General features: G+C 43.2%; 1 protein-coding gene across 4 annotated transcripts; it reads left to right on the top strand.

Annotated features, from left to right (window-relative positions):
* Window positions 1-38,034: 38,034 nt before the first annotated feature.
* On the top strand, window positions 38,035-115,647 carry LOC139280690 (ras-related protein Rap-1b). Of its 4 annotated transcripts, none has more exons than XM_070900302.1 (9): window positions 38,036-38,209; window positions 68,745-68,822; window positions 90,073-90,161; window positions 90,717-90,785; window positions 92,308-92,364; window positions 93,740-93,880; window positions 107,275-107,418; window positions 112,837-112,950; window positions 114,315-115,647. In XM_070900302.1, exons 3-8 carry the CDS (start codon window positions 90,105-90,107, stop codon window positions 112,921-112,923), a joined length of 555 nt encoding a protein of 184 aa, XP_070756403.1. In that variant the 5' UTR covers window positions 38,036-38,209; window positions 68,745-68,822; window positions 90,073-90,104; the 3' UTR covers window positions 112,924-112,950; window positions 114,315-115,647. The 4 variants fall into 4 exon arrangements, with proteins under 4 accessions (XP_070756405.1, XP_070756403.1, XP_070756404.1 ...); XM_070900303.1 differs by having other exon boundaries at window positions 38,036-38,140; XM_070900304.1 differs by lacking the exon at window positions 68,745-68,822 and having other exon boundaries at window positions 38,035-38,209.
* The last annotated feature ends 28,532 nt before the right edge of the window (window positions 115,648-144,179 follow it).

Consider the following 144,179-nt stretch of genomic DNA (forward strand, 5'->3'; position numbering starts at 1 on the left):
TCTTCCTCCACGTTGGGCAGTCTTGGGTCAGAGATTCCCAGATGCCAGTGGGGATGTTACACTTTATCAAGGAAGTTTTGAGGGTGTCCTTGAAGCATTTCCTCTTCCCACCTGGGGCTCGCTTGCCGTGTAGGAGTTCCTAGTAGAGCACTTGCTGAGGGAGTCTCGTGTTGAGCATGCGGACGATATGGCCCATACAATGGAGCTGGTTGAATGTGGTCAGTGCTTGAAGAACAGGACCTTAAACCTGGTACCAAGCTTATGGTCTACATGGCAGTAGTGATACCTGCCCTCCTATATGGCTCAGAGACGTGGACCATATACAGTTGACACCTCAAAGTGCTGGAGAAGTACCATCAGCGCTGCCTCCGCAAGATCCTGCAAATCCATTGGGAGGATAGACGCACCAAATTCAGTGTTCTCGCTCAGGCCAACATCCCCAGCATCAAAGCACTGACCACAATTGATCCTACTACTGATGTCAGGCTAACTGGTCTGCAGTTCCCCGTTTTCTCTCTCCCTCCTTTCTTAAATAGCGGGGTTAGATTAGCGACCTTTCAATCTGCGGGAACCGTTCTAGAATCTATACTATTTTGGAAGATGACAACCAATGCATCCACTATCTCTATACCACCTCTTTCAAAATGCTAGCATGTAGGCCATTAGGTCCAGGGGATTTAACATAGAAACATAGAAACATAGAAAATAGGTGCAGGAGTCGGCCATTCGGCCCTTCGAGCCTGCACCACCATTCAATAAGATCATGGCTGATCATTCACCCCAGTACCCCTTTCCTGCTTTCTCTTTATTGGCTTTCAATCCCATTAATTTCTCCAGTGCTATTTTTTTACTAATACTAATTTCTTTCATTTCCTCATTCTCACTAGACCCCTGATACTCCACTATTTCTTCTGTCTGTTTCTTCCGTGAAGACAGACACAACGTATTTGTTTAATTGCTCTACCATTTCCTTATTCTCCATTATTTCTCCTGTCTCAGCATGTAGGGGACCCACATTTACTTTTGAGAATCTTTTCCTTTTTACATACCTATTGAAACTTTTACAGTCTGTTTTTATGTCTCTCGCTTGTTTACCCTCATATTCTATCTTCCCTTTCTTTATCAATTTCTTGGTCCTCCTTTGCTGAATTCTAAAATCCTCCCAATCCTCAGGCTTACTGCACTATTTAGCAACATTATAAGCCTCTTTCTTTGATCTAATACTATCTTTAACTTTTCTTGTTAGCCATGGTTGGATCACTTTTCTTGTGGGGTCTTTGTGCCTTAAAGGAATGTATGTTTGTTGGAAATTATGTATTAATTCTTTAAATGCTAGCCATTGCTTGTGTACCGTCATACCTTTTAATGTAGTTTCCCAATCTACCTTGGCCAACTCTCCCCTCATACCTATGTAGTTTCCTTTGTTTAGATTTAAGACACTAGTTTTGCATTTAACTAAAACACTTTCAAACTTAATGTAAAATTCTATCATATTATGGTCACTCTTCCCTAAAGGCCCCTTTACTACAAGGTTATTAATTAACCCTTTCTCATTGCACAATACTGGATCTAAAATAACATGTTCTCTAGTTGGTTCCTCAAAATACTGATCTAGAAAGCCATCTTGTATACATTCCATGAATTCGTCTTCCACAATATTACTGCAAATTTGGTATGCCCAGTCTATATGTAGATTAAAGTCCCCCATGATTATTGTATTACCTGTTACATGCACCTCTAATGTCCTGATTTATACTGTGCCCTACATTACCACTACTATAAACAGCTCCCACCAATGTTTTCTGCCCCTTGCTGTTTCTTAGCTACACCCAAACTGATTCTACTTCTTGATTTTCTAAGCTAAGATCCTTTCTCTCTATTATCTCAATCCCATCCTTTATTCTCAGGGCTACCCCTCCTCCTTTTCCATTTTGTCTATCTCTTCTAAAAGTTAAGTATCCTTGAATATTTTTCCCAACCTTGGTCACTTTGCAATCACATCTCCGTAATGGCTATTAGATCAAACCTATTCATTTCTATCTGAGTTATTAATTCATCTATTTTGTTGTGAATGCTTCAAGCATTCAGTTATAGTGCATTTATCTTTGGCTTTTTTCTATTTTTCCTTGATGTCACCTTAGTTAGTAATGCCCTTTTACCCTTGTTACTCTCTCTGTCCCTTCCTGACCTGCTGCTTATTTTTACCCGAAACTGCTCTGCTCTAGAGCCTCGACATTTCTCTTGCTTCTTTTAAGTTTACTCTTTCCTGAATCCTCCCCACCCCCACCCCCACCCTTCATTAGTTTAAAGCCCTGTCGACTGCCCTAGTTATTCAATTCTCCAGGACACTGGTTCCCGCCCAGTTCAAGTGGAGTCCATCCCAACGGAACAGCTCACTCTTTCCCCAGTACTGATGCCAGAGCACCTTGAACCAAACCCCTACCTCCCACACCACTCTTTAAGCCATGATTTAACATTCTAATCTGCTTATCCCTATACCCATTGGTACTCGGCTCAGGTAACAATCCAGAGATTATTATCTTTGAAGTTCTACTTTATAATTTGGACACCAACTCCTGTTTGGGGGCCTATATTTTAGGCCCTTTATTCCTTAAAAGGCGTGGTGTCCTTACATTAGGCAATTCTCATACAAATATAATTCCTGAAAGAGCCAAAAACAAAACCTGTAATTAAAACACAGGAATAAAGTTTCAACGCTGGTCACCTGGCAAATTTGCACACTACATCTATTGCAATTCAATTTTTTTTAATGCAGTTTGAATAATTTGTTATTTGTGTAACTATAAATATTGTGTAGTATCCAGTAGGAGCTTGTTGACACCTTTAACCTTTGAAGCAAGGTTGCACGAATTGGGGTCTTTTTATTCAGCTGACTGTTGGAGGATATAATATTTTCCACAATCTTTGAGGACGAGATAGCAATTGTTCGGAGTTTTGTAACACCTGAAAATAATCTAAAGCTGTTTAGATGGCGTTTTGTCATTGAGCTGTGAGCTGTCATAGCAGTGGAAACATATATTTTCTTTCCACCATTATTTGCAAAAACATTGCAACATTTAAATTATGGTACAAATGATGGTATTATGATGTCGCTATGATGTGCAAAGCATGAAGACCCCTACTCTCTCTTACAAGTGGTCAGCTCCATGAACATGACAGTGGCGCCCACCATTATGGAGCCTTCGCTGACTGTTCTGGCAGGTTTCATGGCAGCTCATAATGAAAGTTCTTCCCCCTCTTTCTGCTGCACTTCCTCCTCCTCCTTGTTCTGAGCTTCTTGCTGTCAGGTGGTAGTATAGGCTGGTCCCACCATTATCGCCAAGTTATGCAGCATGTAGCACATAGCACAAATCTGCAAACACAGTCAGAGCTGTACAGCACAGCTCCTACCGAGTGGTCCAGGCAGCAGAAGCATTGCCTGAGCACACTGGCAGTCTGCTCAGTGACGTTTCTGAGAGCATGGCTCTCATTGTACGTCAGCTCTGCGGCTATGCCAGGGTTCCTGGCAAGAGTTATGAACTAATATGTTCTTACTATACAGTATAAATGCACACGAGGCCCATACTTGAGAGAAGGTCACTCTGTGACCAGTTACCTTTATTTGCCAGCACTGAAGTGATGAAGGTGGGTGGAGCTTCCCCTTTTATACCTGAAAGTCCAGGTGAGGAGTGTCTCCCACAAGTTCACCACCTAGTGGTCAATGTGCTCACGGTGTACAACTTAGGTCAGTTTATACATGGGTTACAATGACAGTTGAATACATGACATCACCTCCCCCCCAAAGTCTTATTGGGATCACAGGTTAAATCTCTCTGGTGGTTTACGCTCCCTTGTGGAGCGCTGAGTTGGGGCTCCGGTTGTTGGGCGCTGGCCTGAGTGTCTGCTGTTTGCGGTGCCTCAGGCCTGTCCGGACTGCCAACAGTGACTGGGCTCTCCTCCACTTGGTTCCAGTGTTCGGTCACCTGTGGTGGAGTGAACTCTACATCGTGTTCTTCCACTGCTTCTTCTATGGGGTTGCTGAACCTCCTTTTTGTTTGATCCACGTGTTTGCGGCAGATTTGTCCATTGGTAAGTTTAACTACCAGAATCCTATTCCCCTCTTTGGCAATCACAGTGCCTGTGAGCCATTTAGGCCCTGCAGCGTAGTTGAGGACAAAGACAGGGTCATTGACATCAATACATCGCGCCCTCGCATTCCTGTCATGGTAGTCACATTGTGACTGGCGCCTGCTCTCAACAATTTCTTTCATGGTGGGGTGTATAAGGGATAACCTGGTTTTGAGTGTCCCTTTCATTAGCAGCTCTGCGGGTGGGACCCCTGTGAGCGAGTGTGGTCGGGATCTGTAGGCCAACAGGAGGCGTGATAAGCGGCTTTGTAGGGAACCCCCTTGGATTCTGAGCATCCCCTGTTTGATTATCTGCACTGCTCATTCCACCTGGCCGTTTGAGGCCGGCTTGAACGGTGCCATTCTGACATGGATGATACCATTTCCTGCCATGAAGTCCTGGAATTCAATGCTTGTAAAGCACGGGCCATTGTCGCTGACCAAGATGTCTGGTAGACCATGGCGAACATTGCCCGTAGACTTTCTACCGTGTCAGAGGATGTGCTTGAATTGAGAATGTCACACTCGATCCATTTGGAGTAGGCGTCTACTACAACCAAAAACATTTTTCCCATGAAAGGACCTGCGTAGTCCACCTGGACTATGGCTTGGCGGGCCAGGACCAGGGGCTAATGGGGACTTCCCTGGACGCATTGCCCAGCTGGGCACACGTGTTGCACCTGTGAATATAAATTTCCAGGTCTGCATCTATCCTTGGCCACCAAACATGTGACCTGGCAATTGCCTTCATCATGACAATGCCCGGGTGCTCATTGTGGAGTTCTCTGATGAACATCTCTCTGACCATCTGGGGCATGACTACTCGGTTTCCCCATAGTAGGCAATCGGCCTGAATCGAGAGTTCATCCTTGCGTAGCACCTCCTCCAGGTTGCGGAGGTGTTCTTCAGTATCACAACCCATGATGAGGATGTCATCTTGAAATCGACTTGAGGAGGCTTTCCATATTTCGTTGAAAGATCGCGGCAGCCGAGCGAATCCCAAATGGACATTTATTGTAATCAGACAAACCCTTGTGTGTCGTGATGGTGGTCAGCTTCTTCGACTCACTCGCCAGCTCCTGGGTCATGTAAGCTGAGGTCAGGTCCAATTTTGAAAAACGTTTGCCACCGGATAGTGTCATAAAGAAGTCCTCCGCTCTCGGTAGTGGGTACTGGTCTTAGAGTGACACCCGATTGATGGTGGCCTTCTAATCACCACATATCCTCACCGACCCATCCGCCTTGAGCACCGGCACAGTAGGGCTCGCCCAGTCACTGAATTCGACTGGCGAGATAATGCCTTCCCTCAGCAGCGGTCCAATTCGCCTTCTATCTTTTCCCGCATCATGTACGGCACCGCTCTGGCCTTGTGGTGTACTGGCCTGGCGTCCGGGTTTATGTGAATCACTACCTTGGTCCCCATTAAAGTGCCAATGCCCGGTTGAAATAGTGAGTCAAATTTGTCCAGGACCTGTGAACATGATATTCGCTCCACAGAAGAAATTGTATTGACATCGCCCCATTTCCAGTTCATGACAGCAAGCCAACTCCTCCCCAGCAGTGCGGGACCGTCCCCTGGGACAATTCAGAGTGGCAACCTGTTCTCCGAATCTTTGTGGGTCACGACTACCGTGGCGCTGCCTAGCACTGGAATGATCTCCTTTGTATATGTCCGTAGCTGTGCGTCAATCGCCGATAATTTTGGCCTCCTGGCCTTGGACGCCCACAACTTGTCGAACTGTTTGATACTCATCAGGGATTGGCTGGCCCCCATGTCTAGCTCCATTGATACTGGGATGCCATTGAGGAGCACTTTCATCATTATCGGTGGCGTCCTGGTGTATGAACTATATATGTGCTCCATATGAACTCGCTGAACTTCAGCTTCCAGCGATTTCCCCCTGTGTCCATTTGGCCTCGTAGGGCTTACATCGGGCCCACCCTCCTCGTACATCAACCTGGCTGCAGGCTCCCTGCACATGCGTGCCAAGTGACCGCTGACGTTGCAGTTTCTGTAGGTATATTGCTGATACCTGCAAGCTCTGGCTGTGTGTTTGCCTCCACACCTCCAACATGAGCCGTTGTTGGAAACAAAAGGTCCATTACCAGTCGATCGTCTCTGACTGTCTCTGTAACTGTCCTTAAGTGTATCATTGACAGGTGTTGATGGCCCTATTACTGGCTGCATTGTCCCTTGTGATGGCATGAATCGCCGTTCAGCTAGCCATTGTCTCTGTTGAATTCCCCCTTTGGATTCGACTACATGCTCGGGCATGTCCGATTGCCCCTGGCTGCCTGGAGAACTGTGTGCCGCGTTAACAATGTTGACTCCCTGTCCATTTGCTGCATTTAAACCAAGATTTTTGTCAAACATCATTCTGGTCTCTTCCTCCCCTGAGATAAATGTCTGGGCCATCAAAGCCGCTGTTTCCAGGGTCAAGTCTTTGGTCTCAATCAGTTTCCTGAAAACCCCAGCGTGCCCGATGCCCTCAATAAAAAAAGTCTCACAGCATCTCCGCTCTGCATGCATCTGGGAACTTACATAGGGTCGCCAGTCGCCGGAGGTCTACCACGAAGTCTGGAACGCTTTGCCCTTCTCGCCGTCGGTGCGTGTAAAACCAGTCTCGCCATGTGCATGCTGCTCGCCGGTTTAAAATGTTCCCCGATCAACTTACTGAGCTCTTCAAAAGTCTTGTCCACCGGCTTCTCTGGCGCTAAAAGGTCCTTCATCAGGGAATACGTCCTGGATCTACAAACCGTCAGGAGATGAACCCTGCGTTTGTCGGCCGAATCCTGTCCCAGCCATTCCTTAGTGACAAAACTTTGCTGTAGTCTCTCAATAAAATCATCACCAACACAGTACCTCTTGTCTGTGCTGCTAGTGGCCATGTTCGCGTGGTTTAAAACCCAGTTTCCCGTCGCCAATAATATGTTCTTATTATACAGTATAAATGCACACGAGGCCCATACTTGAGAGAAGGTCACTCTGTGATCAGTAACCTTTATTTGCCAGCACTGAAGTGATGAAGGTGGGTGGAGCTTCCCCTTTTATACCTGAAAGTCCAGGTTAGGAGTGTCTCCCACAAGTTCACCACCTAGTGGTCAATGTTCTCACGGTGTACAACTTAGGTCGGTTTATGCATGGATTACAATGACAGTTGAATACATGACATGAACCATGTCTGAAGGGGATAGGTTCTGATGAAAGGTCACCAATCTGAAACAGCAATCTTCACAGATGCTGCCTGACCTGCTGAGTATTTCCAGCATTTTCGTTTTTAATTTCTGAAAGGGATAGCCCTGGTTGTCCAGTAGCCAGCCTGTGACCCGACAATCTGGTTAAACAAAGGTGGCACACACAAGACTGGAGTAAGATGAATGCATCATGACTGCTGCCAGGAAACCGGCCACACACCTGCATGATATGCTGCCTGCTGGACATTAAGGGAATGGAATTTCTTTCCTTCAGAAAGATGCCAGGATGGTGATGGAGCGCACACATGGCAATGTGTTTGCTTGGGTGAAGCCTAATGCTCTCTTGTCTTGCTTCACTGTGTCCATTGGGCAAGTAATGTAGCTGTTACTCCTGGCATAGAGACCCTCGGTCACTTCCCTGATACAGCAGTGTGCAGCAAACTAGGCGATGTCGCTGACGTCACCTGGTACAGATTGAAATGACCCCGTGGCACAAAAGTTAAGGACCATGGTGACGTCGACAGCTACAGTCTTGGGTCAAGGCTCTAATTGTGGCTGCAGAAGATGAAATTGCTCGGTGACGGCGTCCTTGCTGAAGCGAAGGCACCTGACACATTCCTCCTCGGTGAAGTTGAGGTAGGTGAAGTGTATGGTCTCCTATGCAGTAGCCTCCTTCACCCTCTTCTCACAGTTGTTCCTGCTCTCTCCTGTCTTCTTTGCTTCTCCTCCCTCATCGTCCAGCCCCAAACACAGACCTATTCGACCTCCATGTAATAAAACTGTTCTCAACACAAAAGCAGCCCAGTACCATTAAAACGTTGTTAGCAGCAGTCACAGAGGAGTTGTGGAATGGAGAAAATTGGCAAAAAATGCCCAGAAGTTAACCAGCAATCTAAAAGGACAAACCAGCAACTAACCTGTATGAAGTGGATGAGCCCTTTAAATAGCGATGCTGAAGAGCCTTCCCACCTATTTGCACCACGAGTTGCTGAGCAGATTTATCACGATGAGTCAGGCTTTGGGGCAGACCAATCTCACAAAAGGGTCTAATGCCAAGTGTAGGAGTCTTATTTAAATATTCTAATGAACATTGTTAATGCTTCAGGCACACACCCTGAATGCTTACTAAGGAGCCCGACTTCCAGCATGGAATGAGTGCGTGCATGTCACCTACCGTGTTGCACCCGTAGGTGCCCATTTTACACCTGTAAAATGGGTGCATCGCAATTGAATTTTTAGGATTTAATATCTATACCCTGTGAGAGATTGGTTTAATATAATGGGGGTGATTTCCCCCAGATACTTTAGGTGCTAAAATGCATCCGAGGTGGCCAAGCTGGGGTCTTAAGCTAAAACACCGTTTCAGCCCACGTTTAGCGCAAGACGCCATCTTGGTAAAGAAGTTGAAGGTTGTGCTAAGAATGGCTGCCCGGAGGCCTGTTAAGCGGCTGATTGCCATTTAAATTGCCTGCTAGTGCTCATTCAGGAGGCTGCATGCCATTTTGTTGGCTAGTGCTTGACCTAACTCCCTCTCCTGACAACGACTAGCTGATTGGGAGTAAACGTGTCATTGCAGAGGATTTCAAGCACGACTTAAAATGATGTCACCTTTTACAATTCACTTTTGAAGCACATCAGGAGACTTTCTGGGACAGTTTGTTAAGACTTCATAAATATAAGCTAGTTACTAATAAATGCAAAAGGGAATTCAGGAAACATTTCTTTACCCATAGAGTAGTTAGAATGTGGAACTCACTACCACAAGGAGTAGTTGAGGCAAACAGCATCGATGCTGTTCAAGTGGAAGCTAGATAAGCACATGAGGGAGGAAAGAATAGAAGGATATGTTGATGGGCTCAGATGAAGAGTGGTGGGAAGAGACTTGTATGGAGAATAAATACAGCATGTTGGGCCAAATGGCCTGTTTCTGTGCTGCAAATACTTTGTAATACTTTGCAATGGAGTTTTTCCTGTTCTTTCTTGTGATGCGAGTTTTGTTTACTGCTAAATACTAAATTATTCAGTCGTTTGCAATATGGTGTTGCAATGCTATGAACCTCTTGATATTTGAAGATTCTAAGAAGTTATCACTGATTTGTTCAATTGACACATTTTTCAGGAAAGCACGTTTAATGCTGATGTGCAGTAAATGCAACAGATGTTTGCCCAGTACATTAACTTCTGCCTCTTGTGGCACTCCTGATATCAGCAATAACAGGTTTTGCTCTCAGCAACATTTTTGTTGTTGTTTTGATTGTACAACAATTTAAAAGTTTAGTAGTTACAAACTACTGATTGGCTGTATTTTTGTTTAGTTTTGAGTTTTACAACTTAACAAAAAATTATAGAATGAAATGAACTCTGAATAGGATTACATAATGTTGTCTTGTATGGTACATATGATAAAAGAGTGTATATCCTATTCACAAATCTCTAAATTTACACCCATGTGATAAGCTTACTTTATTGACTATTATTGAAATGTTTCTCCATCATTTCATAAAATCACAGTAGTTGAATTCAGATTGATTTGAGGTAGCTGGTCTCGCCTGTGCTTTAACATTGTTTCTATGGCAACATTCATGGGCCAAGCTGCTAGACAAGGGATAGAGCGGTTGGACCTCATGGTCTTTTCCTGTTCCAAAGAATTCTTGCTTTTTATGAATAGTCTCCAGAACGATTGAAAATGTACTAATATTGAAATTACTTCAAAATGGGAGTTTTAAGAACTTAACCATAATGGGATGTTTTATTCAGGTGGTTGCTAATAATGCACATTCATAGCCACCTAGATATTAGTAAATCTCTTCATCAGAAGTGCACTAAATATGGACTCCAAAATAGATTTGCTGTATTTGTAATTCTAATTACTGTGGGCAAGCAATGATTAAAAGCTGGATTGAAAGACAGGCACTCAATATTAATAGTGCTCCACTCCTCTAATTACATTTTTACTAAGCTGAACCTCATCCTGTTGCAGTGTCATTGAATCGAGTTGGTTTGTAATGTTCATAGATTTCTATTTGAGGAATATTTAGCATTAGCAGTTGCAGTGCAGTGGTTAATATTACAATTCTGTTCATGAGCATATTTATTTTTAAAAGAAGCTTCAATTAAAAATAAATATACAGCGCTCACCTGGCACTCCTCCAGGCCTATGGGCTTTAAAACAGGCTCGCTGAGGACTCTGCAGCTGCACACTCGTGCCCAGCTGCAACCTGACCACATTTTTGCGATGACAGTCTTTGTTGGCTCACCGGCACATCTATCCCTGAACTAATGAAATATCTGAGATTAAGTTTTAAGACATTACTAGTCCGAATTGCAAAAAAATAGAAATGTAGGAATAAATAAAAACATGTATAATGGTTAAAGAGTACTGTTCCTTCTTTGAAGTGTCAACTGTGGCTCAGTGGGTAGCACACTTGCCTCTGAGTCAGAAGGATTGTGGGTTCAAGTCCTATTCCAGGGACTTACACACATGAAAAATCTAGGCTGACACTTCAGTGCAGTGCTGAGGGAGTACTGCACTGTCAGAGGTGCCATCTTTTGTAGTGGATGTAAAAGATCCATTGGCAGTATTTCGAAGAAGAGTAGGGGAGTTATCCCCAATGTCCTGGCCAATATTTATCCCTCAATCAACATAACTAAAAAACAGATTATCTGGTCAATATCAAACTGCTGTTTGTGGGAGCTTGCTGTGCACAAATTGGTGGCCGCATTTCCCACATTACAACAACGGCTATACTCCAAAAGTATTCATTGGCTGTAAATCACTTTGAGATGTCCAATGGTCGTGAAAGGTACTGTATAAATCCAAGTCCATCTTTCTAATTAACATATGTGCGAGATTTTTTCCCATTCATACTCAATGACCAAAACATCAAACTCACATCTTAACAAATTTTTGCCTTCAATCAGTTGCTATGTACAATGATCATTTGAGCTCTTGCCTTGGAAGCTCAGACCACTGACATCTTTGTTCTGGGGTCCAGCATTGACAGAACGGTTCCAGAGCTCTGCAACACTCTGGCACTCTGATCTTGTGCAGAGCTGTAGGAGTCCTGAGGGGCAGTGCCAGGAGAGTGATCTTGGCTCTATAGGAGCGGCACCTGATCCCTATGCCAACTACTCCCCCAGTGCCCTTACCAGTTCTGCACAGCCAGCTGGGCCAGATTGCCTTGTATAGAAGGGATGAGGCTTTTAACTAGTGCTGCTGCAGGGGTCTTGTTGACTGTTAGTTCCATGATTGGCTGGGCAAGTTTATCATGTGGCTAGTCAGGTGCTGGGGAAGCCCAATTTCATGAAATTGGGACCCTTATTTTAATATGGGGTTGCCTGATCCTATAGCACACTTCCAGTGCAGGGTGTGTAAAGTCCTGTCCCCTCAGTACAGATTCACACGAGGCATGTGGTGAAGTCAAGGTCACTCTGGACCTGCACCTTTATTTCACAGCTCTGGAATGCTGCACATGCCTGAAACCTGTCCTTATATACCTGTCTCTTGCAAGTGCACCCCTGGTGGTAAGGTATGCTGGTGGTTACGGGTCATATCTTATTACAGTCATGTATAGCATGTTAGAATACAGTTATATATAATAATGTAAGATACATGACATCATCCTCCCCCAAGGTCTTATTGTCTTTATAGGTTCAGTCTCTCAGCTGGTCTACGCTCTCGCGTGGAGCGTCTGAGTTGTGGTTCAGTTGTTTGCCTTGGTGTCTGTTTTTCTTTGAGTGTGGTTGCTGGTATCTCGCCTGGGCTGTCTGTTTCGATTGGTGTGATTGTTGTTGACTCGCCTGGGCTGTCTGTTGGGATTGCCCTTTCCTCAGGTTGTTCCCTCTGTCTGTCCACCAGGTGAAGTGCGAGTTCCACATTGTAGTCTGCCTCTGGTTCCGCAGTGTTGTTGGTAAATCTGCTTTTGACTTGGTCTACATGCCTCCAGCAGGTTTTGCCATTGTCCATTTGTACTACCAGTAGCCTGTTTCCTTCCTTGCCTGTTACTGTCCCTGCAAGCCATTTGGGACCCTTGCCATAGTTTAGTACAAACACTTTGTCCCCTATCTCATTCCATCTCCCCCTCGAATTTCTGTCATGGTACTCAGTCAGCTTACGGCGCTTTGCCTCAACGATTTCGTGCATGTCTGGGAGGATTAATGAGAGCCTTGTTTTTAAGGTTCTTTTCATCAACAATTGCACGGGGGGGATCCCAGTCAGTGAGTGCGGACGAGATCTGTATGCCAGCAGCAGTCGCGACAGGCGACCCTGCAGCGTGGGACCTTGGATTTTAAGCATGCCTTGTTTAATGATTTGCACTGCTCTCTCCGCCTGGCCGTTGGAGGCCGGCTTGAATGGTGCCGTCTTGATGTGATTTATGCTGTGGTCAATTATAAAGTCTTGGAATTCTGCGCTGGTGAAGCACGGACCATTGTCACTGACCAATGTGTCAGGGATTCTGTGCGTTGCAAACATGGTTGCGAGGTTCCCCACAGTGGTGGAGGTTGTGCTCGAGTTTAAAATTCAATCCACTTTGAAAATGCATCTACAACTACGAGGAACATTTTGCCCATGAATGGGCCCGCATAGTCTACGTGCACCCGCGACCATGGTTTGGTGGGCCAGGGGCTCAGTGGAGCCTCCCTGGGGGCATTGCTGAGTTGGGCACAAATGGTGCACCTTCTGCGTCAATACCAGGCCACCAGACGTGGGATCTGGCCTTCATGAGAACGATCCCTGGGTGCTCGCGGTGGAGCTTCCGGACAAATGCCTCTCTGCCTCGCAAAGGCATGACTTACTCGGCTGCCCCACATCAGGCAGTCTGCTTGTAGTGATAGCTCATGCATGCGCCTGTGAAAGGGTTTTAATTCCTCGGGGCAGGCATCACGAGCCTCTGCCCAGTCACCGGTTAGGACTTTTTACTAAGGATAACGTGGGGTCGCTGGCCGTCCAGGCTCTGATTTGGCGAGCCGTCATGGACGAACCTGTGGACTCAAAGGCATTGATTGTCATGACTATCTCACAGTCCTGTTCATCAGACCCTTCCGTGGTCGCCAGGGGCATGTAGTGAAGTCAAGGTCACTCTGGACCTGCACCTTTATTTCACAGCTCTGGGATGCTGCACTTGCCTGAGACCTCTCCTTATATACCTGTCTCTTGCAAGTGCACCCCTGGTGGTAAGGTATGCTGGTGGTTACAGGTCATATCTTATTACAGTCATGTATAGCATGTTAGGGTACAGTTGTATATAATAATATAAGATACATGACCGGGTGGACATGTGTTAGACCCTTGGGTACCTGGTTCAGGCCTGAAAACAAGCATGGTGGGTCTAATTTCTAGGCCTAAATTTTTTGTGTGCCTTGTATGGTCTTCGAGGTGAATGTTATTCATGCTGGGAAATGGACCACATTCCCATTTCAGTCACAAAGTGTCAGGACAGGTACAGCACCATTGATGTAGAGGAAAGATCTCACTATTCTGTCCCAGCACTGTACCTCGGCCCCAGTGACAGAAGAGGACCTGCTATTGCAGCAGTGTGGCATTCTTCCAGTTCCCAATCCTATTTCGGTCCAATCACCACCCTATGAAGCACACTGGGAGAATTTGCTCTGCTAAAGGCATTGCATAAGTGCAGAATGTTATTGTACTGAATTTTAGGAAATATTTAAAACACAGTTAAAGAGAAAGACTGCAGACGACTTATCTATTTAGTAGCATTTTATTGCAGTAAGCCAGGGTCTGGTGAATCAAAAATACTGTTTACCTACATAACAATGAGTACACTTAAAACATGTAATGTATTGGCTGTAAAGTACTTTGGAATGTCCTGAGGATGGAAAATGCACGATATAAACGTAAGTTCTTTCTTTAAAACGGGAAGTCTCGATTTAAAAAATAAATAATGTAAACATGTTACAGTCAGTCCCAACAAAAGTTTAAAAGGCTTCCTGTTGCTTTTACGGAAGGTATTATTCTTAGAACTTTGAGACACATCAGATGATCATTTAGACATATACGCAGAAGCAAGTACCACTCTATTTAATAAAAAAGAAGGAAAGTCTTGCATTTTTATAGTGGCTTTCATGACCACCGGACATCTCAAAGTGCTTTACGGCCAATGAAGTACTTTTGGAGTGTGGTTACTGTTGTAATAAGAGATACGCGGCAGCCAATTTGCGCACAGCAAGCTCCCACAAACAGCAATGTGATAATCTGTTTTTGTTATGTTGATTGAGGGATAAATATTGGCCAGGACACTGAGGAACACTGCTGTTTTTTGAAATAGGATCTTTTACGTCCATCTGAGAGAGCAGAAGGGGCCTTAGTTTAATGCCTCATCTGAAAGACAACACCTCCGACAGTGCAGCGCTACCTCAGCACTGCACTGGAGTGGCAGCCTAGATTTTGCACTCAAGTGCCTGGAGTGGGACTTGAACCCACAACCTTCTGACTCAGAGGTGACTGTGCTACCCACTGGGCCACAGCTGACACTAAATGGTTTGTTGAGTGTTAAAGTTCCAAAACTGGCAGGAAGCTGTAGTCTTATAAGCAGCCATAGGATCTTTTACCCTGAGGTTAGCAGATAACAACTAACAATTATTTTATTAGTCTAACTGTCGTGACTTAATGTTCCAAGGTGAATGTTACACCACTTTTTTCAATGATGCTTTCACTAGCTAAGAAAATGCTGACTGGTTCCAGTGATGGTAAAAATATTATTGTGATGAGAAATTCAGTCATGCATTCCTCTTGGCTGTGGCACTTATTGGTTGCAGTGGTTAGCACTTGTGAATACTCCCATAAAGCATCGGAATTGGTGTGATATCCTGTAAGTATCTATATTAATTTACTTACGCTGTATATACTGAAACTTACTTAATTAAATTTGCATTTTTACTCCTCAGAGTACAGTCACTTGTAAATTCTGTCTGGAATTGGTCAGGCCCTAACTGATGAGTTGTGTCAGGAGACCTGATTGCGTCCACAGCGTGCCTGTTTAATGCAAATGATGCTTGAGGCCCAAATTCGATCGGATCTCAGGTTGATATCTTGGGCCACATGTCCAATTGCGCTGCCCATTTTGCACCAGAATTCCTTCCCCAATATGTCTACAAAATATAAATTAATGGCAGCTTGCAGCCATAACGCTTGCCAGGTGCCTTGCCACTCACTCCAACTAATGCATCGCCCCTTTGTGCCTAATTTCAGGAGGAAGCATATTCATTGCAATCCCTGGAAACGTTTGCTGCTTTCTTTTTACTTATTTCTGTTAGAGTCATGCCTTCAACTTGCTGCTTGCTGGTTATACTTTAACTGCTGCAGCTGCACCCCCAAAATGAATCCCTTTGCTGCCCCCCACATATCTACCAGGCACATCTTGTTCATGCATCTATCCTGGCCAGAAATATTACAATGAATTGGCCCCATGATTTCTGGTGAGGTAAGTGCCTTGATCATTGAATGGTGGAAGTCCCATCCTGCCGTACTTCCAGTGGTCAATCACAGGACTCAGAATTTCAAGGCCTTCATTTGAACATTACCTTGGATGATATTCTTCCCTTTTAATCAAGTTCTTAGTTAATAATTCAATCTCTCCTCCCTTTTTGCTTTATTTATATCTCATGAAAAATTTGTAGGTAGGAATGTCAAACTCCCAACCCTGCCCTGGCTGGAGCCAAGTTTCTGTCAAAGCCATTACATCATACCTCCTCATAATAACATACTTTAAAGGTTAGGCCTCCCCTACCACGGCCAATCCCCTTCCCTCCTGCAAGTCCCTCCCGAAACCCCTCCCTTGACTTGCTGGCAAGGCTGCTTTTGGTGCCAGTCGACAGCCCCCTGACACACAAACTTCTGCTCCCACCTACCAATCAGCTGCCTCTTTCCACTCGTTTCCAGCATGCAGTAGATATGCAGATGAGACGTGGGAGTTAAAATCACGATGCTCAAATCCCACTCCCATTTAAAATTTCTCCTACTGTGTCATAAAACAGTTCCAAGATATTTACCAAAATGAAAACATTGCTTTTTCTTAATTACAGAAAGAGGCCATTCAGCCAATCATGCCTGTGCCAGCTTCCTGAAAGAGCTATCCAATTAGTTCAACTGACCTGCCCTTTACTATTCTTTTTTCCCCAAATATTTATCCATTTCCTGTTTAAAACCTAATATGGGCTTGACTTCTACTACAATTTATGGTGTATTTATTCCATGTCTTAACAGACCTCTGCACAAGAAATTTCTCCCAACCTCTCCCTTAGTTTTGTGGTGATGATCTCAAATTTATTCTCTCTTTTCGACTAGTGGAAAGTTTTTTTTTACCTATTTACCTTATCAAAACCCGTCATAAGTTTAAACACTTCTATCATGCCCCTCCTCATAATAAAACCTTTCATCCCTGGAATCATCCTAGTAAGTCTTTTTCTGCATGCTCTCCATGGCCTTAGCAACCTTGCTAAAGCTAAATAAAATATTCAAATTCAGCCTAATCAATGATATAATGTACGGTTCTGATAAAAGGTCATCGACCTGAAACATTAACTCTGTTTGTCTCTCGATAGATGCTGTCTGACCTGCCGAGTATTTCCAGCATTTTCTGTTTTTATTTCAATGATTGTGAAATTCCTCCCCAACTCCCTAAGGCAATAAAGAAAGCTCCAAGGAGCAATTCTCATGCATTTCTCTACTATCAACCCCCCACCCCTCCCCCATTGCCCGATATCCCAGTGTTTATCAGTGATATGAAGGAAACGTCATTGAAATATTCAGAAAAGAGAGAATATAGAAATATATAAAGCTAAGGTAACTCAGATGTCACGGTATGGTGATCCCTAATGGCAACAATTGTGCTTGCTTTGCCCAAGATGAAAACGCACCTTAGACAATGAGCACTTCAAAAAGTAGCTCAATAGTGCGATTTGCATGATTCAGTGAAGTGATAGAATTTTCAATGATGGTAGATGGCAACATAAAAGGTTGCTTTCCTCCTTTCTTCTGCATGGAAACTAATAGATACCTTGTTCTGCTGTAAATAGGCTAATATTCTAATTAGATTAATGATCGTGACTACAAATAGTACAGTACTGGCCTTATGGAGGACACAACATAAAGCAGATGTGCAATACAAGGTTTAATTTGAAATGTATTTGTGATAAGGTGAATTAATTGCTAGAAAATAATTTACCCTTTTGGTCGGCTCTTTTAAATATGTTTAAATATATTCAAGCTTTTCTCAACCGGTTGGCTGCTTAATTTTGCATAATGACAGTTTATAGTTTCCATGATCTCCCTCCCCCTACCCCAAATCAACAGATTGTGATTTCATTTTTGTTTTTACACTGCTATTCTGTTTGATAATAGTAATTTTTTTTATTTGCAATTGGTTTAATGAGTAAAAATATACATATATTCTTAATTCCAGTCATAGGGGGTTGGATTTTCAGCTCATTTGCGCCCAGTTTAGCGCTTGGGCGGGGCGCAAAAACTATTTTTTGGTTGCAAAACGGGGTGTACAAAATTTTGCGCCCGGGCTGAACTTTCGGCAGTGGTTTTACGGTGGAGCTAAAACTTAGCGCCCGCCCGATGTTTTCAACATTTGGATGACGTCAATCATCATGCAACGCTGCGCTAGCGCCGCAGGCGGAACTATCGAGCATATCGCCCGATTTACTGTCTGCCCGAGAACCCGCCAGCACAAAGCAGTCGCACCCAGGTCAGACCCAGGGCGCTAACGGCGCCACCTTTAAAACGGGGGATAAGTTTTAAATCTAATCCAACCTGTCTCTCTTAATGCTGTTTTGTAAGGATATGAAATTGTTCAAGTTAATAAAAATATAGAAGCTTACTACAGTGTTAATTTTTTTTTCTGTAACTCAAAACCTGAGTATATCTTTGGCATTTGGAAGGAATAGATAATGTCACTTTTGACCTTACTTTAGTGATTAATGATATGTTGTTTTAAATGCATTAAATGGAGCAAACTTTTTCTTGTGTTTATGGATTACTCTGTCAAACAGATGTTACTCAGTTCATTGGCATTACTGGGCTATTTTCTTCTCTTCAAAGCCAATTATAATGGCTCACCACTGTCCTGTAGGAGGTCAGCAAAATTTGTGCAGGCAAATGGGTTGAGCCTGAGACCTTTATGACCTGCAGAGACATTTTTAATTTTCTTCATCTAGTGAATGTGAGTGCTCTGAATTTATATCCCTATTTAGATCAGAGGTGCCAGACTTATTTGAAACATCACTCCAGTGCTGCATAACTGCACCAATCTGACCACAGTGATGTTTGCTTGGCAATGCTTATGGTTCCTTTCCAATCGACGTCTCATGCAGCTAATAAATTGTGCCCGTTTTATTTAAGTTTTAAAGAGCAAGAAATCTCAGTTGTCCACTGACCATCTTTTAATTTCCTTTTTGCCCCCTCCTCAGCTTTCCTTCCGTCCCTCGCCTAGCCTCCATAGAGCAGGCTGTTTGGGGAGGGGAAGGGAAAGGCATGGCCAGGTGCAGCCAATATAGTGGCCATTGCTGCCTTGACTAATTCACTATCGAAAGGATTGGGAAAAGAAGGTTCCATTATTAATGGTGAAGTTTTATGTAAGTTTATAGTTTGTTTTAAAGGACATTTAAAAAGATAGGGGCCATACAATGTCAGCCATTGATGCTGGCTGCTATATTTATATGGCATCAAGCTGGAAGAAGGCATATTGATGAACATTTTCAACATAATCGAAGAGGTCGCAGATGTATGGGGAGGACGCCTTACCCCCAATGAGTTTACAGGGAACAGCGCTCATACCTGCAGCTCTCTGAGGCATAGTGCATTAGAAAGCTGCACATCTGAAAAGAAGTGCTGACAGAGATATGCCAGCTCATAAATGCAGCCTACCAGCGGCAACAGGACTGCACTGCCCGTCGAGGTGAAGGTGACTGTGGCAATGGCCTTCTATGCCTCCGACTCCTTTCAGGCATCAGCAGGGGACATATGCTCCATCTCGCTACATATTGCTGCACTCGCCAGGTGACTACTGCACTGTACGTATTCAGGATGGACTTCATAAACTTCCCATTGACCAAGGAGACCTAGAATGAGAGGGCTGTAGGCTTTGGACGATTTGCTGACTTTCCCAAGGTTATGGGTGCCCTTGACTGTACCCACATCGCCCTGCGAGTACCTTTACATAATCCAGCTGTTTACTGAAACCAAAAGGGATTCCACTCCATGAACGTATAGATCGTCTGCGACCGAACTCAGCGCATCATGGCAGTCAATGCCCAATATCCAGGGAGCATCCATGATGCTTTTGTAAGGGCAAAAGGAAGGCTTCTCTTCCTCGGGGCGGACTACCTGATATAGGTAATCGACACCTCGCCCGTTGCCCTCCATATAATGACCACGGAAGTAAACACATGAAACCTCAGGTTTAACCGGCTTTATTTTGAGCAATGCAAGGGAAGGTTCAGTCATGGAACCTTCAAAATACATGAGGTTTTGAGTATAATTTATACAGGCTTTGGAGAGGAGCTACCCTCCTACAAAATCATCGATAGGTCTATTGCTATCAGCAGAGTTACATTGATTTGTCGCCTCTTATCAGACTGGCTCTGAGTGGTATATGCAATTGTCCATCTCCCATCATTGTGTTGTTACATTATTTTCCCTCTGCCCCAGTCTGCACGTCGCCTAAAGTAACTGTTCTCAAAATATTGGCTGTCTTATCTCTTCCTCAGAGACCTCTGATCAAAATTGTAACTGCTGACTTGTATGTATTACTAAGGTTAAGGATACAGTTTTAATCCGTTATAAGTGTGCTATAAGCAAGTGTTACATTCATAGGCAATTTCTCAGACCGCCCCAATACTGATTAGTTCACCACCTTCAGCATTGTGTTCTGACCACCTTTCTGTCTGCTACAATTTATCCCTTACACTTTCATCTTGCGTGAGAGCACTGTCTCAAGACAGAAGCCGAGCATCACTATGATGAGAGCCATGCAGCCACACTCAACATCGTCGAACAGACAATTGGAGTGCTCAAGCAGCCCTTCCGATGCCTGGACCACTCTGGAGGCTGCCTGCAATACTCTCCTCAGAAGTTCTCTGAGTTAATTGTGGTGTACTGCATGCTACACAACTTAGCCATCATGAGGGGACAGGATTTGCTAATGGGGATTGCAGGACTACCTCAGGAGAGAGGGGAGGAGGAGGAGGAAGACGAGCCAGGCGAGGAACCTATGCTACCACCACCACCACAACCACAGAGAAGGCATTGTGGAAATTTCGCCACTGCAAAAGCATTATGTCAGCAGCTCATAACTGAATGCTTTGCTTGAAGAGTGAATGGCACATTTGACCATTACCTGGCCATTCTATCCTACCATGTTGACTATTCCCCTCTTATTCTGCAAATGAGACACTACACAGGAATGGTTAAGGTGAACAACAGATTTTATAAAAAATGTAAACTTTTAGAACTTTGTTAACATTGAAACATTGGAAACTTTAATAAACATTGAGAACTTTTATAACTTATTAACATAATTTGAAAACTTTTAAAACTTTAATAAAATAATAACAACAAAACACAACAACCCCTGCCCCACTGTCTTTTACTACCGGCTCTTCCCCCGTCACCCACTTACCCCTAGTCCCCTCCCTCACCTCATGCCCCTACCCAAGTGGCACCAAGAGTTTGTGCAGCAGGGTGCCAGAGTCCTGCTGAATTGGGGGGAGAGATAGTGGAGACGCCGTTTGGGGATGCACTGGAGAAGCTCGGGGTATGGAAGGCCCGGCTTCTGACTGGCGAGCCTCTGCTCGGTATTGCCAGTCACAGGTGGTGTGGGTCTGGGTATGACATTGAAGACTCCAATGTCACTGGTGGAGGCCATCAGTAGCACATGGGCAGTGACGGCCTCGCAGCTCTCCATGACAATCTGAAAACCTACCTCTGTGATGGTCACAGTGAGTGTCTCGATGCTCGCGGGAATCCTACCCAGGACATCAAGGAGCTGTCCGGTGAGCTGGACTCTCTTCCTGGACAGTCCCACACTGTCCATTCCACGTTTGCCTGTCTGTCAGCAGACCGACTTTGCCAACTCACCGTCCGGAGAGAGGGGACAGGAGGAGGAGGAAGACGAGTCAGGCGAGGAACCCATGCTACCGCCACAACCACAGAGAAGGCATGAGGGGACAGGATTTGCCAATGGGGATTGCAGGACTACCTCAGGAGAGAGGGGAGGAGGAGGAGGAAGACGAGCCAGGTGAGGAAGGCGAGGAACCCTGTCCGGAGAGATGGCATACGGGATTCAACCCCAGAACTGAGTTGCTGCACGCCTTGGATGTGTCAAAGCCTGAGAATGTGCGATCATTCTCCGAAGACATGTTTGTCGGTGGCAAAAAAGGCGTGGAGCGGATCTGTCCACCCGCCGTCGGCTCCTCACTGTACTCTGCTTCCTCTTTCTCCTCCTCCTCCTCCCACCACATGATGGCCTGATGTGGAGGGTTCATAAGAGGGATGCGGCGCATGTGACTGTTCATCTTGAAGTAGAAAGCCACAGACCAATGTTTGCAGCAGAGGAGAGGATAGGGTGACATGAGGAAGGTCACATAACACAGGCTCATTTGAAGGACTGCCGCTACTCTATTATTTGTAGTGCAGAGACACTGCATGACATTGCCCCAACCCTACTCCACAGACGCTACATCACATTGCCCCAACCCTAGTCCACAAACTCTGCATCACATTGCCCCAACCCAGCCCAGGGAGTGTGCAGGACTTACCCTCACTTTCCAATCGGGGGTCAGCAACCCCCACCGGCAGTTGCCCAACCTGAGACGTCGATGAGGCCTGCCACTCGCTCCTCCATGTCAGTCAGTGACACGGTGTGAGCCAGACCATGCTTCTGCGCAGCTGCTCACATCTGTTGTGCGACTTCTTTGCCTGCAAAGATGAAAATGCGAATTGTTACCAGAGGGTCCGTCTGCTCTTGTGGCACACACACATAGCCACCAATAGATAGCTAGCTAGCTAGCTACCATCATCATCATAGGTGGTCCCTTGAAATCCCAAGACTTGCTTCCACTGTAAGTTCTCAGGTGGCTGTACAGTTCAATGTGGAATTACAGTTTCTGTGACAGATGGGGCAGACAGTGGTTGAAGGAAAGGGTGGGTGGGGAGTCTGGTTTGCCACACGCTCCTTCCGCTGCTTGCGTTTGATTTCTGTATGCTCTCAGCGATGAGGCTCGCGGTGCTCAGCGTCCTCCCGGATGCTCTTCCTCCACTTTGGGCGGTCTTGGGCCAGGGATTCCCAGATGCCAGTGGGGATGCTGCATTTTATCAAGGAGGCTTTGAGGGCGTCCTTGAAATGTTTCCTCTGCCCACTTGGGGCTCGCTTGCCATGTAGGAGTTCCGAGTAGAGCGCTTGCTTAGGGACTCTCGGGTTGGGCATGCGGACGATGTGGCCCGCCCAACGGAACTAGTCGAGCGTGGTCAGTGCTTCAATGCTGGGGATGTTGGCCTGAGCAAGAACACCGACATTGGTGCGTCTATCCTCCCAGTGGATTTGCAGGATCTTGCGGAGGCAGCGCTGATGGTACTTCTCCAGCGCTTTGAGATGTCTGCTGTATATAGTCTAGGTCTCTGAGCCATATAGGAGGGCGGGTATCACTACTGCCCTGTAGACCATAAGCTTGGTGGCAGATTTGAGGTCCTGATCTTCAAACACTCTCTTCCTCATGCGACCAAAGGCTGCGCTGGCACACTGGAGGCAGAGAACCAATGGGAACCTGTTCAACCGTCGCCGCCTCCAGGCTAGATCCAAGGTCGTCTCATCCTCTCTCATCGAACTACAGTACGCGGACAACGCTTGCATCTGCGCACACTCAGAGACTGATCTCCAAGCCATTATCAACACCTTCACTGAGGCATACGAAAGCATGGGCCTTACACTAAACATCCCGTAAGACAAAGGTCCTCCACCAACCTGACCCCGCCACACAGCACTGCCCCTTGGGTCATCAAAATCCACACTGCGGCCTTGGACAACGTGGTCCATTTTCCATACCTCGGGAGCCTACTATCAGCAAGGGCAGACATCGAGACTTATACCATTCTGTGTGAATGTAATACAGTCCTCTGTTTAATGGCCTTGGAAGTTGCACATGGTTCATCAGGATGACATCAAAGTGTGGAAACATCTCAGAAAGCAATTTTAATAATGTGTAAAGATCATTTATGGCAAATATGATGCCAAGCTAAGCCTACCTATGTGTCTTGCATTTTAGGAGGCAACCCACAGAGTACTGAGACCCAGCAACATCATCAGAACAAATAGTGAGTCAGATTTATAATTTCAGTAATGAAGCAGCGCATGAATGAAAATGGTACTCATTCTGATGATCCTGGTGAGATCGTTAAATTTCTTTCGACACTGTTTGCTGCTTCGAACAACAGTGTTGGAGGCAGAGACCTCCTCTGCTATCTCCCTCCATATCTTGTTAAAGATTGCTGGGAGGGGCCTACATCCACCCCTCCTATGCAACTCTTTCCATCTCCTCTCCACAGCCCCAACTAGGGCCTCGTTTGCCTTGGTGGTGAACCTCCTTGCATGTCATCTCTCCTCCTCCATCATGATGTGCTCCTTCATTATCGAAATCGAAAGTAAAATGGCTGATACGCGCGGGCACTCCCTGCCTGCATTAGCGTTTGCGATCAGACAGCTGACCAGAAGCATGGGAAAAAAATAATTCTCGCCGCAATTTGCGCCCGAAAATGGGCGAAATCGCAAAAATTCGAAAATCCAGCCAATATAATATAAAATGATTCAAGCATACAATATAGTTTGCAGTATCTAAAAACCAAAGTAGTCAAGTCTGCCGAATGTTATACCCTATCAGACCAGACAAAAATATAACATTATAGGTACAATAACAAGAGGGGATCTTTACTTATAAACACTTGCAGAAAATGCAGACTTTACAATTTCATGGATAAGAAAAAAAATATACAAAAATCCAATATTTTTCTTTAATTTCACTGTAATAAAGTTTATTTTAACAAGATCAGCTATTTTGGACTGTTTTCTCTTTGAAATTAAATAATGAGCAATTGCTCCTTCATTTTTTTGCTAGACTAGCCAACATTTTTGAGTCAAAATTAAGTTGCTAGATGAGCATTGTGTATAATCTGAGAGAGCTTCTTGAGACAGGTTAGTAGAGTCGGGCAATCAGGAGCAAAGTCGTCATCTTCAAAATTCTCCCTAACCTTACTAATTTCATTATTTAATTCCGGCTCGGGTGGGCTGAAAGCTCCAATGGATGTTCGGGTGCTCAAAGAGTCATCAACGGCGATTCAGTCAGACTGAAGAACATCAGCAGGGATCAGTCCTACTTGCTGAAGTCGCTCCTAAATGCTCTGCAGCTCAAGGTCAGGTTCAATTTCTTCAAATTTCTCCACCAAGTTCTCTCCTTTACTGACCAAACCCACATGGCAAAAATAGTTGGCAATGTTGCTCAGCATCACAAGATCCCAACGTCCAGCAACAAAATTCATTGCATCCAGCAAACTGATGCAAGGGAGTTGGAGTATAAGAGTAAGGAAGTCTTGCTGCAATTATATAGGGCTTTGGTGAGATCACACATGGAGTACTGTGCACAGTTTTGTTTTCCATCCCTAATGGAGGATATACTTGTCTTTGAAGGGGTGCATTGAAGGTTCACTAAATTGATTCCTGGGATAAGAGGGTTGTCCTATGAGGGCTGTGGATGCTCAGTCATTGACTATATTCAAGACTGAAATCAATAGATTTTTGGGTACCAAGGGAATTAAGGGAAATGGGGATAGGGCGGGATATTGGAGTTGATGTAGAAGATCAGCCATGATCTTACTGAATGGCAAAGGAGGCTTAAGGGGCCATATGGCCTACTCCTGCTCCTATTTCTTATGTTCTTAAGGAGAATTCAGTCCTGGCTTTGTAAGTTCTAGCCAGAAACTTCCAGTGATGACCCTTGAACAGCTTGATAACTCCAGTGTCCATCAGCTGAAGCTTAGAAGTGGTATTCTTTGGAAGATGGACAAATTCCACATTTGTTAGACCAGAAATTTCAGAATACCAAGGGCAGAAATCTATAATATTAACCCTGAGCTTGAAATTGTCTATCCAGAGGTCAGATATACTCTTGTAAAAGTCATCCAAGATCACCGATTGAAATAACAAATGATGAGGGAAATGTCGAACATTTTGAAACATCTTGGCTGCTCACTTTTATTAATAAACAGAAGAGGCAGTTTCTCAGTGCCTCCATATTAGTGCCTAGAATATAAGTCACGTGCTATTTGCTTTATTTCCCACTAATACACTTCCTGTTGCGAAAGGTAAGGGCCCCCCACAAGAAGCTTCTAGAAAATCCTGCTATGTTGAAATTGTATATCCACAGACAGAGAGCTACACACAGACAGAGAGAGACACAGCGACAGAGCGAAAAAGCTACACAGTGACAGAGAGAGAGCTACTCACCGACAGAGAGAGCTACACACCAAGCGAGAGAGATACAGAGAGAGAGAGAGAGAGAAAGAGAGAGCTACACACCAGCACAGAGCTATACACTGGATCAGAGCTAAACACTGAGGTACCTTTACCCATTAAACCTTCAGGTAATCAAAGCAGATCACTGAACCCGCAGAGGGAGCCTCACTTCAAAAAACTTCTGTTGGGTTTGTGGGCCTTGCTTTGTGGAGTGCTTTAATGTTTGGTGGAGTTGGTACCGAGTGTACCCAAATTTTTTGATCTACCCAACACAAGGCCCTTGGAGTAAGGGGGAATGTCCTCTATTTAGTGCCAGAACATGTCTCTTTTAATCTTCACAACGTGAGCTGTTGGTTGAAATATAAGGTTATTCGATCTTTTGTTAATCAGGACTGTAAATTCGCATAACATTAGTCAAATTATAATTTTGGCCTGGAATTTGCAGTCAGCAGCAAAGTGAAGGCATTAGATGCTGGTCCTGAAGTATACTATATATAAGGATCTCGCGATTCCTGTGTTGAGAACTTTGGGTTTACCGACCTTCAATTCAAAGCAATAGAAGTTAATGGGGATTCCCTTGTGCGAACTGCTGTGATGTCAACAGGCTGTCTAAGCAGCCAATCAAAAGGCAGAATTCTCACAGACAGCGAACAAAGAAGTGAGTAATCCTATATAGCTATAATAATATGCCCACTCAAATGTATATAAAACGTGCCTAACACAGCGGAATCAGCCGTCAGTATAATGATATGCGGATTATAACAATAGGTGACTTAACATTATGCAAACTCAACTGTATTATAAACTTGTTATATAATTCTTAACTTGCCACAAACAGGTAATTATAAGTATACTTACAACTGCAATTTAAGAATATTTTTGGCAGTAAATTTGATATGTTCTACTCTGAAGTAATTGGAGGATGGGAGTGATTAAGGTTTTGTTTTATTTACTCATTTTAATGTCTATTATCGCTGCCTCATAAACACAGTATAATCTAGCTCATATTCCTTCTTACATAGGGCTAGTTTTTTTTTATTATTCATGCAACTTTGTTAAGTTATATAATCTCTCATAATTCCTAAATCTATGTTATGACATTTGTATCAGTGAGATTTCCAGATAACGGTGCGTGTTGTTAGCCTCACCATTATTCTCGGATTTTGCATTGAGAATAATGGTGAGGCTAACAACACGCACCGTTATTATGGAGTAAATCGGATAGCAACTTCCGGAGTCTGCACATGTGCAATTAAATGCGGTAATCCAGAAGTTGCTGTCCGAGTTGACCTGCTTTTTCACAGGCTGTGCTATAACAGTATCTCGCTGAAACTCGGCATTGAAATCCATGTAAGGCCATGAAGTTGCTATACTTATCCATTAAGCATTGCGGAAAATGTTATGGTTGGTGCATTCAGGTATAAATTAATTTTTAACAGCGTGATAAGTCAAAATTAATGCCAAGCAACCACTCTGGCACTGAAAATTTTATTTTACAGGTGTGGTGTCTCATTCCTTCAGAATTTAATTAGTGTTGGAGATTTAATTTAAATGTAATTCTTTAAAAACTTTTTCTTTGTCTTTTATCTCTCTCTCGTAATCCCATCTTTCTTTCTCTCTATTTTGCTTTTTGTACATGATTTACATCTAATTTATATTTCCTGGTTTATACTTCCTCATTTGGACTGCGTGTCTCTGTGAGGATTCTTCAGTCTGATTGGTTGAAGAGCGACACTGTTGGTTGCGCTGCTCACACATGCCACAGATCCCCTGGATCAAATGCCCAAAGACGCCGAAGTTGCCGCTCAAAAACCCAAGAATAACCAGTGGGCAGCTATCATTGTAGTGAACAGGGAGTGCCGTTCCTTCGCGACTGATCGCAAATTCCAGGCCAATATCTTCCTAATCTCTGAAGTCTAACACAAAATTAATAGGCCGTAATTTGCGGGTACGAGGTCCGCATACACCTGTAGGGGCTGTGCAAATTCCGGGTTTAGGCATGCGACGCACATTCTCTAAAACCCAAAACTTGCAATCTGTCAAGTTTTTTCAAGGGCATTCGCTGGGCAAGAGATGGGCAAATAGTCCAATCTCACCCGCGCGAATGTCCTCCCTGCGGGGATGCGGAGGATCTGTCAAGTGAAATCTTGACAGATCGGGAAAGCCGGTTTTCGGCACATGCGCATTGCGCACCGAAAACCGGCTTTTGCAAGGCCTCATCGGGTTCATCCGTATTCCGTATGGACCTAGCAAGGCCGAGATTTTACCCCCATTTTTTAATTAAATTCCATGTAAGTTAATTTTAAATATGTGATTTTTAAAAAATTTATTTAAAGTGTAGATGTATTTTTTTGGGTATTCCCATTCATGCTTATGGGGATTCTGTACATACGGAATATCTATGAATGGGGATTCCCTTCTTTTATTGGTTGGGCTGACCCACATGATCCCAGGGGCGCTTGCAAACTGCGTGCACCCCTGAGATACGTTGTCCTTTTCCCGGATAGGTCGAGGACTGTGAATCTCCGTACCTCCCGGACCACCAGGTACGTGGGCCTTTTATTTGCAGATCAGAGGCATTTCCCTGCGGGAATCCTCTAACCGCAAATTCAGGGTCAATGTGTGTTACAGTCTGGTCCAGTGACTTTAACTTAGGGTAACCATATTTTCTAAACCAAATCTGGGGACACACGGTGTGGGACCACAGCAACATAGCCAGGATGTAAAATATAGGTTGGGCAGAGTAGCAACGCAAACACTTTTAACAGCCTATATTTTAAAAGTTGTACCTATACGCCACAAATGCAAAACAAATGTGCATCTAATTACCGCGGATGTGACGGCTCACTATTGAAGCGCATTCAGACACCGTTTATAAATAATACCATAACACTGCTGGTTTTGCAGGGCCTTCGATCTCTCTAAAGTTGTCTTGACTCCCGGTTGCTAACACTGCTGCTGCCTGATGCTGATACTTGTCAAGGCGCTGCGTTCGAACATTGATGACCGTTGTTTTAAAAAATAAGCACATCATATATATTTGCGGAATCATTGGGCGTAACTGTCACTGACTGACCGATCAGCTTCCGAATTGCGACCATTTCGAATTGTGTGTTTGGAGGGGCAGCGGGGGGGTGGAGGAGGAAGGAGATGACAAAATCAGCCAATCAGCTCATGACCGTCTGCGATTCTAACTGGTACATCCCGTAGTGAAGAAAGAGGGAGGGAAAAAAGTGGGGGTTTGGTTGCCGAGCGAGGCTGGGTCGGGAGCACAGCCAAACTCGCTGGTGGTACGTGCTCGGCACTCGATTGACGTGGACGCTAAGCAATTCATCAGCCACTTACACCGAGCCCAACTCGGCGGCGCTCACGGTGGCCGTGATTAACCGGGGGGTGCCCAGGAAGGAAACGTGTAATCAAGTTAGGGTGAACGGTACGGTGTATTGTGTGTTGTACATCATATTCCAACATGAGAAATTAAAAGTTTGGGTATTTGGGAACAGGTTTCATGAGATGGGGACATTGTTTGCTCGGGGTACTGTACCTCATCCGGGGATGGTCCCCGGAAAACAGGGAAGTATGGTCACTGTACTTTAACTGAATTTCCTAACATAATTATACAAATACAAATTAAGTGTGTATTTGAAATTCTCGTCATAGAAAGCCCTCTTCCTAGAACTTCACTACTGGCAATATTCCACAACATGTGCACCTTGCCTTTGACAGCATGACTCGCAGGCTCTTTGTTTTCTAGGTTTGGTTAATTGTAGGCCTTCTCTTAATTGCATATTGTGTGTAAAAAATAGTCAATCACCGTAGCACATTCAAACTTTCTTAAAGCTATACTTCTACAAATATATTTTTGTCTGTCGCAGTGATATGAATTCTTAAGTAGCTCCCTTAACTGGCAGTTACCTGTCAAGATATAGAACTAAATGGAATCACATATGTATAAACATACAACATCAGATGTATTGTGTTTAGTTATCACCCAAGTCACGAATCAAATTTGGTTTGGCTCCTTGCAGTGCTTCCTAAATGGCCAAGTTCTATGAACGTATGAACAATGACAGACTGGAAAAGACCCACTTGCCCATCCAGCCTTTCCCACACAAGTGCACTGCCTTGCCTTGTCCGAATGCCATGTAATCTCCTGGGAGAGGTGAAAAACTAGATAAATACCCGGGCCAATTAGGGGGAAAGGAATTTAGAAAATTCCTTTCCGACCTAATTAGGTGCTCAAAACTAGTCCAGGAGACCATGCTAGCCCTGATTAATGTTATACAGTACCTAACTTTAGTATGAGGTCCCCACTGACACCTGGGAGTCCCTAGCCAAAGACTGCCCTAAGTGGAGGAAGTGCATCCGGGAGGGTGCTGAGCACCTCGAGTCTCATCGCCGAGAGCTTGCAGAAATCAAGCGCAGGCAGCGGAAAGAGCATGCGGCAAACCTGTCCCACCCACCCTTTCCCTCAACAACTATCTGTCCCACCTGTGACAGGGACTGTAGTTCTTGTATTGGACGGTTCAGCCACCTAAGGACTCATCTTAAGAGTGGAAGCAAGTCTTCCTCGATTCCAAGGAACTGCCTATGATGATGATGATGATGAATTGTATGCGGTGATCTCTGCCCCAGACCTGAAACATATCCAGCTCTCGTTTGAAGGAATTCAGTGACTGAATGTTCATTGCACAAGTTGGCAGCCTGTTCCAGAGGTCCACTATTCTCTGGGAAAACAACCACCTACTAACATCTAACCTAGTTCTGGCCTTACACAACTTGTGATTGTGACCCCTGGTCCCACTCTAACCAGTTTAATTGACACAAACTGTCTACACAAACACAATCTATTCCCTTCATCATCTTATAAAAATCGATCAAATCATCTCTAAGTCTATGCCTCTCTAAAGTATAGAGACTCAGCTCTTTGAGCCTATATTGGTAACTAAGATGCTTTAAACTCGCAATTAATGTTGTGGTCCTCCTTTGCACCCTTTCCAAAATGTCAATATCACCCACCATATGAAGAAGTCAAAGTTGAACACAGTATTCTAATTGAGGCCCAATCAAAGTCTTGTACAAGGACAAAATAGTATGCTTTGTCTTTTGATGAATTGTCCCAGTAAAATATCTTAGCACCCTATTCGCTCTAGCTATTGCTTCACAGCATTGGTCATGAACCTTTAGAGATCTATGCACTGGAACGCCCTGATCACTTTCTTTCTACTTTTCCCCGAAGGATGTACATATGTTCAGCATTCGCCTGCCCACATACATAAAACTGCACTTTTCTAAGTTAAAGGTTATTTGCCAGACACAAGCCCAATTCCCCAGCACATCTAGATCTACCTGAGAATCGTCTACAGTCCTGACTTTCACACATATTTTGGTATCATCTGTGAACTTGCAGATCATTCCCCAATACCTATATCTAGATTATTAACAAAAATAAAAAATAACAATGTTTTCCACACTGATCCCTGCAAGGCACAACTGGTGACCAGTCTCCAAACAGATCCAAATCCATCTACAACCACTTTCTACCTTTCTAACTTCAAGATTATAAGAACATAAGAAATAGGAACAGGAGTAGGCCATACGGCCCCTCGAGCCTGCTCCGCCATTCAATAAGATCATGGCTGATCTGATCATGGACTCAGCTCCACTTCCCTGTCCGCTCCCCATAACCCCTTATCCCCTTAACCCCTTATCCCTTTATCATTTAAGAAACTGTCTATTTCTGTCTTAAATTTATTCAATGTCCCAGCTTCCACAGATCTCTGAGGCAGCGAATTCCACAGATTTACAACCCTCCTGAGAGAAGAAATTCCTCCTCATCTCATCTTTAATTGGGCGGCCCCTTATTCTAAGATTATGCCCCCTAGTTCTAGTCTCCCCCATCACTGGAAACATCCTCTCTGCATCCACCTTATCCTAAGGTTATGCCCCCTTGTTTTGGATTCCCCATCAGAGGAAATTATTTCTGTGTATCTACCATATCGAATCCCTTTATCATTTTGAACACCTCGGTTAAGTCACTCTTCAACCTTCAAAACTCAAGGGAATGCAAGCCAAGTTTGTGCAACCTGTTCTCGTAATTTAACTGTTTAAGACCTGGTATAATTCTAGTGAATCTGCGCTATATCCCCTCCAAGACTCGTATATATTTCCTGAGGTTCGGTGCCCAAAACAGAACACATCGCTCTAGATGGGGTCAGACCAAGGCTCTGTACAACTGAAGCATCACTTCCATACTTCTGAATTCTAACTTTCTTGAGATAAAGGCTAACATTTATTTTTTGATTTTTTTTTTAACCTGCGCAGTAACTTTTAGAGATCTGTGCAGATGAATACCCAAATCCTTTTACTCCTCCGCAGCTCCCAGTCTCTCACCATTAAGACAATATTCCGATTTTTATTTCTCGGATCCTAAGTGCATGAGCTAACACTTCCCCACATTGAACTCCATCCACCATAGTTTTGCCCCACTCGCTTAGTCCCTCTTTGTCCCTTTATAGCTCTCTGCTCCAATCTAGACAATTTATTGTGCCTCCTAACTTGGGAGTGATCTGAAAACTTGGATATACAACTCTATCCTTTATCCAAATCATTAATATATATATGGTGAAAAGCTGGGGCCCAGTACAAATTCCTGGGGAATGTCACCTATCACATCCTGCCAATCAGAGAATATTCCCTTTATCTCCACGCTCTGTCTCCTACCTCCTAACCAATTACCAGCCCATGTCACAAGGTTATCTCCAATTTGCTAATAATCTTTTCTGGAGAACCTCAACAAATGACTTCTGGAAATCCACATACGCAACATCCATTGTCACTCTCATATCCACCATGGTAGTGACCTCCTCAAAAATTCAACTAGATTAAATAGGCATGAATTATTATTCACAAATCCATGCTCACTTTCTTTGATCAACTCATACTTGCCCAAGTTCGCAGTCACTCTGTCTCTGATGATAGATTGCCATAACTTCCCCACAACTGATGTTAAATTGACAGATGTATAGTTACCTGGTTTCTCCTTCCCTCCCTTCTTAAATAATGGAGTGACATTTGCAATTATCTAATCCTAAGCTACAATTCCTGAATCTAGAGAGCTTTGGAAAATTCTGTTAATTTGCATCTGCAATTTCCTCACTTTTTTAATACTCAGGTTCTGGAGGTTTATCTTTCTTAAGTCCTATTATTTTCTCCATTATTTTACTTATATTAAGTCCACTCATTTCCTCCTTTTGATTTATTTTAGGCTCCCTTGTACCTCTGGTACTTTGTCCTCTTTCCCCAATGTGAAAATAGATACAATTAAGAAGTCTGCCACAATGTCCAACACAGTCTTTAATAGCTTAAATTCCCAATTACAACTCTCTTTCTCTTAATATATTTACAAAAGTGTTTGCTGTTAACTTTGATAACCCTTGCAGGATTTTTCATATTCCTTTTTGCATCTCTTTGAATACTTATCACCATGTATCTGTAGGGTACGGTTGCATAGTAGTTATGTTATTCGATTAATAATCCAGAGGCCTGGACTAATGATCCAGAGACATGAGTTCAAATCCCACCACGGCAACTGGGAAATTTAAATTTAAAATATCAGTAATGGTGACCATGAAACTACTGGATTGTTGTAAAAACCCATCTCGTTCACTTCAGAGAAGGAAATCTGCTGTCCTTACCTGGTCTGGCCTATATGTGACTCCAGACCCACTCTTAACTGCCCTCTGAAATGGCAGCACACCACCACCTTCTCAAGGACAGTTAGGGATGGGCAATAAATGCTGGCCTTGCCAGTGACGTCCATGTCCCATGAATAAATTTTTTTTAAAGGTTTATCCATTAACATTTCAGCCCAGTTTACTCTGGTAAATTCATTCCTCATCTCTTTGATGTTTGCCTTCCTTAAATTTAAAACTTTGGTTTTTGAGTCTCCCTGCTCCCCCTCAAACCTAAAATTAAATTAAATCATATTATGGTCACTATTTTCAAGATGTTCCCTTACCATCAGATTCTTAATTAATTCTGATTTATTACTCATCACTAATCCAGTACAGCCTGTTCTCTTGTCAGTTCTAGAAAACTGTCCCAAATACATTCTAGAAATTCATTGCCTTTACTACTTGAGCAGTTTTGCTTCTCCCAGTCGATGTAAAAATTAAAATCTTACCTTCATAACCACATTGTTTTTGCTGCATGCTTTCTTGATGTCTGTATTTGTAGGAGAGGCGTGAATTCGGGGCCAGGGGCCCAGAGGCAGCACGGGCTAGCCCACACTGCGATATGTGCGCGCACTGTGCAGCAGACCAGATCTCCAGTCGTCTTGGGTAATCCTTGCCATTGAACCAAGACCTAGCTCTATTAAGCCCGTGTGGTGGCTGGAGACCAACACCACAACATTAAAAAAATCCACGCACAGGCATCTTCCACCCTCCAGGATGTAGTTCAGGACCTGGAATTTAGGTCCTTCATTGGAACACCTGTGAACTTATCCTTTTTTGGCGTGGAAGCAAGTCATCCTTGTTTCGAGGGACTGCCTATAATGATGATTTGTAGGATGTGATGTGATGTTTTTAGGATCCGCAAGATCCTACAAATCCCCTGGGAGGACAGACACACCAATGTTAGCATCCTCGACCAGGCCAACATCCCTAGCATTGGAGCACTGACCACACTTGATCAGCTCCACTGGGCAGGCCACATAGTTCGCATGCCAGACACGAGACTCCCAAAGCAAGCGCTCTACTCGGAACTCCTTCACGGCAAATGAGCCAAAGGTGGGCAGTGGAAATGTTACAAGGACATCCTCAAAGCCTCCCTGATAAAGTGCAACATCCCCACTGACACCTAGGAGTCCCTGGCCAAAGACCACCTTAAGTGGAGGAAGTGCATGCAGGAGAGTGCTGAGCTCCTCGAATCTTGTCACCGAGAGCATGCAGAAAACAAGCGCAGGCTGCAGAAAGAGCGTGTGGCAAACCAGTCCCACCCACCCTTTCCCTCAACAACTATCTGTCCCACCTGTGACAGAGACTGTGGTTCTCGTATTGGACTGTTCAGCCACCTAAGAACTCATGTTAAGAGTGGAAGCAAGTCTTCCTCGATTCCGAGGGACCGCCTATGATGATGATGATTTATACATCCCACCACATCACTACTATCAGGTGGTCTGAAGATTACTCCAACCAAAGTCTTGCATTGTTTGCTGTTCCATAACTCCACTCATCATGTTTCCACCGACAGATCAACCTTACTGAAATCCCTTCTTTCTACTGCTGTAGTGTCCTTTATCAATTTTGCTACTCCTCCTCCTTTCCCAATTTCCCTGCCCTTTCTAAAGATCCTATAACCTGGAATATTTATCTCCCAAAAATGCCCAGCTTGCAGCCAGGACTCTAATGACCACTACATTATACTCTTTAAGGTGAACTTGTGTGTCAAACACACTTGTTTCATTTATTCAAGGGCCCACCTCTTGTTTTAGACGAGCAGTCAGAAATCACTGGCAACCAATTCAAGGCTATCTCACGTGCCCAGAAATGGATGACTCCCAACTCCTATTTCTTGCCCAGAAATCAGGCGTGACCAGAACCAATTTCTCCCCCACTGTGTTTAAAATAACAGTGAGAGTAAAAAGAATATAAAATTGTACTTGGAATCAGATGTTTAATGTACTAATGTACTAGTTAGGTGCAGGTTTGTCCTAGCTGCAATGGATTTGGAGGCAAGATGCTGCTGCTTCATAGGCAGGAATGCCTGCATAATTGCAAAGATTGTAACTGTTAGGGATTAGTTGCTCTGCTTTTCAGAAATATTTCTCTATCTTTTCTTGAAGAAATCTGTAAAGAAAGCCAATCAAAGGAATTCAACTGACTCATATGCAACTATTGCTTTCATGGATGAATTATTTTTATATCATTATATTTCATACTTTGAAAAGCTAAACCAAAAACTACAATAGGGGCAACACCTGATTTAATTTTACATCTTACATTATGTTCTCTATTATTGCTCTCTAGATTGATACATCAATATCATAGTTAAATTGTAGTTAGATCTTGTTTAGTTATCTTTATTTGCATTTATCTATTCTTCAATTCTTGAACACCATTCTTCAATTCAGCCAAATTCTTAATGTCTGGTTTACAGACTGTTGCAGTTTTTTTTTTAAGTTTCAGAATGAAGAAATTAGACTCAGAAGATTTTGGATGGCAATTTTTAGCTTCTTAATTTTTTATAATTTACATGCCTATAGAGGAGTTAATATTACTGTTTAATATAGCTACATTTCAGTCTATGATTGACCTGAGGATTTGGAGAGCTTGGGAAATGCAGTACAGAATAATCCGTAGTGCAATTAATCTCAGAACCTTTATCTTTATTTGCATCTATTTCCTTCCTTGTCTCTCATTCTTAGTAGTGTAATAACATATCTCTTTGTTTTCTATTCCATTGTTTAGCTTAAAAATGATTTGCTATCCTATGGTATAGAAGGGAAATTTAACTTCCCACTTGAGTACTGCAAATAAAGGAGCTGTAATAATAAATGTTATTGTTCAAAATTCAATGGCTCATCTCAAAAATTTGTGCAAGTTACTTTCCTTCAATTTAATTTAAATAAACAATATTAGTTGGGACTATAAACTTGGTATCCATAGCCACTCACAGATAAGCCCTTTCAGTATAACAGACAGCAACTAAAGGCAGCTGGGACCATGACAGATGTTTAACAAGTGTGAAGTTGATGGTTGCTGAGACCAACGAAAGACTAGGAGAAATTATACTACGGTACCAATGGATAAGTCATGAATTACTTGTATCTTTATGGGTGCGCCAACATCTATGGTCAACAAATTATAAGTAGCTCTACAGGGGAGATTCCATAATCCAGTGCTTGCAGTGAGCACACCCCACTGAACAAAAAGCTTGGACCACTTTCTCACAGGGAAACTAAAAATGTGTGTATAAAATTAAAACATAATTGTTAGTGAAACATGATATATCATGCGGTGCCCACCAGCTGGAGAAAACTGCAAGCAAACCAATGACACCGCCTAATCCAGCTCCAAGGCCACCTGGGCACACACAAGGCCTTGGAAGAGTGGCAGGCAAAACAACACCTACTGTTAATCCTGTGCTTCCTGGACCCATGGATGGAGGTTTTTGCTAGGCCTAGGAGCAGACTGACCAGAAGGACCTCCGACCCATTTGCCGTAGGGTTGCCAACTCTGGATGAATGTATTCCTGGAGGTTTCAGCACATGATCTCCCACCTCCCACCACTGCCCCAATCACCACCCAATCACTAACCAATTGGTTGCCCAAGATGTCCATCCTCATAGCGCACAGCCTTACCACTTCAATTGAAAAGCAAATTCTACATTGCCCAATGGATGACTCTTGACTATCAGTCAAACAACCGTTTTCCCCATCTCTGCTATTTTTTAAACTTATAAATGAAAAATACACATTTTTAATATCCCAATGGTTTTCCTTCCTAGTTGCTGGCAGCAGTGTCTTGGAGATTAATCTTGAATTCCTGAAGTCTCCAGGACAATCCTGTAGGCTTAGGAAAGTGCAACCAGAAATTGAGAAGCAGACACTTGGTCGATACTTGATAAAGAGAGAAATAGATGGAGATACCGAGAGTGCTATAGAGATTGATAGTGAGAAATACATATCTATATAGAGATAAAGAGAAGATATGGCGATAGAAAAATAGTGAGAAATAGATATAGATAGAGAGATAAAGAAAAGATATGGAGATAGATAGATATATAGAGATAGATTAAAAAATATGGAGAAAAATAGTGATACATATAGATCTATAGAGATAGATAAAGAAAATAATTGCAGATAGAGAGATATGTACAGATAGATAGATAGATAAAGAGAAGATAGAGAGATAGCTAAATAGTGAGAAAGGGATAAAGAGAAGATATGGAAATAGAGAGCTATAAAGATAGTGAGAAATGGAGAGATAGATGAAGAGAAGATACGCAAATAGAGAGATGTAAAGATAGTGAGACATGGAGATAGATAGATAATGGGAAGATATGGAGAGAGAGAGAGAAAGTAAAATAGTGAGAATGATAGATAGATAAAAAGAGATAGTGAGGGCTGGAGTGAGCGCCGCGCGGGTGACGTCAGGTGACTGCTCGCACTGCGGCCGGTGGCGGCGTTGACGACAGAAGGCGAAGCCGAGCGACTCCAGCGGCCGCCGAGCACAGTGCATCCCACCGAGCAACCGGCAGCTGCATCACATCTCGTCCGCCTCCGATCGGTGAGTGGTTCGCACGCCAACTACAGAGGGGAGGGAGCCGAAGTCTGGACCGAAAAGCCCGGTTTAAAGGTAGCAGCGAAATAGCGGGGTCCGGGGGCGAGGCGAGGCAAGGCAGCGACTGGCGCGGTTTGCGGAAGAAGCGGCGGCGGTTGCTGCCTGTAAGATGGCGGAGCGGCGACTGTGTGTGTGTGTATGGGTGGGGGGGTTGCCGTTCGCTGAGTGCGGCCCCCGGTCCCCGCGGGTGAGGGGCGGCCGATGCCGGTTCTCCACACACCCTGTCTCCCCTCCCTCCGCTCTGTTTGCCCCGGCGGGCTCGGGGCTCGAGGCTGACCCGGGTGGGGCCGGGATTCTGGTTTATTAAACGGGGCGGGGGGCGTGAGGAAGGGCGGCCGGGGATCCCGTTTCTCTTCCTCCGCTGGGCCCCGGTGATGGGAGTGCCGGTGGGTTTGAAGTTAGCGAGCGGAAATGGAAACTTGTACTTTCTAAATTCGGGAGATGTCTCGGCCGCTCCGGAGAAACCGCCCCCTCCTTTTTTTGTTTTAAAAAGAATATTGCTGTTCCCTTTCTATCTATATTGTTTATCTGGAGATATATATATATATATATATCTATTCGGCTGTAATTTCTATCGGTGCCGTTGACAGGATGATGTGAGGCGAGAGCCCCGCCTTAGTCGGGAAATATCCCCCGAGGCCGCTACCCAGCCAGGGCGGATGCTGCACTCGGCTGCTACTTGTTCGCACGCTTTGTACCGTTTAAACGCGGGCACAGGCACATTACCCCACTGATTCACCCGGATCCCAGCTAGGACACTAACAGAGCTTACCAGCGCGATCTTTAAGTCTCCCATCTACTCTCGCTTGGCCTCGCAATATGGCCTTTCTGCCACAAGTTTGAATGTCTGCCAAAATGGGAAGTTACTGCACCGAAAGCCTACTTATGTGTAATATTGTTAAAGGGTTGGCGTTTCGCCTTATTTCATATGCCTACTCGGATGCATTGAGTCTGGGAAAGGCCCGTGCAAGATCGGCCATAGATTTTTTTTATCAGAATGATCAAGTTAGTATTGCAAAATGAAGCCTTTGAGGTTTTTTTTGTCCTATTGGGGAATGTCGAAAAGTATTGCCAAACTCGCGCATTTCGTTGTCAAACATGACGGGAAGTGATCTCGGTAATCTGAGTTTATGAAATATGTTACTCAAATGATGAAGGCATGACATGTCTTGTATACTTCCTCTGTGAAGAATGTGATAGCAGGAGGCGATCTTTAAGGTTTGTTGTAGTTTAAACTGACTGATTTTGTTTTACTCTGGACATGTTGAAATCGGCTGAAATACATTGAACAAAATTTATTATTGACTTGAATTGGCTACCTTTTTATAGATCAACGATCTGTCAATTTGTCCCGAAGATGGGTTATGATGGGTTGAACTGTGGTAGATTCTGACTTGGAAAAACTTACGGTTTTAAAATGTTGCAATAGTATAAAAGCTAATGGATGATTACTGGCAATGGCAGAAGATAATTTTACGATTGTAGTTAAGTGGAACAACAAAAAACAAGGTATACGTGTACAAATTTATGTTTTGAAGTTTTCTACATTTTTTAAATGGGCTGCAAGAAGCTTCCAAAGATTACACTTGGGCTTCAAGATTTCCGATTTAGAATAAATGTAGCATTTGCATCGAGATGGTGAGATGTTTTGAATAGTTACACATAGAATCATAGTTGAGTTACCAGCTTATTTTTTTTTTAAGTATAAAATGCCCAAATAATTTTGTGTATAAGTTGGAGAGCTGCTCTTGTCATCTGCCATTGGAGTAACATTATACACTTTTGGGACACCCCTGTGAATAATCTGGATGATCAAGTTTGGGGTCAAGATATTTTCAGATCAGTAATTTTGATTTTTTTGTTATGGTTCTGTTTAAATTTCCCTGGCTGGTGGTTCAAGATAACTGAACATTTAGTAAATGTATTGTTTATACCACTGAGGCATTCATTTTTAAAACTGTATAAAGGGCCATGGTGTTGCAGTGGGTTAGGGCTTATCATTTCACCTCTAGGTCCTTGGTCTTAATACATCTCACATTAATATAGTGGATAGAAATCTCTTTGGCTTGGGGATCCTATCTTAACTAAATTAGTTTGGATACTTTTAGCTCATTTCCTATGGGGCATTGGCTCACAGCGCACACGTCTCTAATTTAGGTCTAAATCAGCCTCATTTTTTTTTTTCTTTTGAGTTTACCTGCAAAACATAAAACATTAAGACCATGCCACCCGACCTGGGTGACACCGCAGACATTTTCAAGGCCCCTTTTTTTTTAAATTATTTTTTTGGTTTTTTTTTTGGGGCGCTAAAATCACATTTTAATCAGCCTCATTTGAGAGAAACCAAAATAACAGCTGGTGTAGAAAATAATCTGATTTTGTGCAATAGGGTGTGCTTTTTAAAATTGCAATAAAAGCAAAGTGTTTGGCATATTAATTAAGTTTTACTTTGCTTCTGACCGACACTCTTGATAAAACTGAATGCCAATGGTGGAAGTGTTTTCCATATAACATGAATATCTCTGTTTTTAGTTGAGCCAAAGTAGTTTATAACAGATTTAAAACTATGGAATTAGATAGAATGGTTACAGCACAGAAGCAGGCTTTCCTTAATTAATCCATACTTATCCAAGTGACTGTTAATTTTGTCCCAGATTATCATTTCTAAAAGTTTCCTCACTACCAAAGTTAAACTGTTTGGTTTGTAGTTGCTGGGTTTATCCTTGAACAAGGGTGTAACATTTACAATTCCCCAATCCTCTGGGACCACCCCCGTATCTGAGGAGGATTGGAAGATTATGGCCAGAACCTTTGTGATTTCCACCCTTGCCTCCCTTAACACCCTAGGATGCATCCCCTCTTTTCCTGGTGACTTATCTGCTTTAAGTACAGCTATCCTTTCCAGTACCTGCTCTTAATTTTTATCCCATCCAGTGTGTCAACTACCTCCTCTTTCATGAAATTAGCTTGCAGCATATAAAATGTATTTATGGGGTGGGAGGTCCTTGTTTGATTTGTGGACTGTTATACAGTATGCATGATTAGCTTGAGCCCCAATTCTAACACACTAGAATCCTTTTACTGTTCAGTTTGCACATTGACTGTTAAGGCCCTGTTAATGTATACTCTATTGATAGTTTACATTGCTATTCTCCCTCAACAAATCTGATAATTAAAGGTGACATTAATCAGGAATGTTGTCATCATCATAGGCGGTCCCTTGAAATGAGGATGACTTGCTTCCATGCCAAAAAAAGGACGAGTTCACAGGTGTTTCAATGAAGGGATCCAAACTACATCCTGAAGGGTGGAAGATGCCTGTGCGTGAATTTTTTTAACATGGGGTGGCCATTGCATGCCGGCCACCATGCAGGCTTGACAGAGCTAGGTCTTGGTCCAGTGGCAAAGATTAAACAAGACAACTGAAGATCAGCTCTGCTGTACGGACCTAGTGTGCACACGTATCGCAGTGTGGGCTGGTCCGTACTGCCCCCGAACTCGCGCCTCCCATGGGCCCCGATCACGGCCCTCCACAGTCTCTCGCCGCTCATTCGCCCCGACCTCGCTGCTCCTGTTGTATCTGCCCACGCTCCAATTACCGACCTGGATCTTGATGATGTCCCTCTTCACAGCTGTCTCCCTCCTGCACCAGCTCGTGCCGTACCTCAGGAATGCTGTACATCTCTCGGCAAATGACTAACTTGCAGCAGCAAAAGCCTCAGACCAGTTTAATTGCCAACTGGGCTTCAACTACAACAACCACAACATATATTTATATAACACCTTTAACATAGTAAAACGACGAAGTTGCTTCACAGGAGCGTTGTTAAACAAAATTTGACAATGAGCCACATAAGGAGATACTTGGGGCAGATTGGTCAAAGAGAGAGGTTTTAATTAGCATCTTAAAGGAGGAAGGAGAGGTTGAGAGGCAGAGGTTTAGGGAGGGAATTCCAGAGCTGAGGGCCTTGGCAACTGAAAACACGGCCACCAATGATGCGATTAAAATCGGGGATGTACAAGAGAATTGGAAGTGTGCAGATATGTTGAGTTGTGGGGCTGGAGGAGATTAGAGAGAGAGAGAGGGAGGGGTGATACCATGGAACGATTTGAAAACAAAGAATTATTTTAAAATCAAGGCATTGCTTAACCAGGAACCAATGTAAGTCAAGAGCTCGGGGTAATGGGTGAGCGGGACTTGGTGCAAGTTAGTTCATGGACAGCAGCATTTTGGATGACCTCAAGTTTAGAGGGTAGAACGTGGGAGGCTGGCCAAAAGAGCATTGGAATAGAGATGTCTAGAGGTAAGAAAGGCATAGATAAGGTTTTCAGCAGCAGATGAACTGAGGCGGGGTGGATTTCGGCGATGTTACGGAGATGGAAATAGGTGGTTTTAATGATGGCACAGATATTTAGTCAGAAGCTCATCTCGGGGTCATATATGACACCAAGGTTGCAAACAGTGTGGTTCAACCTCAGACAGTTGCCAGTGAGAGGAATGGGGTGGGTGGCTAGAGAATGGAGTTTGTGACGGGAGCCGAAGACAATGGCTTTGGTCCTCCCAATATTTAGTCGGTGGAAGTTTCTGCTCATCCAGTACTGGATGCCGGACAAGCAGTCTGACAGTTTAGAGACAGTGGAGGGGTCGAGAGAAGTGAGAGGTGAGGTATAGCTGGATGTAGTCAGTGTACGTGTGGCAACTAGCGGCGTGTTTTCGGTGATGTCGCCAAGGGGCAGCATTTATATGAGAAATAGATAGGTCCTTGGACACCAGAGATAACAGTGCGGGAATATCGGAGGATGCACTGCTGGAGGTATTTCTGTGGGATTGAAGATCCAGGCGATGTGCAGAATCAGTTGCGGGGCAGAAAAAAAAATGGTGGCGAAGTTGGAAGTGACAAGATCCAGAAGTGGCCCAGGAGTGTGAAACTCTAGCCAGGGACTAGATTATACCTGAAGCTGAAAAATCAGTAGGCCAGTCACAGACTCAGCAGGTAACAGGAGCTGTGGGGGAAAGGCTGTAAGCTGATCAAAGTTACTTCAAAATTTAAGCAACTGAGCAGCAGATCAGAGACACAGCAGCTGCGTCTGACGGTGTAGTCTTGATGTCCAGGAATTTGGAAGCCAAATTTGAGAAGATCCGGAGCTCGCTAAGGAAAGTGAAGAGCAAGCAGTGATGGCTTAAACTACTCTGGTCTGGGAGGATTGGGCAAAGGAGGGGAAGATATAATGAGATGGGATAGGAGGTTTGTAATCTGCCATTTTATTTTGTTCCCATTACCTTTAGGTAAAAACCAAGAAGTGAGAAGTGTTCATAGTAATCTTTCAAATAGTCATGGTACTGGAATAAAAACAGAAAATGCTGGAAATCTCAGCAGATCAGGCAGCATCTCTGCAGAGGAAGCAGAGTTAACATTTTGGGTCGATGACCCTTCATCAAACTGGAGAGTGTTCGAAAAGAACAGATTCTTAAGCACTTAAAGGGGGAGGGGAAGAAAGAACAAAAGGGAAAGTCTGTGATAGGGTAGAAGACAGGAGAGATTAGAGAGACAAAGGGGATGATGGGCCAAATTGAAATGGTGATGCCAGGAGTTAGAAAAACATTAGTCAAAATAGAGTGTGAATGGTGGGATGATGACCAACTGCCATTAGCGACAAGGAGGAAAAAATAGAAATGGGCTCTGAGGGGGATGGGGGTGGGGAGCCAATGATGGGCAGCGGTTATGCTCTGAAATTTTTGAACTCGATGTTAAGTCCAGAAGACTAAAGTGCCTAAACGAAAGATGAGGTGCTGCTTCTCGTTTGCGTTGAACTTCGTTGGAACAGTTGTACGAGACCGAGGACAGAGGTGTCAGAGTGGGAATGGAGTGGAGAATTAAAGTGACAGGCAACTGGAAGCTCAGGGTCACTTGCGGACTGAACGGAGGTGCTCTGCAAAGCGGTCACCCAATCTACGCTTGGTCTCCTCCGTGTAGAAGAGACCACCGTGAGCAGCTAATACAGTATACTAAATTGAAAGAAGTACAAATAAATCACTTTCACCTGGAAGGAGTATTTGGGGCCCTGGATAATGGGAAGGGAGGAAGTAAAAGGGGAAGTGTTGCATCTCCTGCGCTTGCACGAAAAGGTGCCTTGGGATGGGTAAAGGTTGCTGGGGGTGACTGCGGAATGGACCAGGGTATCGCGGAGGGAGCGGTCTCTTCAGAATGCTGGGAGGGGAGGGGAAGATGTGATTGGTGCTGGGATCACGTTGGAGGTGGCGGAAATGGCAGAGGATGATCTGGTAAACGTGGAAGCTGGTGGGGTGAAAGGTGAGGACAAGGGGAACCCTGTCATGGTTCGGAGAGGAAGGGGAAGGAGTGAGAGCAGAGGTGCAGGAAATAGAGCAGCCACTATCAAGGGCCATGTTAACCATGGCAGAGGGGAATCCTTTGTTGAGGAAAAAGGAAGACATAAGAGGCACGAGTGTGAAAGGTGCTGCCTGACCTGAGATTTCCAGCATTTTCTGTTTTTATTCCAGATTCCAGCATCCGCAGTGTTTTGCTTTTGTAGTCATGGTACTGGTTCACTTTAAATTGTATGCATTTCGGGCTGTGACTCATAACAACCAACAACAAGTACTTGCATTTTTTAGAGCACATTTAACTCAGCAAAAGGTCCCACGGCGCTTGACAAGAGGGATAGCAATAAAAACATTTTTGACAACGAGATACAGGAGATGATACCAGGACAGATGACCAAAAGCTTAGTCAAAGAAACGTAGAAAATAGGTGCAGTAGTAGGCCATTCGGCCCTTCGAGTCTGAACCGCCATTCAATAAGATCATGGCTGATCATTCACCTCAGTACCCCTTTCCTGCTTTCTCTCCATACCCCTTGATCCCTTTAGCCATAAGGGCCATATCTAACTCCCTCTTGAATATATCCAATGAACTGGCATCAACAACAACAACTCTGCGGTAGAGAATTCCACAGGTTAATGACTCTGAGTGAAGAAGTTTCTCCTCATCTCAGTCCTAAATGGCTTACTCCTTATCCTTAGACTGTGTCCCCTGGCTCTGGACTTCCCCAACATCGGGAACATACTTCCTGCATCTAACCTGTCCAGTCCCATCAGAATTTTATGTTTCTAATGAGATCCAATCTCATCCTTCTAAACTTCAGTTAATACAGGCCCAGTCGATCCAGTCTCTCCTCGTATGTCAGTCCTGCCATCCTGGAATCAGTCCGGTGAACCTTTGCTGCACTCCCTCAATAGCAAGAACATCCTTCCTCAGATTAGGAGACAAACTGAACACACTATTCCAGGTGAGGCCTCACCAAGGCCCTATACAACTGCAGTAAGACCTCCCTGCTCCTATACTCTAATCCCCTAGCTATGAAAGCCAACATATCATTTGCCGCCTTCACTGCCTACTGTACCTGCATGCCAACTTTCAATGACTGATGTACCATGACACCCAGGTCTCGTTGCATCTCCCCTTTTCCTAATCTGCCGCCATGCAGATAATCTGCCTTCGTGTTTTTGCCACCAAAGTGGATAACCTCACATTTATCTACATTATACTGCATCTGCCATGCATTTGCCCACTTATCCAACTTGTCCAAGTCACCCTGCAGCCTCTTGGCATCCTTCTTACAGCTCACACCGCCACCCAGCTTCGTGTCATCTGCAAACTCAATTTCTTCATCTAAATCATTGATATATATTGTACATAGCTGGGGTCCCAGCACTGCGCCCTGCAGCACTCCACTAGTCACTGCCTGCCATTCTGAAAAGGACCCATTTATCCCGACTCTCTGCTTCCTGTCTGCCAAACAGTTCTCTATCCACATCAGTACATTAACCCCCAATACCATGTGCTTTAATTTTGCACACCAATCTCTTGTGTGGGACGTTGTCAAAAGCCTTTTGAAAGTCCAAATACACCACATCCACTGGTTCTCCCTTGTCCACTCTACTAGTTACATCCTCACAAAATTCTAGAAGATTTGTCAAGCATGATTTCCCATTCATAAATCCATGCTGACTTGGACAGATCCTGTCACTGCTTTCCAAATGTGCTGCTATTTCATCTTTAATAATTGATTCCAACATTTTCCCCATGACTGATGTCTATAAAACCGGTCTATAATTTCCCATTTTCTCTCCCTTTTTCCAAAAGTGGTGTTACATTAGCTACCCTCCAATCCATAGGAACTGATCTAGAGTCGATAGACTGTTGGAAAATGACCACCAATGCATCCACTATTTCTAGAGTCACTTCCTTAAGTACTCTGGGATGCAGGCTATCAGGCCCTGGGGATTTATCAGCCTTCAATCCCATCAGTTTCCCTAACACAATTTACCATCTAAAGGATTTCCTTCAGTTCCTCCTCCTCACTAGACCCTCGGTCCCCTAGTATTTCCGGAAGGTTATTTGTGTCTTCCTTCGTGAAAACAGAACCAAAGCATTTGTTCAGCTGGTCCGCCATTTCTTTGTTCCCCATTATAAATTCACCTGATTCTGACTGCAAGGAACCTACGTTTGTCTTCAGTCATCTTTTTCTCTTCACATATCTATAGAAGCTTTTGCAGTCAGTTTTTATGTTCCTGGCAAGCTTCCTCTCGTACTCTATTTTCCCCATCCTAATTAAACCCTTTGTCCTCTGCTGAATTCTAAATTTCTCCCAGTCCTCAAATTTGCTGCTTTTTTTGGCCAATTTATATGCCTCTTCCTTGGATTTAACACTATCCTTAATTTCCCTTGTTAGCCACGGTTGAGCTACCTTCCCTGTTTTATTTTTACTCCAGACAGGGAGTACAATTGTTGAAGTTTATCCATGTGACCTTTAAATGTTTGCCATTGCCTATCCACCATCAACCCTTTAAGTATCACTCGCCAGTCTATTGTAGCCAATTCACGCCTCATACCATCGAAGTTATCTTTCCTTAAGTTCAGGACCCTAGTCTCTGAATTAACTGTGTCACTTCATCTTAATAAAAAATTCTACCATATTGTGGTCACTCTTCCCCAAGGGGCCTCGCACAACAAGATTGCTAATTAGTCCTTTCTCATTACATATCACCCAGTCTAGGATGGCCAGCCCTCTAGTAGGTTCCTCGACATATTGGTGTAGAAAACCATCCCTAATACACTCCAGGAAATCCTCCTCCACCATATTGCTACCAGTTTGGTTCGCCCAATATATGTAGACTAAAGTTGCCCATGCTAACTGCTGTACCTTTATTGCACGCATCCCTGAATTCTTGTTTGATGCTGTCCCCAACCTCACTACTACTGTTTGGTGGTCTGTACACAACTCTCCCACTAGTGTTTTCTGCCCTTTGGTATTCCGCAGCTCCACCCATACAGATTCCACATCATCCAAGCTAATGTCCTTCCTTACTATTGTGTTAATTTCCTCTTTGACCGGCAACTCTATTCCACCTCCTTTTCCTTTCTGTCTATCCTTCCTGAAAGTTGAATACCCCTGGATATTGAGTTCCCAGCCTTGGTCGCCCTGCAGCCATGTCTCCGTGATGCCAATTATATCATATTCATTAATTGCTGCCTACGCAGTTAATTCGTCCACCTAATTACGAATACTCCTCACATTGAGGCACAGAACCTTCAGGCTTGTCTTTTTAACACTTTGCCCCTTTAGAATTTTGCTATAATGTGGCCCTTTTTGATTTTTGCCTTGGGTTTCTCTGCCCTCCCCTTTTACTTTTCTTCTTTCTATCTTTTGCTTTTGTCCCCATTCTACTTCCCTCTGTTTCCCTGCAAGAGGTAGACTTTAAGGAGCTTCTTAAAGGAGGAGAGAGGCGGAGCAGTTTAGGGACAGAATTCTGGAGCTTGGGGCCAGCCACCAATGATAGTGATTTAAAATCGGAGATGCGCAAAAGGCCAGGATTGGAGGAGCGCAGAGATCTCCAAGGTTTGTTGGGTTGGAGGAGGTTCGAGATAGGGAGCGAGAGATTTGAAAACAAGGATGAGGATTTTAAAATTGAGGTGTTGTCGGACCAGCTGCCAGTGTAGGGCAGTAAGAACAAGGGTGATAGGTGAACGGGACTTGAAACGAGTTGATATACAGACAGCTGAGTTTTGGATGAGCATAAGTTTATGTAGGGTGGAAGATAGGAGGACAGCCAAGAGAGTATTGGAATAGTCATGTCTATAGATAACAACGGCATGGATGAGTGTTTCAGCAACAGTTGAGCTGAGGCAGGGTCGGAGTTGGAAGTATGCATTCTTGGTGATGGAGCAGATATGTAGTCGGTTGCTCATTCCGGGTGGAACGCAACACCAAAGTTGTGACTGGTCTGGCTCTGCTTTGGACAGTTGCCGGTGATGGAAACGGTCGTCAGGGAGCGGAGTTTGTGATGGGGACCAAAGACAATGGCTTCAGCCTTCCCAAAATTTAGTTGGAGGAAATTTTTGCTCATCCAATATTGGATGTAGGACAAGCAGCGTGACAAATTAGAGACAGTGGAGGGGTCCAGAGAGGTGGTAGTGAGATAGAGCTGGGTGCTGCACGCGTACAGGTGGAACCTGATATGTTTTCGTATGATATCGCCGAGAGATAGCAAGTAGATAAGAAATAGGAAGGTACGAAGGAAATAGATCCTTGGGGGACTCCAGAGGTAATGGTGTGGGGCTAAGCTGAGAAGCAATTGCAGGTGCTTCGTTCATTACGATTCATAACCATCACATGTTCAAGTAGAATATATTCACATTAAGTGAGCCAGAATCCTTTTAGTTGGAGTACTCTTGGTGAACCTCATAACTTTCATATTAGTATGAAAACTCCCATTTTTTTCTTCACCCCCTCTCTCCCTCCCCCCCAATGCAGTTTTCATCTCTGTGTAATGTACATACAGGCATGGAGTTTCTGCTTGGGATGCAATAGGCAGAATGCGCTGAATACTGCGCCAGTTCTGCCGAGGTGAAGTTAAGCTGAAGTTTCCCTGCAATCTCATTAGCATAAGCCCGAACATAAAATCTTCATGAATCAGTGCAATCAAGCAGCATAACTCATCAAAATTGATTTGTGACTGGAGCAAGGCATTCTCCAGCATCACAGGAGTGGCAGGAAATGAGCCATCATCAACTGACTGATTTAATGGTCTTGCTTTTTAATTCGCTTCAATTGATTGCTTTGATCTGCATTTGGTACACAAGACCTGTGACCAGCAGTCAATTAAAGCCGCACAGGTAGGTTTGGCTCTGCTATAATTGATTGAATTTAGTCTAATTTAAACAGAATTTGAAGAGATTGCTGCAGTAGCAGCAACAGCAAAAACCCAAAAGGGTCAGGCTTCCATTGACTTTGTACAGGTGACTAACGCTCGATTAATGTGATCATGGGTGTGCGTGCGCCCAAGAATCCAGGCGCAATGTGATGTACAGTCCCCCCCACCCCCCGAACAGGCGGAATTGGCAGGAACTCGCCATGGCGACCTGGGGACATGGTCAGTTTTGTGGGCGAGTACTGCTTCAGGCGAATGGTTTTTTTAATCAGCGTAAAAGACCGTCGATACTCTGCTGTAAAGTAGTTATGGGTACAGCGTTTAGAATTCTCTGCTCTTTTAATGCTATTTCATTCGATTCCACCTCGACTATGCTGATATCTGGGCAGAAATCATGCAGAATCTCCATGCCATGAAGGCTTTGCTTGAGATCCAAAGTCTGCCTTTGATTCATATGTTCTATGTGTAAATGCAATGGAATGTTTCTGCAGTGCACTGCTTTGGAGAGTTGGCACTCGACTATTGAAACCTTTAGAAATATATTTGATAATTTAAGGCTCCATACACGAGCATGGAGTTAGCTTCCCCATGTACCCTGCTGACTATCCATTCCACTGCTTTTGTTAATCTATCCAACTTGATGTGTGATAAGACCTGGATAATTCATAACTTCCAGATTAAATGTTGATCGAACTAAAGTCATCCTCTTTGCTTCCCATTAACAACTTGGTGCCTGTGGTCTGGACTCTCATTGATCTTGGCTGCTACTTTAAGTTTAGCCTGGAAGTACGGAGCTTAGGCATTCTGTTCAACATTGTGCTTGTACTGTACCTGTCGGGTAGTAAGAAATGTTGCCTGCCCTCCATTACTTGCCTCCCACAAATGTTAGACTCCAGCTTTTGGCTTTATTGGTTTGAGGCCTGATTTTCTCGAAAGCACTCCTTGTTGGCCTACCATTTATCCAGAATGCCATACCCTACATTTTCTCCTGCCCAAAATTCTAACCCTCCTATATCCCTGCCTCCTCTGCTGTCCTTGTCAAACTCCACTGACTTCCCATGCCAATGGTTTGATAACATCGGCATTCGTGTGTTCAAAACCCTCCGGCCTGGCAGCACCCTATTTCTGTGATTTTTTTTTTTGATTTTTAAAATTAAAAAAAAAATGTTTTTTTTAAATTTTGGCCGTATATCCCTCTATATCCACTCTGCTCCTCCATTATCAGATTACTCGATAGTCCTATGCTCCACTGTTGGTCCCTATTTTTCAGGCATTTATCGGTTGGAACTGATGTACTTCATTTTCCTATCTGCTTGCAAAGCCTTTTCATAAAACACTTTTTTGTGATTTTTGGCTGCCAATTGCTGTCTTTTGCCTTTTTATCCAACTCACTAATATTTTGTGATGTGCTCAGACATTCCTAATTTGAGGAATATTGCACAAATATAAATTGTTGATCCTATGCTTATTGCTGTCAAAGTTTGAGTGTCGTCTCTTATGAAATATTAACTTTAATGGGACTGAAAGCCGCTAAATCCCCATGAGCTGATGGCCTACATCCTAGGGTTTTTAAAGAGGTGTCTATAGCAATAGTGGATGCATTGGTTGCAGTCTTCCAAAATTCTACAGATTCTAGAAAGGTTCCAGTGGATTGGAAGGTCGCAAATGTAACCCCGCTATTTAAGAAACGAGGGAGAGAAAAAAGGGAACTACTGGCCAATTAGCCTAACATCAGTAGTAGGGAAAATGCTAGAATCTATTATTAAGGATGTGGTAACAGGACACTTAGAAAATAATAGGATTGGGCAGAGATAACACTGATTTATGAAAGGGAAATCATGTTTGACAGTTTTTTGAGCTTGTAACTAGTAGAATAGATAAGGGGAACCAGTTGATGTGTATTTGGATTTTCAGAAGGCATTCAATAGGGTGCCACACAAGAGGTTATTAAATAAAATTAGGGCTCATGGGATTGGGGGTAATATACTAGCATGGATTGAGGTTAATGGACAGAAAATAGAGTAGGAATAAATGGGTCATTTTCGGGTTGGCAATCTAACTAGTGGGGTACCACAAGGATTGGTGCTTGGGCCATAGTTATTCACAAACGATATCAATGATTTTGGATGAAGGGACTAAATGTAATATATTCAAGTTTGCTGATGATACAAAGCTAAGTGGGAATGTAAGTTGTGAGGAGGATGCAAAGAGACTTCAAGGGGATATAGACAGGCTAAGTGAGTAGGCAAGAACATGGCAAATGGAATATAGGCCCCAAGTTTCGACATAATTTGCTCCTGATTTTTAGGAGCAACTGGTGAAGAACGGAGTATCTTCGAAATTGGAGTTCTCCACATTTAAGTTTTCTGCAGTTCTAGTCATGTAGAACAGTTTCACTTTTGAACAGAATTTTTTCTGATTTGAAAGTTTCCACAGTGAAAACGTACTCCAAACTAACTTAGAATGGAGCAAGTGAAGATTTTTGTAGGCTTGAAAAACCTTGTCTACACATTAAAAAATCAGGCGCAGGTTACAAATTAGGCGTCGGGAACGAGGTGGGGTGGGGGAGTAGGGGGAAGGGAAGTCATTAAATTCTACAATCAATCCTTAGTTATACTTATACAAATATTATACAAATAAATCCAACCTGAATAAAAATTTATAAGCAAAGAAAAGATTAAATAAACCATGTTCCTACCTGTGTGAAAGTGCTTCAGGCAGGCCTTTCAGGCAGCGGTTTGCCGTCGGAACCGACCGACGGCAGGGGGAGGGAGGGAGAAGGCTGCAGGAAGCCTCATTACTTCAAGCAGCCATTTGCCGTCGGGCCCGACTGACGGCAGGGAGGGAGAAGGCTGCAGAAGCCTCATTATTTGAGGCAGCTGTTTGCCGTCGGGCCCGACCGACAGTAGGGGGGGGGAGGAAGGGAGAAGGCTGCAGGAAGCCTCATTACTTGAGGCAGCCATTTGCCGTCGGGCCCGACTGACGGCAGGGAGGGAGAAGGCTGCAGGAAGCCTCATTATTTGAGGCAGCTGTTTGCCGTCGGGCCCGACCGACAGTAGGGGGGGGGAGGAAGGGAGAAGGCTGCAGGAAGCCTCATTACTTGAGGCAGCCATTTGCCGTCAGGCCCGACGGACGGCAGGGGGAGAAAGCTGCAAGAAGCCTCAGTGCTGATCATGGAAGGGCAATGTGATTTTATTAAAAAATGTTAAAAATTGAACAGCTACAAAGAATTTGAATAGTCTCAAACAAGTGTATGTGTCCCGTTTATCACAGTCTATCTTTAATTACAGAATGCACTCCCTCACCCTCACACACAGAAATATCAAGAAAATTAAAATACAAGCCTTTGCAAGGGTTCAATAAACAAATTTTCACTTTCTGCAGCACTTTTTAAAATGGCCGAGTGCCAATGTTTACTTCAGACTGCGCGTGCGCGAACGCTCCAACGCGCACGCGCAGGGTTGCCGGCACGAAAAAAACTCATTTAAATTGTACCCACTCCCTCCTACTTACAAAATCGGCGCGAGTGGTAGACTCCGCCCCCTGTGCGCCGCGCCAAGCAGACATTGAGCTGCAAAGCGCTCGAGAATAGCGCGTTTTTTTTCAGGCACCGTTTTCGGCATGATAAACGGCGGCCAGCTCGGAGGGGCGCCCGTTTTGCCGCGTGTGGAAACTTGGGGCCATAATGTGGAGAAATGTGAAGTCACCCACTTTGGTAGTAAAAATAGAAAAGCAGAGTTTTTTAAATGGTGAGAGATTGGGAAATGTTGGTGTTCAGGGGGGGGGGGGGCGGAACTAGGGCACTGCGCCAGAAACAGTGCCAGCAGTTCTGCACATGCGTGTTGGAGTGTGCGCGCATGCGCAGTAGCTCCTGCCTCCAGCCTCTGTGTGCGTGCTGCAGCGTGGTACCCGATGCGTCCCGCCCCTATCCTGGGCCGAGTGGCCTACTACACAGGCCGGCCTGCTGTCCGTGAGTGAGGTTGATTCCTGCAGCCCAGCCAGCCAGCCTGTGTCTTCTGCGAGCCTGTGGCCAGTTCCTTGTGCTCTCCCCAGTCGTCCCGCACTTATCCCCGGCCAAGTGCCCTCTGGCACCGGCCGGCCCGCTGACTTCCCGGGCCGAGTTTTGATAGGAAAGTAGGACTTAAGTTTTACTTTTATTTCTTCTTGAATGTTTTAATGCTTCTTGAATGTTGTTGTGCTTTGCAAGGTCCCCTCCGCTTCCCTTCCTGCCTCTATCTCTGGCTGAATGGTCTCCGATGTACCGACCTGCGCTGATTTCTTAACTCTCCGCAAGGGTTTTCTGTGCGGCCACAAGTGGCCACGTACGCTGGCCTTTGTTAGTTTGGAGCAACTATTAACTGTCCAAAGTGGCTTAAATGGCCAAAACGGGCGTAGGTGGCTGGTATCGCCCCTTTTTTAAAAAAAAACTAAACGAAACTAAAAAAAAATCCTAACTAAATCACTTATTTACACTGGCGCAAATTGAATGTGCAAAATGTGGATTTTTAAGATTCTCCAGAAAAATCAAGTTGCTGCAAAAAAAACAGAGCAACTCCTGGGCAAATTTGGGCCCTTAGTAACTGTGCTTTAGCTGCCTTGGCCCCACACTCTAGAATTCCCTTCCTAAACCCCTAGCCTCTCCTCTCCTTTTTTAAGACCATTCTTAAAACCCATCTCTTTGACCATTCTTTTGCTCACCCATCCCAATATCTCCACCTTTAGCTCGGCATCCATTTTTTGATTGCACCTCTGAAGCACTTTCAGATATTTAACGACGCTACATAAATGCAAGTTGTTACTGTTGTAGAAAAATAAGGGCATTTTAGAGGTGGAGCGGAAAAAAATGGGTGGCAAGTTAAAAAAGGAGCTATTGGGAGACACTGAAGAATTTTAAGGTAGCAGCCAAGAAGATCAATGAGAGTTCTGGCCACAGGCACCAGAGTTGTTAGTGGGAACTAAGAATGATTTTAATTCGATCAACATTTAACCCAGAAGTTATGAATCCTCCAGGTCTTAATATCACATAAGAAGATGGATAGGGTAACAAAAACAGTGGAATGGAAGGGCAGCAGTGTACTTACGAAAGCTAACTCCATGCTCGGGTATGGAGCCCTAAATTATCAAAAGGTGAGGTCTAGGTAGCTGAACACATGACCAACAATGATAGAGAGCGGATGAGGATTGATGCACAAGAGGCTGGATTCGGAGGACTGGAGAGTTGAGGTGGTTGAAGTGTTGTGGAAATTAGAGATAGCGAGGGGTGAGATTTAAATGCAAGGATGAAAATGTTAAATTTGAGACATTGTGGGGATGGGAGGGGGAGGACCAGGAAACTGTGTAGGTTATTGAGGACAGGGCTGATGGGTGATGGGTCTTGATGCAGGATAGGATATGAGCAAGGATATTCAGAAAGATTCTTGTAGCCTTGGAACAAACACTGAAAGTTGGACATGCAATTTCAATGGGAATATGCATTAGACTATTTAATTGAATTCCCACTGGTACTTTTTAAAATGCTACTTTTATACTATCGCTGCCAGTGCAGACTGGCATCTGCGCACGCATGATCATCAATGATAGGTGGTCTGTCTTAATTGCTGCCAGACCAAAGCTGTCTTTTTGCCTTTGATAATATATCTTTCAATTATTAATTGATTGTGGCAAGGTTAACTCTTTGCAGTTTGAAGAAACCAACCTGAGTTGCATGCTTCAAAGCAACCCCCTGTGTAAGTGTGATTTGCAAATGTAGATAGAAGCCGAACAGTGCAAGCTGATGTGCAGAGTTAAAATTATGTAATGTCCGAGAATTTAATGTAGCTGGCGAGCAAACAATGTCAGCCGCTCATTAGACTTGCCCATACCAGTTTAATTTCCATGAGACTTAGCAGTGGAAGTGGTTATAAGTGGGAGAGTGAAATAGTGTGGCACCTTCTACAGGGCATCTGGGAGCCCTGTGAATAGGGCCAAGCAACTGTGTATCTCCTTAGCCAATCAGATTGAAGTATTGTGAAACATGCAGCACAAATTCTGAACCAGGAAGTGCAAGTTAGATTAGTAAATTCAATGTCAAATCGGGTGCAGAAAGCGAAATATTGAGGGAGAGAAAAAAAGAGACAAAGTAAAAAAAATCATTTACCCTTAATTTTTTTCCCCCAACAATTAAAAGATGAATGAACGAGACACCACACTTGTAATAGTTGCTTTTCAGTGCCAGAGAGGTAGTTTGGCAGTAATTTAGACTTAGCACGTCATTAAAAAGGGTACTTAGACTGACAGGGACAACAATGTAACTAGTGGGGTGCCGCAGGGGTCAGTGCATGGACCCCAACTATTTACAATCTATAAACGACTTGAATGAAGGGACCGAGTGTAACGTAGCCAAGTTTGCTGACAATACAAGGATGGGAGGAAAAGCAATGTGTGAGGAGAACACACAAAATCTGCAAAAGGACATACAGGCTAAGTGAGTGGGCAAAAATTTGGCAGATGGAGTATATTGTTGGAAAGTGTGAGGTCATGCACTTTGGCAGAAAAAATCAAAGCGCAAGTTATTATTTAAATGGAGAAAGATTGTAAAGTGCTGCAGTACAATGGGACCTGTGGGTACGTGTGCATGAAACACAAAAGGATAGTATGCAAGTACAGAAAGTGATCAGGAAGGCCAATGGAATCTTGGCCTTTATTGTAAAGGGGATGGAGTATAAAAGCAGGGAAGTCTTGCTACAGGGTATTGATGAGGCCACATCTGGAATACTGCGTGCAGTTTTGGTTTCCATATTTACGAAAGGATATACTTTGGAGGCAGTTCAGAGAAGGTTCACTAGCTTGATTCTGGGGATGAGAGGGTTGACTTATGAGGAAAGGTTGAGTAGGTTGGGCCTCTACTCATTGGAATTCAGAAGAATGAGAGGTGATCTTATCGAAACGTATAAGATTATGAGGGGGCTTGACAAGGTGGATGCAAAGAAGATGTTTCCACTGATGGGGGAGACTAGAACTAGAGGGCATGATCTTAGAATAAGGGGCCGCCCATTTAAAACCGAGATGAGGAGAAATTTCTTCTCTCAGGGTTGTAAATCTGTGGAATTTGCTGCCTCAGAGCTGTGGAAGCTGGGATATTGAATAAATTTAAGACAGAAATCGATAGTTTCTTAAACTATAAGGGGTTATGGTGAGCGGGTGGGAGCTGAGTCCATGATGAGATCAGCCATGATCTTACTGAATAGCGGAGCAGGCTCGAGGGGCAGTATGGCCTACTCCTGCTCCTATTTCTTATGTTCTTAATGTTCTATGGTGAGTTTAGTTGGTATCTACCATGCATGTACAGGAACTTCACGCCGTTCAATGCATTTGAATGGTGAGTCAGACATGGAGATAATGTCTTCGTGATTTCTGGATTTTCACGTTTTACAACGCATCTGTCCTTGCCTGAGGTTACTGTGCAATTTGCATATAACTAACATTGAGCAGGGTTAACTTCACCGTTTATTTTGACAGTAAATTCTAGCCCAATATCTGAAACACTAAGTTAATGACATCTCTGCCGATACCCAGCTCTGTCAGCAATTTAATGCTGTATTCTTTCCAGTACATTATACATATTTTAAACTTTAGTATTTAAGATAACTCCAGTCAATAATTATATAAGGCTGTTACTTTGCAACATGAAATGAGAATTTCATGGTTTTGAACAGACAAAATAAGATTTTTCACCTGGATTTAATCTCTTAAAATGATAAACTCTCGGGAAATAAAATCAATCAAAACTTAAATCCACCCTTGTACCAAATCTGCTGCTGTTGTCAATGACTGTTAAGCTGGATCATTTTAGCCTCTTGAGTAGGCCGCCTTCACTGTACCATGGAGAGCTGGTGTACATATGCTCCTTTTTTTTTAAATGTACCCCTACAAAGAGAACAGAGAGGGAGAAGGTTTAAAAAGGAACAACTTGCAATCTGTATACAGTTTACACAGGGGATTTTTCAGTCATCGTCGTCATCATCATCATAGGCAGGCCCTCGAAGTCGAGGATGACTTGCTTCTGGATGGGGCAGACAGTGCTTGAAGGAAAGGGTGGGTGGGGAGCCTGGGTTGACTCATGCTCCTTCCGCTGTCTGCGCTTGGTTTCTGCATGCTCTCGTTGATGAGATTCAAGGTGCTCAGTGCCCTCCCGGATGCTCTTCCTCCACTTTGGGTGGTTGTGGCCCAGGGATTCCCAGGGGTGGCGATGTTGCACTTTATCAAGGAGGCTTTGAGGGTGTACTTGAAGCGTTTTCTCTGCCCACTTGGGGCTCACTTGCTATGTCGAAGTTCCGAGTAGAGCGTTTGCTTTGGGAGTCTCGTGTTGGGCATGTGGACAATGTGGCCTATCCAACGGAGCTGATCGAGCGTGGTCAATGCTTGGATGTTGGCCTGAGCGGGAACACTGATGGTGCGTCTATCCTGCCAATGTCTTTCAGAAGTAGAATAGTAGTTACTCAGGGCCCAATTTTGGCCATGACTTGCATCAATTTTTTTGGAGTAATTGTTTTTTCTGGCGTAAGTTTAAAAAATGCAATTCCCCCCCCCCCAAAATTTGCTCCAGAATAAGTCAGTTAGGTATGATTTTTTTTCAAAAGGGTGTGTTCCCAGACACTTAGGCTAGTTTTGGCCATTTATGCCACTTTGACCAGCTAAAACTTATTCCAAATTGACTTAGGTCAGTGTATGTGGCCAGCTCTGAAAAACATTGCGGGTAGGTAAGAATTCGGCTCAGGTTAATACATTTAAAGCACCAAGACTTACAAAGCACAAAATAAGCATTCGATAACAAATAAAAAATACAAGGAAGCTGAGGACCTGCACCAAGACTTACAAAGCACTAAACAAACCACAAAAAGTAATAAGCAATCAATCAATAACACAAAAAATAGAAGTCCTACCTTTATCCCAGAATCAAGTTTTTTTTTTAAGTCACCCCCCCCCTTCCCCCATCAAAACACACTCTCTTTTTCCCCCCGCCCCCCCCCCCCTCAAAACACTCTTCCCCCTCCCACCATCAAAACACTCGTTCCCCCCCCCCCCCCCCCAATCAAAACACTTCCTCCTCCCTCCCCCGCCCCCCCCCCCCCCCCCAATAAAAACTCTAAAGCACAACCATCAATGGAAAAAAAAATCAAACTGAAGTCCTACCTCGGCCCAGGAACTCGGCGGGCCGGCCAGCTGGTGCGGGAGGCCACTCGGCCGGGGATAGGGTGCGGCGAGATCGGGCATCCCTTCAGTTGGGGATAGGGGCTACGAGCATCGGGTCCTGCTCACAGCCCACAGGACACGCTGGGAGGGCAGGAGCATGCGTGCAGGTGGCGGCCCTGTTTTCAGCGCTGGCCTGTTGCTCCTTTCCCCCCCCCCCCCCCAACTTCACAATGCACGCCACGCTGGGACTCGGAACAGCGGCCAGGATGGGGTGACTTTTTTCCGGTGCCATTTCCAGCGCGCTTAAGGTAAGTGTGCCGAAAAAAGGGTTGGGCAAAATTGAGCCCTCAGAGTGCAATCTCTTTTTGGAGTTCTGTTACTTCAGTAAGTGTCCTGTTTTGTTCAGACTAGTGATTGAGTGAGCATCTATGAAGCACTCCCCTTAAAAGAGCGTGAGTAATAAAAGGAAACTGGTAGTCTTTCCAAACTAAAAATCTATATTGTGTAATTCAAATAGCATTTGATCAATTTGGATTAATACTGCAGTCAATTCAGTGCGGCAACTATTTGTTCCAGAAGGCTTCGAGCGAACAGGTGGAAAGTGGATGGTAATACTCCAAGGTCACCTGGGCATGTACAAAAGATCTAAACTTGACCAAGCAGCGAGGAACCTAGCCCAGTAGTCTTTGGCATCCTGGACTTGTGAACAACTGATTTAGCCAAGCCACCAGGTTGTTTGTCAGCCTACTTGTATATCAGGTGGGCAACAACAACTTGTATTTATACAGCAGCTATAACATAGTGAAACATCCCAAGGCGCTTCACAGGAGTGTTATGAGAAACATTTTGACACCAAGCCGCAATAGGAGAAATTAGGACAAGAAAGAGCTAAGTTTTAAGGAGCATTTTGAAGGAGGTTGGTACACCACTGCTGTTGAAAGAGCCACAAAGGACCCCCCTCCCCCCCCCCCCCCCGGCTGAATCTGTTGCCGCCACTCTTTTACCCTTCCCCCCCCGCCCCGGCTGGACCGCTGCATTCCCCGACTGAATGGACCTCCCGCTCCCGAACTTCAACTCGCAGGGGGAGCGGGCGGCCATTTGGCCCGGGCATTGCAGCGATCCAGCCAGTGGGGAGCAGTCCTTTCGGCCCGGGATTGCATCGGAGGAGCAACCCTTTTGACCCGGAAATCTTCTTCCCTTGCTCCAAAAAGAATTCCCTGTGGGGGAAAAAAGGTATTTTATCGTGTATTCTTATTGCCTCGCTACTGTCCTCTTGTGCCCTGCGCTGATTCCTTAAGATAACGTATGTTGTTTTTTTTTGCGGGGCTTTTGGGCAGTGTGCGCTGTGCTGAAAAAAATTGTTGACTGTCAAAATCGATTAAGTTTTTTTTTAAAAACGGTGCCCGGTCCCATTTTGACTCGTGTCTGCGGCAAAAATTTTTAAACTCCGCACATGGTCGGCGCCAACGTCCAAACGTTGGAGAAAGTTGGAAAGTGAGTATTTCACGCCAAAAAATAGTGCACAATCGTGGCGAAAATAGGGGCCTATGGGGAGACAGGAGGCTAGTGAACTCCGAGGGGAGAGAGAATGATGAATTGAGATGAAGGTTGAAATCATCGAGGATGAGAAGTCGTTCTGTGCAGAAGGAGGCAATATCGGTAATACATTTTTATGGTACTTGGGTGGGCAGTAGAGAACGAGAATTTTAAATGAGGTGAGAGGGGTGGAATAAGGTGAGATGCTCAAAGGAGGAGAAAGTGCCAGAGGAGTAGGAAGAGACCAAGGTGCGATTTGCTGATGCGAGCCACACCGCCACCACGACGGTCTGAGCGGGGCAAGTGGTGGAAGGTATAGCCAGGCGGGAGGCTTCATTTAAGGGTAAGCTGTCATCATCCCTGAATCAAGTTTCCGTCTGGGCCATGCTGTCGATGCAATCATCCACGATAAGCTCATGGTTGGCAAGGGCCTTGTTTGCAAGCGAACAGACATTCTGGAGGTGAATGTGGAGAGGGTCGGTGATGGCTGCCCCCACAGGGTCAGTGCTTAGGGTGGGTGGGTGGGTGGGGGGGGGGAGGGGAGGGGAGGGGGGGGGGGGAGAGAGGAGTGGGAGGAGGAGGAGGAGGGAGGGAGGGAGGGAGGGAAGGGAAGGGAAGGGAAGGGAAGGGAAGGAGAGAGAGGAGATTGGCAAGATTAGCCCCCAGTGGGCATGCTGGGTGGGAAAGTTGACGAGAGAGTAGGATGGGACAGTTAGGGGTGCTGCTTGTAAGGAGGCAGCAACGAGTGCCTCAATGAGCCCTTCGTAGGATGACGAGAAGCACAGAGGGAAGCTGTAGGCTTATCTAGGAGAGTCAAGCCTGTGGCAGGAGAGTAGGAAGGTCGAAGAGTAATGAAGAACTGGGGTAGGGATTTTGGAGGGCAGAGAATTCGAGACGAGAGATGAAAGGATGCATGACGACAGGAGAGAACGGTCAGGGAGGGATAAAGAGGAAAGGGAAGGGGGGGTGAATGGAAATGTATTGAATGGCGTGGGTCCAGAGCAGCAGCCAAAGTGCGCACGTGAATGGACACAGGAAAAGCTCAAGTTACATGGGCCTGATTAAATGTAGTAGGGAGACTAGCTGAATAAACCAGTATGAGCAGAAGACAAAGATCAATGTGATTGGTGAAAAGTGTAGCCAGAAGTTAAGGAGTTACTCCTTCAAATAGTAAAATTTGAAGCATGGAAGCCATCTCAATTTAGCTAACGCTGTTAGAATATCATAGAATTACATAGAATATACAGCATAGAAACAGGAAATTCAGCCCAACCAGTTTGTGCTGGTGTTTATGCTCTATTTTGTTGTCTACCATATCTCAGCCTTTCAGCATATCTTTCTCTTCCCTTTTCTCTCAAGTACTCGGTTAGTTTCCCTTTGAAAGCATCTGAGCTATTTGCCTCAAATCCTGTGGTCGAGTGTCTTGCATTCTAACCACTCCCTGTTGTCCATTGCATTCAGGTGAATGGTTCTTCCTGACCACGTTGCATGGGAAAAGATCTTCTTGATGACTGCCTCATGAAAATTAGGTGGCGGAGGCAGATCTGAAGCATTCCGCGGTAGCTCTGGCCAATTCTTTAACGCCACATACTTAACACTTGGGTAATGGTGTGTGCATACTACTTCGGATGCAGGCTGACCTATCTCTGGTCATTCCTATGCAATTCCTACTGATCCTCCATCTCTCTGAGGGCAAGGGGAATTGCCAAGGAGAATACCTATCTTGACATTTAAGTCTGAAATGTGAAATGAAAAAAACCTCTCAAATGTAAAAAAAAAACCTAGTCCAAACAAGTGCACCAAACACGCGCCATTTTTGCAAGTATCGCAAACTCTCAAACCAATGCAACATGGTGTTGAAGCAATTCTCCAATACTAGAAAGTTGGCAAAAGAATCAGCGGGGAGATGAAGAAATTAAAAAATAATGCAACAAGTTATGATCTGGAGTGTAGTGTACTGCATGAAGATGTGGTGGAAAAAGATTTATTAATAACTTTCATAAGGGAATTGGATATACACTTGAAACAGAAAAATTTTCAGATGAGGAAAGAGTGGGACTAATTGGATAACTCTTTCAAAGAGCCAACACAGACACGATAGATCGAATGGCCGCCTCCTATGCTGTATTATTCTAAGTGGTTTCTTGGATGTACATTTGAGATGGGACTACAACAATGGGAATCCTTGGAAAATGGCATTAAAGAAGGCTTTTCCTTGTCATTAATCCTGTAACCGCATCCAGATTGGTTTGGAGAAAACCCAGCTGTGTGCAAATTGGACCTGCGGTCTACATACCCCGTGGTCTCTGGGATTAGTCTGTCTTATGAAACATCATTGCAATTTTGACCAGTTTAGTTAGTCTTTCTTGGTGATTGGGATCCTTTAGCTTTAATTGAGAATGTATTGCTTCCACGAGTCTGTAATAAATGTCAACTACTTGATGTGCTGAGCTTTTTCCCCTTCCCCTCCCAGTTTTAGCTTTCATAAGTTGCTGTACTCGATCTGAAATCATTTTATGTAGCCTCCAAAGAGGAGTCCATCAACTAAGGAGTTTCCCAAATTAGTATGTTGAACAATGTAAGTGGATAAGTACTTAGCACTACAGTTATGGGCCCCAATTTTGCCCAGCACTGGGTGCCGTTTTTTCGGCGGCGTGGTTTTTTTTTTTGGCGTTGAAGCTCAGTTGAAAGATTCCCGAAGATTGGGGTACTGGCGTCTACCACCAGCGCCAGAATGTTTGGCATCATACATTCTGGCACTAGTGTAGCTGTAAAAGAAGGTTACGTGTCATTTCTGCGCATAAGGCCAACCTTCCCCGTGAACAAAATTTTTCAAACTGGAGCACAAACCCTAGAAGCACCGTAGGAAAAACCCTTGCCTGCAGTTTGAGAAATTTGCGCTGGCTCACTCCTATCCTCGGCTGAAGGGACTCCCTGTTACTTACAAATAAACTTTCAGAGAATTTTAAAAAGCGAACATGACCTATATGCAAGTATAAAAATAAATGTAAACTTGCCAATAATGCTGCTCCTGCGATGATGAATGTAAGCTGGCAATAAAAGAAAAAATCTTCACCTTTTTCCAGCGATGTTCTCACTGCCCAAAATCTTCCAAAAAGTGCAGAAAAGCAGCAGACAAATCAGTCGTTTTCTTTAACCACCAAGTAAAACATTGTCCCGATTCTCCATGCCCCTGGCCGAAGGTCTACACACAAGACTGTGCAGGCCACTCCAGGCTCACAGGAAAGCAGCAGTGATTTCGAATAAAGACTGGACATTACATTATATATATTAAATCATCCCACCACAAATCTTTTATGTTTTAATGGAATGTTGGAGTGATTAGGTGGACAACAATATACAAGTAGGGATATTAAATTAGCATGTTCCTGTACTAAGTTGTTTATGGATCCAGACTGGGTCAGGGTCACTGATGCATGCAATGCAGGACCATGGTGCATGCATCCGTGACCCTGAACAGGGCAGGACCCATGAACACCTTTGTACTGGAACCTGCCCCTGTAGCATTTAAATTAAAAGGTTGCAACGGGTGAGGCCATTTTATATGTTGAATCCGTTCCTTTATCCTATAATTATTAGTGCAGCATTAAAAAATGAAATGCGGGAGTCGGGTTAAAAGTCCAAAATAAATATGTTTGTTGAGCATTTGTACAGCACAGTTGTAATTAGCTTAACATGACTTATCGTTAAACCTTCATAACTTTAAAAATTTTGATGAATACCGTGGCAAACTTTCAAAAGGACAATCAACCAAACCAACTAGAAAACAAACAAGCCATCTATCCTCCTCCTTAGCGCCATGCGCCAATCCTGCCCCAGTAGATGCCGCTACCCCTGCACGTGCCGGTAGTTGCAGACTTCTGCTTCCTTGACCCCCTTAACCCCAGGTGTAATCTGTTTATTTTCCGACGCAGTATTTCTTGCTGCTGGATTACAACAGGGACAGTGTCAACATTTGTCATTGTGGAAGGCCCGGGTTCCTCTTCATTATCATCCTCGGGGGATCAACCCTTGATTTTGGTGCAGAGTAGAAAGTGTTCCTCGCATCAATGACTGTCTGGGTGAGCTCCTCCCCCCATTGCTGTTACTACCTCATGTTTCTGCATCATGACGTCTTGCAGGTGTGGCTTGTTGCGACACACTTGTACCCAGCCTCCGATGTCACACCTAGAAATGTCCCATCGCTTGATTCACTCATTAAAGGGCTTGGAATCCTTGAGGGGTTCACCATCTCCAAATTCAGGGTAACCATCTCGTCGCCGACGCCTTCTTGCTGCCCATCATTCTCCTGATTCGGAATATCTGGATTGGCGGTTTTCTGAACATTCTCTCCTTCAACATCAGGTGCATCTTCTGTCTCCTCCTGATGCTCAACCTCTGCAAAACAAAAGATAGATGCTTGGTTAGCAGCATTGAGGAAGGAGAAGCTTAGGAAGCGCATACAGTACATAACATTTAGCCAACCCTGGCTGTGCCATTTTCAGGGTTTACCTTCTATTGAAAAACTGGGACCAGCTTCCACATTGATGGTTGATCTCCTCCTGTGACATTTAATCATAGACGCTATCCTCTGCTCCACGGTTGTTAGTTGCAGCCTACTTGGCAGACCTCTTCCAGTTTGTGACCGTTTTCTGTTGATCTGTGACTCCATCTTCTGCAAAGATGAAAATGGAACTTTTTAAAGAGAGGGTCCTTCTGAGCACGCACACACACACACACACACACGCATGCACACACACTAATCATATTTACAGATGTTATTGCAGTGCATAAATATACATATATTTAAAAACCCAAATAAATGTAAATATAATTTATTACTTCATCACTGCCTGTCCAAGATCCTGCCACTTTTTCAGCTGCGCACCGGTTCTCTGGGAGATTGACGTTCCATTAAACTCGATTGCGACCTGGTCCCAAACTTGCGAGTACAGAAGTTTTAAGTTTCTTTTTACCAAAGCTCCCCTTGTTTTCAATAACTTCCTTTCTGCTCTCAATTAAGTCTACCAGGGGCTCAATTTCTTCAGCGAGAAATCTCTTCACCCATACAACTTCCCCTTCTGCATTTCCGACTCTGCCCCTTTCGCCTTTTCTGCGTCTTTCCACTGCAGCCATCTCGTGATCGAAGCTGTATTTCCTCCCTGGAAATCCACCTCTGCCACCAATGGTGATCCACACAGTCCTCACACTTTTTTTTAATACATTGTACTGCACATCAAAAGTAGCATTTTTTTTTTGTACATGCGCAGTGTGTTTTCAACTTTTTTTTTCTTTCTGCACATGCATGTGCGCGTTGCACATGCGCAATTAGTTGTCCATTTTTTTTTATGGAGCGCATGCGCTGTGCGTTTCAGGCGCAAACTTGAAGCCCTGCCTTGCGAGATCGCCTCAGGTAGTACTAGTGCCAGAAGGTGCGTGTGCTGGAAGAAAACAAAGATTTTTATTTTCAGCGCCGAGAGACCAAAAAAAAAACGGGCGCCCAGGTGAGTGAGCGCCATTATTTTTTATTCTGGGAAACTTGGGCTCCCAGTCCCAATTCAAAGTTGCATCCCAAATGTTGCCACATTCTAGTCTGCATAGCTGTATGTGCTGATGTTGTCTTGTATTAGAACATTTTATGAAAAAAAAGTGAGCCATGCATTTCAAATAATTGTTTAAGTTGATTCATGATCATTTGTGTTAATACAAAGCAGTTATTAGTTTAATAGATGTAAAACATTACAGTTTAGTGAAGCAGAGGAGTTCTGTTACAGATGCTAAAAGTGCAGAACTTATAAAATTTGCAAATATTGCAGGAGCTACTAGGATGTTGCAGATGTCAGATATTGATTGTGTGTCTGAATCATACTTGGAGATTGTGTGAAAGATTTCAATTGCAATTGTTGGAAGTGCTATGGAGATAATTAGGCATGAATTTCTGGAGTGTGGAATTCTGCAACATTGACCTTTAACTAGAAAAGAATTGCATGCCCAAAGCGCTCCGCAAGATAGTTTGGTTTCTGTGGCATATTCTAAAGGGGCATGGTGGTTGCTTTCTTCCAGGCTAAATTGTAAACTGCTGCCTTAATTTAGTACTTTAATAATGGATTTTCTCACGTCATTTCCCCCACAAAGTTCTGTATCTTAACGCCTTTCCTAACTGTACTGCTAAGCTTAAGGCTAGTCTTCCCTTTAGGTGGTTTTGCATTAGAGAAGTGCAGCCGATGGTGAATACGCAGCTCTACCTTTCCTGCATTTACTGTGTAAATGACCTGACATTAAGGGAACTAAACATTGTAAATTTACAAAAATGTGAGTTTTCAAATCTGCTGTCTGGTTGAATTGCCCGTTCACATATTATTAATGCAAAGACCGGGCAGTGTATGGGTTTGCAAAATAGACCAGAGTAGCTCAGTCCACATAACATAACGTAACACGGGCAAGAGGTCGCTCTTCTAAAACAGAAACAAAGACAATGCTAAAACGTCTAATGAAGGGAAAGAAAACAATGGGGAGGGGGTATTAGTAGTTGCCTCAAATTGCTCTTGTACACCCTTAAATAAAAAGCTTGGCATCTTTTCTTGGTGTCTGGAATGTGCTTTGTTGCTTGCACCCTTTTTGCTAGATTGGTGGGGGCGGGAAAAGAAGAGATCATCGGGTTAAGTGATATGAGAAATTAAAATAAACCCCACGAGTTGCTGTTGGGGTAAGATGGTGAGGAAGAGTGAAAGGGAGAAGAATTATCAATATATGAAAAGTGGATGTGTATTTTAAAAGCTCTTTGGGACAACTGAGGAAACTCTTAATTAAATTGAGAGCCAGCACTGATCAAAAGCCATGAAATTGTCTTAAAACAAAAGTCACCAGCACTGTTGATCAAATCTTCTCTCAGACTCATGGCAATCCCGACATTTGCAAGAAGTCCTCTCAAAATGGATTTTGAACCCATTTGAAATCCTGCAATTCATTTGTCTCTGTGGAAAATATTCACTGCATTTGGTGTAAAGCTGAGAGAACTGTCTCAGAATTACATTAACTTTTAGGACTGACATTTCACAGTCCATAATAGCAAGACAATGTTGGGAAAGTTGTCACATTACCTTGCAGCCCATAGCTGCTCCATAGCTATAAGTTTTTTTTGGCAAAGCTCCACTTTTCCATGCATGATGAAAATGTTGGTTTTGCCTTTACAAAAACAAAGGTTAAGTTCATTGAGCCCATCAAATATGTCGGCCAAATAGTGAAACCTGCAAGTGCTGGCTGAAGAAATGAAGTGGTGATTCAATCAAAAACATGCGGCATTCCTATCCAAGTTTGCATATTCTTGACAAACTATCAGGAGCGAGCCACCAAACTTCTTCGATTAATTTCATCTGTCCTTTCACTTGAAAGACCATTTGTTTGAAAAAATCTTGTGGTTTATCTTTGAAGAGAGGATGTTTGGTCTCGGCAAGTTTTAGTTTGCTTGATTTTACTATCCTGAGCAAGAACTTCACATTGCGGTCGATGAATCCCAAGTCCAATTGGAAGTATTATATTTCTTATATTTATTTTCACCAACTCTACTTGTTCCGACCAAGGGATCAATATCCTCAAAAAATGCTGCATTCCTTCACAATTATCGAATGCCAAATGTCAGTCTCGTCAATTATATTGGGGAGGGGTGTTCAGTACACTTCGATTTGAAATATCAGCGCTGATATCAATTTGGGTAAGGATTATCTGGACTGGTAGCAAATGATCATTTTGTGAAACGATACAGCTTACCTGATTGAACGTCTGCAGCTGCCACCAATATAGCCTAATCGCACTTTCCTGCCGTACTGTGGCAGACTAGCAATGACAATTTTGAATTTCTTTCAATTTTAAAGTGACTGAGCAAATTTAAGTTTAACTTCAAAGAAAAAGTATACACCAATGTAGTCTCACGTGAGGACATCTCGGCACAGCTCGAGATGTTTGACTTCCCAATAATTTCTAAAGTAAAGGCTGGACCAATCACAGCTGCTTTTTGTGCACAGTAACCGACCGATTGCTGTTAACCCTCATTTTTACAGTATTCATCTTTCATAGGTCTAAACTATTTAAACCAACATTGCACTACAACTGATGCAAGTGTCAAATTCAAAATGACAGTTCATCATGATAGAGTATCTTTAAAAGAAAAAAGGGAAAATGATCCCTGCATAGTTTTATTTTTGTTGTATCTGGATTGACACTGCTTGTAGTGACCCAGTTTGTTGCACCGACGTGTGTAAATTCTGTGTCTATGCAATTCTAACTAGAAAGTTTCTGCCACTGGTACTGAAACTGAAGAAAATACTCATACCACAAGAACTTACTCTAGAATTTTGCATCTGCACTTCAGAATAAGAAATACTGCATATTTGTATCTTGTTTTTAGTTTGTTTATATTGGGTATTGGAAAAGGCGATTTCAACTACCTTGTAGAAAAGTGTATATTTTGACAGTTGTGAAAGATTAATCAGCAGTAATCCAAGAGTTGAAATTTTGTATATAATTTATCACTCAAATGATAATTATAGAATAAACTCTTGAACATCAAAGTTATGTATTTCATTACTATTGTGTTAAATCTTTAACTTTGTAGGTGGAAGCCATTGAAGTCTAGATCCTTTTTACTGCATCATTAAATCTACTGCATTGAAGAGCGGGGGACTGAAGAATTGTAAGTTACTGAGTGCCAAGATAAATGAAATGTAGTGGTTGTCTTCTCAGTATGAAGTGCTAGTATTTACATAAACAAAATAAAATTGTACCAGTGAACATTTAATATATTAGACCTTGTTAGCACTTAATCTAGTATGTGTATAGAGGTCTATTCGGCTGTTGTATAGAGGTCTATTCGGCTGTTGTATAGAGGTCTCTTAGGCTGTTGTCTAGGTAAAGTTTAGAAAACTATTTGAACTACCTTCTGTTTGTAGTAATGTTACAGGTGCTGGGGAATATAAATATCAGAGAATATTATCGTAATGCAACTTTGTGTTTTCATACAAGATTTTCCTGCTAATGACAACTCCAGACTCCATCTGTCAGTAATATATTTTTTTAAATTGCAGCTACCAGAATGTTGTTTGTGGGAACTGATCAACTACAATAGGAAGTATTGAGCCCTAGTGGGAGACAGTTCTCAGAATTTTATTTTTGTATTTCAAATTTTAACGGTTTGCTGGTCAAGCTATAAATGTTAAATGCTAATGGGGCAGTTCCGTTTAGCCAGTGTTTCCTCAAATTTTACTTGGGTTAGCAGATGAATTCATTCGTTATCACTCTGGATGCTGTTTATCAGCTGCCTCAACTTTTTTGATCAGTACTTTTTAGTATAGTATAATATCCAAAAACATTCTTGGGTTTTGAAGATGGCAATTACTGACTGTGAGCTGCAGAAGCGACAAGAAAACTGCTAGAATTTAAATGAAAACTCATAGTCTTGTGTATTTTCAGTATTATCAGCATCTGAAGAGTTTGATTTACAGCTTGAGATATTCTATCAAATGTTCCTGAATTTTTTTTCCTGGTGTGCATTTTCACAATTTGCTGTTTTTGCTACTTGTGAATTGCTTGTTGAAGATTTGCTCCTTGGGATACCGTTAGTAATAAATTATTTACAAGACTCCTCTTGCTCAAGTTGCTCCCTACCATATGGTATTGTCCAATTTGGAAAGGAATTCATCCCATGCCATGCACAGCATCCATAATACTCCTGTGTGTGTGTGTTGTGTATGACTTTCCTTCCTCTTGTATTTTAATATTATCTCCTTCCCTTTGTCCAGGGAAAAAGACAACTTATTTTCTCTTCCTTTATTCCTCCCCAAAAAAAGAAAATCGGAGGGTCCTTCCATATGGGAAATTGGGGAGCATCTTTGATTACCTGTCCACCAGTGATTTATACAAAAAAAATCTTGTTGAGGGGTCAGAGGTTTGTGCTTTGTATAATATTTAGAAAGCAGTACAAAATAGTAAAGTTCCATCATTATTGGCTGGTGGAGCAAGTTGAGAACTGGATTTGTTTTATATTTCAAAAAAAATTAAGACTGCTTTTTCTTCCTGAAGTAATTCAGGATTAATAGATCAGGTTTGCCTTGCTGTGATCTTTACCACCTATTTTTCTGATCCTATACAACTCGTGCGAGGAGGAAGGAAATTGCTGCATTTGAAGTGTAGAACTACTTGGATGCTTTTCAGAAAGAGTTCCTTTTTACTGCAGTAGTAACCTGATGCTTAATCCAATATCCTGTTACACCCTAATACTGATTGTCATAATCAATTTTTGTTGTTGTACATAGCAATGCTGTCGGACCAGACAAAATGATAACATTCGAAATACTATAACACTACAGTAATGTGTTAGTGGGAGTTGCCACCAAACAATAGCAGTGAGTTTGGGGATGGCATCAAACAGGAAATTAGGGATGCGTGCAATAAAGGTACAGCAGTTATCATGGGTGACTTTAATCTACATATAGATTGGGCTAACCAAATTGGTAGCAATACGGTGGAGGAGGATTTCTAGACCAATATGTCGAGGAGCCAACTAGAGAGCTGGCCATCCTAAAAAACAAACATGGGTCCCTTGCAGTCAGATTCAGATGAATTTATAATGAAGAACAAAGAAATGGCAGACCTATTGAACCAATACTTTGGTTCTGTCTTCACCTAAGGAAGACACAAATAACCTTCCGGAAATACTAGGGGTCTGAGGGTCTAGCAAGAAGGAGGAACTGAAGGAAATCCTTATTAGTCAGGAAATTGTGTTAGGGAAATTGATGGGATTGAAGGCCGATAAATCCCCAGGGCCTGATAGGCTGCATCCCAGAGTACTTAAGGAAGTGGCTCTAGAAATAGTGGATGCATTGGTGGTCATTTTCCAACAGTCTATCGACTCTAGATCAGTTCCTATGGATTGGAGGGTAGCTAATTTAACCCCACTTTTATATAAAAAAAAAGGAGGGAAAGCGAAAACAGGGAATTATAGACCGGTTAGCCTGACATCGGTAGTGGGAAAAATGTTGGAATCAATTATTAAAGATGTAATAGCAGTGCATTTGGAAAGCAGTGACAGGTTCGGTCCAATTCGGCATGGATTTATGAAAGGGAAATCATGCTTGACAAATCTTCTAGAATTTTTTGATGTAACTAGTCGACTGGACAAGGTAGAACCAATGGATGTGGTGTATTTGGACTTTCAAAAGGCTTTTGACAAGGTCCCACACAAGAGATTAGTGTGCAAAATTAAAGCACATGGTATTGGGGGTAATGTATTGACATGGATAGACTACTGGTTGGTAGACAGGAAGCAAAGAGTAGAAATAAACGGGTCCTTTTCAGAATGGCAGGCAGTGATTAGTGGGGTACCACAAGGTTCAGTGCTGGGACCCCAGCTATTTACAATATAAATTAATGATTTAGACAAAGGAATTGAATGTAATATCTCCAAGTTTGCAGATGACACTAAGCTGGGTGGCAGTGTGAGCTGTGAGGAGGATGCTCAGAGGCTGCAGGGTGACTTGGACAGGTTATGTGAGTGGGCAAATGCATGGCAGATGCAGTACAATGTAGATAAATGTGAGGTTATCCACTTTGGGGGCAAAAACAGGAAGGCAGAATATTATCTGAATGGTGACAGATTAGGAAAAGGGTAGGGGCAACGAGACCTGGGTGTCATGGTCCATCAGTCATTGAAAGTGGGCATGTAGGCACAGCAGGCGGTGAAGACGGCAAATGGCATGTTGGCCTTCATAGCGAGAGGATTTGATGAGGCTTTGGTGAAGCCACACCTTGAATATTGTGTACAGTTTTGGTCTCCTAATCTGAGGAAGGACATTCTTGCTATTGAGGGGGTGCAGCGAAGGTTCACCAGACTGATTTCCGGGATGGCAGGATTGACATATGAAGAAAGACTGGATCGACAAGGCTTATATTCGCTGGAATTTAGAAGAATGAGAGGGGATCTCATAGAAACATATAAAATTCTGACTGGACTGGACAGGTTAGATGCAGGAAGAATGTTCCCGATGTTTGGGAAGTCCAGAATCAGGGGTCACACTCGAAGGATAAGGGGTAAGCAATTTAGGACTGAGATGAGGAGAAACTTCTTCACCCAGAGAATTGTGAACCTGTGGAATTCTCTACCATAAAGTTGTTGAGGCCATTTTGTTAGATGTATTCAAAAGGGAGTTAGATGTGGCCCTTGCGGCTAAAGGGATCAAGGGGTATGGAGAGAAAGCAGGAATGGGGTACTGAAACACATGATCATATTGACTGGTGGTGCAGGCTTGAAGGGCCGAATGGCCGACTCCTGCACCTATTTTCTATGGGCCCAAGTTTCGGCCTCAGTTGCTCCTGATTTTTTGGAGCAACTGGTGTAGAACGGAGTATCTTAGAAATTCAAATTCTCGGCATTTAGTTTGCTCCAGTTCTAGTCAGTTAGAACAGTTTCACTTTGGAACAGAATTTTTTTTTCAAAAGGGGGTGTGTCCAGCCACTTATGCCTGTATTCAAAGTTTTGTCAGTGAAAACTTACTCCAAACTAACTCAGAATGGAGTAAGTGAAGATTTTTGTACGCTGGAAAAAAACCTTGTCTACACTTAGAAAATCAGGCGTAGGCTACAAATCAGGCGTAGGGAATGGCGGGGGGGGTGGTTAAAGGGAAGTTTACAAACATTAAACACTTCAGTTTTACAAATAAAGAGCCATCATTGTTGCGCGCATGTGCAGAGGTCCCGGCACTGTTTTCAGCGCAGGGACCTAGCTCCGCCCCCTACAGCTCGTGCCGCGCCCGGCCAAAAAGGACCAACAGGGAGCCGGAGAATCTGTTTTTTTCAGGTGCACTTTGTGGCGCGAAAAACGGGCGTCCAGGTCGGGGCTGCGCCGTTCTAGGCACGGCCCGAAACTTGGGCCCTAAGGCCCCAAGTTTCCACATGATTTACGCCTGATTTTTAGGAGCAACTGGTGGAGAACAGACTATCTTAGAAATCGCAATTCTCCACTTTTTTTTTCTGCAGTTCTAGTCAGTTAGAACAGTTTCACTTTGGAACAGAATTTTTTCTTCAAAAGGGGGCGTGTCCGGCCACTGACGCCTGATTTCAAAGTTTCCACAGTGAAAACGTACTCCAAACTAACTTAGAATGGAGCAAGTGAAGATTTTTGTAGAACTGAAAAAACCTTGTCTACACATTAAAAAAATCAGGTGCAGGTTACAAATTAGGCGTCCAGAACGAGGTGGGGGGGCGGGGGGGGAGGTAAGTCATTAAATTCTATAATAAATCCTTATTTATACTTATACAAATATTATACAAATAAATCCAACCTGAATAAAAATTTATAAGCAAAGAAAAGATTAAATAAACCATCTTCCTACCTGTGTGAAAGTGCTTCAGGCACAGAGAATGCTGCAGGAAGACTCACAAGTTGAGGCACCGTTCCCGACGGCAAGGAAGGAGGGTCCGACCGACTGCGGGGCGGGGGGGCAGGGCAGCCGTTCCCGACGGCGCGGGGAGGGAGGAAGGGAGGGAGTAAGGGCCCCACCAACTGACCGACTGCAGCGGGGGGGGGGCGGCGGAGAGGAGGGAGGAGGCAGCCGTTCCTGACCGGGGGGGAAAGAAGAGAGAGGCAGCCGTTCCCGATGGCGGGTGGGAGTGAGGGCCCGACCGACCGAACGCAGCGGGGGGGGGGGGGGCAGTGAGAAGGCTGCAGGAAGCCTCAGAAGTTGAGCAGCCATTCCCGACGGCAGGGGGGGAGGGGGGGGAAGGCTGTCGGGAAACAGCTGCCTCAACATCTGAGGCTTCCTGCAGCCTTCTCACTGCTGCAAGAAGCCTCAGTGCTGATCATGGAGGGGCAATGTGCTTTTATTAAAAAATATTCAAAAATTAAACAGCTACAAAGAACTACAAAAATGGCCGAGTGCCAATGTTTCCTTCACACTGCGCAGAGTTGCCGGCAGGAAAAAAACTAATTTAAATAGTACCCGCCCCATCCTACTTCCAAAATCGGAGCGAGTGGTAGGCTCCGCCCCCTGGGCGCCGCGCCAAGCAGACATGGAGCTGTAGGGCGTTCCAGAATCGCGTGTTTTTTTTCTGGCGCCGTTTTCGGCGCGAAAAACGGGTGCCCAGCTCGGAGGGGCGCCCGTTTTGTAGCGTGTGGAAACTTGGGGCCTATGTTTCTATGTAACTTTCCTTATAAACACTTACAAACCGTTCCGGACTGTTTTGAAGACTTTTATATTTCAAAAGATAAGAAAAAAAATGAAATCCAAAATTTTTCTCCAATTTCATTGTAATAAGGTTTATTTTAACGATGTTATTTTGGACTATTTCCTCTTTAAAATTAAATAATGAGCAATTGCTGCTTTTTTTTGCCAGACTAGCCAGCATTTTTGAATCAAACTTAAGTTGCTAGCTGAGCTTTGTGTATAATCTCGGGCTGCTAGAATCGGGCGATCGGGAGCAACATCCCGTCCTCTTCAAAGTCTCTATCCTCACAAATTTCATGATTTAATTCTGGCTCAGATGGGCTGAAAGCTCCAATGGATATTCGGGTGCTCAAAGAGTCCGACTGAGGAACATCAGCAGGGATCAGTCCTACTTGCTGAAGTTGCTCCTAAATGCTCTGCAGCTCAGCGTCGGTTTCAATTCCTCCACCAAGTTCTCTGCTTTACCAACCATCTCCTCATGGCAAAAGAACTTTGCAATGTTGCTCCTCTAATTTTTGTTAGGTGTACAAATTGTATCAAAGATTGACCAGATTGTTTGCTCATAATTGCTCAGTCTCCTTATAAGGGTGGAGTTTCCTATAAGGAGTGGTTATTTAAGAGAAGCTGTTACAGTAAAGTATTTGAGTGCTCCTAGTGGCTATTATTTGTGTAAAAATTTAACCACGTTTTTAAAAAAAAAATGCACATATCTGAATTCGATATTATCACTGCTCCGAACAGAAAATCAGTCATAGATTGAATTAGCAAAAGAATATGGTGTCACTCAGGCAGCTATCAGTAAAATCTGTCATGAACAGGGTTCAGTCTTGAAAAGGATCAAGTACCTCACTTCTAGCAACAAAATTAATTGCATCCAGGGAGAATTCAGTCCTGGCTTCTTAAGCAGCTAATCTTTTTCAAGCCAGGAACTTCTGATAGTGACCCTTTTTTTAAAAAAAAAATTGATAACTCCAGCGTCCATCAGTTGAAGCTTAGTTAGTGGTATTTGTGGAAGATGGGCCAGAAATTTCCAGATGTGCAGGGCAGCCATCCATACAGAATAACACACTTTTGTCATTTCTGGGGTCACTTCATTAACTCCAACCATTTTCTTGAGTTATGGCATGAATTTTTTTCTGTCTCTTGATCCCATCCTGGGTTGACTTCAGAGAAATCGCTAGCCGATTTCTTTTTTTTATGGCTTTTCCAATAAAATTTGTCCTGAAATTCCTGCGCATATTTTTAATTACACGCTACTTTGAACCGTTCAAGCTGCTCCAATGTCACCGACTTGAGAAGTGTGTAACCGTATCATGTCACTTCTAAAGTCTATGCTTCTGATCCTTTTCAAGACTGAACCCTGTTTATGACAGATTTTACTGCTAGCTGCCTGAGTGACACCATATTCTTTTGCTAATTCAGTCTATGACTGATTTTCTGTTCGGAGCAGCGATAATATCGCACTTGGGGCTCGAATTCAGATATGTGCATTTTTTTTTTAAACGTGGTTAAATTTTTACACAAATAGCAGCCACTAGGAGCACGCAAATACTTTATTGTAACAGCTTCTCTTAAATAACCACTCCTTATAGGAAACTCCACCCTTGTAAGGAGACTGAGCAATTATGAGCAAACAATCTGGTCAATCTTTGATACAATTTGTACACCTAACAAAAATTAGAGGACTGAACATTGTTAAATCATTTTTTAATTGAGACCACAAATTTGTGTAACATTAAATGAATTCTAACATTATAGGGCTGTAACAATACACAAACTTAAATGTATACAAAACATACCAATCACAGGCAGGACTAGTTGGCAGTACAGTTGGACCTCTCTGGTCCAGCACCCTTGGGACTTGACCAGTGCCGGACCAGAGAATTTTCCGAACCACGGGAGGTAAACTGGTGACAATGCTGCTGACTGACTCAGACATGTTCTGCTCATGCACTGCACAGAAGCTTATTGCGCAGCATTTATCCATCTAGAATCACTCTGTTTTTTAAAAAGATCCTCAGGCCCAGCTTCGGCGCCTCAGTCAACTGTCTGCCCTTCCCTTCCCTTCCCTTCCCTTCCCTTCCCTTCCCTTCCCTTCCCTTCCCTTCCCTTCCCTTCCCTTCCCTTCCCTTCCCTTGACCGGCCGGCTGGCTTACCTTAATGAACACCAACGCCTCAAAAAACCACATGCATACACCCAAAAATTAGAGATCAGCGATAAAGTTGAGGATAAAGTCAAGGAGCGACCTTGCCCACAATCCTACTCTCGGCGCCAGTCCGTGTGTAAGCCGCGAGCAGAGCCTGACTGGTGGAAGCGGCAGCCTCCTCACACCGAGGCGCGCACACACAAAAACCCCTTGAGACCGAGGGGCGGGGGAGAAAGAAATGTCAGCTCAGCCTGGCGCTGCAGCCTTCAGCGCCGCCAATCAGACAAGGAGAGGTGGCCTCGGCAGTGAGGAGTGCGTGTCAAACCACAGCACCAGCCACTGTGTAAAACCTCCAGCTGGCCAGGGCAAAGCTGTCGAGATTTGTCATCCAAAATGCATCACTTGTACATTTGACACGTGGAGCCACAATTTTTTTTCAATGGACGCCAGGACTGATGCCGGACCAGGGATGTTTCCGGACTAAAGAGTTCCGGACTGGAGAGGTACAACCCGTATAAAATTATGCGGGTTATAACAATTGGTGACTTAACATTATGCAAACTTGACTACTTAGTAAGATGATAATGTGCTGTTTTAGCATAGTTTATTTCATGTTTAGTGTTGAGTAAAATTTATTACACAAATGCTCCTTCACAATACTGTCCAACAGAGCAATATGGCAGACAGTCCTGGACACGCTGTTGTTGTGGAAAGAGATCAGAAAAGGTCATGTATGTTATAGGAGGGAAATGAATGCTTGAAGGTAATGAGAGAATCCAGATGAAAAACACGGTGCCGCCTGCATTATGTCTGTGTGCCGATGTCCAAATATCCCCAGGCCTCTGATCCCACTTCACCTGAAGATTACACTTGGTCTTGACATCCCATGTGCAATAATATTTGTAATGAATGCATATGTATGTATGTGTATTTCATATAATCTAGTTTCTACAGGGTGAATTAGAAAGCAACTAATGTATTGTATTGTGAGTGTGTATTTCTGTCAATGTGTGAGGTCAAAACATAAAATTTCCCTGGAGATGTCAGGAGTTTTTTCTGCCTTTTTGTAATATGGGATTCAGTTTCGTAAGTATGCTGTTGGGTGAAAACCAGTAAATAGTGCTTGCTGCTGATGGCATCAGAGGCAAAGTACTTCTCCTTGAGCAGTGATTTTGCTGTATGCCTGCAATGGAAAACAAATGTCTGCAGCAAAGCGAGCTGGTTTCCAACAGTGACGCATGCCACAGTTGGGCAATCTTGGAGCTGGTCATGGCCAATGTGACAGCTCAGCTCACCCAGCAATGTTTTTCCCCCAACTGTAGGTTTGTATGGAGTTTTGCTAACATAAAGGAAGTTCGCAACCAGACTGTTGAAATTGCGAAATGTGACTTTGCATTAACTGTGCATAAATAGTTGCATTGTGTCATCTGTGTGTGTGTGAGAATTCACCCCAGGAGTATGACCAGGCCAGAATTATCAAGAAAATTAATTGTGAATCTGTAATAAAGTATCATATGGGTCAAGCCTACCTTTAATTGTGTTTTAATGGGCCCAAATTTGGCCCTCCGGTTTTTTCGGCGCACTTGCCTGAGTTCCGCCGACTTTCTGCTCCGAAAACGGCACCGAAAATGTAGCTCCGTATTCTCCCCGCTCTGTGGACCGCCCTAGGGCTTGGCGGTGGCATGGCAAATGCAGTGGGGGGCTGAGCTAAGGCCATGCTGCTGAAAGAGAGCTGGTTGGGGCCGTAACAGTGCCGGCAGCATTGCGCATGCGCATTGGAGCGTTCGCGCATGCACAATGGGGGACTAACATTGGCAATCGGCCGCCCCCCCCTTTAATTACCCTACTGCAGCCTGTGTGTTCCCTTCCCACCTGCCAGTCCCCTTCTGCGAGCCCAGCCTGCTGCTGCTTGGGTGTGTGGCCAGTTCACTACTCTCCCTCCCGGACTTCCCTCCCACCCACCCACCACCCCTAGCCCTGGCCGAAGGGCTTGCCGGTGCGTGCTGCAGTCGGTGCGTTCTCTCGCTGACTTCCCAGGGCCAGGGTAGGACATTTTATTTTTTATTTATTATTGATGGTTTTTATGCTGCTTTAATGTTGTTGTGAAGGTGTTTAGTGCTTTACCAAGTCCTCTCACTTCCCTTTCTCTCCCCCACCTCTGGCTACCTGCGCTGATTTCTTAACTCTCCAAGGGTTTTGTGTGTTCCACAAGTGGCCACATATGCTGGCCTAAGTTAGTTTATAGCAACTATTAGCTGTCCAAACTGGCTTAAATGGCCAAAACAGGAATAGGTGACTGATAACGCCCCCTTTTGCAAAAAAAAAAAAACTTAAAAAAAAATCCTAACTAACTCACTTACACTGGCGCAAATTAAATCTGCAGAATGGGGATTTTTAAGATACTCCAGAAAAATCAAATTGCTCTGAAAAAAATGGAGCAACTGCTGGCCAAATTTGGGCCCATTTTAATAACTCAACTAAATTTGCTCCCGATTCAAAATTGCATTTTTGCCAAATTTAATACTTGCTCCAAAAATAATTACCTGCATTGTATTTAGTGGCTATAACACCGCACATTAGACAATAAATGAAAATTAAGAACTGAAGAAATATTTCCTGGTTTGAAGATCCACTTTCCTGGGAATGTCTCCAAAAGTAGGATTTTTTTATATATATAGCATCCATATTAATCTTGCCTTTGTCTTTTTTTAAAAATCTTGTTAATTTTCTTAAATGCTTGTCCTCTTGAATATGTTGACCTCTTGCTAGGAGTATAATTCCACAGATGTTGGTTGTAGTCTGTTACCTTATCTAAATGTCCTTTATTTGGATCTGCGTCATAATTGTGCGTGTCAGTCGGCTACTTGGCTGTAGTGGGCATCCCATTCAAACCCATTCTTCTTCCCAATGCCCCCACATATGCATTGGATTGAAAGTGGGAAGCTTAAGTTAGAACAGTGATCAACGTTCCCCCTTTCTAATCCAGGGTGCTGATGAGGCTACTTGTGGTGACCCCATTGCCAGCCTAGCTGAGGTCAGCCGCCTCAGTACTGGGACCAACCTTGGGATCTTCCTAATCTGGTTAAATTATTTTCCATGGGGAAAGTGCATTTTTTTAAAATCCGCACACTAACAATATTTGAGGCTCAATGGGGATGAAGTGGCAGATGAATTTGCAATAATTTAATTTGTTAATGTAACATACGTTACTGCAGAATATAGAGGTTCACCATGTAATGTTAGGGAAATGGTAAAGCATACTGGGGAAAAAAAAGCATCACTTTTGTTAACTTGTATGAGCACTGCAAATTGTCTACTTGTGTCGATAAAGTTTTCATGTTCTGTTTTTAAAACTTTATGCTCTGCTAAGTTGAACTCATTTATGAGCAAAATTGTGCAGCAAATTGGAACTTTAAAAGACTGATCTAATTTCGAGTATCTCTAATTGGGTTTGTATTTATAAACTGCGTATTTTAGGTAGAAACTATTTTCCCCAAAGCATTTTTTTGGCGTACTTGAAGAGTTACGCCTGATTTATTTTGGGGGGCCTAAGTACGCCCCCCCAAAAATATTCTAAGTTTCCCCGTTGGATTTCTTCCTTTTGGCGTGGCGTAACCCGACATTTAGTTTTGGGGGTGGAGTCTTGATCTGCGCCAAAAAGATCGGCTGCTATGGTAACCAGGGACACAATGCGAGCTGAGGCTGCAAAGTGAAGCATACAGCCAGCTCCCAACACATTAAAAGAATTGAAAAACGCATAGCAGCAACTTATCTTCAATCCCGCTGAAAGGGCTAGCGCCTCTCTCCCTCGGACCGAGAGTGGGACCGGACCGGGAGAATGGGGACCGAGCTGATTTCCTTAACTCTAGGGAAGGTTTTTCTGCAGAGGCCACATATATGCTGGAGTAACTCTCAGCTGGCCAAACTTCCCTAAATGGCCAGAATTGGCGTAGGTGGCTGGTTATGCCCCCTGTGGCTGAAAAAAAACTGGCAAAAAAATCTTAACTAACTGGTGCAAATTGATTGGGGAAACTGTGGTTTTTCAACTTACACCAAAAAGAGCAGCCTGATCCAAAAAAATGGCGCAAATCACTGGGGAAAATTGAGCCCTTTGTCTCCACATTTCTTTACTGAGCACTCCAATAAAATTTACTTCCCCGATGAAAGGTGTATGTTAGCATTTTGTTTTCCCCTGCTTCAACTGAGCCATTCTGGATGACTAAATAAATTTTGTCATCTAGTTTGTTTTTAACTGGTCGAAAATGCAAGTCCATATGTAATTATTTTCTTTCCAGCCATACCTTATTTCAGAAATTTTATTAGCTTGCTGTCATGAGTTAAGTCAGTTGTATTCATGCTGTTTAATAAATGTTTCATTCCGAGGAATATGTGATCAGCTCAGCAAGAGAAGCCAATGCATGCCCAGCATGACTGCTGTGCTGGGTGGATCTTGTGTTGAGTTATTAAGGAGATTTCTTAATGAGCTGTAATTAGTTTCATTTCAACAGTGAGAAACTTATTCATTCGTAAAAAGGATATAATGGTACTAATGCATTAACAGTGGGTTTTCTCAACTAGGCAGGTAATCTTAACGTTTTAATATATACCTGAGGTTTGCAGGAAACACTACTTGTAGTGTAATTATAATTGTTAAATTGGGCATTGGTATTTTTAATTTAGGGAATGCATACGCAAAGAACATGCCCCATAAAAGAATGTTTTGGTTAAGGGAAATTTGCTCTCCAAAGCTGAAACTTATATCATTTATTCCAAATTCATTTATCCTGAATTATTGCACAAGGAGCAAAAACAAACTCCTTTGCTCTCACTCTATTTTTTCCCCTTCCCCCCCCCGCCCCCCTACTATAATATGGTAGAATTCCTTATTAAGATGGAGAGTGACACAGTTAATTGAGACTAGGGTCCTGAACTTAAGGAAAGGTAACTTCGATAGTATGAGGCGTGAATTGGCTAGAATAGACTGGCGAGTGATACTTAAAGGGTTGACAGTGGATAGGCAATGGCAACCATTTAAAGATCACATGGATAAACTTTAACAATTATACATGCCTGTCTGGAGTAAAAATAAAACGGGGAAGGAGGCTCAACCGTGGCTAACAAGGGAAATTAAGGATAGTGTTAAATCCAAGGAAGGGACATATAAATTGGCCAGAAAAAGCAGCAAACCCGAGGAATGGAAGAAATACAGCAGAGGAGGACAAAGGGTTTAATTAGGAGGGGGGAAATAGAGTATGAGAGGAAGCTTGCTGCGAACATAAAAACTGGCTGCAAAAGCTTCGATAGATATGTGAAGAGAAAAAGATTAGTGAAAACAAACGTAGGTCCCTTGCAGTCTGATTCAGGTGAATTTATAATGGGGAACAAAGAAATGGCAGACCAGTTAAACAAATACTTTGGTTTTGACTTCATGAATGAAGACACAAATAATCTTCCGGAAATACGAGGGGACAGAGAGTCTAGTGAGAAGGAAGAACTGAAGGAAATCCTTATTGGGCTGGAAATTGTATTAGGGAAATTGATGGGATTGAAGGCCGATAAATCCCCAGGGCCTGATGGTCTGCATCCCAGAGTACATAAGGAAGTGGCCCTAGAAATAGTGGATGCATTGCTGATCATTTTCCAACAGTCTATCGACTTTGAATCGGATCCTATGGACTGGAGGGTAGCTAATGTAACACCACTTTTTAAGAAAGGAGGGAGAGAGAAAATGGGTAATTATAGACCAGTTAGCCTGACATCAGTAGTGGGGAAAATGTTGGAATCAATTATTAAAGGGCAGCACACTTGGAAAGCAGTGATGGGATCGGTCCAAGTCAGCATGAATTTATGAAAGGGAAATCCTGCTTAACAAATCTGCTAGAATTTTTTGAGGATGTAACTGGTAGAGTGGACAAGGGAGAACCAGTGGATGTGGTGTATTTGGACTTTCAAAAGGCCTTTGACAAGGTCCCTCATGAGATTGGTGTGCAAAATTAAAGCACATGGTATTGGGGGTAATGCACTGATGTAGATAGAGAACTGGTTGGCAGACAGGAAGCAGAGAATCGGGATAAACGAGTCCATTTCAGAATGGCAGGCAGTGACTAGTGGGGTGCTGCAGGGCTCAGTGCTGGGACCCCAGCTGTTTACAATATACATTAATGATTTGGATGAGGGAATTGAGTGCAATATCTCCAAGTTTGCAGATGACACTAAGCTGGGTGGCGATGTGAGCTGTGAGGAGGACTCTAAAAGGCTGCAGAGTGACTTGGACAGGTTAGGTGAGTGGGCAAACGAGTGGTTGATGCATTATAATGTGGATAAATGTGAGGTTATGCACTTTGGTGGCAAAAACACGAAGGCAGAATATTATCTGAATGGTGGCAAATTAGGAAAAGGGGAGGTGCAGTGAGACCTGGGTGTCATGGTACATCAGTCATTGAAGGTTGGCATGCAGGTTCAGCAGGTGGTGAAGAAGGCAAATGGTATGTTGGCCTCCATAGCTAGGGGATTTGAGTATAGGAGCAGGGAGGTCTTACTGCAGTTGTACAGGGCCTTGGTGAGACCTCACCTGGAATATTGTGTTCAGTTTTGGTCTCCTAATCTGAGGAAGGACGTTCTTGCTATTGAGGGAGTATAGCAAAGGTTCACCAGACTGATTCCTGGGATGGCAGGACTGACCTATGAGGAGAGACTGGATCGACTGGGCCTGTATTCACTGAAATTTAGAAGGATGGGAGGGGATCTCATAGAAACATATACAATTCTGATGGGACTGGCCAGGTTAGATGCAGGAAGAATGTTCCCGATGTTGGGGAAGTCCAGAACCAGGGGACACAGTCTTAAGGATAAGGGGTAGGCCATTTAGGATTGATGAGGAGAAACTTCTTCACTCAAAGTTGTTAACCTGTGGAATTCCCTACCGCAGAAAGTTGTTGATGCCAGTTCATTGGATATATTCAAGAGGGAGTTAGATATGGCCCTTATGGCTAAAGGGATCAAGGGGTATGGAGAGAAAGCAGGAAAGGGGTATTGAGGTGAATGATCAGCCATGATTTTATTGAATGGTGGTGCAGGCTCGAAGGGCTGAATGGCTTACTCCTGCCCCTATTTTCTGTGTTTCTATGTTTCAATTCTCTGGCCATCCTCCCAGCCTCCACCCTTCCTCACTTCCTTCCACTCTGATTTATTTTTTCTTCACTTACACTCACGCATTGGGCCATTTTATAATTGGGTGCTATATAAATGCAAGTTGTGGGTGTACAAGGTCACATTTTGGGTGTATCTGAGATGTGTACTCCAGGTCCCAAACTCCTCCTGAGTGGATGGGAACTCGTGGAATGTAACTCTCGAGGGGTGAGGCAAGGTCGTTCACTGTCATCCATATTCTTTGACGTCTGTTAAATGGTATTGCAAGGAATAACTTCAGAGCATTTGTTCTATAGATTATAAATGTATTTTTTTAATAAATAGCATTGTTGCTGGACTTGACTAAGGATCTAGTGCACTCTGCCCACCTCCACTTTTGGCTTCATAAAATTTACAGATGACTCCAAAATGCTGGAAATGCACCACAAAAAATGTTAAGTCTAAATTTCCTTGGGAGGGGCTGCATGTCACCAAAAAGGAGATTGGTGGACCCTTCCCCAGGAAATAGATTTCGCAACATTAGGTCTACAGTCAACAATTTCTAGACCCATCACTTGCAAAATGTCACCCTTTTTATGTAATGTTATTTCCCCATAACACAATTGGCGATCTATTGGGTTACTTGATGCTTTAGAAATGACAAGCGTCTATCCCCCTGCATTCCATTCGAACTGCTCTTTGTATGTCACACATCAGACCATTGGGTTTCAGTTTTCACAGAAAAATGAATTGAATCGCACAATGTGATCCCAAAACACTAAAATGTCCTCAAATCCAATTTAGTGGCAAGGAAATCATCTAGCACCAGTGATCCTGATCATAGGCCTTTATTCAGGGCTGTTTTTCTATTGTACATTTGAGTTGTCAGTTTTTTTTAAGCTGTTCAGTTTTCGTGAGATTTGTTGGTTGCATGTATATAATCAATTTGATGTTATTTTGGAATAAATCTTACAGCAAAGGGGAGTGGGAAATAATATTTTGGCAACTGCTTTTGATTGGTCACTATTTATTAGGATAGGAATCAATATCAAAAAGACTTGTTCTGTCAAAATTGATGTTGAGTGTGGAGTAACGTACTTGTGTAATTGAACTATAAAATGGGTTACAAGTAGGTTACTAGCTTCCACTAAAACCAGACAAAAGGCACAATAGGCAGTATTGTAGTTTATTCTGATTACTTTATTGATGAAAGCTTAGTAACCATAAAATCGATAGGTTCCAATTAAGTTTTTTTTATTTAAAAATGGCAAAAGGATTGCTGCAAGATACGGATTCCATTGCCGAGCAGACTCCAGTGAGATGCTACTTCAGGAGTTAAGAGTCGGGAGGAAAGTCCTCTTTTCAACTGACAAAAGGAGGGGCCAAGAAGTGGGTGGCATCTTCTAACTGACTATGGTGCATTATCCCTCAACTGCTCTGCAGCCTTTGATGTGGTTGACCACTTCGTTGTTATCTAATATCTTTCCTCTGTTGTCCAACTCAGTGGAAATGCCCTTGCTTGGTTCCACTCTTATCTATTCAATTGTAGCCAGAGCATCTCCAGTAATGGCATCTCTTCCTGCCCCACACTGTCACCTCTGGAGTTCCACCAAAGATCTATCCTTGGCCTCTTCCTCATCTACATGGTGGATAAGGGGGAACCAGTGGATGTGGTGTATTTGGATTTCCAGAAGGCATTTGATAAGGTGCCACATAAAAGGTTACTGTACAAGATAAAAGCTCAATGGGTTTGGGGGTAATATATTAGCATGGATAGAGGATTGGCTAACTAACAGAAAAGAGAGTCGGGATAAATGGGTCATTTTCCGGTTGGCAAGCAGTGGGGTGATGCAGGGATTGGTGCTGGGTCCTCAACTATTTGCAATCTATATTAATGACTTGGATGAAGGAACCGAGTGTAACGTAGCCAAGTTTGCTGACTATACAAAGATGGGAGGAAAAGCAATGTGTGAGGAGGGTACAAAAAAATCTGCAAAAGGACATAGGCTAAGTGAGTGGGCAAACATTTGGCAGATGGAGTATAATGTGGGAAAATGTGAGGTTATCCACTTTGGCAGAAAAAATAGGAAAGCAAATTATAATTTAAATGGAGAAAAATTGCAAAGTGCTGCAGTACAGAGAGACCTGGGGGTCCTTGTGCATGAAACACAAAAAGTTAGTATGCAGGTACAGCAAGTAATCAGGAAGGCAGCTAGAATGTTGGCCTTTATTGCAAGGGCGATAGAGTATAAAAGCAGAGAAGTCCTGCTACAACTGTAGGGTATTGGTGAGGCCACACATGGAAGTACTGCTTTATAGTTTTGGTCTCCGTATTTAAGGAAGGATATACTTGCATTGGAGGCTGTTCAGAAAAGGTTCACAAGGTTGATTCTGGAGATGAGGGGGTTGACTTATTAAGCTAGGTTGGGCCTATATTCATTGGAGTTCAGAAGAATGAGAGGTGATCTTATCGAAACATATAAGATAATGAGGGAGATCGACAAGGTGGATGCAGAGAGGATATTTCCACTCACAAAGGAAACTAAAACTAGAGGACATAGTCTCAGAATAAGGGGACGCCCATTTAAAACTGAGATGAGGAGAAATTTTTTCTCTAAGGGTTGTAAATCTATGGAATTCTCTGCCCCAGAGAGCTGTGGAGGCTGTGTCATTGAATATATTTAAGGCGGAGATGGACAGATTGTTGAGGGATAAGGGAATAAAGGGTTATGGGGAGCGGGCAGGAAAGTGGAGCTGAGTCCATGATCAGATTAGCCATGATCTTATTGAATGGTGAGCAGGCTCGAGGGGCCAAATGGCCTACTCCTGCTCCTATTTCTTACGTTTTTGTGCTTCTTGGCAAAACCATCTGCAGATGTGGGGTCAGGTTCCACATGTATGCTGGTGACACCCAGCTCTAACTCTCAATCATGTTTCTTGACACCTCAACTGGTGGTATCAGATTGTCCTTCCGGTATCCAGTTGTGGATGAGCTGCAATTTCCTTCAGTTAAATATTGGGAGACGGAAGACTTCACTCCTGCCAGAAACTACGGACCATTGCCAGTGATTCCATCTCCCTCCCCGGCCATTGCCTCATCTAAACTAGCCTGTTTGCATCTTAGCATCCTATAACAATCCTGAGATGAGACTTTGACCCCCATGCACCCTCTATCACAAAGACCATCTACTTCCACCTCTAACATTGACAGCCTTCTCCTTTGCCTCAGCCCAACTCAAATAGAATTGAGTTGCTGGTCAAGTTGGCATTTACCTGAGATTGCTCAAAGAAATGAGAGCTGTGCGAATGAGTCCCTTGCTCGTGTACTTAATACCTCACTTGAAACTGGAATCATTATTCTGGACTGGAGGAAGGCTCGTGTACCAGCATTCAAAATAGGCAACAAGTCAGAACTAAGAAATTATGGGTCCATAGCTTGGCACTAATTATATGAAAATTGTCAAGGGATCATTAGGGATGCTTTGTATGACCACCTTGACAGAGGAGTTATTCGAGGTTCTTAACGTTGCTTCTTGAAGACGGTGGTTGAATTTTTCGAGGACCATACGAAGTTGATGGTGAAGGTAGCCTGTCAATGTAGATTTGGATTTTCAAAAAGCTTTTGACAAAGTGTCATGCAATAAGTTACCATTATAAGATAGCAGAGTTTTTTGGAATTGGAGGGCAGATCCTGGTTGGATAAGAAATTGATTGCATTCATATCGCCCACTATTGTTCAATAGAAATTGCTGAGTAGCCACAGCTGTAGCTATGACAACACCGTTTTAACCACAATGTAATTTTAGTTTTTTTTTTAAAAGCACACCTTACATACACGCACTCATGGCGGCTAGTACCGTACATGTCTAACTAGGTTTAGGCTTTGGTTGATGTGGGTCTCTGAATGGTTGCTCATTGGAAGTGATCATTTTAATTAAAAAATAATTGCCTTTTAATTTTAGTGTTTAACTGGATTTCCTATTTGTCGTCCTTGCTGATCATTTGTCACTGCTATCCTTTCCTAATGGTAGTGCCCAATTCTCTGGAGCCCTTCTACAGATGCAAGTCCATGACTTTCTGAAATGGAAAGCTACATGCCATTTTTCAAATTTATTCATCTGAGTAGTATGTATTGTATATATGTAAGACTATTTGCCATAAAGTATTTGGAAAGAAATGGTACTTTTGACATACTGCAAGTGTGGGAGAGATTAAATTGTGCTGAAAAACATGTCCGCTTGTTTTCAGTTTATAAATAGTTTTCCACTTAGCATGAATTTTTATCAGATGTCAAATACATCAGTAGAAATTTAGATGTAATATATTTGGATTTTCAAAAGGCCTTTGATAAGGTAGTAGATTCATGATTAAAGTCCGAGCATGTGGCGTCACCGGACAAGTAGCAGAATGGATAGCAAGCTGGCTACAAAACAAAAATCAGAAAATATGGGTCAAGGTAGTTACTCCGACTGGCAAAAGGTGGGAAATGATGTTCCACAAGTATCTTCGTTGTTTACAATTTACTTAAATGATTTGGACTCCAGAATCGGAAGTACAATTTTGAAATTTGTGGATAACACCAAATTGGAGGGTCTAGTTAATACTGAGGAAGACTGCGACAAAATACAAGACATTAATAAACTTGGGTGTGTAATTGGTAAATTAATTCCAATATAGATCAGTGTGAGGTGGTGCATTTTGGTAGGAAGAATAAGGAGGCCACATACTCCTTGGAAAAAAATAATCAAAATGGGGTAGAGGAACAGAGGGTTCTAAGGGATACAGATATATAAATCACTAAGTAATGACACCGGTTAATAAGCCTATAATATCAAACCAAGCACTGGGGTTCATTTCCCAAAGTAATTGAAAAGCAGAGAAATTGTTAACATTGTGTGGAACCTTGGTTAGACTACACTCGTACCATGTACAGTGAACAGTTTTGGCCTCCACATTATAAAGAATATACTGGGAAAGCTGCAAAAAAGATTTACAAGGATGGGGAGAAAGCAGGAATATGGTGTTGAAATACAGAATCAGCCATCATATTGAATGGCGGTGCAGGCCCGAAGGGCCGAATGGCCTATTACTGCTCCTATTTTCTATGTTTCTATACCATAACAGAAGTTATACCTCTCGGGAAAGATTGAGCAGGTAGGAGCTCTTTTTTTTCTAGAAAAGGGAAGGCTAAGGGATGACCTAATAGAGGTCTTTAAGATTATGAAAGTGTTTGATAGGGTAGACATAGAAATGATGGGCCGTAAATTGTGGCGCCTCCGGGTGCGTACGATGTGTGCTCGCGCCCGAAGAGGCCTCGCAAGTTCCGGGTTTAGTTTCACAGATCGCACACCTCCTCGGGAGAAGGGCCTTTGTGGGCGGGGACTTGGGCTATTTGCCCAACTCTTGCCCAGCAAATGTCCTTCAAACTCTTAAGCCTGGTAAAAGCAGATGTAAGGCCTGCTTTTACCAGCGTAAGCGTTTTAAAAGATAGAAAAAATAGATTTCATTTATTTTTATATTTAAAAACCCTGCCCTCTTCTCCCTCTCCCCCCCCCCCCCCCCCCACCCATGAAGTTAAGTTTATGTTTAACACTACTGAAACCTTTTTATTTAAATTCAAAAAAATATTTTTTTTATCAAACATTGAATTTAATACTTTTTTAAAAGGTAAAATGTACTTATTTGTGTACTTCTTATTTGGGAGCTCAGAGCTCCCATTTACGATGAATGAGAATACTACATTGTGATTGGTGGTCCAGGCCCACGCAATCCCAGGAAGCGCTTACGCACCTGGAATACGTGATCCTCTGTGCTGGGCTGTGCAGCTAGGTCTGGGACCTGAAGACTACATTGGAGCGGGACCATCAGATATTTTCGGGGGGTTTTTTGTGGTCGGAAGCCTTTGACTGCAATCTTTGGCCCGGTGTTTCCACTTGTGGGGGTGACCAAAACTGCGTTCCCTTTAATTATTGGGGGGGTTCGGGGCTGTGCGTCCCATTCAAAATACCGCACATCTGGGGTTTTCCCATGTAAAAGCCGGTGAGCTGGGTGCACAGGAGCTCCAGAGTGAGCTGCGAGGTTTAAAAGGAACATTAGCCGTAAATATAAGCTAGTCATTAATAAATCCAAAAAGGAATTTGGGAGCAACTTCTTTACCCAGAAAGTGGTTAGAATGGCAAACTCGCTAGTTGAGGTGAATAGCATAGATACATTTAAGGGGAAGCAAGATAAACATGAGGGAGAAAGAAATAGATTATGCTGATCTGGTTAGATGAAGTGGTGGGAGGAGGCTCATGTGTAGCATAAAACACTGAATGACCTGTTTTTGTGCTGCTGTACATTGTGATTTTGTGTAACCTACTGTAACAGGATTTACTTTGTTCTGAAATTGACATTTAATCCTAGACGAACAGCAACAGTTATCATCAATTGTGATTTTGTTTTGGTGCAGCTGGAAACGCTATTCATTGAAAACGCTACACAATGCGTGAGTATAAGTTGGTGGTCCTTGGTTCAGGAGGTGTCGGAAAGTCAGCTTTGGTGAGTTCTATAACTTTGCTGTGTCGTATTTATGTGTGCCTCCAATTTCCGACTTTTAACCACCCTTGTATGGGTCTGCTGTTGGCAGCAGCCCTTGTATCTAACTTCACTGACTCTGAAATTCTAAATATTGAATGCTGACCAGTTAATTAGCCATGGACCCCTCCTTTCTCATTTGAACCTGATCCTGACATCCACACACACTCTTGAGATAAAGGTGATAATTGAAAATCCCGGCTGATATTTTTCCCCTCTCCCAAACTGATGCTGAAGCCAATTGTACTTGCCTCACCGCTCCATTGGGCGAGATTGGATAACTCAACATCCTAGAGATTTAACACGGGACTATTCCTGGTCTCTAACTCGGAGCCACAGCATGTAGTATAATGTATTTATCCAGAGCACATTTGTCAAATTCTATTTTTCCCCAAGCACTGGAGTTAAATCAACCATTAAAGGTCATTATTGTATATTATAATTTGACAACAATCTGTGAAGTTCAACTTGTATACGAGTGTGTTTTGATAATGCCAAGTAAATTGCACTGTTTTGCAGACTGTACAATTTGTTCAAGGAATATTTGTTGAAAAGTATGATCCAACAATAGAGGACTCCTACAGAAAGGTGAGTTTACCATGAAGTTAAAATAATAACTTTTATTTATTTAGTGCCTTTAACATAGTAAGATGTCCCAAGGTGTTGCAGCCATAGATAAATTTGATACCAAGCCACAGAAGAAATTAAGGCAGATGATCAAAAGCTTGTTTTAAAGAGGTGGATTTTAACGAGCATCTTAAAAGAGGAAAGAGAGGTGTAGAGGTTTAGGGAGGGAGTTCCAGAGCTAAGGGCCCAGGCAGCTGAAGGCACATCTACCAATGGTTGAGCAGTTATAATGAGGGATGTTCAAGAGGCCAGAATTTGAGGAATGCAGACATCTTGTGGGATTGTGAGGACAGAGCTAGGGAGGGGTAAGTCCATGGAGTGATTTGTAAACCAGGATGAAAATTTTGAAATCGAGGCATTTTAACTCCCAATGTAGTTCAGAAAGCACGGGCGATGCGATGAGTGATCTTGACTTGGTGCGGGTTAGTACATGGGCTGCTGAGTTTTGGATGACTTCAGGTTTACATAATGTGGAAGGCCAGCCAGGAGTGAGTTGGAGTAATCAAGTCTAGAGGTAACAAAGTCATGAATGAGGGTTTCAGCAGCAGAAGAGCTGAGGCAGGGCTGGAGGCGGGCAGTGTTACGGAGGTGAAAAAAAGCGGTTTTAGTTATGCTGCGGACATGTGGCTGGAAACTCATTTCAGGGTCAAATTTGACACCGAGGTTGCGAACAGTCTTGTTCACCCTCCGATTGATGCTAGGGAGAGGGATGGAGTCAATGGTTCGGGAATGCAGTTTGTGGCGGGGGCCAAAGATAATGGCTTCAGTCTTCCCAATATTTAATTGGAGAAAATTTCTGCTCATCCAGTATTGGATGTCTGACAAGCAATCTGACAATTTAGATACCAAGCAGGGGTCGACAGAAGTGGTGGAGAGGTAGAGCTGGGTGTCATCTGCGTACATGTGGAAACTGACTCCATGTTTTGAAAGTCTTCTGAATGTTTCCGAAGCTAGGGCCATGATAAAGCACATCCTCAAACAAAAACTGGAAGTACCATCTAATTATGAGTATTTAGTAGGCTCCCATGCTTCCTTTTAAATGGCAGAGTGGGACAATTTGGTGAAGAATTTCTCCACCACAGATGTTGTACTCCTCTGAGCTGCTTCCAACAGCTGTATGTCACCGTCTCTGGCCAGTACAGGTAAATCTTGGTTAGTGATGGATGATTTGTGTCAAGGATGTGAGCATATGTCTTCAGCTGGAAATGTCTAATAATACTGCTAGTAATACCGATTGTTGTGGCTAAATGTTTAACAAATTTGTTTTTTATAGAATCCTTTATGCCACTGTTTTAGACTTTTTTTTCAAGATTACTAGGTTCTGTGAAATATTGTGTATTGCAGATGTGACTGCAAGATAAGAGCAATAATTAGTTCTGTAATTATTTCTGTCTGATTACCATAAAAGAACTTCTGACATTTAAGTCAGTTGCCAGAATTAGGCTAGTCCCTATTAATTTCAACACCTGTTTCTTTTTGGCAGCAAGTTGAAGTAGATGGGCAACAATGTATGCTTGAAATCCTTGATACAGCTGGAACGGTAAGACATCGAGTTAGATAGAATATACAGCACAGAAGCAGACAATTTGACCCAACTTGTCTGTGCTGGTGTTTATACTTCACACGAGTCTCCTCCCATTCCATCGGCCCATTCTCTGTCTTTAAACATATCTTTTTATTTCCTTTTCTCATGTGCTCATCTAGTTTCCTTTTAAAAGCATCTAAGCTATTTGCCTCAACCACTTCCTGTGGTAGCGAGTTCCACATTCTAACCACTCACGATTTAAGACATTTATCTTTACTTTGCTTTTGGATTTATTAGTAACTATCTTGTATTCATGGCCACTAGTTTTGAATGCTCCCACACAAGTGGGAACCTTTTCGCACAACTTGGGCTTTGAGTAAAGTCATAGATTTTTGTGATGGCTGACACCCGGTTTTGTAAACTGGGCTTCGAAGTCTGAGAAATCATAATGTCACATTTGGCAGGTATCCATATTATACAGGCCTCTTCTGAGCAGGGCATACTTGGTTTAATTTTTACAGATTTGTCAGTGACTATAGCTGTTTGCTACAATGCTTTGTGAAGACCCATTCTTTCCATTTTTATGAAATTGTTTCCTCCTCCTCCAGGGTCCAGCAATCCATTTAAAGGATGTCGTTGGTGTATATTAAATTCATAACTGGCCATCAGCGTTTTCCCCTTCGGAAATCCACTGTTTTTCATCTTTATTTTTTCATCAGACCTCTCTTTCTTTCCATGAATCAGTTTGTTTCCTGCTTGCTTCCACCACATTGGATTTTGTTTTCCATGAATGGCATTCCTTCAGGCATTTACAAACACAATTCTCACTAAATTTATTTTCCTATTTCTTTTAATTTAACACTGATCTTTCAATTAGATTAACTGTCTGCTTCATTTAACATTTTTTTGATACCACAGGCATTGATTATCCTCTGGGCTAAATACATTTGGGCGTGTCATGGTGCTGTCCCGTTTTCAATTTGTCACGTAATTATAACATTGACAGGGCCACCTACTGGTGCAGTATGTTTGGAATCCTGAAACCACTCGCCGTTCTTAATATATAAATGATAATGTATTGCAATGCTTCAAGCATCCTACTCTTGTTCAAAGTGAGTAAAATTTGATTTCTAATTTAAACTGGTTCCAAAACCAATGAATCTGAACCTGGCTGTATCATGAGGGTGACCATGCTTCTATATTTGTCAATATTTGGAAGCCCAAAGCAGTTCGAGCTGGCCACTATTGAAACAAGTAATACTTGCTCCTAAAATGTCCAATTTTAAGTAGTTATTTAAATGGTGTATGGTATTTTTTCAATTAATCAAGTTACAATTTAAAAAAAATATATATTTAAAACAGATGTGATTTGAATGTATTTTATTTACAGGAACAATTTACTGCAATGAGAGATCTTTACATGAAAAATGGACAAGGTTTTGCATTAGTATATTCTATAACCGCACAGTCAACATTTAATGACTTGCAGGATCTAAGAGAGCAAATTCTTAGAGTCAAAGACACTGATGATGTAAGTATGTGCAACCAACACTTTCCTGGAAAACCTAATCCAGAATTTTCATGCTTTGGCTTCTGTTTTGATCCAACCAATAATGAAAATGTTAATTTCAGTTTGTGTGGCAAATATATTCCTTGGATTTTAAATATAAAATGACCAGAGGGAAAGAGCAGAAAATATTAATGTGACTGAAAATTTATTTCAGATTGTTCAAAAGAGATGAATTCTTCATCTTCCTATATTTAAAAAAAAACACGAGGTCAATGCATAATGCCACAAACTAGTGGGAGCTGTGCTTGTGTTTAGATCTCCTATGTTGCTGTGGAGTTGCCAAGTGGAAGCCAGACATTACCCCATAATAAGAGGGGATGAAATTGGATGGGGAATATTACCAACAAGCTTCCATACATTATCAGCTGTCGGAGAAGCCCCAACCCAATGTTCCTCTCCCCGCACTGCTGATTTGGGACGGTTGCTGCATAGCTTCAAGAAAATGTGTGCTGGTGGGAGGGGAAAGAATAAGGTTTTAGTATTTTAAAAAAAATCTTGGTATTGATGCGTTTCCCAAAAAGCCACGGCAAATTTATCCAGTGTTGGATCTGTGCTATTTGAATAGGCTGCTCGCAGTACCATTTATAATCTCTAGAAAACCTACTCTTCAAAATTAATCTTGAGGAGCTTGGGTTTTTGTGTCATTATTTTGTAGGAAATTCTTCTGGTTTTATATATAATATAAATATATAAAAACGTGCCGGTTTCTGATTGCAGCTTTAGTGCCTATGTAAATATCTATTCTGGTGAGTATTGTTACCACAACCATTTTCTGAATATATATTGCTTTCACTTCTAATTCAAGTGAAGAAATGGAGACTATTTAGTTCATGGTGATTATTTTCAGATTGTTTTGGAATAAACCCATTGTTCTGTGTGATGGGCTGGCCGCCTCCTTCTGTGCTCAATGATTCTTGAAGTTGGAAAGATTCAAGCCTTTGGCCTCTTGACAGTTTCTGTGTGCTTTGGGACTATTTGTCACGGCATCATGATAGGACTGGATATAAGAATGCTCCAACTGAACTTTGTGCCTTGATGGATATGACACTTGGAGCAAATAAACAAGGCCTCCCCTTTTGTTTACCTTCTAGTTTACCGTGAAGGAACATTTTTTTCCAAAGGTCCAAGTTGTAGCTAGTTCTGTCTAACCCAGATATAAAGGTGCCATATTCTGGTTTTATTTCTCTCTCTCCTGGTTTTGGTTTTATTTCCCCAGGTTGGCTACCTACTTGGGGACACCCCTCTTTGAGGCTGATACATAGCTGCAGAATTAGCCACTACTGATTCTGCTGCAAGTTGATCAATCTTCCTGCATCCCCACAAAAAAAAGTTGGTAGGTCTTGAATATGTACACTGATCTGGCTGCTGTCCATGTTAGTTACACAAGCAATTTGATTTCTGAAATTAAAAAACAAAAATGCTGGAAATACTCAGCAGTTCTGGCAGCATCTGTGGAGAGAGAAACAGAGTTAACATTTCAGGTTGATGATGATTCGTCAAAGCTGATTTTTGTCCTTGGTATTTTTTAAATCTTTTTCTTCAACCCCTGCCCCCCCCCCCCCCCCAAACATCCAAATTGTGTGAAATTAAGGTGCAAACTAGTTTTGATAAATTAACTAAGTACTAAAACTAAGAATGGAGAAAACATTTTTAAAAATGCGTTTAAAAATTAGAAGTGAGTTGTATTGTTTGAGTCTTCCTAAGAGAAGAACTTTTCTTTGAGAAACACAATGATTTAATTTGTCAGATTATTGTGTGGGGTGTGTGTAGCTCTTTTTCTTTCTCTCTCTTCCCCCCCCCTTCCACCACCCCTGCCCCCCCCCCCCCACCTTTATTCTTTAAGCACTCTGCTCCTAATGTATATTTTGGAGGTGGAAGGGGAGTGTTTCTTTTACTAGTGATTGGCTAAAAAAAAACTTTCTGCCCCTCAAAAGCCCAGATCCTGAAGATTGACAATTTGACAGTCAACATAACTAGATCAAACTTTGACACTACAACACTTCTTCTCAACTGATAGCAGTTACTGCTATAGCATATACTCATCAATTGTTCCACAGTTTGATAGTGCCTAGATCAGATGGTATGTGCTACCTCAATACTTTTAAGAGTGGGCTTCCTGCTTCACCTTAAATAAAGCTCTCCATGATTGCTAGATCCTTCTTCTCTGGTCCAAGCAGCAGCCAATAATAAATACACTGATACAAATGTATTACACTATCTGCTTTATAGTAATCAAAATGCGTTGACAGGAAATGGAATTTGTGCTGAGAAATTAAATCTAATTGTGGTTTACTACATTTGCTTATCTCTCTTCGACTAAACAGAATTGAGGCTTGAATCTATTGAAGGATGTTAAACCACAGGTATTTTTCCCACCAGTAGGGCTGAACAAGAGAAGGTGGTTTTGGAGCAAGTGGGCAGAATGACAGATGCCATTTAATGTAACAACGTGTGAGGTATTCAGAATGGGAGATAGGAATAAAGTCTAAATGAGGAAGAACTGGCAGTTGTTGATGAACCAAGTGATTTAGGAGTCCAGTTACATAAGTTTATTAAAAGTTAGCTTTAGGCACAGAATTAGTAAAGATTAATAGGTTGCTGTTTTTTATTACAAGGAATAGGGAATATAAGTTCAAGGAAATATTACTGTATTTATACAGAGTTACTGGTCAGACATCAGTTTCAATTCTGAGCACTCCACCTTCGGAAGGATAGTGGCTTTGGAGGGAGACCAGTAGCCATTAACCAGAAATAAAAACAGAAAATGCAGGAAATACTCAGCGGGTCAGGTAGCATCTGTGGAGAGAGAAATAGAGTTAACGTTTCAGGTCGATGACCTTTCGTAAGAACTATTCAGACGAAAAGTCATCGACCTGAAACGTGAATTCTGTTTCTCTCTCCACAGATGCTGCCTGACCTGAGTATTTCCTGTATTTTCTGTTTTTACTTCAGATTTGCAGTATTTTGTTTTTGAACAGTTAACCAGCATTGAGAGACTGGATAAACTTGGGTTGCACTTTTTACTAATGCAGCTGTTGAGCAAAATTTCCTTTGTGTTTTCAAAATAATGAAGGGAATTGATTTGCTCAACAAGGAAAGATTTACTCGAGTAGTAAATCGAAAATGGGGAATTAACACTAGAACCAAGCTGATCAAAAGTGAATCCAGGAAAAGAAAATCATGTAAAGGGTTATGAAAATGTAGAGTATGCTTCCTGAGCTATAAATGCTGAATCAATTGAAATGTTTAAAAGGTGAGATGGATGCTTACTTGGGAATTAAAGATGTTGAGGGATATGGAGAAATGGTTGGAAATTGAAATTAAAGACTGCAAACGATCATGGCTAACCAGTTTGCAGAGGAAACTTCATGGGGCAATTGGCCTACTGCTATTTCTGAGCTTGCTACATGATTTTGTGTATAGAAATTAGCTGCAGTCTCCTTGCATATTTATAATTAAGGCTCTTTTCCAAGAGATTGGAAGAAATATTGGTCAATGTTCTTTGTTTAGGAAAGGGGTAAATTATGTTGCAAGTTGTTTCTCATGAATTTGCTTTGCTTCATGTATGATGTACTTCTATAATGAATTTGAGGTTATTAAAATGTATTGTATGAAAGATAATCCAGACTAAATAACCTTAAGTGTCCCGTACAAATTTCAGATCACAAAATACTTGTGGATGAGGTAGGCCATTTGACCCATTTAATTAATCCGTACATCCAGGAATAGCTTGCACTCTTCACCAGCCTCCATTGCTGCATTTAGTTAAATAATTCCAGGGTTTCACCTTCACTACTCTGCTCTGACGTCTCTCCCAAGTGTTTATTGCTCTGTGTGTGAAGAAGATCCTCCTCATTTCAGTTCTAAAGTTACCTTTTATTTGCTTTGAATCCATCCCCTTATCCTATTGTGCAGTTTTATTTAAAGTAGTGTTAACCTTTAACCTTTTCCATACCACTTACTTTAACTATCTCTAAGATCACCTCTGTAATACCACCTTTCCAGGCTGAAAAGCCCAAGTCTCTTCAGTCTTTCCTAAATCAGACCCTTGGCACAAGGGATCAGCCTAATAATTCTTCTGTGCATTGCCTTCAGCACTTGAATGTTTCCGTTGTTTCTGGGTGACCAGAATTGGACACTACTCAAGTCACGGTCTAACCAGAGCACTGCACAGTTTGATTATAACTTCCTTTGACTTGTATTCTACAATTTTTGGCTTTCCCAACACTGAGCCCTGAGCAGCCCACTTGGTACTAACCCTTGCCCCTCTAACCGCTACCTATTGTTTTCTCATTTTCATCCATTATCCATACTCCAGTTTTTCCCAGATTCTGAGCTTAATTAGTAATTCTTTGTGTGGTACTTTATCAAATGCCTTTTTGAAGTTTAAGTACATAACATAGTAAACTTTACTATGTTGACTTGTGGGTGCTGAAGATGTCCTCAAAGAAGTCGAAAAAAATTGGTCAGGCAGGATCTTCTGTCTAAAGCAAAGTTAAAATCATTTAACTAAGTTGTATAGATAACTCTTCAGTTTACCGCTGATTAATTCCACTATTTTATGCAGAATTGAAGTAAGACTAATCGGTTTGTCATGTTTGTTTTATCACCATTTTTGAATATGGGTGCCACTTTATTTATTTTGAATCTACTGATATCTCCCAAGTGTCCATTGGCTCTCATAATGAGGAAGTAATCATTCAGAATATTTATTGTCTTAGTGCTCATCTTCAGTTTCAAGCCTATTTACATCTTTTAATGTTCTTGCTGCTCCTTCGGTCCTCTATAGTAAGGGAAAGTGTGCTCCATTAATTTGGGGCAAAAGCATTTAAAAGCTGTGCATATAGCCTAATGTGCTTTTTCTAATTGGGGTCCATGGACTTCAAGGGTCTACAAGGTCATTAGGCAAAAGAAAAAGCTTCTGTCCATCTGGGACTGGCATATGTGTACTGTAGTAAAGTTCACTGCTCTTCAGCCCCCAACAATGTAAATTGGCTGTCCAGCCATCGGCCCCATTCCGCTACAAGACCAGTGTTTTCAACAAGAAATAACAGCTGATCTGCCTACTGATGGTGTTGAAGAGCTTCTATTTAAAACACCCGCACCCGGGCCCTTTGCGCCTAATCAAGTATTTTACTGGCAGCAGCACCCACTGCCAAACCCATAGGCTGCTACTATATTTTTGATCTTTACTGCGTAGTGTTAAGGCCCAAAATAAAAATCTATATTTAGAATCTTCATTATTATTATGTTTTCCCCCTGGACATCATTTCAACCCAAAGTGATTGGGTGGGAGGAGAAAGCTTTGTGCCTCTTTTCCTTTCTGTGGAAGGAGTAGACTTTGCGCCCATTTCACTTTTGTGCTGTGTTGTCATGGATTTGTGCATGCACCACAAGCCCACGTTGAGGTTACTGTGGCTTTATTTTTTAGAAGAACATTTGAACTCCCACCTCAACATATCTCTGTAGGTGTGCTTCTTAATAGAAACTACACTGCATATACAATGATTTGATGCCTGTAATGCACAGCTTCACGTTGGTGTTCAGTTTCACAGTTATGTTGTGAATAATTAAAACATTTCTTTAATAATTCTTGTGCTGCATGCCTCTAAATTGCCATATTTCCCTCTTCCAACTAGAGTTTACAGACTCTAGTTTTGGTCATCGGCAACAAATACTAATGAATTTTTTTTTAAATGGTCATTCATCCTATTTTTTAAAATTCTTTTCAGCACTCCAAACTGAAAATGCAAATTATAGTTTTTTTTGGAGAAAATAATTGTAAAACACTACTGTACTAATGCTGCTGCAGAGAGGAAGACTAGAGAATGGGATTGTTGGGGGGGGGTGGGGGGGACTGGGGGCTCTGAGGAAGAGCGGGGCAATCTGGGTCAATGGATGGGGAGATTGAGGGATAGGGTTCAGAGGGAGAGTGGGAACCCTAGAGGGTTGTGGATGCTCAGTTGATGAGTATATTCAAAACTGAGATCGATAGATTTCTGGGCACTAGGAATCGAGGGATAGGGTGGGAATGTGTAGTTCGTGTGAAAGTTCAGCCATGATATTGAATGATGAAGCAGGCTCGGGGGCCGTATAGCCGCCTACTCCTATTTCTGATGCTCTAGTGCTGCAAGTAACAAAAAAATAACTAATGGAAAAAAATAAGGTTGCAAATTGTGTTTCGCTGTGTCCTTTTGTAAGTTTTATGATGCAGAAGTGTCATTTTTAGGAAAGGTTGGTGTAATCGCACAGTGGTACTGTATTAAGAATGGACGTGTTTGTTTATACTGTAAAAATAGCCGCCCTTTGTCTCTGGTCCCCTTGGAGGATAAGCCACACCCTGAAGTTTCTTTGGAATGTGTAACTGGAACCGCCCATCCTAAGTTGTCACTGACTTCGCAAATTGTAACTCTTATCTACTTTGACTTCCAGAAGCCACAGAGGATAGATCTCCCCAGAAGCCACCAAGTGTCAGCCGAAGTCCCTTACACCAGCACAAGTGCTGCCTCACCCAGCCGAAGTGCCTTACCCCAATTCATCACCCAGCCGAAGTCCTTACACCAGCACAAGAGCATGACCTTACCCCCTGCCCCCACCACCACCACCATAGATGGGATATTGTGTACGGATTGTTAACCGGTTTATTGGGTATGAAGTAAATAGTGACACTGTCGTGACTTCTGGATTTCATCCACTCCAACGATGTCCCTTGTAGGGGGTTGCAAGCGTGTGATCCGTCTTCCCTGCATTCCCTCTCTCCCCCTCCGATTTCCCCCCCCACCCGTGTGTGTCTCCACTCTCTCTCTCTCTCTCCACTCTCTCTCTCTCTCTCTCTCTCTCTCTCTCTCTCTCTCTCTCTCTCTCACCTCCTTCTTGGCCGTCTACCGGGTTGGGTCCACTTGGGGCGGGGGGCCCAGCAGAGGATCAGCAGGCTTGGTCCGTCGGCAGGACAACGTGATCGGAATGATTCGGGTTCGGGGCCGCACTTCCGGTTCAAGTGGGAGACATCAGGGACGGAGTCTCACTGACTCGTGCACAGAAAGTCAGAAAAAACACAGTACAAATAGTCACTCACATTAAGAATACGCCTGATTATTTTATGTAATAAATTTTACACAGGATATAATGGATTTGGCATGATCAGATTCTGCTAAAATACCAAGCTCCAAATTGTAATTCCTACACAAGGAGTAGATGGATTACTTCAATAACTCTGCTTCCTTCTCTCAGTATAAATATCAAGAATCATTTTGTAGTCTGAATTTAACTGACCAGATACAAATTCCATATTTTGGGCATTAGCGTGGCGTGGTAGCGTACTGAGTTGGATTAAGAATTCAAGTCGCACTCAGTAATTTTGACCATGGTTCAAACTATATTATTAGAGGCTTTGAGACTTTAAAACCAAGGCACTATCTACCCATTCCCTTGATGCTAGTGTACTTGAAGGATCTATTCAAAGAAACACAGGGACTTTTGATATCTTGCAACTGATTATTCGTCTCATTGCTGTTTGTGGGACCTTGGTGTGTGCAAAATGACTGCCACATTTGTCTGCACTTGCTGTACTTCCAAATATTTCATTATATATCAAGTTCTTTTTTGAGTTTCTAAAAGATATAATGAGGTGCTGTATAAATTCAAATCTGTCCTTTTAGCATCAGTGAATAATGAAAACAGGATCTAAACCGCAATGTCTGACTTGCTGGATGGTCAATATATTTTGCAAGTTCCAGTTAGATCAAGCTAGATAATATTCTTGTGATCGACATGATGTACACTAAATTAGATTTAGTTGACTGTCAGAAAAAAAACATTTATATATTTTTAAAAATGGCAAACTAGATGCTGTTGTGTTTCAGGAACATCAGTGAATGGTTCTATATCAATTCATCCAGAAGGGTTTGTTCCAATAGATTTGCATTGTGGTTTAGAGCAAATGTGATCTCTCTGACTAATTTTGATTGCCTAAGTGGGTTTCAGACGAATTTTCCAGTTTTTTTTTTTCTTTTCCTCTTAAATGTCCTGGGTTTCTATCTGGCTTTTCGCCTTTCAGGAGTGATGGGGAATGTATGTTTTATACATGTATGAATGCATAAGGTATAATGGTTGGGAAGATGTTGGAGTCCATTATTAAAGAAGCAGTAGTAGGACATTTGGAAAAGCAAAATTCAGTTAGGCAGAGTCAGCATGGATTTATGAAGGGGAAGTCATGTTTGACAAATTTGCTGGAATTCTTTGAGGATGTAACGAACAGGGTGGATAAAGGGGAACCAGTGGATGTCGTGTATTTGGACTTCCAGAAGTCTCATTTGACAAGGTGCCACATAAAAGGTTACTGCACAAGATAAAAGTTCACGTGGTTGGGGGTAATATATTAGCATGGATAGAGGATTGGCTAACTAACAGAGAACAGAGAGTCGGGATAAATGGTTTATTCTCTGGTTGGTAATCAGTGGCTAGTGGGGTGCTGCAGGAATCACTGCTGGGACTCCAATTATTTCCAATCTATATTAACGACTTGGAGGAAGGGACCAAGTGTAACGTAGCCAAGTTTGCTGACGATACAAAGATGGGAGGAATAGCAATGTGTGAGGAGGACACAAAAATCTGCAAAAGGACATAGACAGGCTAAATGAGTGGGCAAAAATTTGGCAGATGGAGTATAATACTGGAAAGTGTGAGGTCATGCACGTTGGCAGAAAAAATCAAAGAGCAAGTTATTATTTAAATGGAGAAAGATTGCAAAGTGCCGCAGTATAACGGGACCTGGGGGTACTTGTGCATGAAACGCAAAAGGATAGAATGCAGGTGCAGCAAGTGATCAGGAAGGCCAATGGTATCTTGCCTTTATTGCAAAGGGGATGGAGTATAGAAACAGGAAAGTCTTGCTACAGTTATACAGGGTATTGGTGAGACCACACCTGGAATACTCTGTGCAGTTTTGGTTTCCATATTTACAAAAGGATATACTTGCTTTGGAGGCAGTTTAGAGAAGGTTCACTAGGTTGATTCCGGGGATGAGGGGGTTGACTTTTGAGGAAAGGTTGAGTAGGTTGTGCCTCTATTCATTGGAATTCAGAAGAATGAGAAGAGATCTTATCGAAACGTATAAGATTATGAGGTGGCTTGACAAGGTGGATGCAGAGAGGATGTTTCCACTGATGGAGGAGACTAGAATTAGAGGGCATGATCTTCGAATAAGGGCCGGCCCATTTAAAAATGAGATGAGGAGAAATTTCTTCGTTGCCTCAGAGAGCTGTGGAAGCTGGGACATTGAATAAATTTAAGACGGAAGTAGACAGTTTCTTAAACGATAAGGGGTTATGAGGAGCGGGCGGGGAAGTGGAGCTGAGTCCATGATCAGATCAGCCGTGATCTTATTGAATGGCGGAGCAGGCTCGAGGGGCCGTATGGCCTATTCCTGCTCCTATTTCTTACGTTCTTGTGTTCATATAATGCATTTGCCCATGAACCACAGCAGCTCTTCTTCAAAAATAATTCATTGAAGTGCTTTGGGGCTGGTTGCAAGTTTGTTGTTGCACATCTAATTTCTGGTTTCTCAACACAGAATATGCATGCACTCAACATAGGGAAAACACCACTTATAGGTGCAGATTGGTAGAGCTGAGGCTTGGGGAATGTAAGTGCATGTAGGAGTACTGCAGGAATTTAACCGGCTAAAATCGCACAGCTTAAGCTTCCCAGTGTTCAGCCAGGACCACCTTACCTTTTGGGGCATTGGCTTGCATGGTTATCTGGAGCCAAGTGGGAACTGGCATGATTTGATTTTCTTTTGTGGAATTGCATATCATTGCGGATAAATGTAACCCACTGATCTTCATCTCCCTCCAGTCACTCTTTGCCATGAGTATACCGTCTTGTCCATGAAGAAGACAACAATTCAGGAGGCAGGTTCGAACAGCAGTATTGAACGCTGCCTTTGGAAAGCAAAGACATACCAAGCTTTTTACAACTACATGATTAGTTGCACTGTCCCTCTGAGCCCTATGCCAATGTCATGTAGTTGGAAAACTTCAAACTTCGCACACAGTACTGTCGCCTTTGAAGCTCCAAGACTGATCTATTCCAGTTGCCCATAAGGAACAATGGTCAGTCAGAAAATCTTTTTTTGAGGCCACTCAAAGATGTGCCTACAGCTTTAAAGGACCTCCAGTGCTCAACACTGTGCTGTTAAAGTGGAATGTACGTGGCTCCGACATTACAAGACCTAGATTCCTCTTGCTCAGACAGAAATTAGTCCTGGTCAATGATCACATCAATGAAGGCATTTTTAAGTTTTGTTCTTCACCTTCGATGAAAAATGCTCGGTCAGTAGGCTGCAGAATCATGCATACAGCCTTCACCAGTAACATTGTTATTTTACTCTCATAGGTGCTTTTATCTTTTAAGTCCATATTTTGCTCTCTATTGTATTTGGATTAGTGAAAGTTTTGTAACCGTGTACTAACCAAAAAATGTACTAAATTCAGTTTGGAAAGTGCATTGTTGTATCTACTCCTACAGCTATGTGGAAATGATGTGCAAGTAAAACTGATCCAAAAAGAACTCTTAAAAATTGTATGTTAATATACAGCATGTATATTCCTTTTTAAAAAGTCAATTATGCCTTTCTTCAAATTTTGATGTGTATTCTGTGATCTGTAGATTTTTGCTATGAAAGATAGCATAGCTTTAGCATAGTTGAAAAGATCAATGGAAATAATAATTGATGGCAGGTTTGCTGTTTGCTGAGAATTGTTTGCCATCATATTGCTGAAATATATTTTAGCTTGGTTTATAATTCCTACTGGGAAGTTAGACCGCCATCAGTCCATGCCCATTTTTGTTCTATTTCTAAAATATGTTTTAGAAGATGACCCTTGGCGCTAACTCACTTCACAATAAGAGCTGCAATATTAAAATCAATTTTAGTAATTTCAGTACAGACATAGGGCCCAACTTTCGGCCTCAGTTGCTCCTGATTTTTTTGCCGCAACTGGTGTAGAACGGAGTATCTTAGAAATTCAAATTCTTGGCATTTAGTTTACTCCAGTTCTAGTCAGTTAGAACAGGGGAGGTGGAGGGGGGAGAAGGGGAGAGGGGGAGAAAGAGAAGAGGAAAGGGGGGGGGAGAAGAAGGAGAAAGGGGGGGGGAAGAGGAGAAGGAGAAAGGGGGGGAAAAGGAGAAGGAGAAAGGGGGGGGGGGAAAAGGAGAAAGGGGGGGGGAAAGGAGAGGAGAAAGGGGGGGGAAGAGGAGAAGGAGAAAGGGGGGGGAAGAGGAGAAGGGGAAAGGGGGGGGCAAGAGGAGATGGGTGGGGGGGGGGGGAAGGAGATGGGGGTGGGGGGCTGAACGGGCCGGGCCCAAGACTTCGGGCAGGGCCGGTCCTCAGCACCAGATTTACAGGTAGGTGGCATTGGGGCAGGTCGGGTTGGGAGCGCGGGTCGGGTCGGGGGGGTGGTGGGAGGGAGTTTGGTTCGGGTCGGGGTGAGGGTGGAGCGGGCGGCGGGGGGAGCGCGGGTCGGGTCCAGTCCGGGGGGCGGGGTGGAAGCGGGAATCGGGTCGGGAGGAAGCAGGAGCTGGGTGTGGGAGGCACCCAGCCCCAGTGAGGCCATTCGGCTAGGGCTAGGGGCTGCGTGCTTTGGGCCCCTCCCACACAGTTTTGGGCGCCTAGAGCTACTGCACATGCGCGCCCACTGTAGCGCGCATGTGCAGAGGTCCCGGCACTGTTTTCAGTGCAGGGACCTAGCTCCGCCCCCCTACAGCTCGTGCTGTGCCGCTCCCGGCTCCAGAGGACCAGCAGGGAGCCGGAGAATCTTAAGTTTTTTTTTAGGCTCACTTTGTGGCGAGAAAAACGGGCGTCCAGGTCGGACGGCGTGGCCCAAAACTTGGGCCCATAGTTGCTAATCACCTGTCTTTCCATTCCCTCCAACAAAAATGTATCCATCCCATCTACTGTCACCATTAGGACTCTTCACTATAATATAGTGATGGGTGTGACATTCATGCATCATGTTCACGTGACCTACTAAAATGCCCACTATCACAATTCTAGATTTTGCCATTTCAAACATAGATTGTCTTCAAACAGAACATTTCGAGCTAGATATTGCTTGGGCGAAACATTGCTTATCGCAGGTCTGTCACTGATGTTTAGGACCATTTTGAGTCAATGGATTAAGAGAATTATACAAGATGGGAGGAAAAGCAATGTGTGAGGAGGACACAAAAAATCTGCAAAAGGACATAGACAGGCTAAATGAGTGGGCAAAAATTTGGCAGATGGAGTATAATGTTGGAAAATGTGAGGTCATTCATTTTGGCAACAAAAAATCAAAGAGCAAGTTATTATTTTAAATGGAGAAAGATTGCAAAGTGCCTCAGTACAGCGGGACCTGGGGGTACTTGTGCATGAAACGCAAAAGGTTAGTATGCAGGTACAGCAAGTGATCAGAAAGGCCAATGGTATCTTGCCTTTATTGCAAAGGGGATGGAGTATAAAAGCAGGGAAGTCTTGCTACAGCTATATGAGATATTGGTGAGGCCACACCTGGAATACTGAGTACAGTTTTGGTTTCCATATTTATGAAAGGATATTCTTGCTTTGGAGGCAGTTCAGAGAAGGTTCACTAGGTTGATTCTGGGAATGAGGGGGTTGACTTATGAGGAAAGGTTCAGTAGGTTGGACTCTACTCATTGGAGATCAGAAGAATGAGAGGTGATCTTATTGAAATGTATAAGATTATAAGGGGGCTTGACCAGGTGAATGCAGAGGGGATGTTTCCACTGATGGGAGAGACTAGAACTAGAGAGCATGATCTTAGAATAAGAGGCCGCCCATTTAAAACACGAGAAATTTCTTCTGAGGGTTGTGAATCTGTGGAATTTTCTGCCTCAGCTGTGGAAGCTGGGACATTGAATAAATTTAAGACAGAAATACAGTTTCTTAAACAATAAGGAGCTAAGGGGTTATGGGGAGCAGGCAGGGAAGTGGACCTGAATCCATGATCAGATCAGCCATGATCTTATTGAATGGCGGAGCAGGCTCAAGGGGCTGTATGGCCTACTCCTGTTCCTATTTCTTATGTTCTTCTGTTCAAGTTTATTGGCTAATGTGTGATTCCCATTCTTCCCATAGCATATTGATAACTTGTGTATTAAATATACCTAGTGACAGCAGCATTGTTCTCTTATCCTCTGGTCATAACCATAAAAGTAATTAATTTATATATTGCCAATTGCTACATTTTAGTAATATAGAAAGAGACTAAAGAAGTGGGCATGATTTGTAATTTTATATTTGCACAAATGTTTTTAGCTTCTAGTATAAATTCACCTTTTCACTTTTCTTGTAGGTGCCAATGATTTTGGTTGGTAATAAGTGCGACTTGGAGGAAGAGCGAGTGGTTGGAAAGGAGCAAGGACAGAATCTAGCAAGGCAGTGGTGTAATTGTGCCTTTCTAGAATCCTCTGCAAAGTCAAAGATTAATGTTAATGAGGTGAGACTAATGTGTAGAAACACAGGCAGTATTCTGATTGATCATTAGTGCCATTTGTTGCACTAAATGGATTTACTTTTTCATTTCACACTCTTGGGAAAATCTTTAGTCTTTCAATTTCATCAGTGATCCGACAACTTGTACATGTCTGAAACTTGCATCAATGCCTTCAGTTTAGCTCATACTGGTTGAAGAATTAAAAACATTTGGAAAGTGAAATTAATTTTTGGTTGTGTTGTTTGCAGAACAGTTGGATATTTTGTACTAGTTTGACTTAGATTTTAAAAAGATATTCAGGCTGCGGGTGCCCATTCCACGGTGTGCTGAGACCGTGTTGGTGGAACACCTAGGCCTTTTCCAGTCCTTGTAATAGTATTCTTATGATAGTGTTAGGAATGGCAGGATAGTGTGTAACTTTGAGGTAATGGTGTTCCCCGGTCTTATCCTTTTCGGTGGCAAGGTCACAGAGCTGGGAAATGCTGTCAAATTAACCTTGGTGAGTTGCTGTAATGCATCCTGTATATAGTACACACTGCAGCCACAGTACGCTGCTGCTGCATATTGAATCCAGTGCTTCCAGTCAAACAGACTGCTCTGCCTTTCATGGTGTCGAGCTTCTTGGTTTCTCTTTCGGTAGAATCCATCCAGGAAAGTGGTAAGTATTCCATCACGCTCCTAACTTGAATCTTGTTGATGGTAGTGATTTTGAAGAGACCTTAATGGTAAAGATCCCTGGCACTATTTGAAGATGAGCAAGGAGTACTTTAAATGTTTTGGCCAAAACTCCTTTCTCAACCAATACCACTAAGAAACAATTCATTCATTCATCTTGATGTGTGTTAAATGATGCCACATTTGCTGACACAAGTCTCTGCACTTCAAAGTAATTCATTGTATGTGCAGCATTGATATGTTGAGATACCAGATGGTTAATTTGCAAGTCTTTTTATTAAAAATAAATTACATGAGGTTATACATGACTTTCATTTTATGATTTGTGTTTTCCACCTCTGCTTGTAACATCTTGTATAATTAATTTATTTCCATTTTAGCCTTGAAATAGAATGTTCTATGGGAAGCATTGGGAGGTAGTTTTTGACTGGGATATGTGTGTGTGTGTGTGTGTACACATACATACTACTTGTGTCCTGTTTTAAATGCAATTTGGTATTTCTTTGCTGAATAATGAAATCGATCAGGTAGATGATGTGAATATGGTTGGGTACCTTGGGAGTACTGATGCATACTCTGCTTCATTAACTCACTCAAATAATTGCTAGTGATCTGTACAAGCTTGAATAATTTATAGCCAAATGCCTTGAGATGCTTCCTTGTGTTTGATCAGCTTTGTTGATTTGTTTCATATTGACTGGAAAAGTACAGTGATCAGTAACCTCATCCAAACTCTTCCACCAATGTTTCCCCCTAAGGTGCGCAGCTCGCTCACCAGCGCTGCTGCTGGAAGAGATAATGCGCAAACACTGCAGCAAATTTATAGGGCCCACACAGGGAAATAAAGATTTGGAGAGAACATTGATTTCCTCCATAGTTTTTAGACAGAAAAAATGAAGTGTTGCACAGTCACACCAAAAAAAATCCCCCTTTTCTATCAAGTCTGTGTTTGCTGTTTTCTATTCCGACATACATTACCTCATTTAAGAACATAACATAAGAATTAGGAACAGGAGTAGGCCATCTAGCCCCTCGAGCCTGCCCCGCCATTCAATAAGATCATGGCTGATCTGGTCGTGGATTCAGCTCCAGTTACCCGCCCTCTCCCCGTAACCCTTAATTTCCTTATTGGTTAAAAATCTATCTATCTTTGACTTGAAAACATTCAATGAGCTAGCCTCAACTGCTTCCTTGGGCAGAGAATTCCACAGATTCACAACCCTCTGGGAGAAGAAATTTTTTCTCAACTCGGTTTTAAATTGGCTCCTCCGTATTTTGAGGCTGTGCCCCCTAGTTCTAGTCTCCCCCACCAATGGAAACAACCTCTCTGCCTCTATCTTGTCTATCCCTTTCATGATTTTAAATGTTTCTATAAGATCACCCCTCATCCTTCTGAACTCCGAGTAAAGACCCAGTCTACTCAATCTATCATCATAAGGTAACCCCCTCATTTCTGGAATCAGCCTAGTGAATCGTCTCTGTACCCCTTCCAAAGCTAGTATATCCTTCCTTAAGTAAGGTGACCAAAACTGCACGCAGTACTCCAGGTGCGGCCTTACCAATACCTTATACAGTTGCAGCAAGACCTCTCTGCTTTTGTACTCCATCCCTTTCGCAATGAAGGCCAATATTCCATTTGCCTTCCTGATTACCTGCTGTACCTGCAAACTAACCTTTTGGGATTCATGCACAAGGACCCCCAGGTCCCTTTGCACCACAGCATGTTGTAATTTCTCCCCATTCAAATAATATTCTCTCTTACTGTTTTTTTTTCCCAAGGTGGATGACCTCACACTTTCCGACATTGTATTCCATCTGCCAAACCTTAGCCCATTCGCTTAACCTATCCAAATCTCCTTGCAGCCTCTCTGTGTCCTCTGCACAACCCGCTTTCCCACTAATCTTAGTGTCATCTGCAAATTTTGTTGCACTACACTCTGTCCCCTCTTCTAGGTCATCTATGTATATTGTAAACAGTTGTGGTCCCAGCACTGATCCCTGTGGCACACCACTAATCACTGATTTCCAACCGGAAAAGGACCCATTTATCCCGACTCTCTGCTTTCTGTTTGCCAGCCAATTCTCTATCCATGCTAATACATTTCCTCTGACTCCGCGTACCTTTATCTTCTGTAGTAACCTTTTGTGTGGCACCTTATCGAATGCCTTTTGGAAATCTAAATACACCACATCCATCGGTACACCTCTATCCACCATGCTCGTTATATCCTCAAAGAATTCCAGTAAGTTAGTTAAACATGATTTCCCTTTCATGAATCCATGCTGCGTCTGCTTGATTGCACTATTCCTATCCAGATGTCCCGCTATTTCGTCCTTAATGATAGTTTCAAGCATTTTCCCCACTACAGATGTTAAACTAACCGGCCTATAGTTACCTGCCTTTTGCCTGCCCCCTTTTTTAAACAGAGGCGTTATTTATCGACATTTAAATCCACCTGCTGCTTCATTTCTGGGCCCAGACTCAGCAATACGTAAACAGCATACATTCCAACCTGGAGTCCCGAGACCTGCCCAAAATTGGAGCTCTGGTCACAATAACATTTTATGCACGAGCTGCTAGTGCCTGCTGTATCTCCACAGCCAGCTTGCGCATTGAAAATTATGAATGCAAGATCGTTTGTCTTACTGGCAGCGGCCCGAAGGCAAGTCCTGGGTTGGAGCGGGCAATGGCAAGGTTCCTGACCCATCAGAGGTTTTAACTTGCCTTTTGTTGATAGATTCTTCTTTAGGACACTTTGTGCTCATCAGAAACAAATTTCCCCAAAAGATCCTTAAACAGGCTTTAGACCCCAAATTAACATAGAGTTCGAAGGGCTGTTTTCAGCGGTCGCCTGGGATGCCTATAAAATGAGTGATTAATTTAGCAGTGGCATATTGGGCGTGGACCATCCCACTGCTAAATTTGTCGGTGTTGCAGCTGTTCTACGTCCAAAAAATGGGCATAGCGTATATTTCTGCCTTAGTTTTTAGTATCTGGTCTCCATAAACTGATGAATTTGTGTCCTGAACGCCCAACTAAGAATAAAAATGTAATAACATTTTTATTATTTTTTTAATTAAGTATTTGAAGATCAACTTTTCTCAATGGTGGCATGCTTTTGTAGTCTGTCTTCCTATTTTTTTCTGAAACTCCCTTGTTTTCTTTTTCCAAACATGTTAATCTATTTGCTAGTTTTAAGAGTTTTTACCACCCGTGCCGGTATTTTCCTGGTCTCTGCAACATGTATGCATCCTATACAGTACTGCAACCCTTACTCAGGTGGTGTGTTCTATCGAATTTGAAACTCTGCATTCTTCTTGCAAAGAGTGAACAGTGTATAGAAGACTTCCAGGAAGAATAGTGGAGGTGAAAACCCTAGAATCTTATCTGAAGCAATTGGATGCTAAAATGTTGGGTACTTGGGATGAATTGAGAAGGGCTGATTGTCCTTTCTTATTTCTCCTCATATCATTTTTAATGTTGATATCTGACATTGTTGCGATATATCAATTTAAATTAGGAAGTTGCTTTTTTTCATTCAATTTGATTCATCAAATTTATTGCTTAATGAACGTAGAATTATATAGCACAAGAGGAGGCTATTTGGCCTATCGTGTCTATGCCAGCTCATTTTTAGTGCTATCGAATTAGTCCCACTCTTGTTCTTTCCCTATATCCCTGCAGATTTCTCTTTCAAGTATATGTCCTTTTGAAAGTTACTATTGAATCTGCTTCCAACACTCTTTGGCATGGCATCCCAGATCGTAGCAGCTCGCGTTTTTTTTTAAATTCTAATTTTGCCCCCCCCTAGATTTTTTTTACCAAATACCTTAAATCTGTGTCCTCTGGTTACTGACCCTCCTGTTCTTTGAATAGATAGCGAGAAACCTTCAATCAAAAGCCCTCATAATTTTGAACACCTATTAAATCTCCCCTTAACCTTCTCTGCTCTAAGGAGAACAATCCTCGCCATTCTCGTCTCTCCACATAACTGGACACGATACTCAAGCTGAGGCCTAACCAGTGATTTATAAAGACTTGCCATAACTTCTTTGCTTTTGCCTTTATAAAATCAAAGATCCCATATGCTTTTAAACAACCGTATCACATTGTCCTGCCATCTCCATTCAACTTGATTCACAAATTGAGTAATTTATATCACAGAGCAAAAGGTTATGAGAGTTTTTATGGGTTGGATCGAAGATTATGCAAGGCTTAGATTGATTGCCCCTTAACAAATTCTATTATAGCCACTGTTTATACTGCTCAGATGCCCATTTTTTAATTGATCCAATGGAAGCCCTTTATCATGACATTTTGAAAGATGTTGTTTTTTTTTTTCTAAATATGTAAAATGTTTTAATACTAAGACTTTATTCAAATACAAATCAAACACTGCTGCCGAAAATTCAGCTGTTGGATGGATTAAAGGATTTCAGGGTTGGATGATGCAACCAGTGCTTCAGTCATGTGGCCAGTTTAACATCAACATAGGGACTGGATTAATATACCAAATACAGTCTGTAACTAAATTTGACAAATTGAGAAGATCGTAATTACAAAGATGAAATCAATAACCTGACTATCCTGTAAATGAGGGAAAGCCTTATTTACAGAAATCTTGCTGTGGATTTGTTTGTCATAGCCTGAACATTAAAAAAAAACATTTTCATTTCACAGGGACACTGAATTACAGATCTAATTTCAAAACGTAATATTTATTATTGAAATATTGTATATTACAGATTTTTTATGATCTGGTCCGACAAATCAACAGAAAATCTCCAGTTTATGGAAGGCCTCCAAAAACCTCAAAATGCCAACTGCTTTAATACAGACCTATTCTAACTCCGAGCCAGGTAAAAATGATTGCACACAACCTTTCTACCTGTTAGTTTTGGGAAAGGTGGAGAGAAAAGAGGAAGTACTTTGAACTATGGTGTTAGCGACATATATTTAAACATCAAATTGTCTTCCTCTTAATAAACTCAAACATTCTCTTTTGGAAATTATGTATTCATGCACTTTTCATGTGATAAAACAAAGGACTTAAATCTACCAATATATTGACGACTTCCATTCAATTTTAACCAAATTTGACAAATATTTTATCATTGGGTGCTGGTTAAATGAATTTCCGATGCTGAGAACATTTGCTGGTATTAATACAGAAACCTTTTTTAAACTTGCATGCAAGCATGAAATGAATCCCATGACACATTGTGTTAAATGTTTGAAAATTTATAAAGTTACAGCTCTATTTACATGCAATATTGCAATGTACTTCTGAGTGCATCAATTTTCCCAGATTTCTCTCCTTTGCCCCCCCCCCCCCCCCCCCCTCTCTGGACTGTTCCTAAAGCATTAACTTGTGTTGAGGTACAATTCAATAGATTACCTTGGATAGTGATTTTCAGACTGGTAGAGGGAGAAGAAGGCAGAGCATCACTAGATTGTGATGAACAGTGACCCTGGTTGATTTCTCTTGTGCCCCCATCCTTGTCTAAGATTCAGGGCACTGAGACAAACTAGTGTTCACGGTACTACCCGCCGAAATCAGATAATTGGGCTCAAACTAGGGATTGAATATGATACCGTTGTTGACTGCATGGCTCCATGCCATACCACATGTCTACTCAGAACAAATGCTATCAGAAGAGCCTCATAATATTTGACTCAATTTTGAACACTTTTCTTGCCTTCGTATTGTCATTTTTGTCTTTGAAAACAAATTGCAGTTTCCTTAATTGTTCAGTGGAAAAAAGAAAAAGGTTTAATGGAGGGGAGTATGTTAATAATTTATGAAATATCACTCCACATACAAGAGGGGATACAGTCTACTACGCTTGTCAAGTTAATTAACCAGAATATTAAACTTAGTTTTGGTAGGACCCCTGTTTTTATTTTTCTTGTCACTTGAACGTTTTTGGAAACTCTGGAATGATGTATTCATAACATTGAAAAGTAAATTTTAAATGGTTTTATATTGTTATAAACCCAGGGAACGTATTCTTTAAGGTGGAAAAAATTGTGAAATAAATAATTCAGATCAGTCAACAAAGGGATGGGCTTTTGGGCCTCAATGTCCTTTTACATATTAACTATCTGTGAAGGTAATTAAGTACAGTGTGTGTGTATATATATATATTATATATATATATTTAAGCTGTTTCTTGATACTTATTAAGATAGTATGAATTTAACTACATTTTTAAACTTGCAGATATGATGAACTGTTTCCCATTTTGACAGTGCCAGCATTTCACTTTACTAAACCTATTGACATCTGAGAAATGGACTTTCCTGTGGTGGTACCCTTCAACAAATGGATGAAAGCTCCCAAGTCATTTTGCACATAAAGTTAACGATAATGTTTTCAGCATTGCAAGAACAGAAAGCTATTTTTTACTTCTAAACATTCTAATAATGGGCAACTGTTAAAACTAGGACCTACATTCAGTGTTATTGCTGATCACATATTGGAGGAAGTACTCTTTTCACCAATGTTGTATTAAACTGGTAAATAACTTGGTAATTCCCTTTTTTTGGCAAATAAAAGTTATGTAATTTCCTGAAAGCACCACTATTTTAGCATAATAAAGATGGAAGTCCAAAGATCTCTTTAGACTAGACGATTTCTCACAGCTAACTGCTTCTTTGATATTTGTAGCTTCTCTAAAATGGAGATGCAAGATCATCATTGTTTCAGTGTATAACTGCGCTCTGATAATTGCAACGGCTATTAAAATAATTAAGTTTTTATTTTAGTACAACCTGTGGAAACAGTGATTTCTCTGTATAGGAAGTGTGTGTTTTTGTTTCAATCCTATTTTGTCTTTGGTCTACAATGTTGCCTTCAAATAGCTGTTAACATTTTCAGAAAAATGTCACGTCTTTCATTGTATGTTTCCTTTTTGTTTACATGAGGGACAATGTTTATAAAGGATTGTACAGTGTGGGTCTACAACAGGAAGTATATATTTTAAGATACTTATTTTAAGACTTTACAAGTTTGCTTGGAGATCACTCTTTATGCTCCTGCAGCTGTAGATTCTCACTGTAATTCTGCTTGCTTATGCATATTTGTAATTATCAGTACCAAATATACATTAAATTAGATATTGCCTGTTGGTGGTTATGTTTCACATGTGAATTGTTTCTTGAAATGTTTCCTGGTGGAAGAGTACTGTGGGTATTGATGGTGAATGTGAGAGAGAATTTTTATTCGAGTGTAATTGATCACATGGCCTAAGTTCCGCTGATTTATTTAACAATGCCTTGATGCTTTGTACGCATTAACTTTTGGGAAGATTGTGTATGGAATTGAGCCACAGTATTTGAAATGACCAACTTAATGCTACAAGTGCTTTAAGGTGGCCAAATGTAAACTTAAAAAGCCTTAATTTCCATAGAGTGGTGCAATTTTTTTGTATAACCTCGCATCAGTTCAATAAATTTGGATTGCCATGCAAGGGCTTGCATTATGATTATCTGCCACTTGAATGTTTTGTCATGTTTTAACTGCGTAAATAAAGTACTCGTTTAACTTTTGTAAATGTAACATTTTGTGTACATTGAGTACCATGTGCTACTGTGTTGTGTTGGTGATTGTTACAACTTTGAAGTGCAGTTACAATTGGGCAGAATTTGTGGTCGGTATGACGTCGTACTCAGAGTACGCTGTCTTACCGCCTTTGAAATGGACAGCAAGTTCGTGATTTCCGTATGCGATAAATCCCAAACTTGCGATCTGTCAAGTTCCGATTTGACAGATCATCCACTCCGACATTAAAATCCTAATTGCTGGTGCAGAGTTGAGCTAATTTCTCAGCAATTACACATGAAAATTTTACGGCTGGTGCAAACAGATGCAGGAGTCTGTTTGCACAGCGTTAACGGGATACCTTTTGGTAGCACAATTACTCATGCCAAATCCAAGTAAATGTGTTGAACTGGCAGTTTACTCGACAGAATTTCCGTGCCTGGGCTCAGATTCAAACCAAGTACCTCCACGGTTCTGGCTTTTCGTGCTTACAAATTTTATTTAAACAGCGTTATGGACTGTGGCACCAAAAGCGCAGCTAAATCATTTCACTGCCGAGCCCCATACATTCCCAAAACTTTGGAAGGAATACTGTACTAATAAATCGGCATCAGGAAATACGTGTTGGATCAGCACTTCATTACAAGAGAAAAAGTGGAAATCGGAGACTCCGTTTCTGCACAGCATACAGACTATTTCGAATAGTATTAATTGTTCATTCTCCTGGAAATGTACAGAAGATTATTCTGGAGAAAAATCTTGATTTTTTTTTTCCCCCGACGATAAAAATTATTATACCCACTTGGCTCGTGAGTGAGTGGCCTTTTGTTTGCTGATTGTAGCTCTGGCCCACATGATCCCAGGTATGCCTAAACATATGGTGCACCCGGAAACTGTGGGCCGCTGCGCTCAACTCCGCAGCGTCTGACAACAACTTCCCCAAGGACTGTTCTCGGCAGGTCAGTGCACATTCTGTTCGGGCGCCAGCGGCGTAATCCTTAGTTAGGCCACACCGCAAAATCTGGGCTAATGACAACACAAAAGCCCATTTATTTAGAACGGGCTGCATATTTTGTGCTTTGTGATAGTGTAAAGGCTCTATGATGTATTTCCAATTAAGTTTCTTTTCCATTCTTAGTTTGTGCACACATTACAACTACACAAAAGGAACTGGTTAAAAGGGATATGGGCTGGGGTAACTTTATTACTAATCCCTTGGACCCTGGAAATATTCTACTCCACTTAGTGAAACATTAATAATAATTATGTCTCTTATTCTGTACCACTCAGCACCAGTTAATGTTTTCCTTCTTGCAGGATTAACTTTTGTCCTTTATATCCCTGAAACTCGAACAATTATGCAGTGGCGTGTCTTCCCTCAATTAAATTCCCTCATTAAGCAGCTGATTGCTTCTTATGTCCATTGCTGTAAAGTCAGTTTCAGTTCAAAAGTTAAGTGGTCACGACTTCATAATTGAAACGTCGTTTTCTACTTGACAGCTAAAAGCTAACGTTACTACAATATGAAGGAAAATCAATGGCAATATTACATTAGCACACTTTGTCAGTCTAATTAACCCTTTCCTTACAGATTGGTCGTATTATTGCTGACTTATTCCACCGATTTGGTGATTGGGAGGAGGCAGATGAGGCGCTAATTGGAAAAGTTATATTTGTCTTGTTTTATTTTGTGGCTAGGGCATAACTAAGCAATTTTCTGCACTCTGGTAGATGCCAGTACCATAAATTGGTTAAGTACACGAGTCTTCAGCACTGCAGTAGGATATTGTCAGGACCTGTGTAGCTGCTTTTTGATGCCAAATGGAGTGAACTGAATTGGTTAGAATCCGGCATCCATGATGCTGAGAATCTTGAAGGGGGTGAGTGAGATAGTCCACTTGTACTTTTGCAAACACTATTAGCCTTGCCTCTTACCCTCATGTTGGACTCCACCATAGTCAAAATGAGGATGTTCATCAAGGCTTATCCTTCTGTTTGTTGCCTGATTGTCCACTACCATTTTCAACACTCTGCTTGGGCTATAGAGCTCTACTCTAATCTATTGGTTTGTGGGACCACTGTTTTGTCTGCAGCTTGAAGGTATTCCTATGTGTCGCTTCACTAGATTGATGCCTCATTCTAAGATATGCCTAGTACGACTCCTGGCTGGATTCTACATCCTTATTTAAACAGCTTGACGTTATAGGAGTAAGGGACGTGTTGGGCCATAAGGCTACAGATTGTAGTGAAAATTCTGTAGTGATGGCCTATAGAACCTCATGGGAGCTCAGGTTTTTGCTGCTAGATCTATTAATCTGTCCCACTTACCACGTAGTAATGTTACGCTACACAGGGCAGTGGGGACGGGGTTGTCCTCACTCAAAACGAGGCTTTGTCTTCAAGGACTGCGTGATAGTTGGTCAGTTCTGCCAATGCTATCCTGGATGGATGTGTCTATGATGGGTGGGTTGGTGAGGGCAAGGTCAAATAGATTTTTCTCATGTTTCTTCCTTCATCTGATGGGACCAGGCTGGAAGCTTGTACCCTTCTGGATTTGCCAAGCTCAGTCATTTGTGATTTTACTGAGCTACTCTTGGACATTGAATTCTCGCCCCCCCCCCCCCCAATGTATTTTTCTTCCCTCTGTGCTTCCTTCAACCTAGGTCAGCATGGAAGAGTACTGATTTATTCATTGAGGGGAATGGTAGATGGTAATCAGCAGGAAGTTTTGTTGGCCTTATTTCATCGGAAGCCATGAGTATAATGGAGTCTAGAGTCAATGTTGAGGGTTTCCATGGCTAAGCCAACCTGACTAGGTCTATCCTGCTAGTGAGACAAGACATACCCATAGTTGTTGATGATGGAATCTGAAATGCTAGCTAATATGAGTCTGTGTACAACCAAGGCTGTTGCTTGACTAGTCTGCAGAACAGCTGTCCCAACTTAGGCACCAAACCCGGATGTTAGTAGGAGCACTAGTTGTTAGTTGTAACTAGATTTTAGTTGGTGGAATCTTGTCCTAGAAACATAGAAAATAGGTGCAGGAGTAAGCCAATCGGCCTTTCGAGCCTGCACCACCATTCAATAAGATCATGGCTGATCATTCACCTCAGTACCCCTTTCTTATTTTCTCTCCATACCCCTTGATCCCTTTAGCCGTAAGGGCCTTATCTAACTCCCCCTTGAATATATCCAATGAACTAGCATCAACAACTCTCTGCGGCAGGGAATTCCACAGGTTAACAACTCTGAGTGAAGAAGTTTCTCCTCATCTCAGTCCTAAATGGCGTACCCCTTATCCTTAGACTGTGTCCCCTGGTTCTGGGCTTCCCCAACATCGGGAACATTTTTCCTGCATCTAACCTGTCCAGTCCCGTCAGAATTTTATGTTTCTATGAGATCCCCTCATCCTTCTAAACTCCAGTGAATACAGGCCAGTCGATCCAGTCTCTCCTCATATGTCAGTCCTGCCATCTTGGGAATCAGTCTGGTGAACCTTCGCTGCACTCCCTCAATGGCAAGAACATCCTTCCTCAGATTAGGAGACCAAAACTGAACACAATATTCCAGGTGAGGCCTCACTAAGGCCCTGTACAACTGCAGTAAGAGCTCCCTGCTCCTACACTCAAATCCCCTAGCTATGAAGGCCAACATACCATTTGCTGCCTTCACCACCTGCTGGACCTGCATGCCAACTTTCAATGATTGATGTACCATAACACCCAGGTCTCGCTGCACCTCCCCTTTTCCTAATCTGCCATTCAGATCTTCTGCCTTCGTGTTTTTGCCACCAAGGTGGATAACCTCACATTTATCCACATTATACTGCATCGACCACTCGTTTGCCCACTCACCTAACCTGTCCAAGTCACCCTGCGTCCTCCTCACAGCTCACACTGCCACCCAGCTTAGTGTCATCCGCAAACTTGGAGATATTACACTTAATTCCCTCATCCAAATCATTAATGTATATGGTAAATAGCTGGGGTCCCAGCACTGAGCCCTGCGGTACCCCACTAGTCACTGCCTGCCATTCTGAAAAGGACCTGTTTATCCTGACTCTCTGCTTCCTGTCTGCCAACCAGTTCTCTATCCACGTCAGTACATTACCCCCAATATCATGTGCTTTAATTTTGCACACCAATCTCTTGTGTGGGACCTTGTCAAAAGCCTTTTGAAAGTCCAAATACACCACCTCCACTGGTTCTCCCTTGTCCATTCTACCAATTACATCCTCAAAAAATTCTAGAAGATTTGTCAAGCATGATTTCCCTTTCATAAATCCATGCTGACTTGGGCCGATCCAGTCACTGCTTTCCAAATGTGCTGCTATTTCATCTTTAATAATTGATTCCAATATTTTCCCCACTACTGCTGTCAGGCTAACCGGTCTATAATTACCCGTTTTGTGTTTTGCTCCTTTCTTAAAAAGTGGTGTTACATTAGCTACACTCCAGTCCATAGGAATTGATCCAGAGTTGAGAGACTGTTGGAAAATGATCACCAATGCATCCACTATTTCTAGGGCTACTTCCTTAAGTACTCTGGGATGCAGACTATCAGGTCCCAGGGATTTATCGGCCTTCAATCCCATCAATTTCCCTAACACAATTTCCTGTTTAATAAGGATTTCCTTCAGTTCCTCCTCCTCACTAGACCCTCGGTCCCCTAGTATTTCCGGAAGGTTATTTGTGTCTTCCTTCGTGAAGACAGACCAAAGTACTTGTTTAACTGGTCTGCCATTTCTTTGTTCCCCATTATAAATTCACCTGAATCTGACTGCAAGGGACCTACGTTTGTTTTCACTAATCTTTTTCTTTTCACATATCTATAGAAGCGTTTGCAGTCAGTTTTTATGTTCCCAGCAAGCTTCCTCTCCTACTCTATTTTCCCCCCTCTTAATTAAACTCTTTGTCCTCCTCTGCTGTATTACAAAATTCTCCCAATCCTCAGGTTTTCTGCTTTTTGTGGCCAATTTATATGCCTCTTCCTTGGATTTAACACTATCCTTAATTTCCCTTGATAGCCACGGTTGAGCCACCTTTCCCATTTTATTTTTGCTCCTGATCTGATGGCTTTATTTCCATTTGATATTTCTCTAATGTCGCGATAGTATACAACTGAAGGGGGTTTATGGGTCACTTCAGAGAGCATAAAGAGCCAGTGATGTGGGAACACCGGCATTGATACCTTGATAAGAATATTCTTCGAGGGCATCAGATGAATCTTTAATCCCTCACTTTAACTCTCTCACTTTAACTCCTTATCAAGGAACTGTCATGACTTTACCACCTAGTCTACACCTATGAGTTAATGATTACATTTGGCTTGCCAAACTATCTTGCATCAACTTGTTCAGATTATACTAGCATGTCCAGCACCAACCTCTCATCAGGATCTGCACAAGCTACTGAGTAAATTAACCCTTTTTTACCAAATCTTAATTCATGATTTTGTTGTCTAATTTAGATTAACAATTTTTTTATCAACTTTAAAATCATAGCAGCACTTAAACACTGAGTATGCAAATAATTAGTAGCATCTTCCACTGTTTAAAATGAGTTAATCAGTCACCTGAGTACTCATTTTTAGTGTGGAAGCAAGTCATCCTCAACCCCGAAGGACTGCCTATGATGATGATGAATTAGTAGATGGGGTAATTGAAATTAAAAAAGGTTACAACGGCAATTCAGTTACATCGTCATAATACAGCATTGACTACTGATTATAAATTTACAGTTGAGATCAGTGTCTAGGATTAATATAAATTGGTGCCATCAATTTAGGAATAGGCTCCTCTGATAGCTGACAACTAAATGGCATTAGATAGCCAGTAAATTGAATGGATTAAAGTCTATGCTTGTAGTTGGCAATATTTTCAGAACTTGTATGACTTCATCCTTTTGAGCTGGTGCCTTGCCTTCCTCTGGTAGGATGGTGCTGGCCTTCTGAGCTGTCCCAGTGATGAAGCTCCATCTGAGAGGTGATATCCATTCCTAAGTGATGCACATAATCTGCCATTTGCTGGCTGTTCTAGCTGTACGATCTTAACTTCTGTAACCTCTGGCGATTTATTTTTTTGATTTTACAGGGACACTCTTGCATATATTAGACAGAGACTCCTACACCACCTACTACAATAAGTACAAAACTGGTAGATGGAATTAAGAAACAGATCAGCCATGCTGTAACTGAATGGTGGAACAGGCTCGAGGGGATGAATGGCCTATTCCTGTTCCCATGAATGTAAAACGGGCTGTCGATTTGCTGTTCACTGTTGTGTACTACTATCTTTCTTGGGTTTAAGCACTGATTTCTGGGAATGAATGATGCCAGTAAAACAGTCTTTGCTATGGCAATTTAAGATTCCTTTTAGCATTTATGAATTTTAAAATCTACATTATTCAAACAATAATCTGCTCTTAATGGAAATACGGTCTTAAAAGAAGTGGCTGCAGAAATGGTCGATGCATTGATTATAATCTACCAAAATTCCCTGGATTCTGGAGAGGTCCCAGCGGATTGGAAAACTGCAAATGTAATGCCCCTATTTAAGAAAAAAGGGAGACGGACAGAAAGCAGGAAACTATAGATCAGTTAGCCTAACATCTGTCATTGTGAAAATGCTGGAGTCCATTATTAGAGCATTTAGAAAATCATAATACAGTCAAGCGGAGTCGGCATGGTTTTATGAAAGGGAAATCATGTTTGACAAATCTTCTGGAGTTCTTTTGAGGATGTAATGAGCAGCATGGATAAAATGGAACCAGTGGACGTGGTGTATTTAGATTTCCAGAAGGCATTCGATAAGGTGCCACGTAAAAGGTTACTGCACAAGGTAAAAGTTCACGGGGTAATATATTAGCATGGTTAGAGGATTGGCTAACAGAGTCGGGATAAATGGGTCATTTTCAGGTTGGCAAACTGTAACTAGTGAAGTGCCACAGGGATCAGTGCTGGGGCCTCAACTATTTACAATCTATTAATGACCAGAAGTAAATGGCCTCCGTGGATGGAGAGTTGGGCTATTATTAATGACTTGGATGAAGGGACCGAGTGTAATGTAGCCAAATTTGCTGATGATACAAAGATGGGTGGGAAAGCAAGTTGTGAGGAGGCTGCAAATAATCTGAAAAGGGATATAGATAGGCTAACTGGGCAAAAATGGAGTATAATGTGGGAAAATGTGAGGTTATTATTTAAATGAGATATTACAAAATGCTGAGGTACAGAGGGATCTGGGGGTTCTTGTACATGAAACAAAGTTAGCATGCAGGTACAGCAAGCAATTAGTAAGGCAAATGGAATGTTTGCCTTTATTGCAAGGGGGGATGAAGTATAAAAGTAGGAAAGTCCTGCTACAACTGTAGAGGGCGTTGGTGAGACCATACCTGGAGTACTGCGTACAGTTTTGCTCTCATTTAAGGAGGGATATACTTGCATTGGAGGCAGTTCAGAGAAGGTTCAGGAGGTTGATTACTGAGATGAAGGGGTTGTCTTATGAAGAAAAGTTGAGCAGGTTGGGCCTAGTTCTCTGGAGTTTAGATGAATAAAGTGATCTTATTGAAATGTATAAGATTCTGAGGGGGCTTGACAGGGTAGATGCAGAGAGGATTTTTCCCTTCATGGGGGAATCTAGAACTAGGAGGCATAGTTCCAGAATAAGGGGTCGCCCATTTAAAACTGAAATGAGGAGGAATTTCTTCTGAGGGTCATGAATCTTTGGAATTCTTTACCCCAGAGAGCTGTGGAGGCTGGGTCATTGAGTATATTTAAGGTGGAGATGGACAGATTTTTGAATGATGAGAGAGTCGAGGATTTTGGGGAGCGGGCGGGGAAGTGGAGTTAAAGCCAAGATCAGATCAGTCATGATCTTATTAAATGTTGGTGCAGGCTCGAGGGGCCAAATGGCCTACTCCTGCTCCTATTTCTTATGTTCTTATGTAATTTTTGAAGGGGAGATAATTTCATTTGAGTGTGATCTATTTTAATGTGCTGGTGGGCTGAAGGTACATGTCACATTTCTGGTATTTGCTAGTCTATGAGCAGGTATTTGTGAAAAGTGAAGCATTTTTGTGTAATGTGTTATATTCTTTTATGGTATGGCATTTAAAACCAGGTTCACTCACACAGTGGTCTACGTTGTTTTGATGCACTAGCCCTAAAATATAAACATTGTCTAGTTATATGTCCAAGCTACTCAATTCAAATATGAGCATTTTGTCAGTTTTATTTACATATATGCTTGGTTATCTACTCTTCTGCAATTGAGAGAAATCTTTGCCTGGTCATTTTTTTTCTTAAACTATTTCTCAGTCTTGTTCAAATTAGGTAATCATTTGAAACAATTAAAGGGAGTCAAAAAAAAACATGTAAAGGTGTCTAATCTAATTTACGCTGCAATTTAGCACATAACATTTCAGCTTATTTTTAATTATTTTTTTTTATCTTGGGTGAGAGAGCCAAGTCTGTATCCACTATAATTCTACAATGTGCCATTGCTTCTGCTCACTTACCCAATTAATGGCCCTGAATTCACGGCCCCTACGGGTGCGTACGATGTGTGCCTAAACCTGGAACTTGCGATCTGTCACGAATCCTCTTGACAGATCGCATGCATCCAGAAGTAAACGGCCTCCGTGGGTGGAGAGTTGGGCTATCTGCCCAGTGAATGCCAGTGAAATTCTTATGACTGCAGGCATAAGGCCTGCTTTTTTTTTTTTATCAGTGCAAGACTTTTAAAGGACAGAAAAAGTAATTTTTTTCCAATAATTTAAACATTTAATATCCTGTTAAATAAGGCACATTTATTTTTAGACCCTTTAAAATATATAAATTTATTTTTCAAACAATTAAAAAAAATGTTACATTAATTTAAATGTGTTTTTGGAGGTATTCCCATTCATATTTATGGAGATTCCGCACATACTAAACTCGCCACGTATGAATGGGAATACCCCTACTTTGGTTGGGCCAGCCCACGTGACCCCAGGGTCGCCTGCGAAGCGCCTCTATGTAGGCCTTCGTGTAGAAGCCCAGGACCATAAGTTTCTGAACCTCCCGGACCACCAGGTAAATTCGTAGAAATTTTTCAGGTTGGAGGGATTTCTAGGCCATTTTTTTTTCTTTCTCGGCTATGCCTAGTGGCATCCGGCAATCCATTTCTTCCACTGCTTTTATAACCAGCAGATCGTGCTCTGGATTATTTCCATAACTAAGACCCTTTTTATGTAGACAGGTTGTAAGTCTGACTCACCACCTGCGACCAGGAGAACCGGCTAGATACAATGGAGGGGGAAGGGGGAAAGAATGTCGCCACTCATCTCCCATCAGGTGCATGTACCCCATTCGATGTCAACCAGTGTTCAGAGACTCTTGTCTCTGCTGGTCAAGGCCATTTAAGGTTTTTAAAAAAAACAAAATGCTTGACACTCAGCGGGTTAGACAGTATCTAATGGAGGTGCTTAAGGTGATTAAAGGATTTGATAGGGTAGATACAAACTATTTCCTCTGGTGGAAGGAGTGCAGAACAAGGTGGCATACCGTTAAAATTCAAGCCAGGCTGTTCAGGGGTGATGTCAGGAAACACTTCTTCATAGTGTAGTGGAAATCTGTAACACACTTTCCCCCAGCGAGCTGTTGAGGCTAGCTCAATTGAAAATTTCAAAACTGACATTGATATATTTTTGTTAGGCAAGGGATTAAGGGTTACGGAACCCAAAGCAGGTAGAGTTGAGATACACATCAGCCATGATCGAATTGAAACAGGCTTGAGGGGCTGAATGGCCTACTCTTGTTCCTATGTAGAGAAAACCGAGGAATTAACATTTTGGATATGTACCTTTCATAACAGCTGGTCAATTCCTCTTCAATTTTTATATCTAAGGCAGATTGAAAAATTGTGGTCAGAGCCTCTTCTAGCTTCTCTGACTAAACGACACACCAACTGGATCCAGAGACTTAAGTTCTGCCAATTCCCTGAAGCAATTCCCTTTCTATAGATGGTTCTAATAATTGTACCACATACTCCTCCAGTACAGTTTTATGTCCACTGACATTTGTAAAAACTGATGCAACATATTTATTTAATATCTCCATATTTTCTTCAGTCACAACTAGTTTCCTTCATCTTAAGTGATCTTGCCCTCTTTAATTATTTTTTATGTCTTTATAAATGTTATCTTTTTCCTTTTTGTTACTTGGTAGCCTTTTTCAAATTCCCTTTTACCCTTTCTAATTTCACTGTTCACTGCCTCACTACACTTCGATTTTCATCATGATTTTATTTTGTGAACGCTCCCGTGAAGCGCCTTAGGACGTTTTTACTACGTTCCAGTTGTTACTGGACCTTGTTTTAGCACATGCTTCTTTAAATTTTAGTGTGATTTTAATCTGTTCAGCCAGAGTTCCATCTTTTCATGCACTCCCTTTTTGCTTGGTAACATAGAAACATAGAAAATAGTTGCAGGAGTAGGCCATTCGGCCCTTTGAGCCTGCACCACCATTCAATAAGATCATGGCTGATCATGCAACTTCAGTACCCCATTTCTGCTTTCTCTCCATATCCCTTGATCCCTTTAGCTGTAAGGGCCACATCTAACTCCCTTTTGAATATATCTAACAAACTGGCCTCAACAACTTTCTGTGGTAGAGAATTCCACAGGTTCACAATTCTCTGAAGATGTTTCTCCTCGTCTCGGTCCTAAAATGGCTTACCCCTTATCCTTGGACCGTGGCCCCTGGTTCTGGACTTCCCCAACCACGGGAACATTCTTCCTGCATCTAACCTGTCCAATCCTGTCAGAATTTTATGTTTCTATGAGATCCCCTCTCCTTCTAAATTCCAGTGAATATAAGCCTAGTCGATCCAGTCTTTCTTCATGTCAGTCCTGCCATCCCTGGAATCAGTCTGGTGAATCTTTGCTGCACTCCCTCAATAGCAAGAATGTCCTTCCTCAGATTAGGGGACCAAAACTGTACAAATATTCAAGGTGTGGGCTCACCAAGGCCCTGTACAACTGCAGTAAGACCTCCCTGCTCCTATACTCAAATCCTCTTGCTATGAAGGCCAACATGCCATTTGCCGCCTTCACCGCGTGCTGTACCTGCATGCCAACTTTCAATGACTGATGTACCATGACACCCAGGTCTTGTTGCACCTCTCCTTTTCCTAATCTATCACCATTCAGATAATATTCTGCCTCCCTGTTTTTGCCACCAAAGTGGATAACCTCACATTTATCTACATTATACTGCATCTGCCATGCATTTGCCCACTCACCTAACCTGTCCAAGTCACCCTGAAGCCTCTTAGCATCCTCCTCACAGCTCACACCACCACCCAGCTTAGTAGCTTAGTTTCATCTGCAAACTTGGAGATATTACATTTGATTCCTTCATCCTTGGTAGAAATATACTTATTTTGTCATCTATTCATCTATTATTGAAGCTTTCCTATGACTGATTCGTATCCAGTTTTCTAAATTTTCCATTGTTAATTTGGGCAGATCTCATTAACATACTGAATGTTGTCCTTTTCCAGTCCTGCACTTGTTTCTTTTCACTTTGAATCTAACTTTGCTGTGGTCAATATTTCCAAATTTGTTTGCTTATTGTCACACTTATTCACCAGATTAATACCAATAGAGTTGAGGAGAGATATGAGATACCAGATTAATTTCCTCTGGAGCCAAGAAGACTAAAAGGTAATAGAGATTTTTTAAATCATGAAAGGTTTTGATGGTTGAATTTGAGCCGAGAGCCTAACATGAAATGGTGAGGATGGTGAAAACAGTACTTCCATAACTTGAGTTTAGCTAATGAAAATTCAATGGTGAATATGGGTAAGTAGTTCAAAATTTATTGGGGTACATTTGAACTATCTGATGGTTGACCAGTGGAGTGCACTGGCCCATTAGTGCCAACAGCAGGCCCAGTCCATTTTGAGGGCTTGTTATTCATAAGGCCAACAATCAATGCAAAATAGCAATCAAGAAGCTACTAGAATGTTGAACTAAAGTGCCAGATCACATTGTGAACAAAATATAGTGCTTTGGTCAGACCACATCTTGAACACGGTATCCAGCCCTGATCTCCATGAAACTAGGGAAACATTCAAGTGAAGAGAACCACAAGGCTGATCCCCAGTGTCAGAGTCTTAAGTTAGAAGGAAAGACTGGAGGCAACTGGCCTTTTCAGACTGGAAAAGAGATGTCTGAGTATAAGTATGTAGGATAGTAAATAGTTTTAAGAGCGTTAATCCAGAATAATACTTCAAATTAAATGTAATGGGTATGGTAGCATAGTGGTTATGTTAGTGGACTAGAAATCCAGAGGCCTGGACTAATGATCTGGAGACATAAGTTCAAATTTCACCATGGAAACAGGACAATTTAAATTCAGTTTCTGTAATGTTGACTATAAAACTACTGACTGTTGTAAAATCTCATCTGATTCACTAATGTCCTTTAGGGGAGGAAATCTGCTATTCTTACCTGGTCTGGTCTATATGTGACTCCATACCCATAGCAATGTGGTTGACTTTTAACTGCCCTCTGAAATGGCTTAGCAAGCTACTCAGTTGTACCAAACTGTTAAAAAGAATAAAACCAAAGGGACCAGCTCATATTGACCTAGATATCGGACATGACAACTACAGACCTAACCCAGTCAGCTCTGCAAAATCCTCCTCGCTAACATCTGGGGGCTGTATCAATATTGGGCGATCTGTCCCACAGATTAGTCTAGCAATAGCCTAACCGTCATACTCACAATCATATCTTTCAGTCATCGTCCCAGACTCCTCAATCGCCATCCCAGAAGCGGCGGCACAGTGATGTACAGTCGGGAGGGAGTGGCCCTGGGAGCAAAGTTCTCTGAAGCTCCCGCACACACTGTCGGTTTTGCAATGAAAAAACCACGCATGTGTGTAAATTTGAACGGGCCGAGCAGAGACCATTACCTGAGAGTCCTCAACATTGACTCTGGATCCCATGAAGTTTCGTGGCATCAGGTCAAACATGGACAAGGAAACCTTCTGTTGATTCCAACCTGCCACCCTCCCTCAGCTGATAAATCAGTTCTCCTCCATGTTGAACACCACTTGGAAGAAGCATTGAGGTTAGCAAAGACACAGAATGTATTGTGGGTGAGGGATATCAATGTCCATCATCAAGAATGGCTCGATAGCACTACTGATGAAATTGGCCGAATCCTGAAGGACAAAGCTGCCAGACTGGACAGGTGGTTAGAGAACCAACCAAAGGGAAAACCTACTTGATCTCGTCCTCACCAATCTACCTGAAAATGCATCTGTCCATGACCTTGGTAGGAGTGACAACCGCACAGTCCTTTGTGGAGATAAAGTCCTGTCTTCACACTGAAGACACTATCATGTTGTGTGGCACTACCACCGTGCAAAATGGGTTAGATTCAGAACAGATCTAACATCTCAAAACTGGGCATCCATGTGGGCCATCAGCAGCAGCAGAATTGTATTCCATCACAATCTGTAACCTCATGGCCTGGCATATCTCTTACTCTACCATTACTATCAAGCCAGGGAACCAACTCTGGTTCAATAAGGAGAGCAGAAGAGCATACCAGGAGCAGTACCAGCTGTACCTAAAAATGAAGTGCCAATCTGGTGAAATTACAGCACAGGACTACAAACATGCTAAATAGCAGAAGCAGCATGCTGTAGACAGAGCTGAGCGATCTCTCCATCGACGGATCAAATCAAAGTTCTGTAATCCTGCCACATCCAGTCGTGAATGGTGGTGGATGATTAAACAACTAACAGGAGGAGGATGCTTCATGATCATCCCCATTCTCAATGATGGCGGAGCCCAGCACGTGAGTGCAAAAGACAAGGCTGACTCATTCGCAACCACCTTCAGCCAGAAAGTCAGAGTGGATGATCCATCGCGACCTCCTCCGGAGCTCCCCACCATCACAGAAGCCATTCTTCAGCCAATTCAATTCACTCCGCGTGGTATCAAGAAACAGCTCGGTGCACTGGATACAACAAAGCCTATGGGCCCTGTAACATCCCCGCTGCCGTGTCGAAAACTTGTGCTCCAGAACTGGATGTGCGTCGAGCCAGGCTGTTCCAGTACAGTTACAACACCGGCATCTACCCAACAATGTGGAAAATTGCCCAGGTATGTCCTGTCCACAAAAAGGACAAATCTAATCCGGCCAATTACCGCCACATCAGTTTACTCTCAAACATCAGCAAAGTGATAGAAGGCGTTGTTGACAGTGCTACCAAGCAGCACTTACTCACCAATAATCTGCTCACCGATGCTCAGTTTGGGTACTGCCAGGACCACTCGGCTCCAGACCTCATTACAGCCTTGGTCTAAACATGGACAAAAGAGCTAAATTCCAGAGGTGAGGTGAGAGTGACTGCCCTCGACTTCAAGGCACTATTTGACTGAGTGTGGTATCAAGGAGCTCTAGTAAAATTGAAGTCAATGGGAATCAGAGGGAAAACACTCCACTGGCTGGAGTCATACCTTGCACAAAGGAAGATGGTTGTAGTTGCCGGAGGTCAATCATCTCAGCCCCAGGACATCGCTGCAGGAATTCCTCAGGGAAGTATCCAGGGCCAAACCATCTTCAGTTGCTTCATCAATGACCTTCCCTCCATCATAAGGTCAGAGGTGGGGATGTTCGCTAATGATTGCAGTGTTCAATTCCATTCACAGCTCCTCAGATAATGAAGCAGTCCATACCCGCATGCAGCAAAACTTGGACAACATTCAGGCTTCGGCTGATAAGTGGCAAGTAACATTCGTGCCACACAATGCTAGGCAATGACTATCTCCAACAAGCGAGAGTCTAACCACTTCTCCTGATATTCAACGACATTACCATCACCGAATCACCCACCATCAACATCTTGGGGGTCACCATTGACTTAACTGGACCAGCAACATAAACACCTGCAGCGAGTGTCTCACCTCCTGACTCCCCAAAGCCTTTCAAATATCTAAAAGGCACAAGTCAGGAGTGTGATGGAATACTCTCCACTTGCCCGGATGAGTGCAGCTCCAACAACACTCCAAGAAACTCGACACCATCCAGGACAAAGTAGCCTGCTTGATTAGCATCCCAACCATCACCTTCAACATTCACTCCCTCCACCACCGGCGCAACGCGGCTACAGTGTGTACCATCTACAAGATGCACTGCAGCAACTTACCAAGTCTTCTGAATTTGCTAGAGCTACACTCATCCAGGCAAGTGGAGAGTATTCCATCCCATTCTTGACTTGTGCCTTTTAGATAAGAACATAAGAAATAGGAACAGGAGTAGGCTATTTGAGCCCTCGAGCCTGCTCCGCCATTCAATATGATCATGGCTGAGCTGATCATGGACTCAGCTCCATTTCCCTGCCCACTCCCCATAAGCTTTTACTCCCTTATAGTTCAAAAATTTGTCTATCTCCGCCTTAAATATATTCAATGATCCTGCCTCCACAGCTCTCTGGGACAGCAAATTCCCAGATTTACAACCCTCTGAGAGAAGAAATTCCTCCTCATCTCAGTTTTAAATGGGCGGTCCCTTATTCTAAGATTATGCCCCCTAGTTCTCGTCTCCCCTATTAGTGGAAACATCCTCTCTGCATCCATCTTGTCAAGTCCCTCATAATCTTATGCGCTGCAATAAGATCACCTCCCATTTTTCTGAATTCCACTGAGTAGAGGCCCAACCTCCTCAACCTTTCCTCATAAGTCAACCCACTCATCTCCAGAATCAACCTAGTGAACCTTCTCTGAACTGCCTCCAAAGCAAGTATATCCTTTCTTAAATATGGAAACCAAAACTACGCAGTATTCCAGGTGTGGCCTCACCAATACCCTGTATAACTGTAGCAAGACTTCCCTGCTTTTATACTTCATCCCCTTTGCAATAAAGGCCAAGATTTCATTGGCCTTCCTAATCCCTTGCTGTACCTGCATACTAACCTTTTGTGTTTCATGCACCAGGACCCCCAGGTCCCGCTGTACTGCAGCATTTTGCAATTTTTCTCCAGTTAAATAATAACTTGCTCTTCAATTTTTTTTCTGCCAAAGTGCATAACCTCACACTCTCCAACATTATACTCCATCTGCCAAATTTTTGCCCACTCACTTAGCCTGTCTATGTCCTTTTGCAGATTTTTTGTGTCCTCCTCACACATTACTTTTCCTCCCATCTTTGTATCATCAGCAAACTTGGCTACGTTTCACTTGGTCCCTTCATCCAAATCGTTAATATAGATTGTAAATAGTTGGGGTCCCAGCACTGATCCCTGCAGCACCCCACTAGTTACTGATTGCCAACCCGAGAATGAACCATTTATCCCGACTCTGTTTTCTGTTACTTAGCCAATCCTTTATCTATGCTAATATATTGCCCCCAACCCTGTGAACTTTTATCTTGTGCAGTAACCTTTTATGCAGCACCTTGTCAAATTCCTTTTGAAAGTCCAAATACACCACATCCACTGGTTCCCCTTAATCCACCCTCTTCATTACATCCTCAAAGAATTTCAGCAAATTTGTCCAACATGACTTCCCCTTCATAAATCCATGCTGACTCTGCCTGACTGAATTATGCTTTTCCAAATGTCCTGCTACTGCTTCTCTAATAATGGACTCCAACATTTTCCCAACCACAGATGTTAGGCTAACTGGTCTATAGTTTCCTGCATTTTGTCTGCCTTCTTTTTTAAGTGTTACATTTGCAGTTTTCCAATCTGCTGGGACCTCCCCAGAATCCAGGGAATTTTGGTAAATTACAACCAATGCATCCACTATTCCTGCCACTACTTCTCTTAAGACCCTAGGATGCAAGCCATCAGGTCCAGGGGATTTATCCACCATTAGTCCCATTATCTTATTGAGTACCACCTCCTTGGTGATTGTGATTGTGTTGAGTTCCTCCCCCCTACTGCCTCTTGACTAGCCACTGTTGGGTTTTTTTAGTGTCCTTTACCGTAAAGACTTGATACAAAATATTTGTTCAGAGTTTCTGCCATCTCCATGTTCCCCATCACTAATTCCCCGGTCTCATCTTCTAAGGGACCAACATTTATTTTAGCCACTCTTTTCCTTTTTATATACCTGTAGAAACTCTTGCTATCTGTTTTTATATTTTGTGCTAGTTTACTTTCATAGTCTATCTTCCCTTTCTTAATCATTTTTTTTTTTAGTCATTCTTTGTTGGCTTTTAAAAGCTTCCCAATCTTCTGTCCTCCCAGTAATTTTGGCCACTTTATATGCCCTTGTTTTTAATTGGATACCATCCTTTATTTCTTTAGTTAGCCACGGATGGCTATCTTTTAAGAACATAAGAACATAAGAAATAGGAACAGGAGTAGGCCATAAGGCCCCTCGAGCCTGCTCCGCCATTCAATAAGATCATGGCTGATCTGATCATGGACTCAGCTTCAATTCCCTGCCCGCTCCCCATAACCCCTTATCGTTTGAGAAACTGTCTATATCTGTCTTAAATTTATTCAATGTCCCAGCTTCCACAGCTCTCTGAGGCAGCGAATTCCACAGATTTACAACCCTCTGAGAGAAGAAATTTCTCCTCATCTCTGTTTTAAATAGGCGGCCCCTTATTCTAAGATCAAGCCCTCTAGTTCTAGTCTCCCCCATCAGTGGAAACATCCTCTCTGCATCCACCTTGTCAAGCCCCTTCATAATCTTAAACGTTTTCTTTTACACCCTTTCCTCTTCACTGGAATATATTTTTCTTGGGAGTTATGAAATATCTCCTTAAATGTATGCCACTATTCATCAACCGTCCTACACTTTCATCTATTTTCCTAGTCCACTTTAGCCAACTCTTCCTCCATACCTTTGTAGTCTCCTTAATTTAAGCTTAGTACGCTGGTTTGAGATCCAACTTTCTCATCCTCTATCTGAATTTGAAATTCAACCATGCTATGATCACTCATTCCAAGGGGATCCTTTACCAGGAGATTGTTTATTAATCCTGTATTATTACACCGGATCAGATCTAAGATAGCCTGCACCCTGGTTGGTTCCATTACATACTGCTCAAGGAACCCTTCCCTTATGCACTCTACGAACTCTTCCTCAAGGCTACCCGAACCAATTTGATTTGTCCAATCAATATGGAGGTTAAAATCACCCATGATTATTGCTGTTTCCTTTTTACAAGCCCCCACTATTGCTTGGTTTATACTCCGACCAACAGTGTTGCTACTGTTAGGGTGCCTATAGATTACACCCACCAGTGACTTTTTCCCCTTGTTATTCCTTATGTCCACCCAAACTGTTTTAACATCCTGATCATTTGAGCCAATATCGTTTCTCACTATTGCAGTGATTCCATCCTTTATCAACATAGCTACCCCACCTCCCTTTCCTTTCTGTCTGTCCTTCCGAATTGTCAAGTATCCCTGAATGTTTAGTTCCCAGTCTTGGTCACTTTGGAACCACGTCTCTGTCATGGCTACCAGATCATACCCATTTGTAACTATTTGTGCCGACAGCTCATCTAATTTGTTAGCTGCGTGCATTCAGGTAAAGAGCTTTTAAATGTGTTTTCGTACCATTTTCTCCTGCTATGGCCCCAGTTTCTGATACACTATTATGTTTAGAGATTCTGTCCTTTCCTGTCACGGTTTACGTTTCCCCCAATGCTACCCTGCTCTATTGTCTTCACCTTGTTCTTTGAGCTTTTAGGTTTCTGCTCACCTGAACCCTAGCCCCCACTAATTAGTTCAAAGCTCTCTGTTTGCTGGCACCGGTCGTGAAACAGAGATCCAGTAAGCAAGGTTCCCTCTTTTTTTAGGGTGTGCAGCCTGTAAGGGGCTGTGCGGCCCATTCACAGTTTCACGCATGCACAGAGCTTTACGCTGAAAAAGCTCAGCCTTGCAGGAACATTGCCAGTGAATATTCCTTCCTCCAGCTCCCCCTAGTGGAAAAAACAAACAGGTGGCAGATGCAATCTAATGTGCATAGGATGAGGTAATACATTTTGTGACGAAAAACAAAGAATGGAAGTTGTATATATGCAATGGAAATAACACTGAAGCGTTTGGATGAACACAGAGAGACTTAGGGATTCATAATCCCCCTAATAGTACAAATGCAGGTAGATAAAGCCACTGGGTTTTATAAATATAGGCATTGAGTACAAAGGTAAAAAGGTGCTTGGCTGTTTGGCATTGAAGACGAGATAGATATCAGAGGCCAACGCCCAGTCTTCTAGTTGTTCGTCCACTCGGTCTACTTTTTAGTAGCCACATGTAGTGGTGGCTGTTGAAATCGCCAATGTAGATGACTGGGTGGTTAGCAGTTGGTAAGGCGATGGTTAGCCACGTCTGTCGCAGCTTGTAGACTTTCCGACGGTCAGCCTTCCCGCTCTGATTGTGATGAAGAACGGTGATCTGTCTGTCGGCGGGATTTCTTCAGCTTTGGTAATTAGGTCGACCTGGATGTATGTGGCCATACCGTATTTCGCATGGTATCGGCACGCTATCATGTGGAATCCAAGGATCTGCATCCAGTAGGGGTTGGGTTCAGGTAGGTGGGTTTCTTTGGAGGGCAAGAACGTCGATCATTTGTGTTCTTAAGTTCTCTTGACAAGACCTTGCACTTTGCTCTGGATAGGTCTTCAACGTTGGGTTGATAAATGCGGAGTGCTGGGCCGATTATATTGGTTGGTTGGTCCTGAAAGGGGCCTTTGGTTGACATATTCGATGTTATCATTTATTTCAGACCGGGAAGCCGCTTTCAGGTGTTTGGTCGTCTTCTTGATGACATTAGCTGCCAAGTTCCCGGTGAACCATCATCATCATAGGCGGTCCCTCGAAACGAGGATGACTTGCTTCCACACCAAAAAAAGGACAAGTTCACAGCTGTTTCAATGAAGGATCCGAACTAGATCCTGAAGGGTGGAAGATGCCTGTGCGGGAATTTTTTTAACGTGGGGTGGCCGTTGCATACCAGCCACCAGCTTGACAGAGCTAGGTCTTGGTCTAGTGGCAAGGATTACCCAAGACAACTGGAGACCCGCTCTGCTGCACGGACCTAGTGCGCGAGCACATCGCAGTGTGGGCTGGCCCATGCTGCCCCTGGGCCGGTGGCCCCAATCACGTCCCTCGCCACTCCTGCTGTATCTTCCCACGCTCTAATCATCGACCTGGATCTTGATGAACCATCATCATCATAGGCAGTCCCTCGGGATCGAGGAAGACTTGCTTCCACTCTTAGCATAAGTTCTTAGGTGGCTGTACAGTCCAATACGAGAACCACAGTCTCTGTCACAGGTGGGACAGATAATCATTGAGGGAAAGGGTGGGCAGAGAGCCTGGTTTGCCGCACGCTCCTTCCACTGCCTGCGCTTGATTTCTGCATGCTCTCGGCGACGATACTTGAAGAGCTCAGCTCCCTCCCGAATGCACTTCCTCTACTTAGAGCGGTCTATGGCCAAGGACTCCCAGGTGTCGGTGGGGATGTTGCACTTTATCAGGGAGGCTTTGAGGGTGTCCTTGTAACGTTTCCTCTGCCCACCTTTGGCTCGTTTGCCATGGACGAGTTCCGAGTAGAATGCTTGATTTGGGAGTCTCGTGTCTGGCATGCGAACTATGTGGCCTGCCCAGCGGAGCTGATCAAGTGTGGTCAGTGCTTCAATGCTAGGGATGTTGGCCTGGACGAGGACGCTAATGTTTGTGCATCTGTCCTCCCAGGGGATTTGCAGAATCTTGCGGAGACATCGCTGGTGGTATTTCTCCAGCGACTTGAGGTGTCTGCAGTACATGGTCCACGTCTCTGAGCCATGCAGGAGGGCGGGTATTACTACGGCCCTGTAGACCATGAGCTTGGTGACAGTTTTGAGGGACTGGTCTTCAAACATTCTTTTCCTCAGATGGCCGAAGGCTGCACTGGCGCACTGGAGGCGGTGTTGGATCTCATTATCAATGCCTGCTCTTATTGATAGGAGGCTCCCGAGATAGAGGAAGTGGTCCACTTTGTCCAGGGCTACGCCATGGATCTTGATGATTGGAAGGCAGTGCTGTGCGGCGAGGACAGGCTGGTGGAGGACCTTTATCTTACTAATGTTTAGCGTAAGGCCCATGCTTTCATATGTCTCGGTAAATATGTTGACTGTGTCCTGGAGTTCAGCCTCTGTGTGTGCACAGACGCAGGCGCCATCTGCGTATTGTAGCTTGACGACAGAGGTTGGAGTGGTCTTGGACCTGGCCTGGAGACGGCGAAGGTTGAACAACTTCCCACTGGTTCTGTAGTTAAGCTCCCCGCTGGAGTGGAGCTAATCAACTGTGAGGTGGAACATGGCAGCAAGGAAGATTGAGAAGAGGGTTGGGACGATGACGCAGCCCTGCTTGACCCCGGTCCGGACATGAATTGGGTCTGTGATGGATCCGTTGGTAAGGATCACGGCTTGCATGTCGTCATGAAGCAGGCGGAGTATGGTAACGTACTTTTGGGAGCATCCGAAACAGAGGTGGACGCTCCATAGACCCTCGCGGTTGACTCTGTCAAAGGCCTTTGTAAGGTCAAAGAAGGCCATGTATAAGGGCTGACGCTGTTCCCTGCATTTTTCCTGCAGCTGTCGCGCTGCAAAAATCATGTCCGTTGTGCCCCGGAAGGGACGAAATCCGCACTGCGACTCTGGGAGGAGCTCCTCGGCCACTGGGAGAAGACATTTGAGGAGGACTCTAGCGACGACTTTCCCAGTGGTTGATAGCAGGGAGATTCCTCTGTAGTTGCCGCAGTCGGACTTGTCCCCTTTTTTAAAGATGGTCGCAATCACTGCATCTCTCAGATCTCCCGGCATGCTCTCCTCCCTCCAGATGAGAGAGATGAGGTCGTGTATTCGCGCCAGTAATGCCTCTCCGCCATACTTCAGTGCCTCAGCAGGGATTCCATCCGCTCCCGTAGCCTTGTTGTTTTTTAGCTGTCTTATGGCCTTTTTTACCTCATGCAGTGTTGGGGTCTCACTGAGGTGGTGGTGGGTAGCATGCTGCGGAATGGAGTCGAGAACACTCGAGTCAAAGGCAGAGTCTCTGTTGAGGAGATCTTCGAAGTGTTCCTTCCAGCGGGCCCTGACTGCCTCGGTGTCCTTAATGAGTGTTTCCCTGTTCTTGGCCATGAATGGGGTGGGGCCTTGAGAGTTTGGTCCGTATGTGGCCTTGACTGCGGTGAATAATCCTCGCACATCATGGCTGTCAGCCAGCTGCTGTATCTCCTGTGCTTTCTCCATCCACCACCTGTTCTTTAGGTCCCGGGTTTTTTGTTGGACCTTCGCCTTTAGCCATCTGTAATGCTGCTTTGCTGCTCACGAGTTGGGTTGCTGTTTAAGACTCAGAAATGCCCTGTGCTTGCAGTCTATTAGTTCTTGAATCTCCTGATCATTCTCATCAAACCAGTTCTGGTGTTTCCTGGTTGAGTGACCGAGCGTCTCTTTGCAGACACTGGTTATGGAGGCCTGGAGGGCAGACCAAGCGCTGTGGGCATTCTGCGTCTTGACGAACCAGCACAGAGGGAGACCACGTGTATGCTGTCATGAACTCCCCCTAGTGGAAAAAACACACAGGTGGCAGATGCAATCTAACGTGCATAGGATGAAGTCATCGATTTGAGAGGAAAAACAAAGAATGGAAGTTGTATATATTCAATGGAAATAACACTGAAGCATTTGGATAAACACAGAGGGACTTAGGAATTCATAATATCCTCACAGTACAAATGCAGGTAGATAAAGCCATTTGGGTTAGTACACAGGTAAAGGAGTAATGAGAATTATATACAAACTATTGGTTAGACCACAGTGGTGAGCCAATTTGGACATATCATTAACGAAGAAGGGTTTTGATTGAGAATGTTTGTTTAGTTTGTTTCCTCTGGTTGGGTCAGTGAAATAGAGAGTGGGAAAAAGCTTAGTCCCTGATGGAAAATAAATAGGCTAGCATATTAGAATGAGCTACCAAGTGAAACATGCAGGCGTTTCAGGCACACAGCGGAAGGGCCACTTTGAAAATGGCAGCACTCGGTGGGCTGGCATAAATGAGGTGATAAGTTATTTCCGGCCATGTTTACGCCGGGCGGCCCAAGTTAAAATTTACCACATCATCTTTGATAGGTCCTTACTATACAGTATAAATGCACACGAGGCCCATGCTTGAGAGAAGGTCAGTCTGTGACCTGTCCTTTATTCCTTAGCACTCCAAGTGATGAAGGTGGGTGGAGCTTCCCCTTTTGTACCTGAAGGCCCAGGTTAGGAGTGTCTCCCATCTAGTGGTCATTGTTCTCACAGTGTACAACTTAGGTCAGATTATACATGGGTTACAATGCTGGTTGAATACATGACATCACCTTCCCCCCCCCCACCCCCAAAGTCTTATTGGGATCACAGGTTGAGTCTCTCTGGTGGTTTACGCTCCCTTGTAGAGCGCCTGAGTTGGGGCTCCGGTTGTTGGGCGCTGGCTTGAGTATCTGCTGTTTGCGGTGCCTCAAGCCTATCCAGACTGCCCACAGTGATTGGGCTCTCCTCCCTTTGGTCCCAGTGTTCGGTCACCTGTGGTGGAGTGAACTCTACATCGTGTCCTTCCTCTGCTACTTCTATGGGGTTGCTGAACCTCCTTTTTGTTTGATCCACGTGTTTGCGGAAGATTTGTCCATTGGTAAGTTTAACTACCAGAATCCTATTTCCCTCTTTGGCAACCACAGTGCCTGCGAGCCATTTGGGTCCTGCAACGTAGTTGAGGACAAAAACAGGATCATTTACATCAATACATCGCGCCCTCGCATTCCTGTCATGGTAGTGATATTGTGACTGGCGCCTGCTCTCGACAATTTCTTTCATGGTGGGGTGTATAAGGGATAATCGGGTTTTGAGCGTCCTTTTCATTAGCAGCTCTGCGGGTGGAACCCCTGTGAGCGAGTGTGGTCGGGATCTGTAGGCCAACAGGAGGCGTGATAAGCGGCTTTGTAGGGAACCCCCTTGGAATCTGAGCATCCCCTGTTTGATTATCTGCACTGCTCGTTCTGCCTGGCCGTTTGAGGCCGGCTTGAACCGTGCTGTTCTGACATGGTTAATTCATTGCCTGCCATGAAGTCCTGGAATTCAGTGCTTGTGAAGCACGGGCCATTGTCGCTGACCAAGACGTTCGGTAGACCGTGGGCGGCGAACATTGCCCGCAGACTTTCTACCGTGGCAGAGGATGTGCTTGAATTTAAAATGTCACACTCGATCCATTTGGAGTAGGCGTCGACTGCAACCAAAAACATTTTTCCCATGAAAGGACCTGCGTAGTCCACATGGATGCGTGACCAAGGCTTGGCAGGCCAGGGGCTAAGGGGGGCTTCCCTGGGCGCATTGCCCAGCTGGGCGCACGTGTTGTACCTGCGAACACAAAGTTGCAGATCTGCGTCTATCCCTGCCCACCAATCGTGTGACCTGGCAATTGCTTTCATCATGCCAATGCCCGGGTGCTCATTGTGGAGTTCTCTGATGAACACCTCTCTGCCCATCTGGGGCATGACTACGTGGTTTCCCCACAGTAGGCAATCGGCCTGAATCGAGAGTTCATCCCTGCACCTATGAAATGGTTTAAATTCCTCAGGGCATGCCCTATACGTGGCTGCCCAGTCCCCATTCAGGACACATTTCTTGACTAGAGACAATAGCGGGTCCCTATTTGTCCAGACTTTAATCTGACGGGCTGTCACAGGTGAGCCTTCGCTTCCGAAAGCTTCAACAGCCATGACCATCTCAGCAGCATGCTCGGTAGCCCCTTCAGTGGTGGCTAGTGGGAGCCTGCTGAGTGCATCGGCGCAGTTTTCGGTGCCCGGTCTGTGCCGAATTGTGTAGTCATAGGCGGCTAACGTGAGTGCCCACCTCTGTATGCGGGCCGATGCGTTTGCATTTATGGCCTTGTTGTCGGCCAAAAGGGACGTTAGGGGTTTGTGATCTGTCTCCAGCTCAAATTTCCTGCCAAACAGGTACTGGTGCATTTTCTTTACCGCATATACACATGCGAGCGCCTCCTTTTCTACCATCCCGTAACCCTTTTCTGCCTGGGACAGACTCCTGGAGGCATAAGCTACCGGCTGTAACTGACCCTTGACATTGACATGCTGCAACACACACCCGACACCATAGGACGACGCATCGCACGTTAACACAAGTTTCTTACATGGGTCGTATAGTGTTAAGAGTGTTGGAACATAACAAATTGTGTGCTTTATTAAAAGCCCTTTCCTGGCTGTCCCCCCAGACCCATTCGCGACCTTTGCATAGGAGCACGTGTAGCGGCTCTAGCAGCGTGCTCAATTTGGGAAGAAAGTTACCAAAATAGTTCAGGAGCCCCAGGAACAAACGCAGCCCCGTCGTGTTACGGGGTCTGGGTGCTCTCTGGATCGCTTCCGTTTTGGACGCAGTAGGTCTGATCTCGTCTGCTGCAACCCTCATCCCCAGGAATTCTACCTCTGGAGCTAGGAAGACGCACTTCGCCTTTTTCAGTCGCAGCCCTACCCGGTCCAGTCTGCGTAGCACCTCCTCCAGGTTGTGGAGGTGTTCTTCAGTATCGTAACCCGTGATGAGGATGTCGTCCTGAAAAACCACCGTCCCTGGAATCGACTTGAGAAGGCTTTCCATATTTCGTTGGAAGATCGCGGCGGCCGAGCGAATCCCGAACGGACATCTGTTGTACTCAAACAGCCCCTTGTGTGTCATGATGGTGGTCAGCTTCTTCGACTCACTCGCCAGCTTCTGGGTCATGTAAGCTGAGGTCAGGTCCAATTTTGAAAAAAGTTTGCCACCGGATAGCATCGCAAAGAGGTCCTCCGCTCTCGGTAGCGGGTACTGGTCTTGGAGTGACATCCGATAGATGGTGGCCTTCTAATCACCACATATCCTGACCAACCCATCCGCCTTGAGCACCGGCACAATCGGGCTCGCCCAGTCACTGAATTCGACTGGCGAGATGATGCCTTTCCTCAGCAGGCGGTCCATTTCATCTTCTATCTTTTCCCGCATCATGTACGGCACTGCTCTGACCTTGTGGTATACTGGCCTGGCGTCAGGGTTTATGTGAATCACTATCTTGGCCCCCATGAAAGTGCCGATGCCGGGTTGAAATAGTGAGTTAAATTTGTCCAGGATCTGTGAGCATGATACTCGCTCCACAGAGGAAATTGCATTGACATCGCCCCATTTCCAGTTCATGACAGCAAGCCAACTCCTCCCCAGTAGTGCGGGACCGTCCCCTGGGACAATCCAGAGTGGCAACCTGTTCTCCGAATCTTTGTGGGTCACGACTACAGTGGCGCTGCCTAGCACCGGAATGATCTGCTTTGTGTAAGTCCGTAGCTGTGCGTCAATCGGCGATAATTTTGGCCTCCTGGTCTTGGACGCCCACAACTTTTTGAACTGTTTGATACCCATCAGGGACTGGTTGGCCCCCGTGTCTAGCTCCATTGATACTGGGATGTCATTGAGGAGCACTTTCATCATTATCGGTGGCGTCCTGGTGTATGAACTGTATACGTGCTCCACATGAACTCACTGAACTTCAGCTTCCAGTGATTTCCCCCCAGCTTTCATTTCTGCAATTTCTGCAGGTATTTTGCTCATCTCTGCAAACTCCGGCTGAGTGTGTGCCTCTACGCCTCCAACATGAGCTGTTGTTGGAAACAAAAGGTCCCTTGCCAGTCGAACATCCCTGACTGCCCCTGTTATCGTCCTTGGTGCGCCATTAACAGGTGTTGATGGCCCCATTACTGGCCGCATTGTCTCTTGCAATGGCGTGAATCGCTGTTCAGCTTGCCATTGTCTCTGTTGAACTCCCCCTCTGGGTTCGACTACATGTTAGAGCATGCCCGATTGCCCCTGTCTGCCTGGAGAACTGTGTGCTGCTTTAACAATGTTGAATCTCTGTCCCAACCATTCCTTAACACAGTACCTCTCGTCTGTTCTGCTAGTGGCCATGCTCGCGTGGTTTAAATCCCAGTTTCTCGTCGCCATTCTTAGGTCCTTACTATACAGTATAAATGCACACGAGGCCCATGCTTGAGAGAAGGTCAATCTGTGACCTGTCCTTTATTCCTTAGCACTCCAAGTGATGAAGGTGGGTGGAGCTTCCCCTTTTGTACCTGAAGGCCCAGGTTAGGAGTGTCTCCCACCTAGTGGTCATTGTTCTCAGTGTACAACTTGGGTCAGATTATAAATGGGTTACAATGCTGGTTGAATACATGACAATCTTGGTCAGGTAATAGAGAAGGATTAAAGAAATTAGAGGCATTAAGAAATAAAAAAGAGCATGCAAATAGTTAAAACAAAAATAATGATGAAAACATTCAGCAGATTAGCCAGTTTAAATGCTTATGTGGAAAACAGGGGATGCTTAAATGGCATAAATGATATTAACATCACAAACTATTTACAGGTGAGAAGGCCATTCAACCCATTTTTAATTCATATATCCAGAGAGATTCTAATGACTCCCCCTGTCCCAATGTAGTATCCATTGCAGTCAAGTACCTTTTTGGCACCCCCATGAAGTGTTTGAAGAAGAATGACAGATTCATTCTACTATTCCACATCACCAACACTCAATGTTGTAAAGAAAATGAAAGATATGGAAGTTTGCATTGAGCATGGCTGGAACAGTGTAGGAGGCCAAAGACAGAGAGATCAGATTGAGAATGGGAGAGGGTGTTAAAAATGCAAGCAGCAGGGAGCTCAGGATTACACTTGCGAATAGAACAGCAATGTTGAGTGAAGCAGTCAACTAATCTGCATGTGGTCTTCACAGTGTCGAGAACACAACACTGAACAGTGTATCTGGTATACTAGGTTCTAAATAATACACACAAATTGCAGATTCACAAAGGTGTGTTTGTTGTTAAACAATGGCATGGGAGGAAGTGAAGGTGTTGCATCTTTTGCAGTTCTACTGGAAAATATCAGCAGAAGGGCAGTTGAAAGTTGTGATAGTGGAGGTGTTTTTCTCCTACCAGACTCCTATCTTTCTCCCCGACCCCTCTCTTTCTCCCCCGATCCCTCTCCTCTCCCCCCAAGACCCATCTTTCCCCACAGACGCTTCTCCCCCTTGGCTTCTCAATTCCCCCACCCACCTGCTGTTTCAGGGAAAGGAAAATGTGTTTGGTGATGGTATCGCTGTAGGTGGAGGAAATCAGGAAAGATGATCTGGTGAGGGAGGAGGGGAAGGGAAGGGAATGAGTCTAGAGGCATGGGAAATGTTAAGACTCGACTTGTTGTGTATCTGTAAAGCAAGCACTCCCATGTTCTTCCACCAGGGAGCGCATCCCCTGAAGTCCCAAGGGACCCCAGCATCCCTTGGAAGCACTGTATATAAGCCGGCCCCTAAAGCCTGTTCCTCACTCTGGAGTGTCTTAATAAAGACTGAGGTCACTGTTACTCTAACCTCCCTTGTGCTGTCTCATCTGTGTTAGGAACATAATACGACTAACCTTTGCATTTGTCAGTTTCAGGAACAATATCTCATCATGTTTCTGGGCACTCTGCAGC

This window comes from Pristiophorus japonicus, chromosome 15 (assembly GCF_044704955.1).
Source record: "Pristiophorus japonicus isolate sPriJap1 chromosome 15, sPriJap1.hap1, whole genome shotgun sequence".
NCBI classification, from domain to species: Eukaryota; Metazoa; Chordata; class Chondrichthyes; family Pristiophoridae; genus Pristiophorus; species Pristiophorus japonicus.

What these genes read in the sequence shown, in the direction of transcription:
- LOC139280690 (XM_070900304.1), top strand. Translation starts at nt 90,105, where the DNA reads ATGCGTGAGTATAAGTTGGTGGTCCTTGGTTCAGGAGGTGTCGGAAAG. An exon ending in TAGAGGACTCCTACAGAAAG is followed by an intron (nt 90,786 to 92,307) that starts GTGAGTTTACCA and finishes TCTTTTTGGCAG; the next exon opens with CAAGTTGAAGTAGATGGGCA. An exon ending in TCCTTGATACAGCTGGAACG is followed by an intron (nt 92,365 to 93,739) that starts GTAAGACATCGA and finishes TTTTATTTACAG; the next exon opens with GAACAATTTACTGCAATGAG.